The sequence below is a fragment of the Dama dama genome, chromosome 5 (assembly GCF_033118175.1).
Source record: "Dama dama isolate Ldn47 chromosome 5, ASM3311817v1, whole genome shotgun sequence".
NCBI classification, from domain to species: Eukaryota; Metazoa; Chordata; class Mammalia; order Artiodactyla; family Cervidae; genus Dama; species Dama dama.
Genome location: NC_083685.1, coordinates 95,658,006 through 95,801,463, shown reverse-complemented (window position 1 = coordinate 95,801,463; position 143,458 = coordinate 95,658,006). Strand labels below are relative to the sequence as shown.

Below are 143,458 nucleotides of genomic sequence, written 5' to 3'. Positions count from 1 at the left end.
ATGGTCTGTCACTTCTAAATTCAGATTATAAAAGGATTCACAAAGACAATTGTGGCTTCCAACCTGAGCCTACCCCTCTCTCCTGGGCTACTCGCGCTGGGAGAAACCAGTTGCCGAGTTGTCAGTGTCCTGATACAGGAGTCCGTGGGAAGAGGAACTGAAGCTTTCTTCCTGCAGTCACAAGAGTAAGTTGGCCATCTGTATGTCTTCTTTGGAGAAATGTCTGTTTAGTTCTTGAGAATGTGAGGGTGGGATATTTCAAAAGAACAGCATGTATACTATCTATGGTGAAACAGATCACCAGCCCAGGTGGGATGCATGAGACAAGTGCTCGGACCTGGTGCACTGGGAAGACCCAGAGGAATCAGGTGGAGAGGGAGGTGGGAGGGGGGATTGGGATGGGGAATACGTGTAAATCTATGGCTGATTCATATCAATGTATGACAAAAAAATAATAATAATAATAAAAAAAAAAAAAAAAGAGTAAGTTGGAAGTGAATCCTCCAGCCTGAGGAAAGCTCCCGACGACTTCAGCACCAGCTGATACAGTTGCTGCAGCCTGCGAGACACTGAGTCAGAAGCAGCTAAGCAGCCGCCAGATTCCTGACTCAGAAACTGTGAAGAGACAAATATCTGTTTTTTTAAGCTACCGAGTTCTGGCGTAAGTGGTTTTGTCACAATAAAGAACTAATAAAGAGGAATATCGTACAGGGTTGAGGGATCATTGGTGTTGCCTGTGCTACAATATAGCTCTGAATCTGATGCTCACGTGGGAGCATACAGAAAGTTGAGTCCAGAAACAAAACACAGTAGCCATCGGCCGTGACACAGCATGTCCACATCTGGGCAGGTGTGGGGAGATGAGGAGTCCCCCATATGTGCTCTGAGGCTGACACCTGCACCTCAGGTGTTGATGGGTATCACCTGTCTTGCTGTGTCAAGCCCATCCTTGGGGGTAAGCCATGCTGCACCTATGCAATGTGGAAGATAAAGCCTGGACTTAGAAATCCCACAGATCTGAGACCATGAATCTGTCATCATCATTTATTAGTTGGCAAGTCTTTATTGACGCTCTCTGAGCCTGTCACCTCATTTGTAAGTTGGGAGTGTTCTGATCTCATGGGATTGATGGGGAAGATTAAATGGGACAACCTGGACCACAGGAGGTATTTGATGCTAGTTTCAGCCTTGCGTGAAGAGGAATACTCGTCCTTCAGAAGATGCACATATGCCATCCCCAATGGGATTGATGACTTCTGCAGGTGGTACTGTTTGAGTGGTGCAGAATAGGTGGTCCAAGCTGGACATCGCAGAACATGGTAGTGGAGGGAGCAGTTAGAGGCATGGAGGATAGTGAATCAGGAATAGATAATGTGGATGATGACACATTGTGAGGGCAACCGGGGGAGGAGGAGACTAGAAAGCTAATTCCAGGTGAAACAGCAGAAGCTGAGGGCTTGCCAGGAGCAGAGCTGTGTGCGGGCAGCAGGGCCACAGTCTCTGTCTACCCATTTCTGATGAGTTTTCTTGGGGAGAAAGGATTCAGTTATATACTGAAACTGCCAAAGTCAATGCTGACACTGGATAGTAGAAGCTTCAGAAGATTTCTGCTTCTCAGATAGTACTGACCGCACAAGAAAGAGGCTATCTTGGAAAGTAGTGATCAGCCCATCAGTAGGAATATGCAAGAAGGAAGCTGACTCTGTTTGGTTTTGACGGGGGGGTGGGGGGGAACTATTACAGAGACAATACCAGTATGACATGGGTATTACTAAGATTTAATGATTTGTTAACTCCAACCCTTGGGCTTCCCAGGTGGCGCAGTGGTAAAGAATCTGCCTGCCAATGCAGGAGATGCAAGAGATGCAGATTCAATCCCTGGGTCAGGAAGATCCCCTGGAAGAGGAAACAGCAACCCACTCCAGTATACTTGCCTGAAAAATTCCATGGAAAGAGGACCCTGACGGGCTACAGTCCATGGGGTTGCAAACAGTTGGACATGACTGAGCACGCACATAGCAACCTTTGCCACTGTGGAAGTACATTTTCTTTTTGTAATTAACAAGTAACTGTAGAATGATACCCAGACACTGCATGAATATCCCATTCCCCAATATCATTTCACCCAATGGTTTTGGCATCCATTAAGGATTCTAGCCTGTATCAATTGTTACATGGTTGGTTGCAAAATAGTGATTTCGGCATGCAAATTTCGAAAGATGTGAGATGAATGAGGAGGCTAAGGTTCAGAGGGCTTAAGCTAGGACCCAAGCTTGGGTTTTATGATTCAATGTCCAGCTTCCTTTCCCTTCTCTCAGCTGCATGCAGGTCTACTCCTAAAGCCATTTACCTGTGAGTGAAGAGGCATGGCAGGGACCTTGCAGGTCCAGATGCCAAGGACACCTGGATCTTCAACATCTTCCCTATCTGGGACAGGGATGTGAAGATATGACTCTCAGTGACTTAGCTGCCTGCAAAGAGACAGGAGAGAGGGAGGAGAAATGACAGGAGGGCAGACAGCTGGCGTGTGATGTCCATGACTCACTAGTGCTGTTGGCCATGGACCCTACAGTCTGGAGACTATAGACTTGAAATCTCCATCTGGGTTGGTGAGTCAGAACTCCTTATCATGGCCAGTACCTCTGGTGACTTCTGACATCTCTGCTGCCACCAGTCCCCACACAGGTGTTCTTTCACCCCAAAGGATTTGTTTCAGACCTGATTGTCCTCAAGGAAGTATCTCAATACACTAGCGTCCACATGTGTTATGTTGCGGGTAGTTTGTAACTAATAACAAATGACTGACATTTGCAAATGATTTCTTCTTAAAAAAAATTGGAGAGAATTCTAGGCTCTTTGTCATAGTATTACTTGCTTGCAAGAAAGATGTGCTTTCTTGCATGGAAAGTGGTGGAATTTGGGCTATGAAATGGAAATTACACACGAGAATGTGTTTGTCTTAAGTGTCAAGGGGGAAACGTGACAGGGAATGGGCATCTTATGGTATGGTACCTGGATGCTGAAGATCAGTGGTCAAAAACTCCAAGGTACCGACTGCTCAGAGATTCCAAGAGGACTCTGGTAACAAAGAAACCCCAGTCTGCCCAATATCAGGGTAGACTGATCACAAAGCAGGCAACTTGGCTGGTAGAGTTTTAGCCTTATAGGGTGGAAAGATCAAGGAGTATGGCCTCAATGTGAAAGCTGAGGAATATTCATGAGTGCATGCTAAGTCACTTCAGTCTTGTGTCCAACTCTTTTCAACCCTATGGACTATAGCCTGCCAGGCTCCTCTGTCCATGGGAGTTTTCCAGATGTGAATACTAGAGTGGATTGCCATGCCCTCCTCCAGGGGGTCTTCCTGACCCAGGGATGGAAACCATGTCTCCCGTGGCTCCTGCATTGCAGGTGGATTCTTTACCACTGAGCCACTGGGCGAGCCCAGAATGCTAATGGTTCTCAAAATAGATCTTTACTCCTCACGTGTCTAGGCTCAGGCATTACTCTCATGATGGACTCTTTGGATCTCTTTGGTCCACCTGGTTGCTCAGCTTCGCGGAAGCCAAGTTAGAAGTTAGGGTGACCAACTGTCTCAATTTTCCTGGGAGTGTCCTTGCTTTAGCACTGAAAGTTCCTCATCCAGGGAAAACCTTTGGTTCCAGGGCAAACCAGATGGTTGATCAATCTAGCTGGCATACAATCCTGTCCATACCTGAGGAATCTACTTTTCCCTATCTGAAAAATATATTTCATTTAGTCAACCTGTGCCAACCTCTGACTTCACTAAGGGGAAGTCTGGCAGTCATAGTGAGACAGAGGGAGAGGTTCTGGCTTCCAGAACCTCTGCAATCCAGCCCACACTTCACCTACATGATATCTGGAACATTCTCTGTGCCTTTTGTCTTCACAAGCATGCATACCCCTGTAGTGCACAACAGTGCCCTGCAGTCTAACTTTGGATTCCTTTTCTCCAAACAAATAGCTTTTTACTGGGTTTACAGATGTTACATTGATTTCCAAACCTATGACCTCTTCTCTGTCATCCTCTCATATCATTCACCATTCACATAGGAAACCCAAAGGGATGAATCTGTGGATCAGTGATTAGAATTCATAAGTGAATTTTGCAAGGTTGCTGGATTCAAGAACAATTGAAATCAATTGTATTTCTATGTGTGTGTGTGTGTGTGTACACATTAGTCGCTCAGCCGTGTCTGCCTCTTTGTGAAACCATGGACTGTAGCTTACCAGGCTCCTCTGTCCATGGAATTCTCCAGGCAAGAATACTGGAGTGAGTTGCCATTCTCATCTCCAGGGGAATCTTCCCAAACCAGGGATCAAACCTGGATCTCCCGCATTTCAGGAGCAATTCTTTACTGTCTGCACCACCAGAGAAGCTCCAGTATTTCCATATACCAGCAACAAGCAACCAGAAAAACAAATTTAAAAATAACATTTATCATAGCATCAAAACCTACCAAATACCTGTAAGATACCTAGAAATAAATCTAATTAAAGACATGTAAGAAGATGACCTCTAATGCCAGAGATTCTTAAACTCTAATGGGCATCAGAATTACCTGGAGAGTTTATTGAAACACTGATTGGGCCTCAAGGCCAGAGTTTCTGATTCAGTAGGTCTGGGGTTGGGCTGGGAAATTTGTGTATCTAACTGGTTGCTAGGTGATGCTGAGACTGTTGGCCTATGGACCACATTTTCATTATCCCTGTCTTGCTGGTTTCCTCATTCTCTATCTGTCACTCAGATTTGGAGCCCCTGAGAGCTCTGTGGCCAAATACTGAACTCATTTTCATCTCCTTGAACCTGCTCCTCCCCTTAGCATCTGTTTTTTCCCCCGAAGATCAACTTCCCCATCCATCTGGTCATCCAGACAAGAAACTGGGCCACCAGTCCTGACACCTCCTCTTCCCCAGTTCCTACCTCACTTCTAGAGGAATTGAGTGGGTGGCTATACTTTGGCACTGCCACTTACCCCCACGTTGATACTGAGGGTGACAATTAACTACAACTCTGAAAACAGACCTAAGAAGCCGTATAAGGATCAATATATAATATCAACTGTATAATCAACAGAGGAGGATTGATGAACTCCTCTTGGTCCGAGCTCAACATATGACATATGAGTTCTTCTTTTCTCCTGAATTTCATTTACCCACCTAGTGAGGGCAGGAATACCTAGAGAGTCTGAGCCTCCCCTGGGTGACTGACTGTTTAGTGGAGTGGGTGTGGGGGAAGAAGCCCGGCCATGGAGCCTACTACATGGAGGAAGCAGCTGGAGGCGAAAACAGTCTATGAGAAAGATTGGGCAATGCTTGGCCTGTGGTCTTTATAATCTCATCTCTCCAACATGATAAGGCTTTCCTCTTTCTGGAGAAAGAGTGGCATGTGTGTGTGTGCATGCGTGCATGCATGCTCAGTCACGTCCAGCTCTTTGCAACCCTATGGACTATAGCCTGACAGGCTCCTCTGTTCATGGAATTTTCCAAGCCAGGATACTGGAGTGATGAGAAACATTCCTCCAATCCTGCCCCATTCTGGCCAGTGGAATGGGAGCTTCCTCTCTCTATGGAAACTTGAGGAAAGGATGATAAGCATTTCATTCCACAAAAGCCCCATGGATCCTTGAAGGAGCTACTGTCCTGCTCTGAGCCTCAGTTTCCCCATCTGCAAATACAGGCCTTTGAAACAAAGGCTATGAAGTTCTTCCAAGTGTTCAGATTTGATTAAACCCTATGAATATGGAAAGGCTGGGCTCCTATAGGTTTTCCAGCTGAGAGCCTGCAGGTAATTTGTCATTTAATTACTCCATGAGAAGTTGGCAGCCCAGTCCTCTCCGGGGGCCCAGAGGATGCTCCTGCAAAGATCAGTGTGGCTTGCATCCTACACAGATGAAAAATAAAAGGGGTCAGAGCACAATACCATGCCGTGGCTGACAAAGAGGAAGACTCGAGTTTCACTCATTCTGTCATTTCCCGTGTATATATTGGACATCTACGGAGGATCCTTTATTAGGGGATGGGGTGGCTGGAATCCACACAACTCTGGCTGCTGGCAAGGCCTTAATAGAGCAAGGGAATTAAAGCATGGATACAACAGCTGTTAACAAAACTACAAAGAGTGTTCAAAACCAGAAGAAAGATAAGGAAAAAAGCCTTCAAACTACAGAGTCAATGCTGGAAGGACAGTGTAACTGCCACTAGGTAGGGGGAGAGCAGGGAATACTTCCTGGAGGAGGGGGATCTTTTTAAAAATTAAAAAAAAAATTTTAATTAAAAAAATAGGTCTTCATTGTGGCGCATGGGCTTTCTTTAGTTGAGGTGTGCAGGAACTTCTTTAGTTGTGAAATGTGGGCTTGGGAGTTGCACCTCACGGGCTTAGCTGTTCCTTGGCATGAGTTCAGCCTAGTCACTCAGTCCTGTCCAACTCTTTGCCATCCAAGATGCCATGTGGTCCGTGATGCCATCCAACCAACTCATCCTCTGTTGTCCCTTTCTCCTCCCGCCTTCAGTATTTCCCAGCATCAGGGTTTTTTCCAGTGAGTCAGTTCTTTGCATCAGGTGGCCAAAGTATTGGAGCTGCAGCTTCAGCGTCAGTCCTTCCAGTGAATATTCAGGACTGATTTCCATTAGGATTGACTGGTTTGATTTCCTTGCTGTCCAAGGGACTCTCAAGAGTCTTCTTCAACTCCACAGTTCAAAAGCATCAGTTCTCTGGTGCTCAGTTCTCTTTATGGCCTAACTATCACATCCATACATGACTACTGGAAAAACCATAGCTTTGACTAAATGGACCTTTGTCAGTGAAATAATGTCTCTGTTTTTCAATATGCTGTCTGGTTTGGTCATGGCTTTTCTTCCAAGGAGCTAGTGTCTTAATTTTATGGCTGTAGTCACCATCTTCAGTGATTTTGGAGCCCAAGAAAATAAAATCTGTCACTGTTTCCATTGTTTCCCCATCTATTTGCCATGAAGTGATGGGACCAGATGCCATGAGCTTCGTTTTTTGAATTTTGAGTTTTAAGAGCTTTTTCACTCTCTTCTTTCACTTTCATCAAGAGGCTCTTTAGTTTCTCTTTGCTTTCTGCCATAAGAGTGGTGTCATCTGCATATCTGAGGTTATTGATATTTCTCCCAGCAATCTTGATTCCAGGTTGTGCTTCATCCAGCCTGCCATTTAGCATGATGTACTCTGCATATAAGTTAAATAAGCAGGGTGACAATATACAGCCTTGACGTACTCCTTTCCCAATTTGGACAGTCTGTTGTTCCATATCCAGTTCTAACTGTTGCTTCTTGCCCTGCATACAGATTTTTCAGGAGGCGGGTCAGGTGGTCTGGTATTCCTATGTCTTTAAGGATTTTCCACAGTTTGTTGTGATCTACACAGTCAAAGGTTTTAGTGTAGTCAATGAAGCAGAAGTTTTTCTAGAACTGTCTTGCTTTTTCTATGATCCAATGGTGTTGGCAATTTGATCTTTGGTTCCTCTGCCTTTTCTAAATCCAGCTTGTACATCTGGAAGTTCTCTGTTCATGGACTGTTGAAGCCTAGCTTGGAGAATTTTCAGCATTACTTTGCTAGCATGTGAGCTGAGTGAAATTGTGCAGTAGTTTGAACATTCTTTGGCATTGCCTTTCTGTGGGATTGGAATGAAAACTGCATATGGGATCTTACTTCCCTAACCGAGGATTGAACTCATGCCCACTGCATTGGGAACTAGATTCTTAACCACTGGACGATCAAAGAAATCCTGAGAAGGGGAGATTTTAACTAGGTCCTGGAGGGTAGAAAGTATCTGCACCTGCCACAGTGGCTGAGGACAGGATTTCCAGAAAGAGGGAATGGCATGAGCCCAAAACAGAAGACTCAATGCATGGAGACAGGAAATCAGTCTGTTTGACTTTGACATGAGGCATGGAGGGGAAGAGATGTGATGGCCCAGGACAGGACATTTTCATCACTATGAAAACTTCCCTTGTGTCCACTCCCAGTCAATCTCCCCACTAGAGAGCAACATCTGGTCTGATATATATATATATATATATATATATATATATATATATATATATATATATATGTTGGCCACACTGTGCAGCTTACAGGATCTCATTTCCCTGACAGGGGATTAAACTCGGGTCTTGGCAGTAAAAGCGCCGAGTCCTAACTGCTAGACCACCCGGTAACATTCTGATCTGATTTTGAGCACCATAGGAGAGTTTGCCTGGGGCTTCCTAGGTGGCGCTAGTGGTAAAGAACCCACCTGCTAATGCAGGAGATGTGAGAGACGCGCGTTCGATTCCTAGGTTGGGAAGATCCTCTGGAGGAGGGCATGGCAACCCACTCCAGTATTCTTGCCTGGTGACTCCCACGGACAGAAGAGCCTCGTGGGCTACAGTACATGGGGTTGCAAAGAGTTGGACATGACTGAAGTGACTTAGCATGCACGCACATGTGAGTTTGCCTATCCCAGATTATCATATAAATGGAATCATAGTGTATGTATTCTTCGTATCTGGCTTCTTTCATTTAGCATATTATTATTTTTTGAGACTTTTCCATATCACAGCATATCTCAATAGATTTTTAAAACTTATTGTTGAGTAGTATTCCGTTGTGCAACTCCACCACAATTTATCCATTCTCTTGATAATGAACATCTGAGATGTTTCTGGTTTTTGACCTTCATGAAAAAAGCTATGAACATTCTTATGCAAAGATTTTTGTGGACATTGGTTTTCATTTCTCTTGGATAAATATCTAGAAGTGAAATATCAGATCTATAAGGTAAATGGACAGGGCAGCCTGGAGGGCTGCAGTCCATGGTGTCACAGAGTCAGACACGACTAAGTGACTGAACAACAACAACAAAGGTAAATGTATATTTAGATCTTAAAGAAACTGTTTTCTGGGACTTCCCTGGAAGTCCAGTGGTTAAAACTTCACCTTCCAATGCAGGGGGTGCATGTTTGATCCTTGGTTGGGGAGCTGGAGTCCCACATGTTTCATGGCCAAAAAAAACCTGCAAAAGCATAGAACAGAAGCAATACTGTCACAAATTCAATGAAGACCTTAAAAATGGTCCACATTAAGAAAAAGAAAAGAAAGAAAAGAAAAGAAAATTTTCTGAGGTGACTCCTGGCCCTTTCTATCTAGGGTTTTTTGTGCTTCCAAGTAACTGGACAGACACATTAAAAAAATTTTTTTTGGCTGTGTTGGGTTTTAGTGGCCACGTGGGGGCTCTTCCTTGTTGTTGTGGTGTGCCAGCTTAGTTGCCTGGCACTAGGTGGGATCCTGGTTCCCAGATCAGGGATTAAACCTGTGTCCACCTCCATTGCAAGGCAGATTCTTAACCGCTGGACCACCAGGGAAGTCCCCAGACACGCACTCCCTATTTCTGGGCTTCTCTGATCCCAGGCACCAATGACTAAGCCCTAGAAAAATGTCAAAACAACTCTAAAATTAGGTCTCATTGCAACCTGCAAGTCCAGCTGCTGGGCTTAGCACCAAACCTCCCCTTCCAAATGGATTCTCTCCGTGCATATTAAAAATAACTTGTGTTGCATCTTTGAAGACTGCCACAGTCCAAGCTTCAGTCCTCCAAAGAGACCTGTCGGGGTGTGAGTTATAGACTGAGTAGTTCAAGTACAGCCAGTTAGTTCTCTAAGGGCTGAAGCCTGAAGCTCCAGTGAACTGGTTGGATTGGAGAAGGCTTTTTCTGCCAGCCTGAATTTTCTACAGATCTGACTTTATAACCACATGCTTATTGGGTTCTTCCCAAGTCTCAGAGGCAGAAGTGTCTCAGAGATCATTGCTAGTTTCCAAAGGGAGATTTGCAAGTAGAGAAAATGAATGTTCCACTCTGGACTTGTGCCTTTCCGGAGGTTGGTGTCCAGTTTGGGACCACTTCCCAGGGAAGGAGCATTTCTCAAGGGTCTCACCCACTCCTTTCTCCTCTGTCCTGCTTCCTTCACCCATCAGGATAGCAATCAGATGGTGATTATGTAGAAGGTGGGATCCTCCTTTCACCATTGGCATTGTCTTGTCTCCTTCATTCAAGAACTCTATTCTGGTCAGTGACTCCCTCGATAACCTTGGGCAAGCTCCAGCCCTGCTCTCAGCCCCCAGCTCCACACGATTTCATGTGATTCGATGGTCTGTGAGAGGTTTCACTGAAGCCAAATGAATGACAGGTGAAACTTCCAACTTTGGGAAGGATCCTTATTGGAGGAAATGGTGGCCAGAAAGCTCAGTGGTTAGAGTATGGCGTGGATGTTCCCCAGGCCATAGACTGCAGTCATGGAAGGGCCAATTCAATTAAGGACCATCACATGCTGTGATCAGAAAGTGCATCCTGCTTCTGGCTACACTGAGCTTCCACTCTGGCCCCCGCTGAACCCTGACCCAGGCCATGGATCCAGCAACTACAAGTCACAGGGAGGCTGTGCTAATGTTATCAGCACCAGGGACTCACCTGAGCTCTCTCTGATCTGACCAGACCTGAAGGTCCCTGCAGACCAAGTCATATCTGTGACTTCCCAGTGTCAGCCTCCCAGGGTAATTTTATTTCATCCTTTAAGTGAAACCTTGTCATGCATTAGAGTCAGGAAATTATACCCTTTGCTGAGCAGCCTCTGTGCTGAAAGGAAGTCAGGTAATGTGATGAACTGGGGCCAAGAGCAGCATTAACGTAACTGTCATGAAAGTAACACAAATGCTGGAGGCTGCCATCCAGGCTCATCCCTGGAGCTTCCATGGGTACCTCAGACCCCAAGGGGGCTCTCCTTCAGCCCGAGGGCTGGTTCGGAGAGGGTACATTACAAATTCTGGCTTCTTTGTCTCCTGGGGCAGAGTGGAGGATTGTAAGAGGCATCTAGCAAAGGTGGGTGCTTCAGCTAGACAACTATGGGTGCTGGACACTTCAGCGACCTCAGGGGTTGGGCAGCCCTACCTGAGCCAGACAACACTCAGATTTGGGGCTACTCCTCAAGGGGGCTGTGCTTTCTCTTGCCATTGACATTGCCAAGGAAATTACAAATCTCGATGGTCAATGGTTAGTTTGGTGGGGTGGAAGGAGGGGTTTTTTTTCAAGCTATAGGACTTGTCCTTATAGCATATGATACAAGAGTTATAGATGAGGAGTGAATGAGGGAGTGAGTGAATGAAGCAGAAGAGTGGCACCTGGAAGCAGGAAGATGACTTTGGCAGCCCAGGCAGGTGTTGGTGGGAGGAGCAGACCTTTCAAAGTTCAGGCTGACCTGTTCTGCATCACCTTCCATGCATAGAGAAACTCCTGACAGTGCATAGAGGATGGACCTAAAACCATGAGGCCCCAATGGGCCCCACGCTGATTCTTTGTGCCCCTAAGTTCAAATTACTGAATCCTTAACAGGATCAACAGACTTTCATCATGGCCTTTTTTTGGTCCTGGGCCCACCTGTTTGCTTCCAAAGAAGCAGGAGGACTCAGAGAACCAGTATCTAGGGCTGAATAAGGGGAGGGACCAGACAGATTATCTTGTAAATTGAGGCCAACAACATGGCACTTAGCAGAAGGATGTCCAAAGAGGATGGTGGATGGGATTTCCCTGGTGGCCCAATGGTTAGACTTTGAGCTTCCACTGCAGGGGACACAGGATGGATGATCTCTGGTCTGGGAACTAAAATCCCCCAGGCAGCGCAATGCAGCCAAGAAAAAAAAAAAGAAAGTGAATACAGGAAATAATGGGAAGAGTATGGGCTTCGATGCAGGAAACCTCCCTCTGTGTGTGTGTGTGTGTATGTGTGTGTGCACGCACACACGTGTGTGCATATGTTTTGGTATAATGTGGAGAAAGACCCAGCATTTAAACTCCTAGGCAGATGGGACAAAGGTGGAGGTGGGGAAGAAAGAATCCCCAAATCTATATGCACTCAGTGATTTGTTTCACTTTCCAGATTCCAATTTTAGAGATTATTTCTTGATAGAAAGTCATAAGATCATACTCAATAAACTCAAGTCCTCTATTGATTTTTCCTCCTCTCCGGCAGGGGCTGTGTTTGGACCACAGTGCGATGAAGCAGAAAAGAAGAAACAATCTCCTCAACTCCCAAGGCAAAAAAATCATCATCAATTCACTGGGACTCACACGTTTATTCTCAGCAAAGAACAAGTTATTAAGGATCTATGGTGAGTACCCATTGGGTAAGAGCCTGGCTGACAATTTCATCGCCTTGATTTTAAAGGAAAAGGTAAGAGAAACTATAGTCTTTTCCCACCATCTTCTCCTTCCAAGTCCACCAGGAGGACTCCTGACCTGACTGACAGGTGTGTTTTGCCTCAACCCCATGGTGAATCTAAGACCGTCATCTTTCTACTACTTGCCTGCTTACCTTGCCTCCAGATCAAAATTAAGCATATTATTTTAAATATATTTATTTATTTAAAAATAATCTTATAAAACATATATACACCATCTTATTGGAATACAACATATATCCTGAAAAGTACAAAGATTAGAGATTGACAGTTAGTTAAAATTTCTCATAGTGGCCACATCCATATAAGCTCTATCCAGATCAAGAGATGGTCTCCCCTGGTGGTTCAGACGGTAAAGAATCTACCTGCAATGCAGAAGGCCTGGGTTTGATCCCTGAGTTGGGAAGATCCCCTGGAGGAGGGCATGGCAACCCACTCCAGTATTCTTGCCTGGAGAATCCTATGAACAGAGCAGTCTGGCGAGCTACAGTCCATGGGGTCGCAAAGAGTCACACATAACTGAGCAACTCAGCACAGATCAAGAGATAAAACATTATCAGCATCCTAGAATCTCATTTGTGTCCCCCTCTTATCAATCTTCCCCCATGGAAGTCATTATCCTAACTTCCAAGACCTTGAGTTAATTTTGCCTAATTTAGGATTTAACACGGAGAAGGCAATGGCAACCCACTCCAGTACTCTTGCCTGGCAGACCCCATGGACAGAGGAGCCTGGTAGGCTGTGGTCCATGGGGTCACTAGGAGTCGGACATGACTGAGCGACTTCACTTTCACTTTTCACTTTCATGCATTGGAGAAGGAAATGGCAACCCACTCCAGTGTTCTTGCCTGGAGAATCACAGGGATGGGGGAGCCTGGCGAGCTGCTGTCTATGGGGTTGCACAGAGTCAGACACGACTGAAGTGACTTAGCAGGATTTAACATAAATAGGACTATAGGGTATGCGTTTTTCTGTGTCTGGCTTTTTGTTCAACACTGTGAGATTCATCCACGCTATTGTGAATCTTAGTTGCTTGGTTATTTTCGTTGTTTAATATCTCATGCTATGAATTTACTGCCATTTATTTGCTCATCCTGCCTTAATGGGTATTGGAGGTGTTTCCAGTTTTTGCCTATCACAGGTAACATTGCTAAGGATACTCTTTTACAGGTCTTTTTTTTAAAAGACTTTTTTTTTTTTTTTTTTGATGTGGGCCATTTTTAAAGTCTTTATTGAATTTGTAATAATATTGCTTCTGCTTTATGTTTTGTTTTTTTGGTCATGAGGCATGTGAGATCTTAGCTGCTTGACCAGGGATCAAACCCTTTTCACTGGAACCATCACAGGACCACCAGAAAAGTCCCCACTCTTATACATATCTTTTACAGACATAGACGTATATTCTGTTGGTCCCGTGTCCAAGATTGCTGGTTACAGGGTATGTATCTTTTCACCTTTGATAGATGTTGCCACTCTTTTCTAAAATGGTTGTGCAAAATTACATTCCCACAAGTAGTATAAGAGGACTGCAGTTATTCCACATTTTTGTCAGTACTTAAAGTCTTTCTTATTTTAGACCATCTCTTGACAGTGGTTTTAAAATGCATTTCCCTGATAACCAAAGATTTTTTAACACAATTTCAGTTTGTTGTTTAAATATCCTCTTTTGTAAAGCACCTCTTCAAATAATTAGCCTGGTTTTCTATTATCTTTTTCTTTTATTTATTTGTAGGTGTTCTAAATAGATTCTCTATTAGTCCTTTGTTGGTTATATGTGTTGAAAATATCTTTTCCTGCATTGGCTTGTCTTTTTACTCTCTTAATGGGTCTCTTGATGAATGAAGTTTAATGTAGTCCAACCTGTCATTACAAGGTTCGTATAGTCAAAGCTATGGCTTTTCCAGTAGTCATGTATGGATGTGAGAATTGGACCATAAAAAAGGCTGAGTACCGAAGAACTGATGCTTTGAACTGTGGTGTTGGAGAAGACTCTTGAGAGTCCCTTGTACTGCAAGGAGATCAAACCAGTCAATCCTAAAAGAAATAAACCTTGAATATTCATTGGAAGAACTGATGCTGAAGCTCCAATACTTTGGCCACCTGATGTGAAGAGCTGATTCACTGGAAAAGTCCCTGATGCTGGGAGAGATTGAAGGCAAGAGGAGAAGGGGACGACAGAGGATGAGATGGTTGAATAGCATCACCAACTCAATGGACATGAGTTTGAGCAAACTCTGGGAGACAGCAAAGGACAGGGAAGCCAGGAGTGCTGCAGTCCATGGGGTCGCAAAGAATTGGACATGACTGAGCGACGGAACAACAAAACCTGTCAATCATTTCACTTAAGGGTATTGCTTTGATGTCCTGTTTGAGAAACATTGCTTACTCCAAGGTTTTGAAGATGGTTTCCTTTATTGTGTCCTAGTAGCTTTATTGGTTTAGCTTTTCTATTTGAATCTATTCTCCATCTGGAATTAATTTTTATATATGTTGTGGGGTAGGTGTCAACATTCATTTTCCCATACAGATATCCAGTAGTTGAGCTATCCGTATTTAATGAGATGACTGTCTTCCCCCCACTGTTGTGCAGTTCTATTGTTGTCATAACTCAGTTGTGTGTGCATGCATACTCATCCATACATGTAGGTGGGCTATTTTGTGTGATCTCTACTTGCTTATTTTTGTGCCATACTATATAAACTACTGTCCCTTTATTTAAAAATATCTTGATATCTGATAGTCTTGAATGTTCTTAGCCCTTTACATTCTGCATACATTTTAGAATTGTCTCAATTTCTAGTCACAACAAATGTATAAGGACATGTACCGTCATTACAGTGTCATTCAGAGAGTATTTTCACCTCCCTAAAAATCCTCTGTGCTCCACTTACTCATCACTCCCCACCCCAAGACCTGGAATCGTGCCTTTATCTTTTTGAACCTGCCATGTATCTCTTTAGGATAGACTCCCAAATGTGAGATCTGCTGACTCCAAGTATGACTTCCTGGAAAATCTCAATTTTCTCTAACCAACAGTTTATGGAAGCAACATTCCAGAACATTCAACTAACAGGACTCCAGAGAACCCTGTGCCTAGGTGGAAGAGTAGGAATTCAGGCCTTAGGAAAATGCTAATTTGTGTTGCTGAGGGATAAGCAGGTCCACTACTTGGGTCAGTATGGTAGAGGGTTAAATAACAGCAGAATGCAAAGTGCCCCCTCCTTCCTTTCATCACAAGCTCCCAAAGTCTAGCTAAGGTACTGAAAACAGAATAAATTCATTTATAGGATAATCAGTTGTCAAATCCAGTTTTGCTGTTTCTGACAGGGCAATTTTTTCTAACTGTATCAGCTTATTTATTTATTTTAGATGGCTGCCTGGACACAAACATTTAAACTTGTGTTTATGAATAATTTAAAAGGAAAATCCAGCTTGGTGAGCAGTAATCAGCACCCCATCAGATTCCCTAATGACGGGTCCTCCTTTCTCATGCCCTTCCCAGACTCAAGAGAGGTCATCTGCCTGTGGACTTTGGCCTCAGCAAATGATGAGAACCAGAAACTCTTGGTGACTTATGGAGGGAAAACGGGGTCATCTCAGCTGACGTTTTCTGCCGATGACTTTCTGTTAGAATCCCTGAGAGCCCAGGGTTGACTCAGTGGGACCCCCATACGGTTCTATGAACGTCTCCTCGCCTCACGCTAACCTAGTCTTTGTTGATGGAACGATCTCTGCCCAGAAGGTCAGGTTGTAAGGTCGCCGTAGGCAGAGCTTCAAAGGGCACCATTTATACGTATAATACAACAGAGTTGTGCAACCTGATATAAGACCCCGGAGCATGAGGCCTTGACCAAGCTGCTGGGAACTTCTTGTGGCCTTCTGGGTGTGGGAGTGCTTAGTCTGTGGCGGGAGGGATGCAGAGAGGTCTACCACAGAGGGGTGGGTCTGAACACGTCACCCTCCTGTGCTGCCTCCCGAGCATCCCGTCTCTTCCAATGTTCCTCCCAGTTCTCTCTGGCTCAGATGCTTGCCTGACAGAACCCTGCACTGCTCCCCATGTCTGCCCCCTTCCCCAGCTCCCTACCACAATAGCTCCGTCTCCCCTCGCATCTCCCCCTCTGAAACGACCACATTTAAGCCGGGTTTTGAAGGAAGAATAGGAGTTTTCCAAGTCAAAAAGGAGGGGAGGGCATCTTCAGATGTGTGTTCCAGAAAGGTGCTGTGAAGGGTGCACTGGAGCGGGAGCCTGGAGGAGCACGGACCCTGGAAGGGAGCTGATGTGATGGTCCAAGCTGGAGGCGCACTGGGAGACGGGCAGGGAAAAGCACCTGCAAACGGCCGGCGGCCTGGAGCTCCTGGGAAAGGAAGCTTCTGGGAGTCGAGCAAAGGCAGAGCAAACCCCACCCTGAAGGCTATGCAGGCAGCCAGAACTTGAAACTGAGCCAGAGGCCTGCAGCTCCTGCTCTGAACCCCAGTGTGGAGGGTGGGGATATTTAGGCTTCGGAAGGAATCTTAGCCGGCTGGAGGGCACTTTGAATGTGATCATAAGAGATGAAGTGCACCCTTTATTAAGAGTGATGGGGACACCTCTGCCCCTTGCTGTGAGTTTGTTTATCTGAGTCTCCTCTCCTCCCTCAAATGGGACACAACACAGAACTGCAATTATTTCTAAAATCCTAAATTGGCAGCTTTTCTCCAGGAAAATGGTCCTTGATGCAATTAATTCCTATCCTGAACAAGCAGTTAGACATCTGATTGGAAGAGGAGTTAAGGGAAAGATAGCAACTCCCCTTGATCCTTCTGTCATAATCCAGTTAAACCCACATTTATCTAGTACCTATCATGGGCATAGCTTTAGGCAGGGAGCTGCAGACTCCCCGATGTGGGAACCCCCTACTCTGTGCCCCCCCCCAGAGCTCACAATCTAATGGGAAGCAGAAGTAAACCGACTAACAGATAGCCTCGGTACTAGGCCAGCTGAGCGAGTTCTGGGTAAACGTCAGCCAAGGGCAGACCCAACATGGGAGGGAGGCCCTCCAGGCAGAGAAAAGGCCATGATTAATGGTGCAGGGTTGAGAAAGAAGAAGCAATGTTTAGGAAAGAGTGGGTAGATTGGTGTTACATGGCATAATTACCAACGCCCAAGAATCTACTCTTTGTGAGCATTTTTGTCAACCTACAGTATTCTTGCCTGGAGAATTCCATGTACAGAGGAGCCTGGCGGGCTATAGTCCGTGGGGTCGCAAAAGAGTCAGACACGACTGAGTAACTAACACACACACACACACACACACACACACACACACTGTCATTTAATCCTTAGACATCACTGGCTTCATGATACGGATGGAGAGATGGAGACTCAGAGACTCGAATGGTAGAAATTGCAGCTGTCATTTGTCAAGCACTGAGTATATGTCATGTATTCCATTTGTATACGTGTATTGGATTTAATTCCTAAAGGAAGCTTATGCATTAGGCATATTATACCCATTTTTCAGATGGGAAAACTGAGACTCAAAGAGGCGGGCCCATAGCAGAGCCAGGGCTCTCACTCAGATCCTTTGCCTCCAAAGTCTGTGTCCCTTTCAAAAGCCCATGTTTGAAGAGCCCAATCTGGAAGCCAGGTCAAGGCAAATGACCAGGGACTTCTGATGCAACTGGGATGTTTAGATTTTGTTCAGCCTAGAGGTGACTGAGAGCCTCTTTGAAAAGGTATGAACCATGGTCAGAAGTAACCGGATCACAATGTGACTTCCAGACGAATGAACTCCTGCTTCAAGGTGACATTGCTAGTGGAAGTACTCACCTCCCATCTCTCCTCTGCCCAGCACCATGGCTTTTCTAGGCTGTGGTCCCAGGTCCCACTTCTGCCTGCATCCTATGTGGTTTCAATGGCCGAGGGGACAAAGCCTCAGAAGGTAGAGACTCTCCCTTCCTGGATCTACTCCAACCACCTCTCCCTCCCTGCCTGATCATTCCTTAGAAGGGCTCCCCTTTAGGAATATCAAACACCAGGGGGCTCACAATTCCTGACCACTAATTAATTTCTCCTATCTTTCCACCAGAGCCTTCTTTCCCCCTGCCTATCAACTCCAAGTGGCTAATAAATTGAAATCAAGTCCCCACTCTCATGCAGTTTACATTTTAGTGGTGCAAACAGGCAATTCTCCAGGTAAGTCAAACATCACGGATGCTAAAAAGTGGCATTAACTTGTGTTTAAAAGAAAAATTAGAATAAACAACAAGATTCTACTGTATGGGGCTTCATCAGTGGCTCAGTGGTAAAGAACCCACCTGCCAATGCACGAGATGCCGATTCGATCCCTGAGTCAAGAAGATCCCCTGGAGAGGGAAATGGCAACCCGCTCCAGTATTCTTGACTTGGAAATCCCATGGACAGAGGAGCCTTGTGGGCTACAGTCCATAGGGTCACAGTAGAATTGGACACAAGTTGGTGACTAAACAACAGCAATCCTGCTGGGGAGCACAGGGAACTATATTCAATGTCCTGTGATGAACCAAAATGGAAAAAAATATGAAAAAGAATGTATATATATAAAACTGAGTCACTTTGCTGTACAACAATGATTAACACAACATTGTAATTCAATTTTACTTCAATGAAAAGTAAATAAAATAAAAGTTAAATCACAGAAAGGGGATCTGAAATATGGTGGGGGAAGTGGGTTGGAGTTTTAGGGAGGGTGTGGCCTTGGGAAGAGGGTGACTGGAGTGGGTCCCTGCAGGAAGTGAGGAGGTGGGTCAGGCAGATGCCAGGAAGGGGAGCAGCCAATGCAGGGACTTAGAGGTGACAGACGGGAGTTTGAAGGAATAGCTGGTGGCTGGCGTGGCCAGAGGGGATAGGAAATGGGGTGAGAAGGAGAGATGCAGGGTGCCATGCATTTGTCACCTTGGAGGCTCTCTTCTTGTTGTAAGCCCTGGTCTTCTCCTCTAATTCACTCTGATGGGAGCCCTCGGAGGGTTGTGAGCAGAAGGGTGACATGATCTGACTTGCTTTTAAAAAGAGGCACTCTGACCACCATTGAAGATAGACTGTTCAGGCAAGGAGAAGTTCAGAGCCTATGGCAATAATCCAAGGGTAAGATAAGGGGGCCGGAGCAGAGGGGGACGTGAGTGAGCAGATTCTGGATGTAGTCTGAATGTAGCCTGGAGTGAATTTGCTGATGGGCCAGATAGAAAATGGAAGAGAAAGAGAGGAGTCAAGGGTTACACCCAGAGGCCTGGGCTGAGCACCTGGAGAAGGGGACGGCCCCTAGTAGGAGCTGCCTCCGGGGACAGAGGAAGGGCTCAGTTCGGGATATGTTCAGTGTGAGAAAAGTGTTAGTTACATGGGGTGCCCTTGATCCATCCCTATTACTTCTTCTGATACCCGGGCCAGAACTCCATTTTACTCAGTGGACCAAAGGCCCCCATATGCTGCTCCTTCCGCATAAAATGCACTTCCGTCCTGTTTACCCTCTGGCAGCCAGCTCCAATACCAGGTCCTCAGCAAGGCAGTGAACCCTCTCCAATTGCCCCAGCCAGTTAAAGGCACCATCTCTGACAGCACTTTGTTCACTCTGCACTGCGCCCACCTCTTTGTTCGCTAAGAGCTCTCTGTGCAGTTTGTCTCCCCTGAGACGCCGAGCTCCCAGAGGGAGTCATGCCTCATCCATCTCTGGCTGCTCAGCAAGATGTCAAAGTCAAGAACGAGGACAATAGAGGCAGACAAACAGTTGGAGCCCTAGATCTGCACCTTCGTAGCCGTGGCCCTGAAGCAATGCACTCACTGCTCTAAGCCTCAGAGTCCCCATCTGTAAAATGGGGATGATAGTAGCTTTCTTCCACAGTTGTTCTCAGGTATAAGTGAGTTAATGCACGTAAAGTGCTTGGTCCTAGGCTTGAAGTGAAACGATCGCTCAGTCATGTCTGACTCTGCGACCCCGTGAGCTATACAGTCCATGGAATTCTCCAGGCCAGAATACTGGAGTGGGTAGCTATTCCCTTCTCCCCTGAATCTTCCCAACCCAGGGATTGATGCCAGCTCTCCCATGTTACAGGCAGATTCTTTACCAGTTCAGCCACCAGGGAAGCCCTGGGCTTGGCAGATACTAATCCTTTAGTCAATGCTAAACTAATGATGAAGAGGATGATGTCTGTTCTTTAGGCAGCTTCTCTAGAGGCCAGTGTAGGGGTGGATGGAGGGCCTGGGAGCTCAGTGACAAGGGATGCTGAGTGACCCTCAAAGTGAAAATGGTGAGGCCAGAGCTGGGGCTGGGTGGATGGCTGTGGATGGCACAGGGGAGCTGTCCTTGGAATGAGCAGGACGAGGTTACATTGGTCTTAAGTGGTTGAGGAAGGGAGCAATCTTAGATGGTCCAGCCCTGAGCTCTTTCCAGACCAGCTTCACAATTTTAAACAGCTGTGCTTTCTCGCTTGGTCAAAGTCACTCAGTGTTGAGATTTCCCTGCCGCGAGCTGCGGGAGGCCTGACCTTTCAGCAGTATTTACAGTATCGACCAGCTAATTTTAGACACTCACATCAGCGGGATAACAGGGGGAACGGCATCCTTGCCAGAGCCGCTGCAGTGAGGCCTCCTCAAGACGGCATCGCTCATGGATGAAGCCAGTGTTCATTGGGTGCCTGCTTTGGTCCGGCTAGGGTACTGATAGTGTGTGTATAAATAGCCTGTCCTTGGAGGTCAGCAGAGAGAAAGTGCCCTTTCAAAGGCAGTGGCCCTCAGGAACCTGGTCTAGGCTTTCTTCTCCATGGACATCACCTCCAGATGACTTTCCCTACTCCCCTACCCTCAGGATTTTCTATCTCCCAGGTAGCCCCACTCTCCCTTTAGCAGATCCTTCCCTCAGGCTCTGCTGAGGCTAGGCTCTGGGCTTAGCAGTGGCTTTCTGGAGGTAGAAAGAGCCAGACATGGGACCACAGCATCCCCAGGATACAGCCACCAGCTGGGGCCAGGTGGAGTGAGTATGAGAGAGACTGATGCTAAGGTCCAGGAGCTGGCTCCTTCCTTTGTTGGGTCTCATCTGTCAAATGTCCCAACCATCTCCTCTGGGCAGGATTTATATTAGGGAGAGGGCAGACAGAGCCTGGGGCTTCCCTGGTGTCTTGGATGGTAAAGAGTTCTCCTGCAATCCAGGAGACCCACATTCTATCCCTGGGTCGGGAAGATCCCCTGGAGAAGGAACTGGCAACCCACTCCAGTATTCTCGCCTGGGGAATCCCATGGACAGAGGAGACCGGTGGGCTATAGTCCACAGGGTCACAGAGTCAGACATGACTGAGCAGATAAGCACATACACAGAGTCTAGCTTAGCAGCTGGAACCTGCCAGGCACTTGGCAAGTGCGTGTTCCATTTTTTTTCTAGCTATCCTCACTCACTCTTCATCCCTGCTCTACAGGCAGCCACCCGGCCAAGTCCTGGGCACCAGAAAATGCCTTGGAATGGGCTCAGCTTTGCCAGACCACATGCTGGGCTGCGGAATGGGGGCTATTCAGTGTCTGTGCAGGCTCTAAGCTCTAGGGGGTGAACAGTTTACATTTCCTGGGAACAGTTTACATCATTGAATGTCCCCCAGGATTTTCTTTCTCCCTTGATAGCATCAAGATGGAGTGAGTTCTGACATTGTGACTTTGGCATTCACATTCCCTTCTTCACCCTCCCAGGAAAAAGGAGGCTTTCTGTCTGAACCCTGACAGAAGGACACAAAGGGATTCACCTGGAAAGTCAGAGTGGAACCAAACTGTGGGGTCTTCACTGTCAAGATCATGCATTTTCCTCCATAAGGAGTAAAGTTTTTTTTTTTTTTTTTTGGCCATGCAGCATGTGGAATCTTAGTTGCCAGATCAGGGATAGAACCCATGACCCTTGCATTGGAAGCGTGGAGCCTTAACCACTGGGCTGCCAGGGAAGTCCTGGAGGAGTCAAGACTTGAGACAGGGCATGAAGAAGCCAACCAGAGCTGAGCAGGATGGGCAGGAGGTGGTTCGGCAGACTGAGTGGGTGTTGTTTTAATTATTAACCACAATAACTGCAATCCATGCACTTAAGAGCACTTCACAGCTTATAATGAACTTCCATAATCATTCCTTCATTTGAGCCTTGCAAGAGACACAGCAAGGAATTAATTAGTTAGATGCTTCATTCGTTCATTCATTCGTCCATCCATCCATCCATTCAATTATAAAGCACTTACTAGATGCCACACTCTAGCTGGAGTCGTAGCTTGGTATCACGGACCCCCTTTACAATGAGGAACCTGGGACCCATGAGGTGAAAAGTCTCACTTACAGTCCCACTGCTGGAACATTGAACTTCTCTATCATTTATCCCAGCTTGGCAAGCCCAGGAGCTCAGCCACAGACCTGAATCCACAGGGTCCCTGCCCTGAGGATCCCACAGTCTCTCCCTCCCTCTGATGGATGGAGCAGCTTGAAAGAGACCTGGAGAAATAAATCTGGTCATCAACAAGACTGCCAGATCATCTTGCCCTGATTATCACATTCACTGGGGGTAAAAATAGATGGTGGTTGTGAGCAACTTGGGGGGAAAAAGCTGTCACTGGAACCAATTTCTAGCCTCTTTCCAGTCAACTTGCATTACTTAATTGGGGAAGGGTTTCTGCCACAAAAACATTTAGCTCCAAGATATAATAAAACCACATTTAAAAATTCAGTGAACTTCGGAGTATCTCAAAGCTGATGGAAAAGAGAACTTTTTGAGAAAGTAACAGTAATCCTACTCAGAAGGCAGTTGCCATGGTTACCACCAAAGTCTCTGGGGCTGTTTTTGTTTTTTGGGTTTTTTTTTTTTTTTTTTTTTTTTTTTTTTGCATTTTGGCAAGAGTGTTTGTCCAGGGCAAGCTTGGCTGACCAAAAATAGGGTGAGCTCTGAGTCCAAATACCCTTGTGGCAGCTGGAGCCACCACCCAAAGGATGGGCCAGTGTGGGGAGGGTCTGAGACTCGAAGGAGGGCGCTAGTCTGCTCCTCAGTGGAAGGAGCACAGCAAACTGAGCCCACAGGCTGACAATAATTGTACAGAGCCCACGAGGACGGCAGTCACAGTCAGCTCCACTTTCTGGGCGCTGGGTGGGGACCACACTGAACTGTTTGCATCATTGAACACATACATCAGCCTCAGGAAGGAAATATTCTTCCCATGTTACAGATGAGACAACTGAGGCTCAAGGAATCTAAGGCACCTGCTAGATCTCACAGCAAATGATGGGGCTGGAATTCCAGCCCAGGTCGCCTGGACAGCAAAGTCCAGGGAGGGCATGTGGGCTGCCTTTTCCAACTGAAGGGCCCTGGAACTTTGAGGGCAGCCCCTCCTCTGCCTCCTTCCTCCCCAGGAGCATCCTGCTAGTGCCCTCCTCTTAAAGGGATGCTTGGTATTATTCTTTAGCCAATGATGTTCCTTCCCTTACCTGGGCCACTTGGGCACCTCAAGATGCTCTGCCAGATGTCTAGGGGGGATCTTGCTGCTCCAAACCTGATGTTCCCAGCCAGTGAGCTGCCACTTGGGAAAGGTATAATCTCCTTGGTTGGCAGCAGAGATATAAACTCGGGATATAAACTCAGCTGCAGCTGCCCTGCAGGCCGCTCTCCTGGCTGGTAGACCACTGGGTCTGGCTGTGGGATGAGTGGGTGGCCAAGATGAGAGTTCTGTCTGGCTCACTGCTCACCTGCTTCATCTGACTGGGCCTGGGCATTCCTCACATACTCCCCGGGGAGCAGGGACCATGTATTTTCTGGTCTGTCTGTATCTTCTGCATCCTAGGTCTCTAGCACATTAATGCTTTCCAATCATCTATTTATTCAGCAAATAGATAGCAAGTCTTTACTGGGTACTGGACCCTATGATGGCCCTGCCTTCAACATGCCCAAAGTCTGGAGGGGAAATTCACAAGCCATTACAAAACCCCTATGGTTTATTCTATGATACAAGGAAGCCACCGAGATCCAGAGACCCTGAACTAGCTTTACCCAGGAGACAAGAAAGGATTTACAAAGAGTGTGACCTTTGATTTAGAAAATGAAATCTGCAGCAAAGAAGCAACACAGAGAAATTGCTGCTCTCTTTAGAAGAGTTTGCAAGGTTGGTCCTTGGTTGGTGTCAGGGAACTTGGCTCTTGAAATATCCTTTAACTGATGGAGCTGCTTGGTTGTGACTAAACTCTGCAAACAACATGTTTTAGGTGGAACCCTTTCTTTCCTTCTGGGAGTCTGATGTTTTGGTAGTTTCTTGACTAAGAATGCCCATGTGATCAGCTCTTAATAGAAACACTGATATTGGAGTTTCAAACAGGCTTCCCTGGGCAGAAACATTACACACATGTGGCTGTATTTATGCTGCTGGGGAAGGAGCCTGTTCAGTGTGGCCCCCCGTGGGAGGGAAAGCAGAGGAAGCCAGACCATTTGATATTTTTCTCCCTCATTCCTGTGCATCTTTTCATGATAATAAACAAAAATAAATAGCCAGGAGGACAACTATACTCTGAGTCCCAAGAGTTCTTTCAGTGAAGCAGTGAGCAGGTAGATCATCTTGGGGATCCCTGACACAGGAAAGATGGAGAGACAGAGAAAGGACAGAGAGACAGGGACCAGCAGATGCTAACTCACAGAAATGTGAAAGGGCACCACTTGGGCAGAGACCAGTGTGGCCCAGGGGAGATTCAGAGGTAGTGTGATATAAACCTGAAAAAGTACGGGGGAAACAGGCCAAGAGGGATCTGGGTGCCAGGCCCAAGTGTCTTGACTTTAAGAGCAATGAGAAATTACTCTTTACACTTAAAAAAGGGAAATAACATTCAAGGGTTTTTCTGCACACCTATGACTCCAGCAGTCAGCAGGTAGGGTTGATCATGGGGGAGGGAGCAGGAGGCTGGGAGGCCATGCAGGAGACATTGGCAGTGATGCAGATGTAACTTGTGTGACCCAGGTGATCCTTATGGCCTCCTTGCCGATCCTCTCCATCTCTTCCCATCCTTCCTACTGTCCAAGAACTCGGAACACTTGTCCAGTCCATGCTGATGGGGCCAGCTGTGTTCTCTGCTCTTCTATCTCAGCCTGAAGGAAGCTGGTCCAGCCCAGTTGTGTCTTTGTGCCCCTCCCCCACCCCTTAGGTGATGCCCATGATGGTCTACATGATCTGGGCCAGTGGGTCTCAACTGGGGAGAGTTTTGTCACCACTACCACCACCCAAGGACCAATGTCTGGAGATAATTTGGTTGTCACCCCAGGGGTGGGTTTCTTTAGCATCTAGAGAGTGGAGGCCAGAGATGCTGCTAAACGTCCCACAGTGCATGAGATGACAGCCAGCTACAACCAAGAGTGATCCATCAGCCCGGATGTCAGTAACGATGATGCTGAAAAATCCTTCTGTAAATTAGCTCTGTCTGAGGGAAATTTTTGGCTTCTTTATCCAGGTGGTAAAGAATCTTCCTGCATTGCAGGACACCTGGGTTCGATCCCTGGGTTGGGAAAATCCCCTGAAAAGGGAATGGCAACCCACTCTAGTATTCTTGCCTTGAGAATTTCATGGACAGAGGAGGCTGTTGGGCTACAGACCATGGGGTCACAAAGAGTCAGACATGACCAAGGGACTAACACTTTCTTTTCTTTCTTTCTTCAAGGGAACTTAAAAAAATATTTATTTATTTGATTGTGCCGGGTCTCAGTTGCAGCACATTCACTCTTCATTGTGGCATGCAAACCCTTAGTTGTGACATGCAAACTCTTAGTTGCAACATGGGGGATCTAATTCCCCAACCAGGAATCAAATCCAGGCCCTCTGCATTGGGAGCGTAGAGCCTTTGCCTCTGGACCACCAGGGAAGTCCCTGAGGGAATTTTTTTGCAGTCATGGAGACAGACTACAATTCTGCACTAGCTAATGTAACCGCTAACCACATGTGGCAACCCAGTCCTTGAAATGTGGCTACATATGACTGAGGAATCAGATTCAATTTTATTTCCATTTAATTAATTTAATTTTAACCTTCAATCACCACATGGAGCTAGTGGCCACTGTATTGAACAGAGCAGGTCTACATTCTCTGCAGGCTGTGGCGATTCTTCCTCGGTTTCTGAGGATTACTTTCTTAGTTTTCACTCTCTGGCTCCAAGATTTCCCCCAGAGCACATCCTCTGGGAAGAGGGGCTTCAAGTCATGGCCAGCACCCGGGTCAGACAGACCCACGGCTCTGAGGTCAAGTCCAGCTTACAGGTTTCCCTCGCAGTGACCTCTGAAGCGTTGATGTCCTTTTCTGCTTGCAGACTGAATCAGGACCCTCTCAGACTGTATCACTGAACTTCAGATGTGAGGAAGAAGTCGGGCTCTTGAAATATTTTCCCCAAGAAGCCCCTGATGTACTCACCTTCCTCCCAGTCACCAGCTCTGGAATACTTGGAGGTGCAGCCTTGGTCAAACTTCAGAAAAGACCCCTTTGTTCTGTTCTAGGATTATTTGCACCATACTAGCCCTTGGTCCATGACTAAGGGGGCCTCCTTCAGGGATTCTTCCCAGAAAGAGAAAATTTGCTCCAAGATGACTTAACGTCCCTTCACAGAGAAGTTGACAGATTCAAACATCAGCTTCTCTGGCTTTTAAAAATAATAATTTCTGCCTAACCAAGAACAACCCCTAGACAGGACAGAGCCACTGATATCTGAATGTAAACCATGGCAGTGGTGAGGCACAGATGCCTGTGATGGGTATTCATCATTGACAGTGGAATGAATAAGGGAGGGAAAACCTCCTGACGAAAGCATTATTCCCATTTCAGAGATGAGGAAAGTGAAGCCCAGAGAGGTTGAGTGACTTGCCCAAAGGAACACAGCAAATACACGATAGAATCAAGATTTGGAGCCAAACCCCAAACTATCAGGCTCCACTCCCACCTTTAAAAAAAATAGATGTATTTTGTTTTGGCTGTGTTGAGTCTTCATTGCTTTGTGTGGCTTTCTCTAGTTGCAGTGATCAGGGCTACACTTCATCGTGGTGTGTGGGCTTCTCATTGCAGTGGCTTCTCTCGTTGTGGACCACAGGCTGTAGGCTCACAGACTTCTTAGTTGGGGTGCATGGAATCAGTAGTTGTGACTTGTGGGCTTTAGAGCTCTGGCTCAGAAGTTGTGGAGCACTGGTTTAGTTGCCATGAGGCATGTGGGATCTTCCCAGCCCAGGGATTGAACCATGTCCGCTGCATTCGCAGGTGGATCCCCAACCACTGGACCACCAGGGAAGCCCATCCACCCCCACTTTTTAAACACTGCAGCACCTGTAGAAAGGTGTGTGCCCCGTGGATGGGCAGGGATGTCACAGATTCCTCAAGTCCCTTGTCCAAGGAAGGCGCTCAGATTTTCTGGAGGCCTGGATAAGACCGAGATGGGGGAGCAGAACATCCCCCCAACATCCAAGAAGGGGATGAGCAGAGGTTCTTCCCCAGTTCTGCATGGGGAGGTAGCCATGCCTCTAATTGGCTTCGAGGATAAAGATGTAGGCTGAGCATGGAGACAGGCTATTTACTGCACAGTAGGAAACATCCATTTCTATTTGCATGATCAAAACCCAGTCTGGTGCTCAGGGGAAACCATGGCTGGCAGGGAACTGGGGAGCTGGCAGGGACAGTCACTGGGCTGGGCTGGCCAGGGAACTGCTCAGCTTTGAAGTGTTTGCGGAACCTCCTAATTAAAGGACAGGCCCACAAGAAAACAAGAATGAGTGATGTTCAGGAATTGGAATCTGGACTGTTCAAATCTTCATGTTGAAAATTAATCCCTTTTCTGGCTCTAAGGCGATGTACTTTGGTATTTTCTTCAATGAACGTGGCTTTACCACTGTTATCCACTTGGGCTCTCCAGATTTAAAATGCACATCCTGGAGCAAGGATGGCATAGATGTGGCAAATGTCTGCCAGCTACTGTCCTGTACCCAGGACAGACATCACTCATCAATCAAAACACCGTTCCCACAGAAGCTAAACAAAGCTTTATAATAGAACAGTGCTCCAGGCAGCCACCACCAATTGGATCAAACTGAAACATAAAATCTACTTGCCATTCTTACGCTTAATGTCAAGTGTGTGCTATAAGCCTCTTAGATGTAGCTTTGAGGACAGGTAGATCACCTTTGAAGTAAGCTTGGTAGACCAAAATCACTGTCTCAAAAACCATTAAGATATTGGGTTCAATATAAGAGTGGGCAAACCCACAGCCAGAAAACTAGAGACTCTAGTTCAGTCTATCCTTCCAGCTCTTTTGTGTAGTCGCTCTTGGCTTAACCAAGTGAGTGACCATGTCTCTACTCAACTACCTCCAGTGATGGGGAGCTCACCACCTGGCAAGACTACTCACACTTTTTTTGTGAGGGAGGGGATCCTAAGCAGTGTAGGCTATGGAATCAGCTGGTCCTGAGTTCGCATACTTTGGTTTATTCTGTTATAACTGTGTGACTTTGAGCGAGCCATATCTTCTTCACCACATCGTCTCTTCTGTCTGAGTATGGGGAAACCACGCCTGGTTTAGGAAGATGTGAAATGCAACTGAACGCAGGCTAAACAACTTGCAGATGCCTTGTACGTGATTGGTGCACAAAGCATGTAGGTTCTTTTCATTTTTAAATTGTTCCAAAATCTTCCTTATTAAAACTTCCTCCACTGGTTCCTTGGGGATCCCAGAGTATGTCTGCCTTCTCCTCCCATGACAGCCTGGCAGATGTTTAAAGACATTTGAAGACAGACTGTCACATTTCCAATTCCTTCAACATTTTCAGAAATCTAATGCTCCCTTCCTCTGGACTCGCTCTTAGTGTGTGGCCCTAACTCTTGAGTTAGCACTGACCACTGCTGGACAGGTGGGACCCTAACCTCCCTCACAGCGCACCATAGATATCTTTCATTCATTCATTCACTCATTTATACCTTCATTCATTCACATATTTGTTCACTTATATATTTTACTGAGTCCCTGCCAGGTATCAGGTATCACTTATATATCTTACTGAGTCCCTGCCAGGTATCAGACACTTGGCTAGGGACACAGGACACAGTGATGAGCCTAACAATATAGACCATGTCACCCTTCACTGATTCATTCATGTATTGCTTTGTTAATTCATTGATTCAACAAATCTTTGTGTCAGTCTCCCTGCTCAAAGTTTCAGATGCAACAGAAAAGAAGACAAATGTGGTCCCTACCTTTCATTCATTCGCTCACTTAATGATTATTCATTAATTTATTGAGGATCTAATATATGCAAGGCAGACAGGAAGACAGATAAAAGGAAGAATTATTGGGATAAATCCTGTCAAGAAAAGCATTTTCCTGAGCATATGCAACCTTTCTCTATCTTCACACACTAACTCGTCTGGTGGGTGAACTGGGGAAGAGTAACTAGGCAATCTGCTTGGTTTTAAACTTACTCTTGGGGTCAAGTGGGGCTCCAAAGGGCAAAAGCTCTCCTCTGATTATAATGGCCCAAATCCGGAACACATATGATACCAAATACCAGTGAGGATGTGGAACAATAGAAATTGTCATTCATTGCTGGAAGGAATGCAAAATGGTGCAGCCCACCTTGAAAGACAGTTTGGTGGTTTCTTATAAAAACTAGACATACTCTTAACATATGAACTAACATTGTGCTCCTTGGTATTTACCCAAAGGAGCTGAAAACTTATACCCACACAAAAACCTGTGCATGGATGTTTATAGTAACTTTATTCTAATTGCCCAAACTTAGAAGCAACCAAGATGTCCTTCAGTAGGTGAATGGATAAATCAACTATAGTACATCTGTACAGTGGAAAATTATTGAGGGCCAAAAGAGAAATGATGTAACACACAGCATAGTCACTATAGTTATTTATGTGTGTGAGTGCATGCTCAATTGTGTCTGACTCTGTGACCCCATGGACTGTAACCTGCCAGGATCCTCTGTCCATGGGATTTCCCAGGCAAGAATATTGGAGTGGATTGCCATTTCCTTCTCCAGGGGATCTTCCTTTCTCCAGGCGGTCTCCTGCATTGCAGGCAAATTCTTTACCACTGAGCTACCAGGGAATAATAGCGTATTGCATATTAAAAAGTATCTAAGGGAGTAGATCTTAAAAGCTCTCATAATCAAAAAAAATGGTTGCAACTATGTATTCTATGTATGTGTAGTGAAGAATGTCAACTAGACTTACTGTGGTAGTCATTTTATAATACAGACAATTAAACAATATACAAATGTACAATTACCAAATCAGTATGTTCCATACTTGAAACTAATATAATTTTTTTTAAGATTTTTTTTTGTGGACGATTTTTTTAAGTCTTTATTGAATTTGTTACAATATTGCTTCTGTTTTATGATTTGGTTTTTGGCTGGGAAGCATATGGATCTTAGCTCCTCCACCGGGAATCGAACCCACACCGCCTGCATTGGAAGGCAAAGTCTTAAGCACTAGACCACCAGGGAAGTCCCTAATATAATGTCATATGCTTATTAGATACCTCAAGTGTTTAAAAAGCAGTTTATACAGACAGGAAAAAAAGAAAGAAAAGAAAGGAGCTATCAAGCCATGAAAAGATATAGGGGAAACTTAAAGGAATATGACTAAGTGAAAGAAGCCAATCTGAAAAGGTTACATTCTGTATGATTTCAACTATCTGGCATTCCAAAAGGGGCTTGTTTTCTATGGAGGCAGTAAAAAAAGATCAGCAGTTGCCAGGGGTTGGGGGAAAGGAGAGAGTAAGTGAAACAGAGGGCTTTTTAGGGCACTGAACCTACTCTTGTGATACTATAATGGTGGGAACATGTCATTACATATTTTTCCAAACCCACAGAATGTCCAACGCCAAGAGCGAACCCCAATGTGAACTATGGACTCTGGGAGAGGGTGGTGTGTTGGTGCAGGTTCCTGGACTGTAAAGAACATTCCACTCCGACAGGGCATGGTGATAGTGGGGGAGGCCTTGGGCATGGAGGGGGCAGCGGGTATACGGAAACTTTCCGTGCCTTCTATGCAATTATGCTGTGAACCTGAGACTCCTCTAAAAATTCAAGTCTATTTTGTAAAATGGTTTTATTCATGCATTTATTTTTGAGTGTGATATGTCTTCGTTGCTTTGTGCGGGCTTTCTCTAGTTGTGGTGAGCAAAGGCTACTCTCTAGTTGCGACGAGCAGGCTTCTCATGGCTTCTTTTGTGGAGCATGGGCTCTAGGACACATGGGCTTCAGCAATTGTGGCTCCTGGGCACTGGAGCACAGGTTCAGTAGTTGTGGCTCATGGGCTTAGCTGCTCCATGGCATGTGGGATCGTCCTATATCAGGGGTTGAACTTGTGTCTCCTACACTGGCAGGCGGATTCTTTACCACTGAGTAACCAGGGAAGCCCTAAAGTCTATTTTTTTCTTTTTTTAAAAAGCTCTCCTCTGCTCCTCGAAGACCTGAACCTCCCTCGAGCGGGACTCTCCGTGTGTGGGAAGCTGGCTCTAGTCTGACACTGCCCGAGTCTAAGTGAACACACAGCTGCCAGATTTGGGAATTTAGTACCAGCAAGCCTCTTGCATAATACGCCTAAAGCCACATTTTCCATTTTATCTTTAGCAATAGTAAACCTGATGTTTTGGCTCTCTGTCTTTTTTTAACATGATTTTTTTGAGTTTTTTTTTTTTTTTTTTGATGTGGATCATTTTTAAAGTCTTTATTGAATTTGTTGCAATGTTGCCTGTTGTTTTATGTTCTGGTTTTTGACCTTGAGTCATGTGGGATTTTAGCTCCCCAACCAGGGATTGAACCCACACCCTTTGCAATGGAAGGGGAAGTCTTAACCACTGAACTGCCAGGGAAGTCCCTGGCTCAGTCTCTCCTTTTTTTTTTGCCTAAACTTGTTCAAAATGTCGGAGGGTACCATTTATCAGAGGTCCCTTCAAAGATCCTCAGTCTTTGGAGCAATGGGGAATTATTTTTTAAAAGACTGGAATTTAGGCACTTTCCTGGCTGTCCAGTGGCTAAGACTCCACGCTCCCAATGCAGGGGACCTGGGTTTAATCCCTGATCAGTGCACTGAGATCATACACGCAGCAACTAAGAGTTCTCATGTTGCAACTAAGATCTCACATGCCACAACTAAGACCCAAAGCAGCCAAATAAATAAATAAAAATGAATATTAAAAAAGACTGGAATTCAGAAAGCCAAATACACACATAGAATGGATCTGGGGCAGTCAGAGCCTGTTCTGACCTCGGACTTCTGTGTATGGGCAGGGCATTTTGACCTTGGTGATTTCTAGAAGCTTAGATCCGGCCAAATGGGTTTGTCTGTTTATTTGTTCACTTTTACAGTTGTATGGCATCTCTTAACAGTTCTGGAGTGGGCCGGAAGGTTGTGTCCCAGGCCAAGTGTTTTATTGACTTCAGGGTGACCTGATGCACACAACAAACCCTGGAGACTCCAGCCCCTGTAAGAATTGGTACCACCATCCCCCACCTGGGTTTTGAACAAGGTGAGCCAACAACGAATAAAGATGCAGGGCCACACGTCTTCTGTCTTTTCTCTGTCAGCCAGGCTGAAGGGTGTGGACTGAGGCAAGCTGTCCCCCTGCAGGGGGAGGAAGGTGCAGTCCTACCCCCAGGGGCGAGCTCACTCCCAAGAGGATGAAGAGACAGAGACAGGCCAGGTGGGAGCTCTGGAAAAGTCTTCCATGAGGAAACCAGGCCAGGGGAGAAGGCATTCCCTTCTGAGACTGTTCTTTGCGACGGGGATCTAGGAAGGGGAGCATGAAGCTGGCTTCACAGATAGAACGTGCGTTTTATTCTCTGAAAGCCGTGAATTCACCTGTCAGTGTGTTGCATTTGCTTAGTCTGGAGTATCCTGCTCAGACACCATCTTTTCTTTCCTCTGTATCCTCGCCAGGCAGGGAGGGGTCAGTAAGAGTCAGGAGGTACCTGGTCCAGAGACACCTTAGGTGTGGAGATTTGCTGACTACCATGCCCTGAACTCATGGACTCACTGGCATGAAGCAGATTCTCTGTTATTTACTTTGATAGTAGGACCCAAGTAAATAATTCAGCAGCATTTCTGCTCTTCCAGCATATCCGACTGCGACAATTAGTGTAGGTTCTGCTGGGATTGCCTTGTTTCCCATGTTCCTGACCCCTGACCCCAGTGAATTTAATTCTGCTCCTTTAATAATTTCTGAGAGTATAGAATCTGTTGAGCGAGCAGGTTCCCTCCTGCAGAAATCAACTTAAATCTTGAAGCTGCATGCTGCATATTCAAGAAGACCAAGCCCTGCTTTGTTTCAGGTGCAAAGGAGAGAAGTTGCTCTGGATGCAGGCTGGGGGACCAGGCAAGCCTGCCTGGATGTCTGGGGCTGGGAGGGGGCAGGTTCTCCAGCACCCCTAGGATGAATAGCCTGCCTGGGATGCTTTTGGTTCCAGGACAGGCTCACTTGCTAAGTCCCTGCAAGGGACAGAACAATTGTGAGAGTGCGCGGTGGTGGTGACGCCGAAAGCTCAGCTTCTCTGTACACTGGTGCAGAATTGAATCTCGGAGACAGAGTTTTGGGTGAAGCAGAAGAGGATCGCTTTATTACTTTGCCAGGCAGAGGGGACCACAGTGGGCTGATGCTCTCAAAACCATGTGCCATGAGAAGTTTTACAGTAATTGTTCAAAGAGGGTGTGATCAGCTCATGGATATTCTTCTGATGGGTTAGTGGTGAGGTTAGTAGGAATTAGTGTTAACAACCTTCAGGTCCAACTGGTCTGAGGTCTATCTGCTTGTGGGCAGTCTACCATCATTAATCTTTAACTTCTCCCACCTGGAGGGGGTTTCAGTCTCTGCAAAATAGCTCAAAATTTTTGTCGTGTGTATCCATTGATGAGGAAGTGCGACCCTGCCCCAAGGCTGCTCTTGACTGTTTCTCCCTGGTTTTGCATCCCCTCCCTTCCCTAATTAACAACTACTTGAATCTGCCCACTGGACCTCAGGGAAGGTCATGGAAGCTGAATGAAGGCTATTTCCTGTAATCAAAGAAATGGGGGACACAGGAAGGCTTTGTGGAGCCCCATAGTCCCTGCTCCGTATAAGTGTTTGGGGATGGAAATGCAAGCCTCTCCACTACCATTTACACCCTATTTTTTTTCTTGTTGTTCAGTCCCCAAGTCCTGTTCGACTCTTCTCCACCTCACGGACTGCAGCACTCCAAGCTTCCCTGCACCTCACCATCTCCCGGAGTTTGCCCAAATTTATGTCCATTGAATTGGTAATGCCATCCAACCACATCATCCTCTGATCTCTTCACACCTTCCTTTATTCAACAACAATTTAGGCTCCAGGCACCAGACTGGAGGAGGCAAAGCTGAGAAGCATGTGGCCTTTAGGAATCCTTTGTGGCCCTTTAGGGAAAGACAGTGGAGAAGGCAATGGCACCCCACTCCAGTACTCTTGCCTGGAAAATCCCATGGATGGAGGAGCCTGGTAGGCTGCAGTCCATGGGGTCACTAAGAGTCAGGCATGACTGAGCGACTTCACTTTCACTTTTCACTTTCATGCCTTGGAGAAGGAAGTGGCAACCCACTCCAGTGTTCTTGCCTGGAGAATCCCAGGGACAGAGGAGCCTAGTGGGCTGCCATCTATGGGGTCACACAGAGTCGGACACGACTGAAGTGACTTAGCAGCAGCAGCAGCAGCAACAGGAAAAGATAGACAGGTGCGGTAGACAGGTGTGGAGAGATTAAGTCACTCTGGAGTGTAAAATCATCTTGTAGTTTGGGCTCCATTGATGAGCTTGACCCTGGAGGGGCCAGTTGGGGCTCTGTCTGCAGAACTGTGAAACTGAACCAGTAATGGTCCAGCTTTCAGGTGGCTAGAACCATACAGACAATTTAGATGCTGTCAGATAATAATTTTCTGCCTTGTGGCTAAGTTGAGGAAGATGCTGGTTTGTAGAGAGATGGAGAGACAGAGAGGGACAGAGAGAGAAAGAGGCCAATCCTGAGATAAAAGCAAGAGTAAAATCGGAAAAGTGGGTACTTGTTGCATTTTCAAAAGTTTATATCCCAGGTCTTCCTGAGGCTCAGCTACATTCTTGTCCCTCATATACTTACAACTAGCCTGTCTTTTTGCCTAAGCTAGTTTGAGTGAGTTCCTGATGCTTGCAAACAAAAGTGTTTGTAACCATACTGACAAATGGCGATCTAGTGGTCTGCTGGTCCTACGGAAGAGAGGAGGCTACAGGAGCTGGGACAGGGGATGTCTCACTCTCGGTGAAGGAGTCAGACCAGCCAAGGAGGGCTTCGTGAGAGGATCAAAATTCAATCACACTCATGAAGGGACTGGTAACAGTGGTGAACACTGTGCCAGACACTCTTCTAAATGCTCCATGATTATCTCAAAGTTAGTTCTCACAGCAACCCAGAAAGTGGGGACAATGGTAATTCCATTCTTTCAGAAGGGAAAACTTGGACTCAGAGAAGCTAAGTTGCTTGCCCAAGATCATGTAACCCACAAGTGGTGGAGCTGAGATTGGCACTCTGGTCTCTGGCTTCATTCAGCTACCTGGCTGTGCTGTCTCTGCTATCCAAGGCACTTCCTCAAGGTTAATTTCATGGACAAGGAGCAGGCAGGGCTGGGCTGAAGGCTGATGCCTTAGGTAGAGGAAACTGCTTATACCAGGAAATGTAGAGAGGAGTGGGAGAGGATGATGAATCTGGGCATGATCCTATACACAATTTGCAGAGCCCAGTACAAAATGAGAATAGGGCGCTCCTTGATCAAAAATTATGAAGAATTTCAAGACAGGACTTCCCTGGTGGTCCAGTGGGTGGGAGTCTGCTTGCCAATGCAGAGGACACGGATTCAGTTTGGGAGGATCCCAATTTCTCCAGGCAACGAAGCTTGTGCCCCACAACTACTGAGCCTGTGCTCTAGAGCCCTGGTTCTGAAACAAGAGAAAACACCGCAGTGAGAAGCCCGCACACCACAACTAGAGAGTAGTTGCGCCATACGTGCAGCAATGAAGACCTGGCACAGACAAAAATAAATAAAGTTATGTACATATATAAATCTTTCTTTAAAAAAAAGGAATTTCAAGACGGCCACAGCAGAGCCTTAAAGCAGACACAGCCCTTCTGGATGTCAGGTTCTGCAAGCCAGCCCAGGTCACACACTCACCTAGAATTTTCTGCCTGGAGTTCAAAAGGGAGCCAGGTGGGTATTGTGGTGTCAGATGAGGGTAGGGTGGGCCTTTTGTGCAAGATCAGAGGCTTTGGGTTTAATTCGAATTCTATAAGGGTTGGGTCACCAGTGAAAGACTGAGAAACCAGTGATTCCATCTAAGTTTGGGCTTACACCTAGCAGATCACTGTTGGCCCTACAGTAGAAAAAGGAAAATTATACTTTCTATAGCTAATTCTGACAGGGGTTTTCTGAACACAGCCTGCTTGGGACCTCTTGACTGTTTGAGAAGATCTGGCCAAGGAAGTTCAGAGGCCGAGGTGGGAAAATACTCATTTAGGGGATGTCAAATCCATTAACACAGTGCTTTTTTTAAGTCTCAGCTGGAGGGAAATATTTAAATAGAAGTCATTAGTGAGCATATTTCTGAAGCCAACAGCGCCTAATAAGTCAAAATTGCTTTCCCTAAAAATGCAACCTATTGAAGGTTTTTCAACACCCTCCCTTTCTGAAGTGCTCAATTAGGGTGAAAAAAAAAAAAATCCATAGCTCTCCCTGGATTGAAACTGCTGAAAGGCCGGAGTGCTTTCTGGTTAAGCATTGTCCAACCACAGTGATACAAATCAGCCCTTTAAGATAATTTATACCTTGGAGAGGACTTCGGAAATGGGCCTGCTTGGAGCTAAAAGCATCGTAAATAAGCTGGGTTGGGTGGCTGCGTCGACCGTGCTGGCTGCAGTGGGAATTCTGGACGGGTCTCCTAGCTCCCCCGCCCCCCTCGAGCCTACCTGGTCCACGTGGGCCCCTCCCAACGTCCTTGTAGGGGACAGAGCCTCAGGAAGGTGTGGGGACACATTCACGTCCCGCAGAAGGTCCCAGGGCTGTATCTCTGGACCACCTCGTGTATTCAACTGTTTCTCACTGGGTGCTGTACTCTCTACTGCCCCAGGCCAGGAGCTAAGAGTCAGGAAGGAGGGTCCAGTACAGAAGGCCCAAAGACACGGTGGAAAGAACCAAGTGGGTTTCTTGGTGGCCCAGAGGTAAAGAATCTGCCTGCAAACAAAACCCAAGTTTTGTGGAAACCCAGGTTTGATTCCTGGGTGGGGAAGATCCCCTGGAGAAGGAGATGGTCTCCAGTATTCTTGCCTGGAGAATTCCATGGTCAGAAGAGCCTGTTGGGCTATAGTCCACAGGGTCACAAAAAGTCAGAAACGACTGAGTGACTAACACTTTCACTTTCACGTCATCAGTATTAAGGTAAAAACAAACACACACGCAAAAGCATCTGCGTGTTTGTGTGTGCATGTCCAGCTGTGTGTATGTATGTGCTCTCATGGGTTGCAGTGCATGTTCGTGTTCATATGTGCAGGCACGCACTGCTTGCATATATCTTTGTTTGCACATGCAAGCATGTATAATCAACCCTGAATATTCACTGGACGGACTGATGTTGAAGCAGAAGCTCTAATACTTTGGCCACCTGATGTGAAGAGCTGACTCAGTGGAAAAGACCCTGATGCTGGGAAATATTGAGGACAAGAGGAGAAGGGGACGATGGGGGATGAGATGGGGGATGGCATCATTGACTCAATGGACATGAGTTTGAGCAAACTCTGGGAGATAGTAAAAGGTAGGGAAGCCTGGCGTGCCATACTTCATGGGGTTGCAAAGAGTCAGACACGACAGTGATTGAACAACAACCACGCCTGGGGGAATCAGAAAACTTGATTCAGGGACCGAGAGTCAGGTTTGGAGTAAAAGCTGGCAAAATGTGGATGGCGCTTTTGGCTGGGTCAGGGCTGGGGTTGGTGAAGGGGTTCCTGTCTGAGTCTTGTAGAGCCTAGAAGGATCCTAAGGATGAGAGTGGCTTGACCAGATTTGCATTTTAGAGACTGTAAATGCCAGCATGTAAGATGTAATTATTTTTCTCCAGTATTTCCCTCAGAAAAAGATTCCTTCCAAAGTCTGTCATGTAATAAGCAGGGCACTGTAGAGATCGTTTCAAAAAGCAGAGTTGTCTGGGGAAAGACCTGGTAGCCAGAAACCCCTCAATCTGTTGGTAAAAATAAAAAAGACCAAGGCATTAAACACAGATGAAGTAATTAATCATTCCTGGGAATTATTATTTTTAGGCAAAAATTAGGTAAAAATTATTATTTTACCTAATTATAATAACAGGTAATAATTATTATTACCATCCCCAGAATTGTGGGATGGTATAATAAGCAAACTTTTCAAAGGTTTTCTTTATTTTATTTTTGCCCATGCCACGCAGGTTTGCAAGATCTCAGTTTCCTGACCAGGGAACAGAGAACCCCAGGCCAAGGCAGCAAAAGCCCAGACTTCTAACCACTAGACTACCAGGGAACTCCCACAGAGGTTGTCTTTCAAAGGCACAGGGGAGAGTCCTTTCTTTTGAGGTGGCAGTCCTTATAATTGGTAAAGTTATGCCCACAGCTTGCGGCTGATGGGAAGAACTGACTCATTGGAAAAGACCCTGATGCTGGGAAAGACTGAAGGCGGGAGGAGAAGGGGACGCCAGAGGATGAGATGATTGGATGGCATCACAGACTTAATGGACATGCTGCTGCTGCTACTGCTAAGTCACTTCAGTCGTGTCCGGCTCTGTGTGACCCCATAGACAGGAGCCCACCAGGCTCCTCCATCCCCGGGATTCTCCAGGCAAGAACACTGGAATGGGTTGCCATTTCCTTCTCCAATGCATGAAAGTGAAAAGCGAAAGTGAAGTCGCTCAGTCGTGTCCAACTCTCCGCGACCCCATGGACTCTAGCCTACCAGGCTCCTCCATCCATGGGATTTTTCCAAGCATGAGTTTGAGTCAACTCCGGGAGCTGGTGATGGACTGGGATGCCTGTCCTGCTGCAGTCCGTGGGGTTGCAGAGTCGGACACGACTGAGCGACTGAACGGAACTTGCAGCTGGGTGTGGAGGAGCCAGATCTATGTCTACCGGGTGGGACTGCGGCTGAGGATGGACGCAAGGGTCCAGGGTCGGGGTTGGGGGCGGGGTGGGGGGGAGGAGCTGGGGGAGGGGCAGGGAGGCAGGGGGCGGGGCGAGGCCCCAGCGTGGCTCTGGCGGCTCCTGCAGGGGCAGGGGTGTCTCTGAAGTGCCATGTTCGCTCAGCACCAGCTCCGTCTGTCTTGGAAATCGAGGTGACAGAGACTTAGTGACTCCTGGCATTGGCTGTCACTTCCCATTTCCCTGCTCCTCAGAGCGTGGTCGGGAAGGGGTGGAAGCTGCTCAGATGCACACCTGAGCCCTGCCATCCCTCAGGTGAACAGGGAGGGGGACCAGGAGAGACTCTGGGGTCACGAGTCAGGCCTTTGCTTGCTGGGAGTGGAGTTGGCTTCCTCACTTGGGGACTCTAAGGGAAGCAGGTGGACCCACTGTTTGTCTGAGACTCAGCTTGAGATGATCAGGGTCGAACTCAAACATACAGAAACAGAAAGATCTCTCTCCTCGCTCGGGCCACCCCCCCCCCCCCCCCCCGCCATTGGTTGCCATGGTAACAGGCAGGCCTGGGGATGACAGTCAGGATGGTCAAGACCCACTGTTCCCTATCCCTTCCCCATATCGCTGATTCTACCCCCCATGTGAAAAATTTCCCTGGCTCTTCAGCACCTAGCTCCAGGATAAAGGCCAAATCTCTCAGGTTCTCCTAACACACTCCCAGCCACCTGCCCCTATCCGCTTGCCAACCACAGAGAATTTCTCCCCTTTCCTTCAGCACTCCATGTGTGCTGCCCTAGTCTCAGCTAACTTGCACCGGCCTCCCCATCCTAATATCCTTTCCCCTCCATCCACTTCCCCTCCATCCATCACCATTTCTTCTTTGAAGTCTTCTCAGTCTCAACATCTGTTCTTTGAAAATATACTTGCTCTCTTGAGCTGCTCCAACTGGTGAAAGCAGGGTCAGCAGGGACAATCTGAACTAGACACTCTCAGTGTCCTCAGGTCCCCACCAGCACCCAGACCTTACCCACCATCCTCCAGCTCTCTGCCCTCCCAGGCACCGGTGCACTCTCCAGCCTTAGGTACAATTCCCGAAGGCCTGGATGAAGCAAGAAGTAAGAGGGAGCTCCAAGCATCATTCACTGCTCTCATCTTTCCCAGCCCCATGGCACATGCTGTCCTGGGTCCTGGGAAAGCAGCCTTCATGAACTTTAGAATGACCTCTGCCTTCCGGTTTCAAAGTCTAGTCTCAGAAGTGGAAGTGGAAGTGTGTGTTGCTCAGCTGTGTCCACCTGTTTGCGACCCCATGGACTGTAGCCTCTGTCCCTGGGATTCTCTAGGCAAGAATACTGGAGTGCGTAGCCATGCCTTTCTCTAGGGGACATTCCCAACCCAGGGATTGAACCCAGGTCTCCTGAATTACAGGTGGATTCTTTATACCTCCAAAAAATATGACTAAAAATTGTGAGAACACATCCAAAGGGAAAGAAATAAGTAACTTGGTGCATGTAAGGTGGGAAGCACAGGACCAACCCTTCCCCAAACACACATGTTATCTCCTTTCATTCTTATTATCTCCATTTTACAGATGGGAAAACAGAGGCTCTGAGAGGTGAAGAGCATTGCTCAGGGGCACACACCACATGATTAGTGAATGGAATAATCTGTCTGCTCTTCCAGAGACTGGTGAATTTGTTGCTCCAGTGAATTTCTGTTCCTTCTTAGCACCTCTATCCCTTGGCTCCCCTATCCCTCGGCTCCCCTTGGGAAACACACATAAAAGGAAGCAGAAGGAACTAGATGAAACATTGGGAACACTTTATTTATCCAGCCGACTTTGCTCCACTCCTGTGTGTGTCCTGTTATAGAACAGTTTCCTTCTGTGGGTGAGGCCACACATCTGGGGTGTCTGGCACCAGGGTGCATGCAGGGCAGGGCTGGGAATTCCATTCCTCAGCAGCTCTTTCCTCTCCGTCTCCCTAGAGGATTCCTTGATCCCACTCAATGATCTCTAGGAGAGTAGCAGCTATCCCTCCCTCCTTCCATCCCTCCCCCTTCCCATGATCCCCTGGGCTCTAGCCATGACATTGGCTGTGTCCTCTTTTAGTAACAACTCAGCAGCACCCTTTCCAGAGAATTCCTTCATAATCTGAGATGGAGGACAAGCACATGTGTGTTGGCCTTGGGATGACTGAGCAGGGGCAGGAGGTTGTCCCTGTGTGCCCCCTGGGTGGGTCGGGAGGATGGACGGGTGGGTGGACACGAGTGGACAAGTTAGAGCCCATGGGGGTGGGACCCTTTGAAATTAACCAGATCTGAACTCCAATCCAGCTTTTATGCTTTCTGGGTATGTGATTTTGGCTCAGTCCCTTAAGTCCTCTGAGCCTCAGTCTTCTCATCTGTAAAATGGGGCTAAAACAGTACATATTTAATAGAGTTGTGAAGAGGATTACATGATCCAGTAAGCCATGATTCTTCCTAAGTGACAGCATCTTCCCCTGTCACGCTCACCTGGGGCAGACAGGTGGTGACATCGATATTTCCTTGGGCAGTAAATCCCTGAATGGCTCTACACTACCCCCCCCCCCCCCCACACACACAGGCACACATACCTTCTCCTCCTACTTGGCTTCTGTGTTTCTCCATCCTGGCTTTTATCCCAAGCAAAAATCTGTGGGAACACTGATGGGGTGCGGGGGAGAGATTAAATTTGGATGTGCAATCTGGGAAGACTTCAAGGAGGAGGGAGAGTTTGTTCCAGGCCCTGAAAGAGCAACAGACTGCAGGAGAGGGGCACTCCAGGCAAAGGAGATAGGGTGAGTGGACTCCAGAGATGGGATGACAAAGGCTGATGGGGGAGAAGACAAAGAGCTTGGGAGAACCTTGAGGGAGAGGGCCAGAGGAGGATGGAGAGGGGTGGATGGTGACCTGGGCAAGATGGGGGCGGGGCTGCCACGTGAAGGAGCTTTGAGTAGGTGAGGCTATTCAGGGCAGGGGACAGGAGGGTGCTGGGGTGACAGCCATGAACTTGATGACAAATAAGCTCCATGCGGTCATGGAGCTCAGCATCTATACAATCCAACCTTTCTGCTTACCCTCCGCCTCCTGTCTGCCTGCTTCCCTTTATGTCCATCTGCACAGCCCTAGCCCTTCCACCCACTTTCCACTCATCTACCTGCTTATACATCAAAGCTTCCAGAAGGGAGAAACTCAAAATATGCAGGATCTTTAGAGTTCTACTCCCTCGGCTCGCAAACTTGGTTATTAGGACTTTGCTGTTCCTATGCTGAATATTGGGGGCTCACAATTTGAAGGATAAAAGTGCTTAAGAGAGCAGGGTGTGTTTCTATGCAAGTAGATCTTATTTTTCTAACATGTGTCCACAGGGAAGGGGGTCATCCATTGGTTCACACCTGGGTCTCTTCTGTCTTTGTGCTCTGCCCCACTTAGAGGGTTGGCTTGTCATCTCATGGTCTTGAAGTGGCCACTCCACTTTCTGGCATAGCAGCACAACTGTGTTGAAGATTCTGTGATAGAAATCCCTACAAAAGGAAGGGAGAGAAAGGGGTTGGAAAGAACCAAGCATGTTTCTCTCTTTCATTAAACTTTTTGTTTTGTGTTGGGGTGTAGCCAACCAACAATGTTGTGATGATTTCAGGTGGACAGTGAAGGGACTAGGCTATAGGTGCACATGTATCCATTCTCCTCCAAACTCCCCCCCATCTAGGTGGCCACATAACACTGAGCAGATTTCCATGTGCTATACAGTAGGTCCTTGTTGGTTATTCATTTAAATATAGCAGTGTGTACATGTCCATCCTAAACTCCTTGTCTCTCCCATTCTTCCCCCTGGCAACCATAGCTTATTCTGTTAAGTCTGTGTGTGTTTTTTTTTTCCTTAAAAAATACTTCCAAACAAAGGATTAATTTCCCCTGATGAAGATGTTTATGGAGACTTTACTGTGCCTATTACTATCGATGTGCTGTTTTCAATCAGGTTGAGGTGGGGGGAGTTGGCCAACTGTGTAAGTGGATGAATATGGGCCCCATGTGAGTGGGGGGATGGAAGGGGCAGGGCTGGGGTGGGAATTTCAGGGCAGCAGCTCTCCTTCCCCAGTGACATGTCCTGTGCAGCCAGGACACTCAGATTGAAGAGAAACACAGGTAATGAGCAGACCCTGCATATCAGGTACAGGAATCAGCCAGTATTACATTTGGAACTTGATATTGTATTTCCTCCAGCCACCAGCCATCTGCCAGCCCCTATCCTGTTGAAATTTCTTCCATGCTGGCCTCTCCTTGTCTTCTTTCCCTAGGATGCTGACCAGGTCTCTTGTAATGGGCCATAATAGGCTCACACATAGAGATGGTATCAGTAGTCACATGAGGGACTTCCCTGGTGGTCCAGTGGTTAAGACTTCACCTTCCAGTGCAGGGCATGTGGGTTCAATCCCTGGTTGGGGAATTAAGATCTCACATGCGTTGTGGCCAAAAAACCAAAACATAAAACAAAGGCAATATTGTCAAGTTCAATATAGATTATTAAAAAAATAGCCACCTAATGCCACCAAATTCAAAAACCCTTCTAGTCTGAGATGCCCTGTTTGAATTGAGCCCTCTGGACATTTCACAGGGTACCTGGCCAGTATTTCTTAGGACTGTCAAGGTCATGAAAGTCAAGGAAAGACTGAGAAAATGTCACAGAACAGAAGAGACTGGGGAGAGGGATAACTAAACACAATGTGGTACCCTGGACATGCGTGGAAACTGGTGAAACACAAATCAAGTCTGGAGTCTAGTCAATAGCAAGCAGCATGCCAAGCTGAAATTCTCAGCTTTGAACAAGGTACCCTGGTCACATAAGATATTGTGTTAAGTCACTTTAGTCATGTCCGACTTGGCAATCCCATGAACTATAGCCTGCCAGGCTCCTCTGTCCATGGGATTTTCCAGGCAAGAATACTGGAGTGGGGTGCCATTTCCTGTTCCAGGGGATCTTCTCAACTCAGGGATTGAACCCATGTCTCCGGTGTCTCCTGCATTGCAGGTGGATTCTTTACCAGCTGAGCCATAGGGAAACCCCTATAAGACATTAACAATAGGGAAAACTTAGTGAGGGGTACACAAGACTGCTCTGCTATCTTTGCAACTTTTCTGGAAATCTAAAATTATTCCCAAATAAGAAGTTCATTAACATGAACCCATCTCCTCTTGAATCACTGCCATCTGCTTGAGGTGTTCCAGCAGCTTTTCTGAAATGACAGCTTTCAAGTTCAAGGCCTTTGATGAATGACTTACAGAGAAGTTCATAAAAATGGAGCAAAGACAGGGTGCTTCCTCTGCTCTGCACGCACATGCACGCCAGGCAGGAGGGGCAGAGCGGGGGTCCGTCCACTCTGCCACCCTTCCCCCCGGAGCCGACTTCCTGCCCCAGCACCCTTACACCCTCTGCCTGGTAACTGAGCCCGTGAGCCCTGCGTCTAACCTGACAGACCTCCGCCCTTGGCTGGTGATCCTTCAGTGCTTTCTGTTCCCCAGCCCCAGCCAGTTGCAGACAGGAAGGGTGCTGGGGTCAGGCAGTTCTAAACTGGATCCAACACACTCTTGGCCAGCACCTGCAACATCAGACCCCATACCACACCACGGCCAGGTAGAACTGTCATCATACCACCGGTTGGAAGAATCATTTATGTCGTCACTTACTGAATATATTACCCTGTGCCAGGAACTCTGCACTAGAAAGTGAACTCTTTCCCCATTTTGTAGATTAAAAAGCTACATCCGGGCAAAACAATTTTGTTTGCCCAACCAGAGAAGCAGAACTTGACTTCAAAGCACTTTCATTTCGTTCCCCTGCCTCTCTCAAAGCAAGGCCCTTCGCTTATGAATTAGACGACCACCCATTTTACAGAAAGGCAAACCAGGACAAAAGAAGTTAAGTTTGGCATGAGGTCACACAACCTATTCTAGTTTAGTCAGAAAAGGAACTTGGGGGTCTACCTTGGTAGTCCAGTGGCGGGTAAGACTCATGCAGCGGCCCAGGTTCGATCCCTGGTCAGGGAACTAGATCCCACATGCTGCAGCTGAAAGATACTGCATGCCACAACTAAGACCTGGCACATTTCTTTACTTATAAAAGAAGAAATAAATAACAAATATTTTTTTTAAAAAGGAAAAAAATGGGACTCAGTCTTCCTCCTCATTCTGATCCCAGCTGCCTCTGGATTCCTGAAACTTTCAAGGCACCTTTGGCCCCTACCTAGGAAGTCCAGCTGCTCCCAGACCAGACCTGTCCTCCCTTGCTAGGCGGCGGGTACAGATCCCTACTCTTCCCCACCTCACACTCTGATATCTGCAGACACAGCTCAGCAGGGGGTACAATTACCATCTGTGTCTCTGGCATCTTTGCAGAGGCATATTTAAGTCTCTGCGGTGTGCTCATGGGAGAGAGCAGGTAAATAGGAAGCGTAGCAAAGTGGTGAAGCCAGCTTCAGGTCTGAGTGCACAGAGGGGGCACCAGTAAGTCACAGCACCACGGGGGAATAAAAGCAAAAGAGGAGAGAAGAAACTGCATCCCTGTCTTTTCAGATGTTGCCAAAGGTTCTCTGGGTCTCTGAATGATGCTTTTTCCAATGATGCAGGGCCCTGCCAGGAGTGGAAGGCAACCTTCACGGGCTACTCTGGGATGGTCAAGCCCGTGTCACCTGCCAGGGTCCTGATGGAGCAGCAGCCAAGAGCTACACAGTCAAAGGAGGAGGGTGTTCAGATGCAGGTGCTGGCAGGCACTGGAGGGGCGCCTGCTTCCATAACCCGCCATAGGCCCCTGGCAGGGGGATGAGAGGCCACGGGCCATCCACGCGCGCCATCCTGGTCTCCTTGCTGGCCAGTCATACCCAATGGACCATTATAAAGTGGTTGGACACAAACGTGGATCTGTCTGTGACATGAACAGGAATAAGTAGTCTCTGAGTTCTTAGGAAGACACAGGGAGACTACTGGGAAACTGTTTGGGTTCCTTAAAAATATGCTAGGCATAGTGCATTTTTAAAAACCAGTTAATTATTTATCTAGTAAATATGTGGTGGGCATGCCTATGTGCCAAGAAATAAGCTAGACACTAAGGATATAGTTCTGAACGAGATGAAAATTGTCTTGGCTTTGTGGGGGCTGAAATTCTAGCTGTGGGGGCTGGGAAGATCTGGGAGAAGACAGACAATAAGCAAGTAAATCCACAAGGTGAGGATGGAGTATGCTTTATGCAGCCTGGGATGTCTGGGCAGGCCTCTGGGGAGGTGACATTTGGAGGATGAGAAGGTACTGTAAGCCCGTGGATCAAGAGACCATTGCACAGGTGGCATTTCTGGATCGTAGCAAAGCCTTGGGAGAAAGCTCTTTATATCATGTTTACTAAAAGGCATTACGTGTGTATCCTGTGGCAGATAGTGATACAAGCTCACCAAGAATTTCCTTTGATCCTCACAAAAGCCCAAGAATGGGTGCATTTTCTTTAATTTGCAGATGAAGATGGTGAAGGCATGCACCACTTATTTTGAGTTCTAAGGGGGGGCCAAGGGCATGAAAGAGTTAGGGCCAGCTCCACTGGCATGAGACCCATGCAGGGCACAGGGCCTTAGCTCAGAAGGGCTCCGCGCTGGGTTTCACACTTCTGTTCTCATTTCCTGATGTTCTTACCCATTCTTGAACAAAGGCCCACATTTTCATTTTGCACTGGGTCCCACAAATGATGTAGCTGTCCTGGAGAGTGCTTTGAAAATCAAAACGCAATGCAAAAAATGCACAGTAGGTTATTGTTGTTGGTAATAATAGCAACAATGGACATGAACTTGAGCCAACTCTGGGAAATAGCGAAGGATAGGGGAGTTTGGCATGCTGCAGTCCATGGGGTTGCAAATAGTCCAACAAGACTCAGTAACTGAATAACAACAACAATAATAGCAACACACACATTCACACTCCAAAGTGATGTGTATGGGGGCGTTCCTGTAAGCATCACCCCTCACTCCCTGTTCCCTCCTCCAGGTCCTCCCCGGCCCCAGCACTCCTCACCTTTGTCCCAGGGAGGGGGCTGACTCTCCTAATACCCGCACTTGGCCTGACTAGCCGGGCTAACCTAAGTGCCTCCCTTTCCCCTCTGGGTACCACTTGACTGAGCTACGTAAAGCGGCGCTCCGACTGGTCCCCAGGCTAATCCTCTCCCGCCTGCCCTCCACCTGTTGAAAACGGCTCCTCCCAGCCTTGCCAAGCAGTGCCGCCCCTAGTGGGAGTCGGAGGCACGCGACTCCCTTTCAGAAGGACCCGCTTAGAGCCCTGCCGGCGCCACCTGTTCCCGCAGCCTCTGCAGGTCCCCAGTCATCGGAGCGTCTCAGCAGCCAGCCCCAGGTGAGACACGGGCCAAGGACGTGCCCGGCAGGGCAGGGGCAGCACGGTGGCCTGGGGACTTCTGAGGAGCAGGGGTGGGGCGTGGAGGGAGCATCCTGGAGGTTGGACCCAGTCCTTATTTTAAAAAGGGGATGGCTGTGTAGCAGCGTGGTTGTATACCTGTGTGTCTGTATCAGCCCCTATCCACCTCAGGGAGTCTGTGGGCCAATGGCCAGTACGACTCTCTACACAGCAGTGTGTGTGTCAGTGGACTCCGGTGTGTGGACGGATCACTACACCTTGGTGTGGGTCTGGCACTGTAGGTCTGTGTGGGGCAGTGCAGTGGTTGGTGGTAGAGCCCTGAGTGTGTGGGCATGGGAGACGGTGTCAGTGTATTTGTCCGTGGGGTAGCGATCTGTGGGTCTCAGAGTGCATGTGTATGTGTGTGTGTGTGTGCGTGCATAAGGATGTAAGTGTTAGTGTCTAGCTCTGCGTGGGACAGTGATCCAACGTGTGTCTGTCTGCCTCTGCGGGTTGGTATCAGAGTGCTACAAACTGGGTGGCTGTCAGTGTCCCAGGAGAGAGCCCTCTGTGTGTGTGTGTGTGTGTTGTGTGTGAGTGTGGGTGTCAGAGTGTCTGTGAAGCAGTGGTTCAGTGTGTTTGCATCACTGTGTGTCCCCGTGTGTCTGGGCGAGTGTGGGAGCCTGTTCCTCTATGTGGCAGTGCCTAGGGTGTTGTGTAGACGTGTGTTGGTGTGAGCGCTAATGCATTAGCCTGGTGTGTATTACAGCAAGGGAGGCTGTATGTGTGTGTATGGGAGTGTGTGGATGGGACTGGGTGCCGGCGACTCTGCTTCCCAGCAGCGAGCGTGGCTGCGCCGGGTGGGCTGGTCCCCAGGACCTGGGCGACCCCTCCCACGGGCGGCGGGAGGACGGTCGCCTCTAGGACCCGGCGGCGGCCGGCCGCTGTCCCCGGGCCGCGCGAGTGAGCATGTGCAGAGCCGGGCGCCCGCTCGCCCGCTCGCCCCGCTGCCCGCTCGGCGCCCGCTCGCTCAGCCGCCGCGGCTCAGCCCGGACGTCCGCAGCCCAGGGAGCCAGGCGGCGGCGCCCTGTGCCCGGGGCGCATTGGGCCGCTCCTCGCCGCGGGCCACCCGGGGGCGTGCGGGCGCCAGGGGCGCCTAGGCTCTGGGCACTGCGGGGCTGCGGGCTCAGCGCCCCAGGGAGGCGGGGAGCGGGCGCCCCAGCCGGCAGCGATCGCGTGGGTGAGTGCGGTCTCCGGGTGGTCCAGCCGGGACCCCTGCGCGGGCTGCGGGCAGGCTTCCCCCAGCCGCGGGCCAACAAGTTTGTGTAGACGCGGCCGGGATCGCGGTGGGGCTGCACCTGCTCCGGCTCGGGGCGCGCTGGCGGGGGGTGCCTCTCGCGGGGCCGGGGCGGCTTCGCTCGGGAGTGTGTGCGCTTGGGTGGAGGGAGGTTTCGGAAGAGCGGGATGGGGCGGGGGTGCTCAAGGCAGTTTCCCAAGCCGCGTACCCACCTTGGAACCCTCAGAGACTGTCCGTTTTCCGGGATGGAGCCTTGGATCCGGGCCCGGGGAAGGGGTGAGGACAGGATTTGGGGTGCGCACTGCCTTTTCTAAGAGGAGACGTTTACCTAGCGGCAGCTCTCTCTCGTTCTGCTAGCACGCCAGGTTTGCGGTCAGCGGAGGTTTTTCTCCGTCTCTTGGTGAACTTGAACGGAGGCATGGACAAAGGCGAAACGTTTGTATTTTGTCCGGAAAATTACCCTAAGTAGAGCTTTTGCATCTTCCTAAGTGTAGAAGGAGATTCATGACTGGAGGCTGCTAATTGCGGTTTTTCGTCTCTCATGAGAAGCCTCCGGGGGGGTCCTCTGCTCTGGATAACCTCCCGGGTGTCTGTTTTCCCGGAGCATCTGTGCCCACGAATGATGCCTGCTCGGTGCCGGCTCACCCAGTGGGGAGGCAGGGGCGGGGAGGGAGACCTCTGACCCTTCTCTGAGCACTGGGAAGGCTGGACGCGAGGGTTCCAGCCGCACAGCTGCCCTGGGATCCCGCTGCTGCCCACACTCGCCTGGTCCCCAGCGGCACCCAAGATGGACAGACTCGGAACTCCACTGCACTTTTCTAACAACATTAGACGCTGTCGTCTCTCTTGTCGCTGGAAGGGCGGGCTTCAGTTTATGGAGCGCTTGGCTTATCCCATGTAGGAACGCCATGGTTGGAATCAGGAGATGGGGAGAGGAGGTGACTTTTTCTTTTTCTCCTCTGAATCGCCTAGGTTTTCAGGCACAGGAAGTGAGGGCTGGTGGAAACGGGAATACAGGCAGCAGAGGGCTGGCTTGCTGCGCTCTGCCTGCAGCAACCTCGACCTGGCGGTTGCAAGTGCTGGAGAGAGGGCAAGGTGGGGGGAGGTTCTCTCCAGTATTCCCCTCACCGCCCCCACCCTCCCCATACACTTGGCTCTGGCCTCACAAGTCCCTTGGAGATGATGCCCCCTGGGCCCATTGGTTGCCCCCAGAGCCCAGTGGTTCCATGGGGGAAGAGCAGCTGTGTTCATCTCCTGTGCACACTCGCTAAAGGAAGCTTGGCCCACAGCTGGGCTGGTGAGGTTAGCCTGGCAGCCCTCATCTTCCTCGCAGACAAGCCCCCTGGCCCTCCCCTAACGCAGCATCCTCCGGTCTTCAGCATGACCATTTCCACAGCTCCTCTGGAAGCGTGCTTTGTTTTAGGGCGAGGGGTTCCCTTGTTTCACTTGGAGCGCTGTGGGGTGCCGCCCTGTGCCCTACAGCATGTCTGGCTAGAAGTGAAGAGATGCCTGGATTGAGCAGATGGTGGCCCCCTGCCCCTTCCCTCCTGTCTGCCTAGTCAGGCGGAAGTGGATGTTGTGGGCCACCAGTGGGCTGCTAAGGCCTGAGCCCTCGGAGCACTGGGGAGTGAGTTGCAGAGCTGCTTTCCTGTATAGTCTGCTTCAACAGGCAGCCCAGAGCCTCCAGGTTGGGACCGAACTGTGTCTGAGCAGTGCTTCTTGGAAAGGTGTGTTTCTCTATAGACACACCTGGCTTGTGCTCCCATCCGGCTCAGACTCCAGTCAGTCTTGGTGAGGCCAGTCCCCTGGATTCTCCATCTGGAGCGTCACTGAGGCCAGGGCAAAGGAGTCTGGGGGCAGTTCCGTGTTTATTTTTTAATTTTTCAATCAGTTTTTACTGGAGTATGGTTGCTTTACAATATCGTGTTAGTTCTGCTGTACAGTAAAGTGAATCAGCTGTACATATATCTCCCCCCTGTTCTGGATTTTCTTCCCATTTCAGTCACTACAGAGTGCGGAGTAGAGTCCCCGGAGGTCTATAGTAGGTTCTCATTAGTTATCTGTTGTATATGTAGTATCAGTCATGTCTATACGTCCATCCCAATCTCCCAATTCATCTCACCTCGCTTCCCCACTTGGTGTCCGTAAGTTTGTTCTCTGTGTCTATAGATGATCTTATTTACAAAGCAGAAATACAGCTTGGTGTTTAGACCTTTATCCATAGGATGTGAGTGATGATCATACCCACCAGCAGGGGCAGAACTGGGCTGGAGGCAGGCCCCGCTCATCTAGAGAGTGAGAGCTGGAACGTGGCCTTGGACTATCTTCTCCCTGGGCTTCTTTTCACTCTGCTGCTTTAAATCTCTCCTCCTCTTGGCTTTAATAACCAGCATGTGGACATATCAGGTGGTGGAGCGGTAAAGAACCTGCCTGCCAATGCAGGAAACACTAGAGACACTGGATTCGATTCTTGGGTCAGGAAGATCCCTTGGAGATAGAAATGGCAAACCACTGCAGTATTCTTGCCTGGAAAATTTCATGGACAGAAAAACCTGGCGGGCTGCAGTCTTTGGGGTCACAAAGAGTCAGACATGACTGAGCACAACACACATGTAGACATGTCACCTGGAAAGTTGTTGGAAGGGTGGCTCTTTTGGAGAACATAGTTAGGGAGGAACTGTATTTCCTAGGGTGGATGTGAGAGTGGTTGGAAGAATGGGCTGGATTAACCATGTGCGGCTTCAAATACTGCAAACCCCTTGGTAGCTATTAAAGCTTTCCTTCTCTACTTCAATTCTCTGTCTCTTACTGCTGAAAACTCATGAGGGGGTCAGGAGGGTTCTGAGGACAGGAGGGTCCAAGGTGGTCCCCCCCCAGCATAAGCCCCCCATCCCAGTGACTTCAGGCATAGAGCCAGAGGAGGGCGAGGCTAACTTTGACTGGGTACTCTACCCATTTGCCCAGATTTATCCAAATCACTCAGTGAGGTCTGGACAACCCTCAGGAGTTTGCCACTCAGTGGAAGAAACATCCAAGCACATGAACAAAATAGGGTTTTACCAAAGAAGTGACCCAGAGATAGCCTAAAAGAGTCTGTACTTGGCTTTTGCAAGAGTGGGTTGGGCTCCAGACCAACCAACTAAAAAGGGGAGATGCCACCCTCCCCATGGAGGTGTTCTGTCTTTCTTTGCAGCCCTGGCCCCTAGCTGAGTGTCTGGAGGAATGGATGGAGTTGAATGGATGAAGGCCTCATGATATGATAGATGATATCACAAACCTGGAATCTGAAAACTTGAGTTCAGTCTAGCAATAACTGTTTGTCTTTGGTCAAGTTAATTTGGCCTCTCTCTCTGTATCAAATTCTGCCTGTCCCTGATGGAGATGGTAATGATTTTGACTTCACAAGTTTATGGGAAGATCATTCATTCATTTGATGATCTGTTGATTCTTTCAGCACACTTGAGAGTGTGTGAGAGTACCTTGCCATCTCTAATGTGGTACATACAGATTTAGTCTTTTTTATCTGAACCCTTGCCATCTCCAGGGGATCTTCCCAATCCAGAGCACTGAGTTTACTGGAAGAATCCCCCCTCCCCCCACCTCCTTTGCTTTGACTGGAGTATTGACCTTAGTATTATGTTTTATACCTTTTAAGCACCACTTCTTAATTTGGAACTTTTCCCTTAAGTTCTGAAGTTCAGAAGATCAAAAGATTTGCCTCTTCAAAGGCAGGGACCCCACCGCATTCCCATTTCCCAAACCTTGTCCCATCCCAGGGCCCAGCAGATCTCTGTTTAGTGGGTCCTTTGTTCTCTTTCTGAGCCTCCAAGACCCAGAGCCTTGGGACCTGAGGGTGAGGGCAGTATGGCCCTGAGCACTGGGGGGAGGGTGACCCATGGGCACAGATTTCTGGGGTCTGCCCTGTACCCCACAGACACTGCCTGTGTCTATGAGGGGCCCATAGGCTGGGAGGAGAAGTGGGCAGTGTACCTGGGACTCAAGGCAGGACACGTCACCTGAGCATCCAGCCTCCCCGTTGAGCTCTGGGAGCAGCTCTGCTCTGGGGACCAGGAAGGCTTCATGGAGGAGGTGGCATTGGAGCTGATTTGGTGGCCACAAAGCATTTCTGAGCCACAAGACGGGGCACCCATTAGCATTCCTGGCCAACAGAAGAGTAAGTGTGAGGGGGCTTGAAGCATCGCATGCTGGCCAGTGGGGCATCAAGTTCTGGAAGGAATGTTGAAAGGAATTTGCTGGGAGATTGACCCAGAAAGGGCCAGTGAATACCAGGCTGAGGGGCTTGAACTTGGTCATCTGAGTCCTGGAGAGCCATTGAAGCCTGGAGCTTTGCTAGTTCTTGGTATTAGAAAGATCTCTTTGTGAGGCTTCTAGGAGAGGGCAGCCTCTGGGAGAGGGGGACAGCGTCCAGATGACAGGCATTGAGCCTGGGCAGGGCAGTGGCAGGGACTGAGGGTGGGAAGAAACGGGGCGGGGGGAGGGTGGCTAATTCATAGCGCCGAGCCCAGCTGGAGGCTCTCAGTGGGGCTTTGCTGAAGTTTAGAGGCTGAGACACCCTCCTACCAGTCATGGAGGCTGGGGCTCTGAGCCGCTGGACCACGAATGCCCATCTCCTTGTCTGCGGGAGCAACACGTGGGTTCCTGTTTTTTGTGTTTGGGGCTCACCCAGCTAAGAGCACACGGCTCTGGATCCCCAGATGGTCACAGCCCACACGGCAGTGGCCGTGGCGTTCCTAAGGCTACTGATGTTCTCTCCTTCCCCGTCTGTCCTCTCTGGTGGGGGCAGTGGTGGGGAATGGTAGAGTCACGTGACTGAACCCCAGTGGCTACTGGTCGGGCCTGGGCCCTCTCTGAGCTCTTTCTGCAGCCCGCAGGCCCCCGTGGCTGCCTTCTCTCCTCTCCCGGCTGTCTCCAATGCTCACTTGTTCAGTCCCTCGGAAACCTCAGCCTGGTGCCATCTGCCCAACGCCCCCCCAACCCCGCTTCAAACTGAGCCACGGCTGCCACCTGGGGTCCAGATGACAACAAAGTAACAGCTCAGGTTGTCTGTGTCCCCACCTGTGCTAGGCTCCTCCTCCCGCCCGGAGACGCCCCAGAAGCCTCCCTGTCCCAGTGCTCTCTTCTCATTCCTCGGAAGAAGCTGAGGGTCTCCCTCCCTGGGCGTTGCTCTTGGGTCCCTGGCAGACCTCCAGGCAGGGCATCTGGTGTCCACCTTGTCCAGCCTGAGGCTCTGTGCCTCCTTGGCGCCCCCTCCTTCCCGAGAAGCCTGGAGTCTCAGGCAGGGGTTGGGGGGCCCCTGCCCCCCTACCATTCCCCTGAAGCACTTTGTATGGTTCCCAGATGGGAGGTGTTACATGGGAAGCGTGCCTTGGGGAAAAATGGCCCAGACCTGCAGAGGAGGGGAGGGGTCAGGAGGCTGGGAGTGTCACCACATGGCAGCGTTGGGCAGTCTGGCTGGGAGGTGGGGGGGGTGCTCTGTGGGTGGCACCGTGTCTGGGAGCTTCAACCTGGCATGTTTTCAAAGAGATCTGATGGAGTCATACCGACCCCCTTTCAGGATTTCATCTTGCCTCCTTTGGAGCTGGGGTGGGGAGAGAGGCGGGCAGCTGAGTGGACATGGTGGGCTCTGAGAGCAGGGAGCTGGGGTCTGAATCCTGGCCCTAGTTTGTCTGGCCTTGACCAGCTGAGTTTTAGAGACCCAGGCTCTTAAATGGGGGTGATCAGGTTATCCCCCTTGATGGGAGATATCGAGTAGATAAGATGGTGCAGGTGAAACACACAATCCAGTGTAGCCTAATTACTAAATGCTGTAAAAGAGGGATGGAAGTGTTAATCACTTAATTGTGTCTGATTCTTTGCCATCCCGTGGACTGCAGCTGCCAGGCTCCTCTGTTCATGGGATTCTCCAGGCAAGAATACTGGAGTGGGTTGCCATTTCCTTCTCCAGGGGATCTTCCTGACCCAGAGATTAAACCCAGGTCTCCTGCATTGCAGGCAGATTCTTCAGCATTGAAAAAGCAAGCATGGACTTCTCTGGCAGTCCAGTTGTTAAGACTCCACACTTCTAGTACAAGGAGAACAGGTTCAATCTCTTAGTGGCGAGCTAAGACCCCACGTGCCTTGTGGCTCGGCAAATAAATAAATATTCAAAAAGAAAGAAATAGCAGGCAGTTGTTAACACCTATCTTAGCACGGAGGCAGCTGCAGGTAAGAACGGTATACTGGTCCCACCGCAGGGAGTTGGAAGCTCACTGGAGGTGAGGGTGGCTGATGTCCCCCACAGCTCACTGCTGCAGGCCTCTCCTCCAGGGAGTTTCCAAGTTTGCTTCCTTTGCCACGGGCTGTAGGTAAGAGGTTTCCTCTCTCATTCGGCCCCATGACAATGCTTAATCCCCATTCCACAGATGGGAAGCCTGAGGTGCCACCTGTTCGGTGACTTGCTCAAGGCGGATTTGCTCTCATGGAGGGCCTCCTGGCTTTGGGGTGCAGTGGGCACAGCTGATGGGCCGTGGCTAGATACAGCCCCCCTTCCCAGGTGGTGGCTGCTTCTGTCCTTCAGCTGCCACGTGGCTTGGCTCTGAGTCCTTGTGTAGATGCTGCACTTGACTCAGCACCCCTCCCCCCACCCTCCAGGCCTTTTTCCCATACAGTCACTCAACAGACATTTACAGGCACTGTCCTGCGGGCTGCATGCTAGGATCTGGGGATGTGATGGTAAATCAGGTGTCGTCTGTGCCCTGGGGGAGAGGTGAACATGGCAGAGAGTGGGGGATGATTGCAGAGCAGAAACCTGGGCCAGGGGACAGGTTGCTAATACTGTGGGTTTACAGGGCCCCACTCCCCACCCCCATCCAGGCAGCGGCAGGTATTCTGGTCTGGGAATCAGCTTTGCAATGTGGAAAGTTCAGAGTGGCAGCCCGTCGTATAGTCTTATCAGAAGCAGGGGTCATGGAGCTCTGGCCTGAAAGCAGCTGTCCCCTGTCCCCTTGCCCACGGTCCATCTCCCCAGACTAGGGGAGGGCCCCCGTGGGAAGGGGTGGCTCCAGAGAGAACTTGGTGGGGGGGCAGGTGCCTTGGCGAAGCCAGGTGTGATCACTCAATTCCGGAATGATCAGTGTTGACCACACCTCACCCTGCTGTACCCTTTGTAGCATGTTCGCAGCTCCTCTATACAAACGTATATGGAATTCAGGCTGCATCTTGCCTTCAAAATTCTGAACTGTTGATCCATTGCCCACCTTTTGGCTCCATCTCATCAGAACCTTTCTTCCCACAGCAGGGGTCCACACTCCCCTTTTATTTTAGTTTTATAGGATTTTTCACTGATAGAATCTCAATCTTGTAACCAGAAGCCTTTGGCAAGCAGATTTGGAAGCCCCTTTTCTTAAAATGATGACATAGGAAAGATCACATATAAAGCTCAGCACCTGTGTTAACTTCCACGTGTCTCTAAGGCCTGAACTGGTGAAGCTGTGTCCTTCATGCTCAGGTATCGCTTTGTCTTCCACCTTTCTAGGGAGGCCCCCACAGCTCTAGATAAGCAGAATTTGAGATTTCATTGCCCTAGGATCACCCACTGTGGTGCTGGAGAAGACTCTTGAGAATCCCTTGGACAGCAAGGAGATTAAACCAGTCAGTCCTAAGAAAATCAACCCTGAATATTCATTGGAAGGACTGATGCTGGAGCTGAAGCTCCAATACTTTGGCCACCTGATAAGAAGAGCCAACATTGGAAAAGACCCTGATGCTGGGAAAGATTAAGGGCAGGAGAAGAAGGGGGCGACAGGATGAGATGGTTGGATGGCATCACTGACTCAATGGACATGAGCTTGAGCAAACACTGGGAGATGGTGAAGGACAGGGACGCCTGGAGTGCTGTAGGTCATGGGGTCACAAAGAGTCAGACAGGACTGAGCGACTGAACAACAAGACCCCCACAGAAGCAGGTTTCTGATATCAGGATCCACCTATCAGTGTATCTTCTCATCCATTTAGAAAATGTATTCAGACACAGAGAGGGCTGAGCATCTATTCTGCTGGGACTCATGTTGTGAGCTGGGGTTACCAAAATGCATACATAGCATATGACCTCCAGCCTGGAGTCAGTTGCAGTCCTGCAAGGATGGTTGACAAGTACGAGGACAATTAAAATCATCCCAGGATGGCAAATGCTGGGATGAGGGTCAGCATGGGGAGACAGAGAAATCTATACCAGTGGGTGGGTGGTGGTCAGGGAGAGCTTCTCGGAGGAAGTGACACCTGGGCTGATTCTTGGAGATACAGAGGGATTCACCAGGCAAAGAGGGAGGAAAAGACATCAAGTGAAGTATGTGCAAAGGCACCAGGGCAGACGTGCTATGGTTGTTTTGCTGGGCCATGGGGTGTGTGTGTTTGTGTGTGTGTTTACACACACATGTGCATGCGATGAAGAAGCAGAAGGGAAGGGCCCAGCAAGAGAGGAGCTGCTTGGGCTGGATCAGGAAGGGGGCCTTGTATGTCATGCTAAGGAGCTTGGAGTTTATCCCAAAGCCACAGGGAGCTATTGAAAGGGGTTTTAAGCAGGGGAGCGCTGTGATCAGATTTGCGTGTTAGGAGGATCACCTTGGCAGCCTTGCAGAGGATGGATTGGAGGGGCCAAAGCTGGAGGCAGGGGGATCAATCCGGATTTCTTGGGATTTTCTCTGTGGTTTTACAAATCTGACGAGGCTAGCTGGGGTGGGCCTGGCACACACCAGCTTACAGAGAAAATAAAAGCTCTGGAGACCCGTCTGAAATGGCTCCCAGACTCAGCATTTAATTCCACCTTCATTTGCTGACTCCCTACCCTGCCACCCCTGCCCCAGCCTAAAGGACCCACTGGACCCCCCTAATTCTCACATCCTACCCTCCCCAGAAGCCTCAGAAACTGGCGGCTCTCGGCATTGAATCAGAAAGGGTCATGCTGGTCTGACACCACCCCCTCCCAGACCCTGGAATGCCAGGCCACAAGAGCCCAAACGTTGTCTTTCCTCTCACACCCGGCTACTGTCCCCAGGGCACAGAGCAGCCATTGAGGTGCCGTGGGGTCCTGGCGGGGGTCCCGGGCCTGTTAGTTACAGGCAGCGGCTTAGTCACGCTCCTCGGAGCCTTTCACCCCGGGACAAGCCTGTCCTTGTGTTCTGGGCTGTCCTTATCCAGCAGCCCAGCTCGCAGCAGCTGCGGGCCCCTCTGCCAACCACCGACAGTGCACTTCAGAGGCGCCGTCAAAGGCAACCAAAGCCCAGTGTGAGAGCTGAGTCCTGGGGAGCAGAGGGGCACCCTGGGAAGGCTGCTCCAAGAGCCTCCTTGCTTCTCTACACCAGGAATCCAGCCTCTGCTGACAGGTGCATGGCCCCGGGGGCTCTCCTGCTCTGCTGTCCTCCCTTCAGGAAGCAAGGAAGACTATGCAAGCCCACCCCCTCCTCTGTACCCTCTCCTGGGTACAAAACCAACCCACCTCTGTAGAAGCATTTCCAAAAGACAGTTTGCAGCCCCAGTACACACGTGCATCGAGCACCTGCTGTATACTCATGCCCTGGCCTGAGTGCACCTATAGGTAGTAGGGTCTCATTACAGGCTGGGCCACGTGGGGGTTCACAGTTCAGGTTCTGAATTCACGCTGTTCCAAACCTTGGCTCCTTTTCTCCCCAGTTGTGTGACTTTGGGAAATTTACTTAGTCTCCCTTTGCCACAGTTTCCTCATCTGTAAAATGGGGGTAATGCTGTATGTATCTCTCTCTCTGGGTTGGGGTGAGGATTAAATGAGATGATACATAAAGTGTCTAACTCAAAGCCTGGCATATAGTTTAAGGATTCATACAAGGTCACTGCTGCTGTTTTTTCTCCTTCCTGTTGTCATCAGTGGATTGTCCTATTGCTCCAGGGTAGAGCATTAGTTCCATTTTACAGATGAGGAGACTGAGGCCCCATGAACTGAAATAGCCCACCTGCTGTCACATAGTCGTCCTGCAGCAGAGCTGGGGTTGGAACCAGGCTCTCTGTCCCTCGTTTCTGCAGCATAGCCAGCCCCTTTGGCTGACAGAACACAGAGGCGTGGGGCTCCTGACCCTGGGGCAGTGGGAGAGATGGACCCTCCCATCGCCTCTAAGCACCCTTTCTCTTTTCCAGGTTTCGGAGCCAGGACATGAAGGTCGCTAGAACCCAGGGATGGCGAAGTTCCTGACACTTGGGCAGAAGCTGCAGCTGCAGGGCCCAGGGCCGGAGCTCAGCGATGGTGCTATCTGAGCACCTGCTGGAAACGGGGCAGGAGGAGCAGTAGCCCCAGGAGAGAACAGGCCGGTGCTGGCATGCGGGGATGACACCCCCGGAGGCTCCGGCCTCCTTCCCGCCTGGGTGCTAGGAGCCGACCCTGGGCTCCAGCTGGGAGCCCTGCCGCCCAGGGGCATGGCCAAACCTTTCTTCCGACTCCAGAAGTTTCTCCGCCGGACGCAGTTCCTGCTCTTCTTCCTCACGGCCGCCTACCTGATGACCGGCAGCCTGCTGCTGCTGCAGCGGGCCCGCTTGGGCCTCCCGCCGGGCCCCCGGGCCCCTGGCCCGCTGCAGGCCCTGCCCGTGGCCGCTGTGGCGCTGGGCGTGGGCCTATTGGACAGCCGAGCCCTGCACGATGCCCGGGTCAGCCCGGAGCTGCTGCTCGGCATGGACATGCTGCGGGGCCCCCTGGCCCGGCCCCGGCCCGGCCCCCGCTGGCTCCGCAGCCGCAACTCGGAGCTGCGCCAGCTGCGGCGTCGCTGGTTCCACCACTTCATGGGGGACCCCCCGGGGCCGCCCGCACTGAGCCCCGAGGCCCCCCAGCCAGCCACCAGCAGCCGAGGTAGGTGCTTAGCCTGGGTCCCCTTACACATATGGGAGCTCTTCCCGGGAGCCCGATTTGGGGGCACAGGACTGGTGTCCGGTCTCCCTGGCCCTGGCTGCAGCCTGAGAAGTGGGAACTGAAGGTCCATGGCCTTCCCACAGCCTGCTTTCCCCAGCCCCACCACAAGGGGCCTGGGAGGAGAAGCCCTTGGGAGTTTTGCTCACTCCCTAGCTGGACTGCATGTGGCTGGGGGTTGAGATGTGTAAGCATCTTAGAGCTGAGACAGACCTGAGCTTAAATCCTGGCTCATTCCCCAAACTTACTGGGTGACCACATCTCTTAATTTCTCTGTCCCTTGGAAATGGAGGTCGAGATACCTGCCCCAGGGTTGTGGTGAGGATTAAATGTGATAATGTACAGCAGCAGTTCGGTAAGTGGGATTCCAGGCCGCAACCCAGCACCACCCAGTAGCTTGTTGCAAATGCAGGTTCTCAGGTTCTCTCGGACTCCCCAAGTCTCGAACTCTGGGGGGAGGGCTGCAGAACTGCAGGCTGCAGTCTGGGGCATCATGGTCTCCAGGTGGCTTGCATGTGCACTGAGGCTGAGGACCACTGGACTAGGGGGCCTATTGTATGCACTGGCAGTCAGGAATTATTATTATTATTTAATAACAATAGCTGACTTGTGTAGCAGTGACCGCACACCTGTAAGTGTTGTATTTACAGGTGCTATTATTATTGTTATGGGGCTTCCCAGGTGGTGCTAGTAGTAAAAACCTACCTGCCAATGCAGGAGATGTAAGAGACACAGGTTTAATCCCTGGGTTGGGAAGATCCCCTAGAGGGCATGGCAATCCACTCCAGTATTCTTGCTTGAAGAATCCCATAGACAGAGGAGCCTGGCAGGCTATGGGCCATAAGGTCACAAAGAGTCGGACATGACTGAAGCGACTTAGCATGCATGCACTATTATTATAACTCAGTTTTGCAGGTGAAGAGGCATGGAGATTGTTAAGTAAATTCTCCAAGATCATTCTCTTAGTTTTGGTTCCTTGGAAGCAAACCCTGAAACAAGGATTCACATGGACATGGTTTGTTTTGGATATGACCCCAGGAACACTGGTAGGGAGTGGGAAGTGAGACAGGGGAGGAGGTGGCCAGTACAGGGTATGTTATGGAGCAGATGGGGACTTGGAATGAGGGTAGAACCTGCATCTTAGGGTGCAGCCTGGAGACAGCAAGGCTGGGGGGACACGGGCAGGGCACTGACCAGAACTGCTAGAGTCACACCACTGGGACTCCATCATGGGGTCAGCCTGGCTCCAGCTCGGAGCTGTTAGCACCGAGTTATCCAGACTGTGCGGGGCCTAGAGACTGAACCTGTGTGAAGTGAGCACCCAGGGAGTGTCAGAGCCGTTGTTGGGTGGTGACTGATCTCAGACAGTGTCTCAGCATCTCTGTCACCACCTTATTTGATCCTGTACAAATTGCTGGAAAAGTGCTCTCCTGAGTGTAAGAAGTATGGTTGGAGCTTTGAATCCTCAGCGGCAGGATATAGAAGAAGATGGTGGCCCGATACAGTGAAGACTGCAGGACTATGCCTTCTATAGAAGAAACTTCCATAGAAGGAAGTGTCCTCTGAAATCCTCTAGGTCATAGCCCTTGTGTGGGATTCCTCAGTAAGGCTTCCATGTAAGAATGAGGGAGAGTCGAGGAACCACTTCTGTAACTCATTTCATATAGTTAAAATTTCTATAAACTCCTCCCAACACATCAAGAAGCAGAGTCTCTATCAAGATGATGCCAGTGTAGCTCATTTATACTAAGGTATAAAGAACTGACCAAAGTCACCATGGATTTCTTATAAAGAAGGCATGGAAAGAGCATGGATTTTGAAAACAGACCTGGATTTGTCTCTTGGTATTGCCAGTTATTGACTCTAGGACCTTGGCAAATTAGCCATGATTCCTCTTTTTATTTTTCTCAGTCCACACTTAGCACATATGAGTCTCCATGTGTGCTATTCACTTTACACTTGAGGAGCTCCGTCTGTAGTGGTGGAGTCAGATATGCATCTAGATGATTACTACCTAGCATGACTGAGGCGTCAGAGAGGCACATGCAAAAGACTTGGGGCTCATTACACAGAAGTGACAAGTTCTTAGTAACCTGGCTTCAGGGTGACTGGCCAGGAGAGAGGAGCACCCGGGGTGACCTGGTTACAGCCCTGTGTGTAGAATATCTACGTCCTGGAGAACCAGCGGGCACTCTTTAGGTCATCATTTAAAGAGGCGATGGAAGAGGCTGTAGTGAAAGCTGAAGACAGTGGTGAGATCCAAACACGACAGACCATCACCTATTATACACCAGGGTTTCTGTCCTGAGTCTCTGAGTACCTTCTGCACTCTGGCTGACCCTCCCTGGTGATCCCCAAACCTGGCAAGGGAGGGGTTAATGCCTAGTTCAGCGGGAACAGTCAAGCTCTGGTGTTGAATGGTGACCATTCAGACCAGTCCATACCTCCCATCAGTTATTCAGTATTTTGAACATCCCCCAGGATTGGAGGAAGAATTCGCCCTGGGAGAGGCGGTGGTGTCACACAGCTGAAGATCTTCAGAGGAAGTGGGGAGAGGCAGGCACTGGCCCTAGAACTCCCTGGGAGCCCCCTTCCTCTCTTGGGGCTCTGTGGGGCCCTGCATAGCCAGGCTGGCCTCCCTGGTGGAGGCCCGCCCTTGGGACAGCTGCTGGAGCTGCAGACAAAGAGGGCATCTCTTCGCAGCCCCGGGCAGCCCGCCATCCTCCTGTAAGGGGATCCGGCAAGGCTTGGAAGCCGCAGGAGGCCCCATCAATCACTGAGCATTTCATTATACCTTGGACAACATCCATAATGGAATAAAATGTCAGTAAGTTTACTAGGGGAAAAATAGTAACTTCTCCATAGCCAGTTTGTTTTTTATTGATAGTAATTTCCAAAGACATTCCAATATCTCCGAAGCCATCATTAATAGCCTCGCGGCATGTCCATTTTGATGTGCAAATGAACAGATGCAGAGTCACAGACAATAATGCATCGCCTCCGTTTCAGCTGAAAGTAATAAATCCGCCTCAGAATGTGTCCCAGTGCATCCCTGGGAAGTCCTTTCTTTCTACACATTCCCGCCTCTGTCAGGGAGTTAGAAAAGCCATTCATTATTTTTCCAGGAAAAAAGACTCACCTCCTCCTCACGAATGGGGGGAGGTATCTGGGTCTTCCTACAAACAGAGACAGGGCCAGCCGGGCGTGGGTGTTCCTCCAGACTGGTCAGTTCCACCCACCAGCCAGCTGGGGGCTGGCTAGCCTCTCCTTGTTTTTGAAGAACCCAACCCTGACCACTCGAAACCCTTTCTTTCTTTTTTATTAATGTGCTCTGCTAATATTTACGGAGCCATCGGCACACCCGGCCCCAGGTTACAGTGTAGGAAGAGAATAATAATAGCTGTCGCTTATCCGAGCATCTGCTGTGTGCCAACCATTGTTCTGCCTAGATGGACATCTGTTATCTCATTTAATTTAATCTTCAAACAGCCTTATGATGTCAGCAGTGCTATCACCATTTTAATGATGAAGGGTTTGCATTTCAGGGAAGTAAAGTAATCTAAAAGTGTTTATTATTAATAATGACACATTGCAACAATAACAGTCACCCCTGAGCTTGTACTACATGCCACACCTGCATTAGATAACTTTCCATGTTAGCTCATGGCATTCTCACAACCCCCCCCCATGAATTCCGTGGGACCGTATGCTTCACAGATGCGGAAGCAGAGGCTGCACATGCCAGGTCACGCAGCCAGATAAAGCAGAGCCTGGATTTGAATCTGAGGCAGCCCATGCCCAAGAACTTCTTCTTCCCGCCCCACCCTGCAAACGTGTATGTGCCAGTCTCAGCCTCCAGGGGTCTTGAGCCCAGTCACCTTTAGAACCTCCTGGTTAATTTCCCATCAGCGGTGATAAATGTTTAACAACCCCCAAGCTTGTGTTTTGGATGTTTACTTGAAAGCTGTAATAGAATTTCGTCTTTGCTGAGCAACACATGTCAGAAATTTCTCAAATATTAGTTTTCTTTTACTAAGCAGGCAGGCTAAGGAGAACGATTGATTCTCGCTGACCTGGGTGAAAGCTTTCTGGTCTCGGTAGTACTGAGATTTATATGAAGAGAGAGAAGCTTGCAGGGCCTGGGTGTCTGGAGCTCCGAGTAGAGGAGTGGAGCTTGTATCCATGGATGGACACTGGGTGTGGCCATGTGTGTGCTGATGGGCATCCTGGTGAAGGTGGCCTCAAGAGGGTCATAGCCTGGAAGGGGGCAAGACCCTGTGACAGACACTGAAGGTCTTTGCTTTCACTGAAGCCCAGAGTTCTCTATTCTGAGGTTTCTGGGTCTTCAACCTTTTCTGGCATGACAGAGAGTCCTGTCTCCCACCATCTTGGCCATCTTCCCTTGCCTGGCCTTTTTTTAACCAGGGGCCCTGGGAATTGCACATTGGTGTAGCCAATAGGACCAGCGCCTCCTTGCATTTAGGCTCCCTGCTTTCCCTCTTGCACCCTCACAGGATGTCAGTGTGGGTTTTAGGAGCTCTGAGCCGCTGCTGGCATCACGTCTGACCTTGGCAGCGAGTCATCACCTAAGGGGAAGTTGTGGTCCCTGCCCTCAACGAGCATGGTGCAGAGATGAGAAACACAGGTGTACACGATTTTTAACAACATTTAATGATCAGGATTTGCGTGACAGCAAGTTTTTCAGACACTCAATGTAATGGTGCAGGGAAAAGAGAGGCTGCAGAAGACTGGAGTGGTCAGGGCTGTAAGCCCTACCATCAAGGATGAGTAGGAAGCAAAGAGTGGATGTGCAGGAAGGAGCAGGGACATGACCAGATGTGGGTGGGAGAAATGAGCAAGGGGAGGGGGAGGGTGCCTTTATCCATTTGACAGTTGAGGAAACTGAGGCACAGAAAGTTGAAATGATTTAATCAAGGTCAGAGACAGATTTAAGCATGCTGTTCATACCCAGGAAAGTCACCCCTGATTCACATCCCCAGGAATGTGGGCTGGCAGACTCACTCCCTCAAACCACTCAGCTGGTGGCCCTGAGCTTCTGTTTTGGGCAGCTTCTTGGCAGGAGTAGTCAGCACCAGTCTCACCTGATCTGGGAGCTCCAGGACTGGTGGACGAGATGGTCACTCCTTCCCGCAAAGCCGTTTGGGAGCTGGCTGGCTATGGGGAGGCCTTGGGCACAGTGCTTCCCGGAGACGCCCAACTTCCAGAGGCTACAGTGTGCTGCTCAGGTGCCACTTGAGACATCCTGGAGCTGAGTGCCAACATTTCCCCAGAGATGGGCAGCATCTTCATCATGGGTGCCTGATCCAGATCTGGGCGCAACTCTTGTGGGTGTGCGTTCACAGCTCGGACGATGTGATGGTGTGTTTGCAAACTCCTGATGCATAGTTCCTTCAATACGCTGTGGTGCACGTGATGTTTACACATGTAATGCACTTGTTATCGTCCAGGTTCTCCAGGCTCTGCTGTGCATTTCTGGGAGTCAGCTCCCTGTCTTGGGGTGTGGTGGGGCAGGACTATTTCCCACTGACATGTGCACCGTTGGGTCAACACTGTCACTGCTTTGTGGAGCCTTGCCCCTCAATGTCCCCTTCCAGGGATGTGCTGGAGATGCCTGACCTGGTGAGGGCTCAGGGTCTTGTGGTCCTAAGGATTCCCACACAGGACAGCCCTCTTACATGTTAATAGATGCCGCTTATACACCTCCAGTGATGGGGGCTTCCACCCTCCTGCGATGGCTGATATTTTCTTTTCTTTCTTTTTTTTTTTTTGATGTGAACCATTTTTACAGCCTTGATTGAACTTGTTAACAATATTTCTTCGGTTTATTTATTTATTTATTGGTAGCATAATGTGTGGGATCTTAGCTCCCAACCAGGGATCAAACCCACCTCCCCTGCATTGGAAGGCGAAGTCTTAACCCCTGGACCATGAGGGATGTCCCAGCAGGTTTTTTTCTCTTGGACTAGCTCTCCCTGTTTGCAAGATCTCTATATTAGCTAAGATCAGACTTTGCGTAACTCATTTCTTCCTTCTGGATCACAAGGAGGCAACAGAATCTGCCTATCAGGACATTCATGGAGGCAGACAGGCCTCTCCTGGCTTAGGAAGGACAGGGATGAAGAGGAGAGGGGTCCAGGTGAAGCAATTAAACCAGCTAGACTTGGTGGGTGAGGGCTGGTGGAAGAAAGTTGTATTCTGGCTGATGCCAGGCTCCTGGCAGGGTGTCTATGGGACTATTGGGTATTAACTAAGAAAGAGGGCAGGAAGGGAACAAGTTGGATGTGTCCAGAAGCACTGTGAGGAAGGTTGGACCACAACCTTGTCCCCTAGGCTTCTCTGAGAAGTGTCATAGCCAGGAAGGGCAATGCCAAGGGTGGGTTCAGGGATTAGGACCCTCCCGCTCTCCGGGGTGTCTGAGTTTCTGCTGTGGTTCTCCCTCACCCCCTGCAGGCACCTATGTGGGATGCTTCAGTGATGATGGCCAGGAGCGGACACTGAAGGGGGCTGTATTTTTTGACTTGAGAAAGATGACCGTCGCCCACTGCCAGGATGCATGCGCTGAGCGGTAAGTGGGGGCCCTAACGGTCAGCTCCACTGGAAATAAGGCTAAGAGGGAATCCCAGAGAGTGGGAGTTGTGTCCCTGAGGTGGTGCTTCTGCTGCCAGTGGGCTGTTGGAGTGCGGTTAGAGCTCGACGGATCAGATTCAGTTGTCCAAGACAAGGTTTACTGACGAGATGGCAGGGGATTGTGGAAAGAGCTCTGGGCTCAGTGTCAGGAGACCTGGGACTCCTGTCCTGAGATTCCAGGACTCATCCTTATCCTGGCCCCAGACCCAGTGGCCGTTCCTGGATCCAGACCTCAGTGGCCCGGGCCAGGCTCGGGACTCACCCCAGGCCCCACTCTGCCTGCAGGTCCTACATCTATGCTGGCTTGGAGGCCGGGGCTGAGTGCTACTGTGGGAACCGACTCCCAGCGATGAGCGTCGGGCCGGAGGAGTGTAACCACGAGTGCAAAGGGGAGAAGAGCTCCGTGTGCGGAGGGGTGGGCCGGCTCTCCGTGTACCGCGTGGAGGAACTGCAGCCCGGCTCCAAGAAGCGTGAGTGCGCCTACCTCTCCCTGAGCTCTATCTGCCCCTGCTGGCTGCCACCTCTGCGTCCACAGCCCTTCATCTAAATTCTGTGGGACGGAAACCGTGCTCTGCCTTCCCTACCACCTTCCCTGGACAGGCTCGTGGCAGCGGGCGAGGTGTTAGGGTCTGCCAAAGATTGCTTGAGATCATGACCAAACCACATCTTTCCTTGTCCTCTGTAGGAGAGAAAAACCGATCAGGAGGCCCAGAGCTTTGGTCTAGGTGTTTCTCAGACATGCTGTGTGGCCTCCCATCTTTGGGTTCCAGTCTATTTTGTCAAGTGCAGAGGGGCGGACCAGATAGTAGGAATGTTTCCTAGCTATACAACACCTTGAAGTGCTGGTAAAAGTGAAAGCCACTCTGTCGTGTCCGACTCTTTGCGACCCCATGGACTATACAGTCCCTGGAATTGTCCAGACTAGAATACCGGAGTGGGTAGCCTTTCCCTTCTCCAGGGGATCTTTCCAACCCAGGGATCGAACCCCAGTCTCTCATATTGCAGGTGGATTCTTTACCAACTGAGCTATCAGGGAAGCCCAGGAAGTGCTGGGTAAAACTGAACAAATGTCGCTATAAATGCAAAGCTGAACTATCAAAAAAGTAAGGAAATCCCTGGCTCCAGCGGGAATCATGGCGGTGAGATGAAGATAGTTGACGATGCTATGCAGCACTGGGTCTCCACGGGGGAAGCGGCTGGTCTTCGTGGCCACACGCCTTAGGTTTTAGTGTCCACAGAGGACAGAAAAGGAGGTTTTGAGTCCACCACGGTAGAGACCTGGATTGAAACTTCTTTGTGAAGTTGGATTCAATTTCACTGAAGTATGTATCTCAGTGAAATTTTAGATTAAAAAAAAAAAAAAAAACACCTGCCAGAGACAGAAAAACTTGTCTGTTTGACCTGAGCTTCAGGTTGGGATCAGAGGAAGGTGCAGAGCAGGTCATCTGTGGCTCCATCTTGAAGGTGCCCTCCTGCCCTAAGTGGCCTGGGACTCTCACCTGGGGAGCGGGGGAGAAGGGTGTGGAATGGGAGTGACAGCCTGTGCTACACCTGAAGTCTAGAGGCAGCTGAGGTTCTGCCAGCAGCATGTCACATCACTGACTTCTCACAGCTCATGCTGCATCCTTACCTCTCAGCATGTATAGGGCACCTGCTGTATGTCAGGGTCAGAACTGGGTGTGGGGTGAAAAGGGTGACCCAGATGCCGCCTCCCCCCAGGCTGCAGGGAGGTACTCACAGTGGAGCATGGGTTCAATCCCTGATCCGGGAGCTAGGATTCCACATGCTGCATAGCATGGCAAAAAAGAAAAGAAAAAAAACCAACAGATTTGTGGAAGGAAGGGAGAAAGGGAAAGAAGGAAGGAAGGAGGGAGGGAGGAAGAATGGACACTGTCCCCGAGGGCTGGCGGGAGTAGCAAGTCAGGAGTTCAGCAGCTTCAGCCAAGTGGTCCCTTGTCAGTGACCCTGGTGAGTAAGGTTCTGAAGTCTGCTTTCTGTCAGGAGCCTGGCTTGACCATAGCCTGTCTGGGCAGTTTACCTTCTCCGATTTGGAATCTGCTCCTCCTGAGTGTAATTCCACCTATTTCAGGATCTGAAGCTGCTATTTCCCCCGGGTCAGGCCCCAAGAAGGGCAGGCACCGCTTCTCACCAGATCCCCATTTCCTTCCCCGCAGGGAGGACCGTCACGTACCGGGGCTGCTTCCGACTGCCGGAGAACATCACACATGCCTTCCCCAACTCCCTGGCACAGGCCAACGTGACTGTGGAGACGTGCTCCGGATTCTGCTCCCAGAAAGTAAGAGGAATTATGAATTCACAGCTCTGTCCTTTAACCATTCCGCCAGAATGGTGGTCTCAGGGAGGGCAGGTGCCTGTGGGGGACTGCAGCTGTCCGTCCTCCTTGGAGCCCTGGTGGGAGCTGAGGAGGGAGGGAGGCAGGTTTTGCAGCAGAGTCGCTGAGGACGCCAGCAGGGAGCCTGCTGATGCTGAGATCCAAGCCTGGGTGGGGGATTGTCAGTGAAGGTTGTAAAACTGAAAGGATCGTGCCTTTCCCGACGTGAGCTCTTGGCACAAGTGTCAGATGTTAAATTGACTTGGTTTGGAAGCAGGAAGCTGCTGGCTCGGGGCTTGGGGAGTGCTGATGGATTTTCTGTTATTGGCACTGACAGCGTTGGGCCAAGAATCTGACTTCAGGGGCTGTAGTCGCTCAAGTCCCTTTGGTCCCTCAGCCAGGGCTGAGGCATGGAGTGTGACTCTCTGCAAGGGCTGGGCTGAGGACCAAAGGCCATGTGCCTGCACCGCATGTCGACTCTGGGGTGGGAGACATAGATCAAGTTCAGATGGGGTTTGCATGTGGCACGATATGGGTGGGGTGTGAAGCAGGGCTGGTGAGACCTGCAGGCTGCCAAAGAGCTTGGAGATCTGAGGCTGGAGACCCGAGATCTCCAGACTGGGCCAGATGCTATGGCCCTGGAAATGGCCCTGAGTGGCAGTAGGCTAGGGCTTGGGGCTCCAAATCCTGGGGTCCACTGGCTTTCATGGCACTGTAACACGTGGCAGTGGAACCGAGTGGGGCTAGGAGACAGGCGGGTCCTGCCCATGAGGGGGATGACGATGGTTATCAACAGTCCTGACTGGTATTCATTATTTATTCCATGCCAGTCTCTATTCCAACTTCACATGGGTTAACCCACTTAATCCTCTTGACAACTGTATGGGATAGGTGTTCTGAGTAACTGCATTTTGCAGGTGAGGAAACAGAAAGCTTAAGCTTTCTGTCTGAAGCCACACAGCCAGGAAGGGGGAGAGCCAGGAATTGAACTCTGCCTAGTTCCGTAGCCTTCTGGTGCTTTGAAGGGTGCAGGGCGTGGACTTCAGTGAAAGCACATGGAGTTGGACGTGAAGACACGTGCCCTCCATGGGTCCCCACTCATCAGGAGCCGCCCTCCCTCTGCTCTGTGCTCTCAGCCCTCTTGAGATGCTTCCCTTGGAGATGGGGGGAGACAAAGCCTTTTTCCTACATGCTTTCCTCTTGCACAAGTGCAGCCTTTGAACTGGCTCTCTTCCATCTCCAGCATGTCCAAAGCCACCGCCAAGGGTGTCTTGGTGTCAGGGCTCCTGAGACACAATGCTGGGAGCCGAGAAGATCATTTTGTTGATTCAGAGACACCTGGACTGGGGCCCCCTTCTCCCCCTCTCCTGCTGGTGGGACCAGAGCCAGTGGAGGTGGCAAGGACACCTGCTCCCATAGCAGGGAAGAAAACCTCCTACCCTGGGCTTCCTTCACACCTGCGGTTCAGAGCGGCTCCCTGGAAAGACCCCCACTATAATCAGAGGAAGTCAACTGGTCCAGACCTGCCGGCCTCCCGGGTCAACAGATGTACAGGCATCTTCCTGTGTGCTGGGCGCTGGGTTGCAGCCTTCCCCTGCTGGTCAGCTCTGATCCTCCCAGCACTCTGTGAAGGGGGGTAGTCTGACCCCTGCTTGCTGCAGAGCCAGCACAGGTTTGCAGGAGTGAGAGTTCTCACACACGAGCATGGAGGGACCGGCTTTACATCCCACTCTTATCTGTCTGTCTGTTAGTCCCTCAGTCATGCCCGACTCTTTGCAACCCCATGGACTGCAGCCACCACCCCCCACCACCCCTACCTCTGGGCTCCTCGGTCCATGGGATTTTCCAGGCAAGGATACAGGAGTGGTTTGCCATTTCCTTCTCATATATATATATATATATATATATATATATATATATATATATATATATATATATATATATATATATGTAATTTAATTAGTTAATTTATTTATCTTAGCTGCACTGGGTCTTCATTGCTGTGTGCAGGCTTTCCCTAGTTGCGACGAGCAGGGGCTACTCTTCACTGTGGTTCCAGGCCTTCTCATTGCGGTGACTTCTCTTGATGCAGAGCACAGGCTCTAGGCGTGCAGGCTCAGTAGTTGCGGCACACGGGCTTAGTTGCTTCAGGGCACGTGGGATCTTCCTGGACCCGTGTCTCCTGCATTGGCAGGCGAATTCTTAACCACTGGACCACAGGGAAGCCCCCCCCACATCCCACTCTTGACCCCATGCCCCATGCTTTTCATGCTTCTGCCTCTCAGTGTGACATCGGTGGAGGAAGGGGACAGGTGGGTGGGCTGTCGAGGAGGAGACAGGAAAAGAAACAAGAGGAAGGGAGCCGGCAGCCTCACAGCTGTGCGTCGTTGGTGCTTTAAATTAGTTTCCATAGATAAGATGCTCACGTGGAACACGGTGAAAGGACACCCAAGGGTGTCCAGGGGAAAGCCTTCCTCTCACTCTCTGTGTTGTCCACCTGTCCTTCCTTGGATGCAGGCGATGGGCCTAACCTCTCCCTCCCACTCTCAGAGAAATTCTATGAATATTCAGGCAGCTGTTCCTTTACAGAGTCAGGATGGCATCACAAACCCCACAGGTGGTGACGAGCCGCACGCACTACCCTGCCCCGCTCTCCTTCCCTGTGTCTTACAGATTGCTCCAAATTGGCACAGGAAGCGCTTCCTCACTCTTCTATGCCATTACATGGATGTCCTATCATTTATTTAACAAACACCCCACTGTTAAGCATTTAGGTTGTTTCCAATCTTTTGCTTTTACAAACAAGGTTGCGATGACTATCCTTATAGGGGAGTAGTTCTGTGTTGGTGGTGGATCTGCCGGACACAATTCCTAGGCGGGGCTAGTTCCTTGTTCTGTGAGTAAACTTTGCTGTACTGCCCTGGTCAAAGGCTGTGTTCATTTTATGCACCCCTCCCCGCCCCAGCTCTGCGTGAGAGAGGAGCAAGGCACCCCTGAGACTCTGCTGTTGGGGAGGATGGTTTCAAAGCCACATCCCAGGTGGATGCCCCGGTGTATGGGGGCACCTTCCCTGGGGCAGCCCGTGAGGGGCCCAGACATAGAACTCCAAGCTTGTAAACACTTCAACGCCTCTTTCCAGCCTTTCTTCAGAGGTACTGACACAAATCCAGGTCGGTGCAGTCTCGCATTGAAGCATGTGCCAAAAGAGACCTGCAGGCTCTTGGTACCTTATGCCATTTTGCACCTTAACGCTTCATACTTCTCCCCTTAAGATGGATTTCGTGGATGGGTTACCTGCTCAGCTCTGGGCAGTGATGCTGCGAATTGTTCAGACAGAACAAGGATGAAGGGGCACCCAGGGTTCTCATAAATGGCCTTTGCCCTCCAGGCGTCAGGATCTGTGCTGAAGGCTTGGCTCCTGTCCTCGCCTCCCCTGTATCGTTGGATGGGGGGTGGGGCTGTTTTCTTGGGTCCCATTGTTTAGATCCACAGAACGCTGCAGCTGTGAGGAGTAGTCACTATTTCCAGCTTTAAAGTTGAAAGCAGGTCTTGGCAGGACACTCTTAGTGGGACAGGGCCAAACGCATGCGCTGACACTTACCGGGTTGGGGGTGGTGCCATTCCCCCCTGAAGAGAGGCTAAGACAGGAAGCAGGGACTCTGGCATACATCAGAGTAAGGTCAGTGCCTGATGGAGATGAAGGAGACTGGGAGGAAGGCTTAGGGAAGAGGACTGCAAATGTTTGGAAGGGTTGTTAGTCGCTCAGTCCTGTCTGACTCTTTGTGACCCTATGGACTGTAGTTTGCCAGGCTCCTCTGTCTATGCGATTTCCCAGGCAAGAATACTGGAGTGGGTATCTCCGGGGACCTTCCCAACCCAGGGACTGAACCCAGGTCTCCTGCATTGCAGGCAGATTCTTTACTGTCTGAGCCACTGGGGAAGCCTTAGAGCTAGCAGATGCTGGGCAGTGTCAAAGGGCAAACGAGGGGTGTGAGGAACACACATAAAACTAAGCAACACCTGGGCAGGGGTGAGGGGATTGGGAAAGCAGCCAGCCTGCCCACCTGGGGTGCAGGGCCCCATGGCACCATGTGAAAGGTGGGGTGGGGACAGAGGCCTGCCTCTGAGTCCAGATGTTTGTCAGTTGCTAAGAGGGAGCTATGGACGGTGTGGTGGGGGAGAGGGCGGTATAACTGGTGTGGGCCTCATAGCTGTGGGTAGGATGCTGGGATCCCTTTGGGAGGCAGTAGTCCTCAGGGCCACCCCCAGAGATGCCTTGGCAATACTATGACCTAGGTTTGCCTGTGACCTGGCTCTGGAATTAGAGATTCCAGGTAGGGCAAGGATGATGCTACAGATGTACTTGCAGGTAAAGCCCCTATCTATCTGAGAGAGTGAACCTTTGGTCCCCAGAGTGTCTGTTCTTCCCCTCTCCCTCGTCCTGCCCTGTGGCTATAAGTGTGACTTGGACTCAAGCCTTCTGGATGGTCCCCAACAGCTCTCAGCAGGAGCTGGACTAGGACCCCGATCTCACTCTATGGCAGGGTTGCTCACCCTTGCATCTGTTATCAGTTGGGTCAGATCATTTGTGTGGGCATCTGTCTGTACAGTGTAGGATATTGAGCATCCCTCTACCCTGCTACAGACCAATAGCACCTCCATGCTTAGATGTGACAACCCAGACTGTCCCCAGACATAGCCAGGGTCCCCTGTGGTGCCCCCATTGAGAACCACTGTCCAGCGGGCCACCTGGAACCTGTTGGCTCAGCCATACCAAGACCCAGCTCACATTCACCATGCATCTGAATCCTGGTGATCGATTATCTTCTGCAACTATTTAGGGAGGATGAAGGAGCAAATTCCACTTCCAGCCCTGAAGTCTGGTAGGTGCAGGATCAGTCGGAAGTTGAGGCCTGCAGAGGTCACAGTTCTATTTGCCGGAAGGGTTTTCTTTGTCCTCTCCTGGATGTGGAGGGTGAGGGAGAGAGGTGAATTGGGGGATTTCTGGCTGTACTTTCCTGCCTGGAGTGCCAAGCACTTCCTCTCCGGAAAGGCCAGCAGCAACCAAGGCTGCAGAAACGTCCCAGTGGCAGCTTCATCTCATCCTAATTTGGCTTCTAGACAAGCTCAGATATACTGCAATGTGGGAATGGTTACGTGATGCCATGGCCATACAGTGGACTATAATACAGCCATTGAAAATGTTTTCAAAGTCTTTTATGATGGAAATGCTCACAGCAGAATGTTAAATGGGGCACAGCTAAATTGGGGAGTGGGGGCTACAGGCTTAATTAGGGCTGACGGGCAGGGGCGCCAGGAGCAGCAGATGCCAGAGGTGGGGCACAAAAGCAGGAAAAGAGGAGGCACCTTCCTTGTGCCATGCCCCAGTTTTGAGCACCATCTGAGGTTTATTTGTGGCTCCCAATAAGAATCTCTGCTTTTTTTTTTTCTTTGCTAGTTAGTTACCATGGACTTGGGGAGCTCCCAGAATGTAGTTTGACAAGGAAAGAACACTTTGGGCCACTGATATCAGCATCTTAATGATCTGACTGTCTGCCAACAAGAGCAACTTGACCTATGTAAATGTGTTTTTAAACACAGTAAAATGATCTTGTCTAATTTTCTGCGATCGTATTGGAGCTGGAAGAAAACCTGCTCATTCTCAGTCCTCCGGATCCTGTCACCTCCTTCATTTGGACAGAAGGTGAGAATGAGCTTAGCTATTTGCAGTGCTGCCCATTTGGGTGAGGGGTCATTAATTTTGAAGCCCCGTTATTGGTGCAAGAGTAGACAGGCCCTTTATGGGAGCGTGTGTTCCACGGCAGGGCTGATGTGTGAAATCCAGCACCATCTGTAAATAGGTTACTAACGTGTGAAGCTTCAGCTATTAAGCCTTGTGATCTGAGGCTTGTTCTCTCAGCAACGGCTAGTAGTTCTACCGAGAAAGGCTTCGCAGGGAGAGGTGTTATCCTTTCTGCCTGCCCCCTTTTAGCCTCTTTTGGGGTGTGTGAGTTCTGCATACAGAATAGTAACCACCTGGATGTTTTCCCAGCAATGTATCTTCTGAGGTTTTTTCCCTTTGTCCATTTAACGGAGGCGTTAACCCAGCCGCCTGTGTGATGGAAAGGCACAGATTAACTCCAAGCTTGCTTGTTCTCTGCTGGGCGGTGGCCTGACCAAATCCCCTTGGATCTTGATAGATGCAGTCCATCCTGTGTGGCCCCATTCCCTCCACTGGGCATGAAATTTCACTTCTCTGCCAAGGATTGGGTCTGTAAGGGTCTGGGTTTTCTGAATTAGTACCTCTGTCTGCTGTCTGGGGCTCCAGTCTCGGAGAGCCATCGCCCAAGGGGACATTCCCTAGGGGACACTCTGACGTTTGCCCCAAGCTGTCTTGAGGTGGCACCTTTGAAGCTGGAGACGTGGAAGGGGACTAGTGAGTCAGTGCTTCCAGTGGAGAAGGGTGGATACAGAGATGGCTCAGCACCCCCACCGCCACCCCATGTGTTAGCCTCCCCCAGACTCAGACCAACCAATCTGCCGAGAATCTAGTCTCTGCAAGACACCTTAATAGTATGGTTGTTCCTTAAAGAACACGGTTTGAATTGTACTTGTCCACTGATACATAGATTTTTTTCAATGAAGAGGTACCACAGTTTACATCATCAGCCACTGGTTGAATCCGTGGGCGTAGAACCACAGACTTGAGGAGCCGAGCATTTTGTTATCAGCAGTGGGTTCTGGAACCCATTCCCAGCAGATACCAAGAAATGACTGTATTTCATTCCATCCACAAATCCCCTTATAGCTGGAGAAGTCAAGACTCCATCTGTCTGAATTTAAACTCATACCAGAACCCTTAATCATTAAGCTACGCCCCCCTTTTACAGATGATAAAATCAAGGCTCACACTGCCCAATAGTTTGTTGATAGTCATGTAAATGGGATTCAAAACCTGGGATTCCTGGGGCTTCCAAGTGGTGCTAGTGGTAAAGAACCTGCCTGCCAATGCAAGAGACATAAGAGACATGGGTTCTATCCCTGGGTCTAGAAGGTCCCCTGGAGGAGGGCATGGCAAAGCCCAGGATTCCTTATGACAAGCCTTGAACTGGGTCCACTTCCCATAACTGCCTCTCCAAACCACACAGCTCTGCACCTGCACTCAGGTCAGAGGGAAACATGCTCTCAGTTCCAGGATCAGTGGGTTTACATTCAATCTGACATTTGCCTGAAAACAAGAGTCAACTCCCTCACCTCCCGTCTCCCTCCAGGGGCATCTCCTCTCCTTTTTGTGTCTTAAATGTTACCCAGTTCTGCCTCTGGAGGCGAGAGACTGGTCAAAGCCAACCTCCATGCTGGTTCATGGATTTCATCACAAATCTACCGCCTTCATGTGTTTGCCTCCCAGAGATTAAGTGTGGTGTGTGGCAAAGCCCCGGTCTAGGAGTCTGGAAGGCTGGCCTCTGCTCCCACTCACATACCCTGACGGCCTGAGGTTGTCATGGGCTTCCTTCCGCCTGCCTCCAAGCCTCAGTTTCCCCTTCTGAAACCTAAAGCTCTCATCTCTGAAGTTTGGGGTGATGCTGTGTAATCCTAGAGACCCTGAGAAAGGTGCCTAGAGAGGAAGCAAGGATGGAGGAGAGGAGATCCCAGAGCGGGTGCTGCTTGGGGCCTCACTCCTTGCCTGGGGAATGTCCACTCCTTGACCCCTTGGCCACGGCCAAGCCTTTGCATATGGATCCCCACCCCACCCAGGGATTCCCAGGTGGCGCAGTGGTAAAGAATCCACCTGCCAACGCAAGAGACACAAGAGACACGGGTTCGATCCCTGGGTGCAGAAGATCCCCTGGAAGAGGAAATGGCAACCCACTCCAATATTCTTGCCTGGAGAACCCCATGGACAGAGGAACCTGATGGGCTGTAGAGTTGCAAAGAGTCAGACAGGACTGAGCACGCATGTATGTACACGCCCCACCACTTGGAGAGCCCAGCCCTGGCCATGTCATGACCTGGCTCTAGGCTGATGCCCACCCACACCACAGCCCCAGCTCGCACCCGAGCTCCCATCCTGGGCACCCAGCCTCAAGCTGTAGAGGAAGTACCGGGATGAGAAGGTATATACCCCCTGCCCTCGGACACAGGCGGAGCTGGCTCCCTTTTGAACCCCTCATCTGTTTGAAACAGTGCCACGTCTGTGCTCCCATTTTTCTGCCTTGCTTTCTTGGTTCATTTTCTCCTCTTCTCTCTGTGCATGTGTTCTCTCTGTCTCTTTGTCTCTTACTGGAGCTTGGGGTGGAGGTACAGGAAGCAAGGAGGTCAGCAGAGAGATAAGATTCATCAATATTTAATTTTTATGGAAATCCTGTCTTAGAAATCCCCAAGGGGCTGAAAATTGTTCTGTGTTTTCAGAATCCAGTGATGTTGCTGAAGAGGTTATGTTGTAAATAAAACCACATTACTGTCTGCAGCTCTCCCGTTGCTCTGCAAACACCCGGAAACTTGACAGTTTAATCCACTCAAGGAAGCAAAAGGGTTCGGGTCACTGGTGGGGGCAGCCCAGGAATACAGGCTCCTGAGGCCTCAACATCAACCACTGCCACCAGGGAGGGAGACAGAGCCAGCCCAACGAGCAGACTTTTTGTTTCTTTTTTTTTTTTTTTTACCATGTGGCTGAGATTCTTGTCTGAACAGGATTCTCAGGATGGCAGAGCTCCCTGAGGTTCCTGTTGTCAGAGAGGGTTTGCTTAGATGGAGCAGACTTTCTTCTCTTTACTCATGCCCGGGGCACAAGTGACCAACAGAAGGCTCATGTCCGAGTGCATTGCCAACAACTTTGGGGGGAGTCGAGATCTGGAAAGGACGTTCATTCATTCATTCCTTGGTTCCTCCATCCAACATTCATTAAGCATCCACCATGTTGTCAATACTGTTCTAGGTACTGAGAATGCAGCGAAGCATACCAGGCCCTCAAAAATCTCAGCTTACATTCCCGTGGGTAAAGGCAGACAGTGTCTGTGTATTAGTCATTCAGTCATGTCTGACTCTTTGTGATCCCATGGACTGTAGCCTGCCAGCTTCCTCTGTCCATGGAATTCTCCAGGCAAGAATACTGGAGTGGGTAGCCATTCCCTTCTCCAGGCCATCCTCCTGACCCAGGAATTGAACCTGGGTCTCCCACATTGCAGGCAGAGTCTTCACCATCTGAGCCACCAGGGAAACCCCAAAGACAGATAGTAAACCAGGTAAAATAAGTGAAATAGTATAGTGAATGATGACAAGTGCTGTGGAGAAGAAGAAAGCGGAAACCTTACATCCTTATATATTTTCCCGTGGGAAATGAAGATGTGTATCCACTGAAATTCTTGTCCAGGAATGTTTATAGCAGCAAGATTCATAATAGGTAAAACTGGAAGCAACCCAGGGGCCCATCAAGTGAATGAATCCACAAACTGTTATGTCCACACACGGAATAATACTCAGCGATATAAAGGAGCAATCTACTGCCAGATAAAACAACATGCGTGGACTTAAAAAATATTTTTTTTCTGAAAGGAACCAGACTCACAAACATATGCGCTGAGGGATTCTATTTTTAGGCCATTCTAGAATAGACAAAACTCATCTGTGGTGATGGAAATCAGACTAGGAGGAGGGAGGGAGAGATGAGTGGGAAGGGGCTGAGGAAACGTGGGAGGGAGGTGCGATGGGTCCTGATAACCATTCATCAAACAGCCTGGGTAGTACATCAAGGTCAGAGCATTCTTTTTTTTTTTTTCCATTGACAAACTTCTATTTTTCATATTTACCACTGATTTTTTTTTCAATTGGAGTATAACTGCCTTAAGGTGCTGTATTAATTTCTGTTGTACAACAACATGAATCAGCTCTATGTACACATATATCCCCTCCCTCTTGGACCTCCCTCCCACCCCACTCCCATTCCACCACTCCAGGCCATCGCAGAGCACGGAGCTGAGCCCCCTGTGCTATACAGCGATTCCCACTAGCTATCTGTTTTACACATGATAGTGTATATGTGTCAGTGCTACTCTTTCAAATCATGATGGACCTACTTACAGGGCAGGAATAGAGACATAGATGCAGAGAAAGGACTTGTGGACATGGGGCGGGGTGGGAGACAGAGAGGGTAGGATGAACTGAGAGAAGGTCAGAGCATTCTGCTGAGGGAAGTTACATGCATGAAACAGAAGCAGACAACACAGTGAGGGGTTATGGTGGGTCTCAGTGATGGCAGGAGGGATTTGCAACTTGAAATGGGGTGGCCCTGGAAGGCCTCATGGAAGAGGTCTTACAGAAAGCGAGGGAGAAAACCATGAGGGTGTCTTGGGAAAGACAGTCCAGGCAGAGAGCACAGGAAGTGATCCGCTCGGCTGCCATAACTGAGTTCCACAGCCTGCCAAGTGGCTTAAAGAATGGAAATTTATCTTCTCTGAGTTCTGAAGGCTAAAAGTCCAAGATCAAGGAGTTGGCAGAGCTGACTTCTTCCAAGGCCTGTCTCTCTGGCTTGCCGATGGCCTTCATTTCCCTGTGTCATCACTCCGTCTGTGTGTGTCTGGGTCCTAATCCCGTCTTATAATGACACCAGTCAGACTGGATGGGAGCCCATCCTAGTGGCCCCATTTTAACTTCATTGCCTCTTGAAGGGCCCTGTCTCCACATCCAGTCATATTCTGAAGTATTGGGGGTGAGGGCGTCAATATGGGAAGTTTAGAGGACACGATCCAGCCAGTGTCTGCAGAAGAGCAGGGACACAGATGCAGAGAGCGGTGTGCACGCTGCTGGCTGGTACCCGGCTGCTGCTTTCCGCCGCTCGCTGTGATGAAGGTATCCGTCTGGGATGAGGTGGGATGAGGGCTTTGCAGGAGAGGATGGATGGGCAGTGGGAGAGGCCGGAGGTCGCAGTTCCTGTGATGGCTTTTCACTAACTCACAGCAGCGGGAGAGCTGGCGTCCAGAAAGCCAGCGGCCTTCTGATTGAGGGTCAGGACACAGATTCGCTTTCTGTTGAGAAATGACACGGGGCCCTTGGGGCAGGTGGAGTCTAGTCACAGATACTGATGGGGCTTGTCAGGCTATTGTCCACTCTCTGCAAGCCCAGCGGACCCAGGTGCCGGGGCTGGATGTCACTGCCGCTCTGTCAGCAACTGCAGCTGTGGCCAAAGGGGTCCTGGTTCCGGGGTTAGGGCCCTGTTGGGGCCACTGTGTCCTCAAAGCGGTTCTTTTCTTTCTGTGACTGATCAAGAGAAATGAGACAGATGAACCTACTTTCAGGGCAGGAATAGAGACACAGACAGACGTAGAGAACAGACTTGTGGACACAGCGGGGGAAGATGGGAGTGGGACGCATTGGGAGATGGGGATTGACATATATACAATACCATGTGTCAAACAGATAGCTAGTGGGAGCCTGTTATAAAGCACAGGAAGCTCCGCTTGGTGCTCTGAGATGACCCAGATGGGTGGGATGGAGAGTGGGAGGGAGAGAGGTCCAGGAGGGAGTGGGTATGTGTATACATGTAGCAGGTTCGCTTTGTTATACAGCAGAAACTAACACAACATTGTAAGGCAATCACACTCCAAAAAAATAAATAAATAAATAAATAAATAAATAACTAGGACCACAAGTGCCGCTTGGGAGAGGGGCTTCCAACCTTTGCTTGATCCTGAGCTTTTGGGGCCTTGGAGGGGGAGCCAGAGTGGGAATTTTAGGAACCAGACTCTCACATGCCCTGAGTGTCCGGAGGGTGGTCTGCGGCCTACCTCTGTGATGAAAGGTCTTAAGAGCTAGGAGTAGCCGAGCACCTACTATATGCTGGGTCCTTTTAATGCATCATCTTCCCTCCATCTCCCTATACTCTATGGCATTAATACTATTGTCCTCTGATGACCCATGAGACAACTGAGACTTGAATGGGCCCGGTTAGTGGCCCAAGGTCACATAGATACTCAACTGTGGCCCTGGGATTCGAGTCCAGGTCTGTTGCATTGCAAACATGGTGTTTTCTCTCCTACTCCGTGCTTCCTCCGTGGTGCCCCTGGAACATGAACTCATGGACACGCAAAGTGACTGCTTGCCCCCAGCCTCCCATCCAGGAAAAAATCCTCAACTCACGCCTCGTCCAGAAAAAGCATGGGGGGGATAGATGTCCGAGTCAAATTGGTCCTTGTGGTAGATCAGAGGGAGAGAAATGAGATCCCCTGACTCTTCTAGGCAGGACAACTCAAGGAATGTGTCCATTTTACAGATGGAGAAGCTAAGGTTTCAAAAAAGGAGGTGACTTGCTTACGATCTCATAGAATGTTGAAGAGCTTTTCTAGTGCAAGAGGGAGCACTGAACTCTGGAAGCAGGCTGTGTGAGTGTGTGTGTGTGTGTGTGTGTGTGTGTGTGTGTGCAGGGGTGTGTAAGAATAGTGAAAGCATCCTGTCTCCTGTCCTCATGTGGCGGGAACCCTAAGAAGGAGATGTGGGCCTGGCCCTCGGTGAAATTCTGGGCACATTTTCGCAGAGGCAAAGCCTCCTCTGAGGCTTGACGGAGGAGGTGGGAGGTGGGGAGGGGTCTTCATGGGGGCTGCAAGGCACCTGAGGGAACACCCCCCCTGTGTCCAGGAGAGCACCCTCCACTGGGGGAAACCTCCCCTCCCCCTTCCTCTTAAGGGACTGCCCCACCCCCAGGCTCTGCATCACCCTCCCTGGCTGGGACACCATCCATTGTCTTTTCTGAGTGTCAAGATCCTTGGCTCTGCCAAGCCACGCTCAGAAAATGCTATTGATTTTCCTTTATTTATTTATTTATGAAATTTTTGCTGTGGGCAAAAAATTAAAAGGTTTGTTCAGCGTTTCGCCCGAGCAGGGAGAAGTTTTCTCCGCCCACTGCCTCCTCGCACACACTCAATAGGCTCCTCTCATCTCTCGGCCTGGGGGAGGGGCGGGGACTCGAATCTCTCATTGTTTGCAGGAGGCATGGGAGAAGCAGAGTGGCCATGGGGCTGAGTGTCCTGGTACGTGGTGCTCTGTACACAGTAGGTGTTCAAGTAACAGGTGTGGGAGAGATGGGTGGAGGGATTGTTGAGCGAGCCTTGGCTGATGCCCACAGGGTTGGGGGGAAGGAGGCAGAGGATATCCCATTCCTCTGTGAGAATACCTACTGCGTGCCAGGCCCAGTGTTGGGCAATTTGGACCTTTCTCATCTAGTTTTTGGGCTTCCCAGGTGGCTCAGTGGGTAAAGAATCCACCTGCAATGCAAGAGACGCAGGAGACTAAGGTTCATTCCCTGGGTTGGGACAATCCCCTGGAAGGGGGAATGGTGACCCACTCCAGTATTCTTGCCTGGAGAAATCCCATGGGCAGAGGACCCTGGCAGGCTACAGTCCATAGCGTTGCAGAGGTGGACACGACTGAATCTACTGAGCACACACACACATCTAGTTTTCACAACGGATGTGCAAGGTGGGTTTTATTACCTTTGTTCCATGGTGACATTCAGAGAGGTCCAAGGTTATCCAACCTGTGAACCTGAATTCACATTCAGGCTTTCCAGAGACCAGCGCCCCAGCTCTCACCACTGTGTGGTGGGTGCAGCCTCCTGCCCAGAGGGAACCAAGAAAATGTATGTAAAAGACTTCCAGGTGGGATTTCCCTGGTGGTCCAGTGGCTAAGACTCCGTGCACTCAATGCAGGAGGCCCAGGTTCGATCCCTGGTCAGGGAACTAGATCCCACATTCTGCAACTAAAGAGCCCACATGTGGCAACTAAGACCTGGTGCAGCCAAATAAATAAATATTAAAAAATAAATAAAGACTGCGAGGAGCGACTTATCCTTCTAACTCTGGCAGATTTCAGGAAGTCCCCATCGAGTGGATCAGCTCAGAGCAATCAAGACCTGCCCTTGTCCACCCCTGCCGTCCTGAAAAGATGCTGTGTGGGAAACTGTCATCCACCCTGCCCACCACCCCAAAGCAGGACTGCAGAAACAGGAGTCAGGTCACCTCTTTCCAGGGAGGGCTGGCAGGAATTCCACAGTCTGTTGGTTAAAGATGCTGAGCACCTCACTAAGCTGCCCTTGGGTGGGCTTCTCTGTCCCATTCTCACTCCCGCACAAGTGCGTTCATGTGATTCCCTGACCTGGAGTGCCGTTCCCTCTCCAGCACTCCTGATGTCTCCAAGATCTCAGCTCCAGTCCCCTCACTGGAGTTACCCCTCCTAGAAGCACCATTTGCACTCTGGTGTTAACGATGGCTTGTCACTGGCCAGCAGTGAGCTGCTGGAGGGCAGAGTCCCATCTTGTTGAGCTGTTTCCCCAGGTTTGGGCTCAGTGCCTGGCCCTGGAAGGACGCACAGACACCCATGTTGATCCCAAGCAGCTGCAGGACATCCGCAGAGATCGCCCCAGTGCCTGAGCAGTGGGGGCGTGGCCCCTGCTTTCACCATTCATTGGAGACACATCTCTTTTTCTCTTCCCCGGCAGGAGTTCCCCTTGGCTATCCTCCGGGGCTGGGAGTGCTACTGTGCTTACTCTACCCCCCAGTTCAACCTGCGGGATGCCGTGGACAGCTCGCTGTGTGGCCAGGAGTCTGAGGCCCAGAGGCTGGCGGAGTACTGCGAGGTCTACCAGACCCCTGTGCAGGGTGAGTTCCACCCCAGAGGTGAACTGGCATGCAGGGCTTTCCTTCTGTACTTGGTCTGGGAGTTTGGGCTGAGTATATGGTCCTGGGATGGGGGAGGCATCTTGGTGGGTGGTCCTGTCTTGGGATAATGTGAACAGAGAGGCCTCCGCCATCCCTGGAGGCTGGACAGAGGATGCAGGGATGGGCATGAAGAGCATCTGACTTTTATCTGAATCTGGGGATGAAGGTGGTTTGAGGAAGAGCAGAGAGGCAGGGTCCAGAGGGATAACACGGCAAGGTGGTGGGGCTGGGTGACATGGGAGCCCAGTGGCAGCTGGGACATCCCTGAGCTGGCCTGTACCTGGGGACCAGTGAGTCACCCGGGCTGTGCCCAGACCCCAGCATCGTCCTTGTCTGAGAAGCAGGTCTGCCCAGCTGACCCTAGGGGCTGATAAGAAGAAGAGCAGCTGGGGAAGGTCACTGTCACCTTTATCAAACACCTATGGTGACCCAGCACAGCCCTGGGGCCTTGGGAGACGTTCACCGGAGGGTTCCATGTGCCCTGACACAGCTCTAGGGGGCCTCCCAGAAAGAGGGGGCACAGAGACTAACTAACACTGGAAGTTCTGAGTCCTGATTCCCTGCTGCTCTATCTGATGTATGACATTGTTCTGCCCGGCCATGACCCCCAACCCACCTCCCCTGCAGAGTCTGAAATTATCTGAGCTGGGCCAGGAGGGTTCAGCTGTGACCTCTTGAAAGACAAGGTGGGCACCCGCAGGGCACTGATCCCCACTAGACTCGTCCAGTGGGAGGTCTCGTCATCACTGGGGCTCTCTGGCCAGCCACAGACCCGTGCAGCCAAGGTCCAGGTGGCACATCCCTTCCCCTCTTTGAGCCTCAGTTTTCCCATTCCATTAAATGGGAGGCTTGGGTCTGCACTTCTTGCCAAGAGGAGTCGGGCAGTGAGTCTGGGAGTCACAGTGGAAACGGGGAACCCTGAGATGACTTCTGGACTTTCAGACACTCGATGCACAGACCGGAGGTTCCTGCCCACCAAATCTAAGGTGTTCGTGGCTCTGTCGAGCTTCCCCGGAGCTGGGAACACGTGGGCGCGGCACCTCATCGAGCATGCCACCGGCTTCTATACAGGCAGCTACTACTTCGACGGAACTCTCTACAACAAAGGTGAGCGAGGGCTGCCGGGGAGGGAGGAGGTAGCTCTCAGGCCCAGACCCCAGCTTCTGCAGCCCGGGCCCTCCTGGAGCACCAGAGCTGTGCTTCTCACTCTTGAAGGTGTCAGCATCAGCTTGTCTGTGCGTGCTCAGTCGTTAAGTCACATCCGACTCTTTGCGACCCCAGGGACTGTTGCCCGCCAGGCTCCTCTGTCCATGAATTTTCCAGGCAAGAATACTGGAGTGGGTAGCCATTTCCTCCTCCAGGGTATCTTCCCAACCCAGGGATTGAACTGGCGTCTCCTGTATCTCCTCATTGGCAGGCAGATTCTGTACCACTGAGCCACCTGGGAAGCCCTAAGCAATACCTTGAGGGCTTATTAATTCAACATAGATTCCTGGTTTGTACCCATCCCGCCACCAAGAGAGTATGACTCGATTAGTCTGAGATGGGGCCTAGGAACTGGCATTTCTAACAAGCTCCTGTGTGATGCTGAAGCAGTCAGCTCTAGGACCACACTTTGAAAGGAAATTCACAAGATCTGATCTGGATTCAAAGGGAAAGCCTAGTCACTTAGATTCTCTCTCAATAAACATTTTTTAAATTTTCCTTAATTTTTACAGCCCTCAATAATTAGGGGAAACTGACTTCATCTGTTCATTCCCCCCCACCCCCACCCCTGAGGTAAATGTAGCTTATCAAAATACTGTTTCTTAAAACTAGGTCCAAAAATCTTCAAGAGTTTAATGATTTCTAATATTTCTCTTGTAGAAATAAGAGGCCTCATTATGTCAAGTAAATGAACTTTAAAACGGCTCAAATCTGTGCACTGTTTAAGACTAAGAACCTCAGATAAGCCAAGTGGGATACATATTTGGTGAAATAGATTTCTCTGTTGTCAGGTGTTACAACAGTTTCTCAGGGATTCTTAGCTCAGAGTTTGGCTTAGGGAAAGAGGATCCTATCAGTAACATCCTGGAGAAAATAGAAAGTTCCTAAGGTTCTGTGATTACCCACAGCAGTCTTGATCTGGTTGGTAAAAAAGCCAAGGGTGTCCATATAACCCAGTCTCATCATAGTTGGGAGTCTTTTTAAAACATTTTTTTTATTTAAAAAATCCTGTTTATTTATTAGTATTATGTAGCAGAAAGCTTGATGGTTGGTTTTCTTTTTATGTGTTTATTTATTTGTCTGTTTTTGGTCATACTGGGTCTTTGTTGCTGAACTTTTCTCTAGTGGTGAGCAGGGGTTACTCTCTAGTTGTGGTGCAAGGACTTCTCATTGCAGTGGCTTCTCCTGTTGCAGAGCACGGGCTCTAGGGCACTCAGGCTCAGTGGTTGTGGCTCATGGGCTTAGTTGCTCTGCGGCATTTGGAGTCTTCCCGAACTGGAGATCAAACCTGTGTCTCCTGCATTGGCAGGCGGATTCTTTACCACTGAACCACCAGGGAAGCTCATCCTTGGGAGCCTTGAGTGTTACAGCACCTATAGGCAAAGTAGCCAGATGAAGACTGTGGTCCTGCTCACTCTGGTCTAGTCCCCTGGGAACCACCTACTGTGTACAGGCTGCCCACCGTATTCATCTAGAAGGCCTTTACCTTATTCAAACAGTTGGCTGTATTGGTCGACACATGGCTAAGTGACCCAGTGGCTCGACAGCCAGGTATGAAGGGTTGCAGTGACACTGTCTCTGAATGGCTCTAGAGATACCTGGATGCATCTTTGAGCCTTACGGGACTGGTTAGGTATAGGCACAGGTCACAGAGCACTGTCAGAGCAATGAACACACACACGCATGTGCACACACACATGCACACATGAAATTCTCAAGGCAACTCCAGTGCCCAAACACCAAACCTGTTATGGGTGAGCCTGGTCTGAGTTATAAAGAAAAGTGGTCACTGCCGAATTAGGCTGAGACAGTACAAAAGACACCCTGACTCTCAGGGTGTCAAAGACCAGATCGCATGCTTCCTTGGCCCATGCATTGACTCATTCTTTCCTGGAACTTCCCGCGGTCCATGGGATTCTCCAGGCAAGAATACTGGAGCAGGTTGCCTTTTCCTTCTCTGGGGGATCTTCCCATCCCAGGTGTCAAACCCGAGTCTCCTGCATTGGAGGTAGATTCTTTACCACTGAACCACCTGCCCTCCCCCTAATAGACTATAAGCTTAAAGACAGACTCTGAGTCTTACCCCCTTTATCCATGACATGAAGTTCAGCACGGCATGGGCACATGATGATCTTTGTTGATAAATGCATGATGCTGCATAGGGCTGGGGAGAGTCTCCGCAGATGCAAGACTGGAGCTCAGTTACAGGACATAAGGTCAGAGGGTGGGGCTATAGCTGCTGACCGCCCTTGAGCCTGTTGATGGGGATCCCGCCTACTCCATGGGAAGGTGGGTAGATGGCAAAGGCCTCCCAGGGACACACAAAGCCACATGGAGAGAGCCCTGGCTCTGATACTGTGGTGTTGTGTGATCTTGAGCAAGTCACATACCCACTCTGAGCCTGCAGCTGCAGTTCATTCACCCAGCTCTCTGCAATGCTCATGTGAAATAGCCATGAAGGTGCCCAAATGGATGCACCGTCAGGCCTCTGTCTCCTGACTTCCGGGACCCACAGGAGGTGCCTGATCTGCTTTCTCTTGCAGATGCCATCTTTCCCCACTTAGATGCCTTCCTCTCTCACTGTCTCTCGGGCAGGGTCAGGCCCTGTGGTTAGAGGCCGCCCCAGTGGCCCCTCAGTGCCCACCAGTGTCGGCTCTCCCTGGGGGCACAGGTTAGCGTTCATACCTGTCTGCCACTGTGGCAGTGGGGTCTCCATGATGCCTTTCTCACGGGCAGGGTTCAAGGGCGAGAAGGACCACTGGCGCAGCCGGCGTACCATCTGCGTGAAGACCCATGAGAGTGGCAGGAGGGAGATTGAGATGTTCGACTCGGCCATCCTGCTCATCCGGAACCCGTACAGGTCCCTGGTGGCCGAGTTCAACAGGAAATGCGCCGGGCACCTGGGCTACGCAGCTGACCGCAACTGGAAGAGCAAAGGTGAGCCGAAGGGGCTGGCAGGGCAGGGGACAGGCTGCCTCTTTATTCCTGGAATCTGCTGACACATACTAACCAAAGCCCTACTGTGTGCCGGGTGCTGGGTGAGGCGCCAGGGGTTGGCTAAAGGGATCACAATTGCCACCCTCAAGGTGGGCACACAGTCTAGCCTTTGGGTAATGGATTAGAGAGACACAAGTCAGGGCAGTGAGTGATACATACAAAATGAAGCTGTCAGAAATACAGCTGTGTCCAGCAGAGTGGGTGGTGTGATGAGACACAAGGCCAGGCAGGCTCCTGCTTCTGTCCCTGTGTGATCAGCTGAGGCTGGTGGGTGTTCTCCCCATTCCCTGACACCCTCCCCCTAGGCCACTCCCCTCCCCAGCCATCCCTGCCTCCCACTGACTCCCCTTGAGCCAGTGGGCAGGCTGAACTCTGATCCCTCCTGGGCCTCTTAACAGCCCAGTGACCCCAGGCAAGCTGCAGACTTTGTCTTCTGAGCCTTGCTTTTCTCACCTTAAAACCCTATGGCCCCTACCTCTTAGGGTCGTTAAGATCAGAGAAAGCAAATGCTTCCCACAGCATTGGAGAGTGGCGCTAGTGGTAAAGAATCCATCCGGCAATGCAGGAGACGCAAGAGACGAGGGTTCAATCCCTGGGTCGGGAAGATCCCCTGGAGGAGGAAATGGCAACCCACTCCAGTATTCTTGCCTGGAAAATTCCATGGATAGAGGAGCCTGGTGGGCTTCAGTCCATGGGGTCACAAGGGTCAAATACGGCCGAGTGACTGAGCACAACACAATAACCCAGTTATGGAAGCTTATTTTGTTGGGGGTGATTCTTGATATTGGCACCCTTCTCTCCACTGAGGGGAGGGGGACACTGACTTTCTAAATTTTTGCTGGAAAAAAAAAAATCTCACGTACCAGATCATCTGTCCAAGATTGCAGCTACCCCAACCCTTGCCTCATTGTACATCACTGCTTAAACCGGTGATCATACCCATGTGTCAATAAGCATCACTTAGACACCCCATTCATGTAGCTGCACAGGAGCACCTGGGACAGGAAACCCAGCCTGCACAGCATCTTTATGTCCTTGGGAGGCCCAGCATCTGCCCTCACACACTGCTCGGCCCCCATCACCCAGACTGGATGATGTGCACAGTTGCCAAGGCCACATCAAGATGAACTGAGAGTCATCTCAACAGAGATGCCCAGGCTTGCTTGTCTAACTCCTCTGTGTCCCATAGGCCTGAGATCCTGGGCTCTTCCTGCCCAGAAATGGTCCCAGAGGTCAAGGTCCATCAGAGGGAGAACCAGTTCTTGGAACACTCAGACCCCATGTGTCTTGGTGTGTTTCCATGGAAACTGCTAGAGGAAGGACCCAACATCACATCTCCCAGGCAGGCTTGGGGCAGCCTCATAGTAACTGTTCCCCTCACAAGGTCACCCCTCACGAGATCCTTCCCTGGTGGGGGGATCCAGGCAGGTTGGTCCCAGGCAGAGGGGGATGGAGCATCTTGGCCCCCAGGAGGGGAGGCCCCAGGCCTGCCAGGCCGGGCTCTGACATGGCGCCCCTTCTTTTCCCCGCGCAGAGTGGCCAGACTTTGTCAACAGCTATGCGTCGTGGTGGTCCTCGCACGTGCTGGACTGGCTGAAATATGGCAAACGACTGCTGGTGGTTCACTACGAGGAGCTGAGGCGCAGCCTGGTGCCCACGCTGCGGGAGATGGTGGCCTTCCTCAACGTGTCCGTGAGCGAGGAGCGCCTGCTCTGCGTGGAGAACAATAAGGAGGGCAGCTTCCGGCGGCGCGGCCGGCGCCCGCACGACCCCGAGCCCTTCACCCCCGAGATGAAGGACTTGATCAACGGCTACATCCGGACGGTGGATCAGGCCCTGCGCGACCACAACTGGGCCGGGCTGCCCCGGGAGTACGTGCCCAGATGATAGGCTCCAGGCCTGCGCTGCCCGCCCCACCGGGAGCCGGCCGCCTCCACGGGGCCGCGCACGTGCTCGCTGGGATGCTCGCCTGCTGCTGCCTCCGCGGGATGCTCAGGGGAGGGGGCTGTGCCATCTGCACGGAGGCCCGCCCTGGGGCTGCGTCCCTGCGGCACAGGGACACCTGGGCCTGACTCCCGGCCGTTAGACCCGATGTCACAGGACAGATGCAAAGGGACACACACTCCTCGCCAGACCCGCTTAGACCTGCCACTCTCCGCTCACGGTGTCCCGTTAATGCGCCTAAGCCACCACCCTGGGCGTGCCTGACACTCTTGGACTTGCAAACACAAACGTCAGTGCAGGCAGCCAACGCCAGGTTATGTGTTCCCAGGGGCTGCCTGTCTGTCTCTCCAACACACTGACACGCACGTGCACCCCGAGTTCCCAGGGACCCGGGGTTTCCTGTCGCCAGCCCGGTGCAGGCTTGCTGGCCAGGGGCTTTGACTGCAGGATGCTGGGCTGGGTGGGCTTAGAGCCCCAAGGGGCCAGAACCCTGGCCTGGAGACAGGCTCACAGTCTATGGCAGCCGGGCCAGGCAGCCCTGAACGCACATCTGCATCCCCCAGTGTGTGTGGTGTGATGACCAGCTCTATAGCCCAGCCTTTCCCTTCTCTGTGGATGGGCTGGTGGTGATACAGGCAGAGCAGAGCCACCCACAGACACCCCCCACCTCAGGACCGGCTGCAAATTCTGTGCACCCCCCACCATCCCATCCAATATCAGCACTCCTTGAACTGGTGCCTCCTTGCCTGGCTTCTTTCTCTGACTCTCCCCGTAAAGCTGGGGACTCATGCCTTATCCCAGAAACAGGGTGTAGGGGCTAGGAGACAGGGGTTGGGTGGGTGGGGGCTGGGCCTCCAGGATAGGGCCTATTTGCCAGCAGTGCCAGTGGAGGAGGGCGCTTGGGCTGGGCAGACCCAGGAGAGATGAGTCTTGGGGGCCACTGGGCTGGTTGCTCCACCCATCTTGACAGCTCCTCTGCGGGATCCCCCCACTCTTGGTCATGAGGAAGTGGGGGGCAGCATGGCCCATCAAGACCCTGGGGGGAGAGGCAAGGCTGCAGCTTCTGCCTGACCCCCTATCTGCCAGCCCTCTTTGTCCCTCTGTTATTCACCCTCCACTTCCTGTCACTGGGTCTCTTTGTCACACCCTCTGTCTCTGTTTTCGTGACACTGACATCTTTCCCGTTCGGGGATATGGGAAACTGGAGCTACTGGGCACTGCTGTGTATGAGCTTACAGGCCTCCTGAGAAGACAGTCTCCTCCTCACAGCTCAGGGTTTAGAGGGACTGGGGGAGGGAAGTGATAAACCCAGCAAGAGAGGAGTGTGTGTGCTGGGTGTGGGGGTCAGAGAATGCATTGCAGAGGCTTTGAACTGGTCCTGAGGAATCTGTAGAAATTATTCCAGTGGAGCAAAGGGGAAGGGGAATTGAGGCAGAGGGAACAGAATGAACGAAGGCTCAGAGGCTTGGAAAGACCCTTGTGTGTTTTGAGAACAGGTGAGTGGGTATGGGCACATGCCTCTAAGTCTGTGCAAGAGGAAGGTGAGAGTGGGTGGGTGAGGACAGAGGAGGGGACAGAGAAAAGGATTCTCCTTACAGCCAGCTAGTGCTCAGTGTGGGAGGGGGAGGGGTGCTGATGCTAATTACCTTCTTGGATCACCCTTTGCTACATGTCCTGGGCTCAGAAATGGGGCTGCAGAGGTCAGGGGACTGAAGTCTAGAGGGTGAGGTGAAGCTGGGAGCACAGCCAGGACAAGTGGGACCCAGGGAGGGCTATCGAGAGCTTGTCCACACACTGAGGGAGAAAGGTGGATGGGCTTGAACTTGGGCAGCCCCTGAGTCCCCCTGCAGCTTCTCCAGGCCTGGGCTGGGCCTGCTGGTCTGACCTCTGCATCAGCAGGAGAAAGCTGGGTGAGGGGTTTGGGAAAGCCGGGCATGGGAATGTGGGACCATCTGCTCCCTGGCTGGAGATGGGGAGCTGACATCACCCCAGCAGGCAGAGCTGAGGGCCCTGCAGGAGAGGGCCTTCCTCAGAGGGAAGCCTACCTAGCTTTCAATTTTTAATGAATGGCCTTGAGCATCCATTCCTGGTGGCCTCCAAGTTCTTTTTGAGTCTCCCCCAAACCCACACTGATGCTGAGGCCATTTTAGATCCTCCTAAAGCATTGCTGGGGCTCAGCTCAAGGCTGGAAACTCCAGGGTCTTGATAAACAATTATTGAAACAGCATGGCTCGAGGATCAAGTATGTGATGAGCCCTGATGAGGCTGATTCTCCTGAGTAGCAGGAGCAGTTGAAATCCACCAGGAGTTTTCACCCTGCCTTGAAAGAGGGCCCAGGGAATACCTGCATCGCAGAGTGAACCTAGAAACTCAAAGGAGACTGCAGCCCTGAGTGATGGAGGAGAGGGAAGCCAGTCCAGAGACTGGCTTCCTGGCAGCGACCCTCACTCTCCTGGCCACCCAGACAGTCTCTGGGGAGAAGACTCAAATGTCAAGGAGTCTGCACAGGGCAGTGAAGTGGCTAGAGGACTGACTAGGACCACAGCCAGGGCATGGCCCCCTGGGCTTCCCCCACCACCCCAGGGCTCAGGAGAACAGCAGTCCCAGCCCGTTTTTCCTGGTAGTTGATGAGTCTGTTCCCTGTTGCCAAGTACCCAGAAACCCTCGCTCCTTCTAGCTGGAGGGCCACTTGCTCAGATGGCCTTGGAGTTTACTGTGCACCTTAGCCAGGCACACAGATAAGTGGAATGATGGGATTGGGGTGCATTGTGTTGAGTCAGTCCACCTGGCAAGACACCTGAACCTCAGCACCTGATCCTGGATGGTGGGTGAGTGAGATATTAAGGCCCCACGTGCTGATGGTTCTCAGCAGTCATCCCCCAGCTCCTGAGGAGCACGGGAAGGGGATGTGTCTGTTCTTTTGGGAAAGTGTTTGTCCTTCTCCAAGTTAGGTCTCATCTCTAGCTCTCAGCTTCTCCATAAAGAGGATGCTGCCCCAGCGAGCCAAGGAGTAAAACAGGCTTGAATTTAGGAGAGAAGCATGGCAGATGTAGCTAATCAGACCAGAACAGAGAACTCCTGTTTACAGATTCCAATTTTAATAGCCAGGCTGTGGAGTTGCACAAACCTGTGTTAAAACATGTAATTTTCATGGATTTCCTCTCCCGTTGTGGATCAATTTGGAAAAATCAAAATATATAATTTGAAAAAACTAAAACTCATTCTTGATAATCCCAGTGATGTGTTAATGAGAGAGAAGAATAGACAGGCTTCCAAACCCTGGGAAGAAAACTGCTTAATTACGTGAGCGTCTTATAATGAAGTCTCGTGCAGCTAAAATTAGATTTGGAGTGCATGAATATGCGAGAATGTTTGCACACCAGAATGCATTTTTTCCCCTTAAAAGTAACAGGAACCACTTGGTTCTTAGGGGCCCCCAAGAGGGGAGATGGAAGTGCTGGGGTTGATCTTTGTGGCTGCAAGAATTCCTGGGACTCAGGTTTGTTTTCTTTTGGCTGGAAATTTGTTGGAGGTGTTTAAAATGTGATGCTTCCAAAGTAGTTCATTAAGGTTTTGGGAGAAATTGATTGGTCTGAATCCATATTGATGAGCACTCAATATTTCCCGAGTTGGCCTGAATAAGGTTGAATTAGAGTAGAGTGGAAATAGGATCAAGTCTGCAGATTAAAGGGGTGGGTCATGGTCCCAGCTCTTCTCTGCTGTGATCTTAGAACAAGCCTTTTCTCTCTCCGGTCTCAGTTCCCCATCTGTAAAATGAGAGATGAGTTGGAGGCTGTTGGTTGCATCCCTGATGTTCATTTCCCCATTTCCTTTCCCAGCAGCCCCTGATGTCTCTTGGCAGGGGCAGGTTATGCTCTGCTAGAGCTGTCTCTGTCATCATTTCTGGAGTGGGATGCATGACCTGGATTAAGCTCACACCTCATCCCATCTCTCTGGCTACAGTGATGGTCATGTTTCCTAAGGCAACGGAGCCAGAGGGAATTTCAAGACTTTTTCTGGAAATGTTGAGTAAAGGCTGTTTTTATTCACCTTGCTAGATGTGAATGAAGAAGTAGGTAACCTTGGGTCTTGACAGTGGCTGTCTTGGGAATCCTGGAGGGGACCCCTCCCAGCATGAAGCTGACAACTGAAGGGAGAGTCAGGAGGCAGAAAGAAACCAGGTCCTTGGTGATGCTGTTAAGTATATGATCTATCTTTGCCTGTGACTGGCCCTGCCTGCGGATGGTTTTGTTACACAAGCCAATAAATTCCCTTTATTGTTTATGTTGGGTTGAGTTTGGTTTCTGTTACTTATAGCCCAGAGGGTTTTTACAAAGGGCTTGGATTGAGAGACCCTGGGATTCTGATATTCTCTATCTCTGTGGCAGAACTAGATGAAGACAGAGACATGAACAACAATGAGCTGTCGGATTAAGCAGTTGCTTTTTACAGGAATGGGGGTGGATGCGAGATGCTCAGTAGGAAGCTGTGCTCTGTCAGCCAGGACAAGTAGCATTTTTAAGTTGGTACATAATGAGGTCACCTGGGTTTCCTTAGAAAAATCAATCCTCTTGATTGACCGACCCAAACCATAAATTGTCTCATTCAATCCCTACCAAATTTAGTTTCTGAGACTGAGTTGCCCAAAGTTCAAATCCTTTATTTTACAGATAAGAAAAATGAGATTGGGAACGGGGGTGGGTTTCCTATGAAGCTTTGAGAATGAGGTGTGGGGGTGGCTAGGGCCAGAATATGAGCTCCTTCCCTGAAACCACCTGATTGCTCTGTACTGCATTCCTATAACTCTTCCAGAAGTTTCTAGAATTGAAGCAATTGTGCACATTCAGCTTGTTTGGAAGTGACCCCATTCATTTCACTGCTAATTCTTTGCCAAGATATTTTTGGTGGGCACCTGAGTTCAACGTTAAGGGCCATTTATCAAGCATCCCCAGGACTTGAAAACTTCCTCAGAGGGAGGAGCACTTTTCAAAAGACTGAGATTAGGGACGGGGACCATAATTGCCCCTTGGAAGGAAAGCTATGACAAACCTAGACAGCATATTAAAGAGCAGAGTCTTACTTTGCTGACAAATGTCTGTATAGTCAAAGCTATGGGGCTTCCCTGGTGGCTCAGCTGGTAAAGAATCTGCCTGCAATGCAGAAGACCTGGCTTCAATCCCTGGGTTGGGAAGATCCCCTGGAGAAGGGAAAGGCTACCCACTCCAGTATTCTGGCCTGGAGAATCCCATGGACTATATAGTCCATGGGGTCTCAAAGAGTCGGACATGACTGAGCAACTTTCACTTCACTTCATGGTTTTTCCAGTAGTCATGTACAGATATGAGAGCTGGACCATAAAGAAGGCTGAGTGTCAAAGAATTAATGCTTTTGAACTGTGGTGCTGGAGAAGACTCTTGAGAGTCCCTTGGACTGCAAGGAGGTCAAATCAGTTAATCCTAAAGGAAATCAACCCTGAATATTCATTGCAAGGGCAGATGCTGAAGCTGAAGCTCCAGTACTTTGGCCACCTGATGGGAAGAGCCGACTCATTGGGAAAGACCCTGATGCTGGGAAAGATTGAAGGCAGGAGGAGAAGGGGGTGGCAGAGGATGAGGTGGTTAGATAGCATCACTGACTCAATGGATGTGAATTTAAGCAAACTACGGGAAATAGTGAAGGACAGGGAAGCCTGGTGTGTTGCCATCCATGGGGTTGCAGAGTTGGACACGATTTAGTGACTGAACAGTCAATCAAATCAGGAGCTCAGAGTTTTCATTCCTAAGTCATAAGCATTCCAGGCAACAGAAAGGCCCTGCTCCTCCAAAGTATTATTAGATAAGCGTCTTTGGTGGATCTGAGCCCAGCAGTCTGTGTGTGTTTATGTGTACATGCAGGTGTGGGCTCCGGCTGCTGAAGACAGCTGTCCCTTTAAATCACACGCCAGCCATCCTGACCACTATAAGCGACAAGAGTCTGGATGTTGAAAAAGTCAGTCTTTGTCAGGTCTCCTCCAGAATGGATAGTGTCCTAGGAGAAGTAAAATTCTCTTAACATAAAAATGATTTTTGTTTATTCCTCCTCTTCTTCCTCTTCTTTTTTTAAATTCGTTAAGCAATTCAACGGGCTTCCCTGGTGGCTCAGACTGTAAAGAATCTGCCTGCAATGCAGGAGACCCAGGTTTGATCCCTGGATGGGGAAGATCCCCTGGAGAAGGAAATGACTGCCCACTCCAGTATCCTTGCCTGGAGAATCCCAGGATAGAGGAGCCTGGTGGGTTACAGTCCATGGGGTTTCAAAGAGTTGGGCATGACTGAGTGACTACCACAGCAACAATCAATTCAACAACACTTTTCATTCACTTGAAAAGCTATATTTACTTATTTGTTTCACTGGCTTTGAAACCAGTGAAGACAGGAACAGTGTTGTATTTTTTAATACATATTTTACTTTATTTGGCTGTGCTGGGTCTTAGTTGCAGCACATGGGATCTTTGATCTTCCTTGCAGCAGCCAGGATCCTTAGTTTCAGCTTGTGAACTCTTAGCTGTGGCACGCCGGATCTAGTTCTCTGACTAGAGATCGAACCCAGGCCCCTGAATTGGGAGCAATGAGTTTTAGACACTGGACTACCAGGGAGGTTCCAGCAGGCATCGCTTCTTGACACCAAGGAGAACTGTCCTGGTTCCCCCATTCAGCCTGGCAGGGAGAATGGAGAACTGTCCTGGTTCCCCCATTCAGCCTGGCAGGGAACCAACAAGGCAGGAAAATTCTGGCCCTGGCCCGACATCCTAACAGGATGGTCCACTCCCAGGGGTTACCACCGAAACCAGCTCTTAGCATAATCCATTATTTCCTGTTATACTCAGGCTTCCCCTGTTCCATAGCCACATTAACCTCCATCAGATAATTAAGGGTTTGGCTTTCCATGGGAGACCTTAAATGTCACCTCTCTGCTACCCGATACGTCTTTGAATGACACAGGCTTTAATGAGATGTTCAAATATAGAAAACTGAGTGACTCCTTGCTTTGGTCGTGACATTTATTCAGCCAGAGTGATCTGACTACACCACTACATTACTTATAATTTCTACCTGACCTTGGGTGGTGGAGTGTAATCTTTAAGGAAACTATCCATTTAATCTCCTTCGCCTTATTAGCATTTAATTACTATGACAAATTTTCAGATGTACAAAAGATGTTAGGATTATAATTCAATTTTCCCTTCAAATGGCCCAGTAGCCAAGGACAGTGGGACCATCTCTGACACCAGTGAGTTCTGACTGAGGAAGTGTCCTGGGCCTGACTTGGTCTCTGGCCCCTTGGAGCAGCAAGCAGGGCTTATCCCAGCCATAGCTGCCCCGTCCGGGGACCCTGTGCCCAAACCTTCTCTCTCTCTCTCTCTCTCTCATCACTGGACTGAGCTTTGTTTTGCTGCTCAGGGTAAGGCTAAGTCATGGGACCGGGAAGAGGACAGAAGATGCAAAGGATGTCAGCTCAGATCTGATGGCTGCGCTGGATAGTGGAGCCCATAAGTGAATTGTTTTTTAAACTTTTACTTATTTACTTATTTTATATTTGGCTGCACTGGGTCTTCGTTGCTTCTTGAGGGCTCTCTCTAGTGTCGGCGAGCAGGGGTTACTCTCTAGTTGCAGTGCATGGGCTTCGCATTGCTGGGGCCTCTCTTGTTGAGGAGCACAGGCTCTAGGCACACGGGCTTCAGCAGTTGCAGCTCTCGGGCTCAGCAGTTGTGGCACACGCTTAGCTGCTCCATGGCAGGTGGAATCTGCAATGCGGGAGACCCAGTTTCTATCCTTGGGTTGGGAAGCTCCGCTAGAGGAAATGGCAACCCACTCCAGTATTCTTGCCTGGAAAATTCCATGGACAGAGGAGCCTGGCGGGCTACAGTCCATGGGGTTGTAAAGAGTTGGACTAAACAACTTTCAATTTCACGTTAGGAATATTTTCCCATTTTGCTATAGTCTTTTTAAAGATCTTCCCCCCTCCCCCAATTTCCTTTCTTTTCTAACTTTCCTGTCCTGTCCTCAATAGAGTCCCGATGGTGACAGCCTGGTATAATCCATTCATACTGCTCTCTATAGTCTTATGAATATGTAAAACCATGTGTGTGTGAGTGTGACTATATCTATATCCATGAATGATAGTGTATCAGTTAGTGGAAGATAAAAAGGCACAACAATCTGCATTGTACAATCACACTTTTGCAAAATCATGTGATGGTCCCCAATATTTGATTTCACTCATTTAGGAAGGTAACATGATATTCTCTAGTAACCTCCAAAACAGGGAGCCTGCACCCCACTGGCACAAAGAAAAAAATATTCAAAGTTCTATCTCTTTATTTTTAATCTCATCTCTTTAAAATTTCTATTTTGTATTTGTTTACCCTACACTTAAGATATTCACACATGCAAATAAATATCCATGTTCTGGAAGTACATGCTATCATTAAATGAGCAATGAATAATACTTAGAGACCACCAGTCTACAGATTCAGGGGCCGCTTTATTCACACAGTTCCCTTTTGATGAATATCTAGGCAGTTTCTAGCTAGGGCCACTACAAACTAGGCTGTAAAAAGCATCACTCTACATATGCATTTCTGCACGAGTGCTTTTAGATCTATATATCAGATTCCCAAAAGTGAAACTGCTGATTCAAAGGGTATGTGTACTTAACAATTTTTAAAAATTTTCTTTCTTTATTTTCAGCTGTGTTGGGTCTTCGTTGTGGGCTTTCTCTAGTTGTAGTGAACAGGGTCTACTCTCCAGGTGTGGTACATTGGTTTCTCATTACAGTGGCTTCTCTTATTCCGGAGCCCAAGCTCTAGGGCACAGGGGCTTCAGTAGCTGGGGTGCAGGGGCTTCGCTGCCCCAAGGCCTGTGGAATCTTCCCAGACCAGAGATGGAACCCATGTCCCCTGCATTGGCTGATGGATTCTTAACCACTGGACCACCAGGGAAGCCCTGTACTTACAATTTTAATCAATACTGATGGCCTGCTCTCAAAAAAGTTTGTAACGATTCATATTCTCATTACCAATGTATACAATGTTTATCTCCCTGCATCTTTACAGGCTTTAGGAATTATCACTCTTTTCCAAGTTTACCAATCAAGTGGATGGGTTGAGAAATGGCATCCAGTCTTTAAGGGCACCATCATGTCATGGACTTCCCTGGTGGCTCAGATGGTAAAGCGTCTGCCTACGATGCAGGACACCCGGGTTCAATCCCTGGGACAGGAAGATCTCCTAGAGAAAGAAATGGCAACCCACTCCAGTATTCTTGCCTGGAAAATCCCATGGATGGAGAAGCCTGGTAGGCTATAGTCCATGGGGTCACAAGGAGTCAGCCACAACTGAGTGACTTCACTTTTCTTTCATGTCATGTACAGGTGAGGGCATTGGACAAGATGACCTCGAAGATCCTTCCACTTTGTGTCCGTGCTTTTCTAATTATGTTTCCAGAGCTCACCTGTTCCAGGTGTGCCTCGAGTCTCCATCCACTAGTCATTTCTGAATCCCAGAGATGTCTATGGAACAGTTGCCAGAAACCAACAAACTGAGGATGGGAAAGAAAGCAAGCTGAATGCCATCCAGGGGATCATCTTGCCAGTACTGCTCAGCTTGTAAAAACCATCTTGGCCAAACCCCTGCGATTTCATCCAGAACAAATAATAAAAAACTGTGTGCAATATTTCTAGGATGAGCATATTCATAGTAAATATTTTAAGATCAATGGCTGCACAAAATGCATTTTCCTTGGAGTTTCACTTTTCAAATGGCTTTGTATTAAAAGTGCAATTTCAATAAATATTCATGGGGAAATTCATTGATGTGTTTTACCATTTACAGCTAAAATTTGTAAGATTCTGGGGGGAAAAAAGATGTACGATGCGTATTTTACCCTCTTAGGAGAAAAGTGGTGAAAAATGCATGATACGCTTTTGTTTTTTCTGACAATAAACCCTCTGAGGCGGGGAGCTATCTTTGTACTCCTGATCCTCTCCAGCCAGTTCCGGGGCTGTTGGCAGTGTGGGCAGAGCGGAACTGCAAGAAGATCTGACAGAGGAAGGTGTGGGAGGTGAGGAAGGCCTGTGTGCAGAGCCTTTTAAAGTCCCTAGAGCCCCTTTTATTTCATTCTTTTAATTAATTAATCTTTGGCTGTGCTGGGACTTTGTTGCTGCATCTGGGCTTTCTCTAGTTGCGGCGAGCAGGGGCTACTCTAATTGCAGTGCTCAGACTTCTCATTGCAGTGGCTTCTCTTGCTTCGGAACACAGGCTCCAGCTGTGGCACAGGGGCTTAGTTGCCCAGTGGCATGTGGGATCTTAGTTCCCAGACCAGGGGTCGAACCCATGTCCTCTGCATTGGCAGGCAGCTTCTTAACCAGTGGGACACCAGGGGAGTCCCAAATTCCCTTTTAACATCCCTTGTGGCTCAGTTGGTGAAGAATCTGCCTGCAATGCGGGAAACATGGGTTCGATCCCTGGGTTGGGAAGATCCCCTGGAGAAGGGAAAGGCTACCTACTCCAGTATTCTGGCCTGGAGAATTCCAGGGACTGTATAGTCCATAGGGTTGTAAAGAGTCAGACACGACTGAGTGACTTAAAAAAAAAATCATCCACATCACCTGCTCTAACATGAGCACTTACTGCATATCTGGTGTTATGCTTAAAACTTCCTGTACCTTCTCCCACTGAGAAGGTACGGGAAGAAGTAGTCACTATGATTCCCATTTTACAGATGAGGAAACTGAGCCTCAGAAAGGTTAAACAATTGGTTCTCATGGTCACCCAGCTAATTAAGTGGCAGAACGAGGATTCAGACTTGGGTGCATCTGGCTCTAATGTGCTCTGTTACTGGTCCCTCCAGGCCTCAGCGTCCCATCTATAATTTCCCCAGATTGCCGGGAGTTGGCTGGGGCCGCAAGGATTGAAGGAAGTGAGCCGTTGTGCTAAATGCCTTCCTGTTTACCTCCTCAGCCTCACAGTGCCTGCTAGGTGCAATTTGGCCACCTGCTCTGCACACGAGGCACCCCACAGCCCCCGTGACATCATTCTTCTTGGCCCCTTTGCCTGTGGCAGGAAGCTAACTCACATAGGCAAAGCACTGAAAAATCTGGCTGCTTATTCCTGCCAATTTCCTCAGAGTCTCGGGTGAATGTATTTATTTTTATAATCGCAGGTTGTACCCTTGGCAACAATCAGATCCTATTGTTCCCTTGCTTAAGGTGCTGGAAGCACTGCCCAAGGCCAATAAACGCCCCCTCCAGCCCCTGCCTTGGCTTGGTATTCAAAGCCCTCTGTAATCTGGCCACATGACCATCCTCTTCCTTCTTGTCATCTTCATGTGATGCTCAGCTACTATAGAGGGTTAGCTGTCCTTTGCCCAAGTTCATGGTCTTCTGTTTCCCTGGAATGTCATTCTTTCCCATCTCTGACTATTAACGTCTTAAATACCGTTCAAGACCCATTTGAATGGACCTGCCTCCTCTGAGAAGCCTTCTCTGTTCCCCCGGTCGGGGTTCACAGGTCTCTCCTCTGTAATCCCCACAGTCCATTTCCACGGTTCTGCTGCTAACCCTCAGTGGCCCTTGTCTTATCTGTATCTGCCTTTGCAGTTGGACTGTGAGCTTTCTTTGGGCAGGGGCCATGCTATTTATCTCTGCTTCCCTAGCATCCCCCCCAGACACTTGGCTAAAAGTAATAGTAACACCCTCAGATAGGCAGATGACACTACCCTTATGGCAGAAAGCAAAGAAGAACTAAAGAGCCTCTTGATGAAAGTGAACGAGGAGAGTGAAAAAGTTGGCTTAAAACTCAACATTCAGAAAACTAATATCATGGCATCTAGTCCCATCACTTCATGGCAAATAGATAGGGAAGCGACGGAAACAGTGACAGACTTTATTTTTGGGGGCTCCAAAATCACTGCAGATGGTGACTGCAGCCATGAAATTAAAAGATGCTTGCTCCTTGGAAGAAAAGTTATGACCAACCTAGACAGCATATTAAAAAGCAGAGACATTACTTTACCAACAAAGGTCTGTCTAGTCAAAGCTATAGTTTTTCCAGTAGTCATGTATGGATGTGAGAGTTGGACTATAAAGAAAGCTGAGCACTGATGAATTGATGCTTTTGAACTGTGGTGTTGGAGGAGACTCTTGAGAGTGTCTTGGACTGCAAGGAGATCCAACCAGTCCATCCTAAAGGAAATCAGTCCTGAATATTCATTGGAAGGATTGATTTTGAAGCTAAAACTCCAATACTTTGGCCACCTGATATGAAGAACTGACTCATTAGAAAAGACCCTGATGCTGGGAAAGACTGAAATCAGGAGGAGAACGGGATGACAGAGGATGAGATGGTTGGATGGCATCAACGACTCGATGGACGTGAGTTTGAGTAAACTCCAGGAGTTGGTGATGGACAGGGAGGCCTGGAATGCTCCAGTCCATGGGGTCACAAAGAGTTGGACACGACTGAGCGACTGAACTGAACTGAACAATGACAGCATCAGCGACAGTAACGGTAGTGGACTTTTATGGAGGGTTTAAAAGGTGATTTTACTGAATCCCTCAGAACAATAAAATGACGCAGATGCTATATCTAATTGTATTTCACAGGCAAGGAATTGGGGGCTTGAAAAAACTGTGTGGAAATGAGGGAGCTGAGAATTGAACCTAGGGTGCCCAGTTGCCAGCTAACTGCTCTTACCCAGTGGTTCCACTCGGTGCTTGTGAAATGTTTGTTGAGTGAATTATCAAACACATCAACGAGCAAATGAGTAATGAGGGGAAAAAAAATCACAAATATATAGAAAAATTATCCACCCCATTGACTAAAGCAAGGCATTTCCTAGAATCTACATAATGATCATAAACATTTTCCTCCATCATCCAATGGTGGACCCCTCACCACTCAGGAGAATTCCATGGACACACTTATGCAGAAGCCACAGCAGTGGGTGTCATTCCAGATATGTTCCTAAGGGATACAGAGAAGCATGTCTCATCCTTTTGGGTTCAGGAGAATCTTCTGATGACCCTCAGGAGGACAGGAACTTAGCATTGCGGCCAGGCCAGCAGGGATGGGGGCTTCTGGCTCATTTTCACAGCCCCTCCCATGATCCTCCAGGGACATACTGGTTTGAAAGTTGCTACAAAGTGTCAGAGAGCAGTGGGCGCGGGGAATGTCTGGAGAGCCCAAGGAAGCCAAATGGAATGCAGGACGTGAAGAGAAGGGCAGATGGAGAGCTGCCTTGGCAGAGCAGGCGCCAGGCTGCAGCTGGGCTTTGCTTGTGGGGAAAACAGGTACTGACATAACGGAGGTCACTGGTGCAGGAATGTGGGAAGAGTAATCTGTGTCTCAGCCCCAGAGGCACCTACCATGCTGGATAAGTACTTACCAGACAAGCTTAGCTCAGGGAGGGGCCATATTTACCTGCGGTTCAGCCAGGAGCCAAACATACAGACTGCGGCCTGGTCCCCTGGCCTATTGGCAGCCACATCAGTCCTGCCTGATGCTCAGAAGGAGGGGAGCAAGTCTTAGAGTGTTCTCCATCCTTCCTTCTCCCACCTTCCCCCTCACAGGGAGAATTCTAGAAACATGGGCTCATACAGACTTTCACTTGCACATGCACACACACACACAAGTGTGCTGAGAAATTTGGTCAGGCTTCCAGCACTTCAAAGCATGAATCAATTGGTGGATCTTGTTTCTGGAGAGAAACCAACATGTCCCGAAGGCTGCTGAGCTGGGTTCCAGCCTCTGAGAGGCTGCCAATTGACTCTTCAATCTCCATTGTCAACCTTGGCACTTTTCTGGCCTTGCACATGGTTAGGAAAGTGAACCTAGATGCCAAGGGTCCGACAGGGGCCACAAAACAAAGTTGCACAGCCAAACAGAACAAGAAGGAAAGGAAAACACATTTCATAGGGAGGATTGAATTTCTACTTAGGAAGACTGAAATAATTTCCTAAGGTGTTTTTGGAAACACAAGGAAGTGTTTTCCTTTCTGAACTTGAGAGGCAGATCCAGAGATTGTAACTAGCTCCCTGGGAGCTCGAGAATCTGTTTCTCCTTCCATAAGAGCTAGGAACCAATGGCAGTGAGATATACAGTCTCTGCCAGAACCACAAGAAATAGGATATGGGAAGTCCCATCCAATTCAACAGAATCCATCCATCCATCCCTCCACCCTTCTATCTATCCATCCATCCATCCCTCCATCTACCCATACATTAACATTCATTCATCCAGCCAGCCAGCCTAGGGTCATTCACTCACACAGTTAACATTTATTATCGCCTGTCTCAGGTCCAATGCAGGAGACATGGGTTTGATCCCTGGGTCAGAAAGCTTCCCTGGAAAAGGAAATGGCAACCCACTCCAGTATACTTGCCTGGGGAATCCCATAGACAGAGAAGCCTGGCGGGTTACAGTCCATGGGGTCCAAAAGAGCCAAACATGATTCAGCAACTAAACAACAAAAGCAAGCCTTGGGTTTACCTTTGGCCTGGCTGGAGTAGATGTACCCTGAATGGACCCCTCTTGATTATCTATGGAAAGGCAGGAGTACTAGTCATAAAGACTCATCCAGCTCTAATTCAAACACAAAACAGAGGATAAACCCTCTCAGGTGTGAAAAGTCTCTTGGCTTGAGAACAAGGCAGTAGTTTGTCTGGGGCCTGGCCTAGGCCACATTCTGGGGAAAGACCTGCTAAATCAGGACAACTTGTATCACCATTGTTTAATCCCCTCACTGAACTCCACACTTTCAGTCTTTGAAAACTTTCATTAAGGTTTTGTGATGGAAGGAGGCTGAACGATTATGTAAGAGTTTTTTTTTTTTTTTTGGTAACAATTTTACGGAGATATTTTGAAGGAAGCAAACATATGCCTATTAAGCAGGGGGAGAATTATCAGTGAATGTTTTTAAATGACCAATAAAAAGGAAATGATCATTGCTCATTGTTTTTTATGGATCATAATGTGGCTTTTTTTTTTTCTGATGGAAATATCCACCAAACTCCCCTCCTTAGACGCTGGCCGCTAATTACACAGTTAACACACAGTAATGTAGGCAAGTGGGTTCTTGCCTGTCGTAATTCATCTTCATAAACGTAATTGGCCCAATGAATGAGACCACAAAATAATTCTGCAAACAGGAGACAGATTCAATAAAAACTGATTTTACTCTTCTCTCTGCCGAACCTACAGGCTTGAGAAGGGAGTTTTTAACAGCATATCAGATTTCTCCCCAGATGGCCACTCCCACCCTCATTTGTTTATTATTGAGGACCTTCTCTATTCACATCATTAGCTAAATACTAGGGAAAAGCACAACTTGAAACGAATTTCCATGACAAGGAACTGGCCATCAGTTAAGGAAATATGTAAACAGCAGACAAAAGAAACAGTGACACAAGGTGGAGAGTTTAAAAAAAAAAAAAAAAAGGATGCTCCAGGAGATGCAGAGAGAGGGCTATGGGAGTTCAGAGGCAAAGCAGGTGTTTCCCAATGGAAAACCAGTGAAGGCTTCATGGAAGAAGTGGCATTTGAACTGAACTGTGAATGAAGAGGGCTTCTCAGGTGGTGCTAGTGGTAAAGAAACTGCCAGCCAAAGCAGGAGATGCAGGTTTGATCCCTGAGTGGGGAAGATCCCCTGGAGGAGGGCACGGAAACCCACTCCAGTGTTCTTGCCTGGAGAATCCCATGGACAGAGGAGCCTGGCGGGCTACAGTCCATAGAATTGCAAAGAATCGGACACAACTGAAGCTACTTAGCATGCAGGTATGTGAATGAAGAAAGGGTAGGAGAGAGTGGGGAGGTGAATGGTGACTCAGACAGACTACTGAAAGTGAAAGCTGCTCAGTCAAGTCCAACTCTTTGCGACTCCATGGACTGTAGCCCGCCAGGCGTCCCTGGAATTCTCCAGGCAAGAATACTGGAGTAGGTTGCCATGTCCTCCTCCAGGGGATCTTCCCCACCCAGGGCTCGAACCCGGGTCCCCTGCATTGCAGGCAGATTCTTTATTGTCTGAGCCACCAGGAAACATAGTGGAGCACAAACGGGTGAAGGGTGGAGAGATGGAATGGAAAGATGGGTTAAAAGTGGTCGTGAAGTGGGAGAAACAGATTTCTAGCTTTTTAACTCTTGGCTGCGCCCCTTCTGCTCTGCATGCGTGATACATGCTAACTTGACACCATCAATAGAGGACACCTACTGTGTGCCAGGCTGCAACCTAGGGCTGTGTGGGAGACCCAGATGATTCAGCTTCAAAGTCTCCCTCCAGAAACTCAGAAAGGAGTTATAAGTGTTGAGGTGGCCAATACTGGCTGTATTTATTACTGGAGGCGGTAGGAGGTTGGGGGAGGGGGCGGCGGTGGGGTCACTGTTCAAACAGGCAGTATAACTCCCAGATGAGCTCACCATCCATCCAATTCCACATCACAGCAGGCATTGTTAGCATCAAGCTCTAGCTGTTTCCAAGGCAAAAGATTTTTGGACCATTTACTGCCAACTACTTTTCTTCTCTATCTCCATCGCCAACATTTCCCTCCTTGGAAATTCAAAAGAGCCAGGGGAAAAAAAGACAGTGAGAAAAAATTGTTCAGGGAGATAGGAGGGTGATGCAAATGGAAATCACAAAGAAGAATCCCAGGGAATGAGAATTTCAAGATGGGAGTGGTTGACAGTGTCCCATGGTAGAATTAAAAGGAGAAGTGACAGGTGTCCATTGGATTTAGCGTGGAGAAAATGACTGATGAGCTGGTGAGAGTCATGTCAGAAGAGTGGGGCTGAGAGGGGAGCAGAGGCCAGGGGCAGGTAGATGGGGGGTGAGTTGATTGGCTGGGGAAGAAGTCCCACAGTTGATACTGGGTGGGTTAGCTACATGCCCACCATCTTGCCTCCAACTTTGCTTTTTGTTCTCTATTCTTATCAATAGACTTAAGACCTCTTGGGAAATTACAGTATTACAGAATAAGTTGTATGCCACGATGACATCATTACACTGGAAGGTCTTTGAGATGCCTTAGGAAGTGTCCTGAGTTCAGGAATGCCCAACCTACAGTAGTGGTTCTTATCTTTTCAGGCGACTGAAGTCTTGGCTTGGTAACCTAGATGTATCTTAGATTTCCCCAGCCTCTTCCCACTTACATTCCATCTGCCCCCACCTTCTATTTATTCTTTCTGCCTATCATCCCATTTATGTGTTCTCCGTATTCCTGTGGCTTCCTTCATGGTAGTCTGCATTTTTGGTTCTAATGCTTCACTGCTTCCTAATAAATTTTACTTGCCCACCCTTTCTATGGCCTCATGTTATTCCTCACTCCTTGACTTTTGGGACTGTATGACTTGTCAATAAGATGTTAGTATTCGTGAAGCAATCAGAGGCTTGAAATGTTCTTGTGCAATGAATTTGGTTCTTTTATACTCCAGCGATCCACCTGAGAAGGTTATGTACCAGGCAGATGCTGCCACTTCTGACTTGGCCTCAGAAAAAAAAAAAACAAGTGAAAAAGACCTGAGTCTACCTTGTAGGTTGGAGCTGAGCCCACCTAGATTAAACCATACTATAATCAACTTGCAGATCCAAGACTGTGAAAACAATCACTTAATATTTTAAGCCACTGAATTTGGGAGGCGGGGTGGTTTGTTATGCAGCATGACTATAGCAATACCTGACTGATACATCCTTGCTAGTTAAAGTCCTCTACTCTCATTCCCGAAGTCCAACTGCCATACAAGCTGTTAGACCACCTCAATCACTACAAGCAAGAAACACCTTCCTATTATAGCTTTTAGTTTTTCTTCCAGAAGGTTTACTCCTTTATGCATTTTGTTCATATATTCAATAAATGAAGACTTGTGCTAAGCCTTAGCAAGGGCAATGGGGGGCAAGTAAGGGTGGCTATAAATTGGAATGAGATGCTTTCTAGTAATACTTCTTGAAGTGAGAGAGAGAGAGATGTGAAAACAAATAATTACATCCCAAGGTGTTAGCCATATTTCTTATCTTAAAGCAAACCAAGTGGAGATAAAATAATCATTCTGGCAAATGCCCTTGTTTATACTTAAAAGCAATTATCTGTGGGTATTTTAAAAAGTAAAATCTATAGTAATTATGAGTTTGCCTTTTTTCTTTTTCACATATCACATGAGCCAGTCTTACCATATGTCAATATCAAATACATTTTCCTTTAAAGTTTGTTTTGCACATCCTTCTGGAAGACGGGGAGAGAGATGTACTTGTAAACAGACAGAAATGATTCACGGGATCATGACTGCTTTCCATCAGCTGCATCAATTATATACAGCAATGGGACTTGGTGAAATACATTTACAACTTGTTAAAAACACTCCTTGAAACAATTCAAACCCTGTTAAGTCCTGGTGTGCTCAGCCAAGCACGGGCTGGCGGTCAGCATACCTTACTCTTCACAATCAAATCCAAGATGACCTTGGCCTGGAGGAAGGCAGGCCAGGTTAGAGTTTCCTTGCAATCTCTCTTTCTGTTGTCATGAAACAGAAAACAGAGAAGCCAGCTAAGAAATGAGTACACTTTTATCAGGTTGTCAGTAAAGCATCCAATCAGTCATCAAGTCAATTAATACTCTGTCAAGTAATGGAGATATAGCAATGCTTATCTTTGACAAAGGAGGCAAGGATATACAATGGAAAAAAGACAACCTCTTTAACAAGTGGTGCTGGGAAAACTGGTCAACCACTTGTAAAAGAATGAAACTAGAACACTTTCTCACACCATACACAAAAATAAACTCAAAATGGATTAAAGATCTAAATGTAAGACCAGAAACTATAAAACTCCTAGAGGAGAACATAGGCAAAACACTCTCCGACATAAATCACAGCAAGATCCTCTATGACCCACCTCCCAGAATATTGGAAATAAAAGCAAAACTAAACAAATGGGACCTAATGAAACTTAAAAGCTTTTGCACTACAAAGGAAACTATAAGTAAGGTGAAAAGACAGCCCTCAGATTGGGAGAAAATAATAGCAAATGAAGAAACAGACAAAGGATTAATCTCAAAAATATACAAGCAACTCCTGCAGCTCAATTCCAGAAAAATAAATGACCCAATCAAAAAATGGGCCAAAGAACTAAACAGACATTTCTCCAAAGAAGACATACAGATGGCTAACAAACACATGAAAAGATGCTCAACATCACTCATTATTAGAGAAATGCAAATCAAAACCACAATGAGGTACCATTACACGCCAGTCAGGATGGCTGCTATCCAAAAGTCTACAAGCAATAAATGCTGGAGAGGGTGTGGAGAAAAGGGAACCCTCTTACACTGTTGGTGGGAATGCAAACTAGTACAGCCGCTATGGAAAACAGTGTGGAGATTTCTTAAAAAACTGGAAATAGAACTGCCATATGACCCAGCAATCCCACTTCTGGGCATACACACTGAGGAAACCAGATCTGAAAGAGACACGTGCACCCCAGTGTTCATCGCAGCACTGTTTATAATAGCCAGGACATGGAAGCAACCTAGATGCCCATCAGCAGATGAATGGATAAGGAAGCTGTGGTACATATACACCATGGAATATTACTCAGCCATTAAAAAGAATTCATTTGAACCAGTCCTAATGAGATGGATGAAGCTGGAGCCCCTTATACAGAGTGAAGTAAGCCAGAAAGATAAAGAACATTACAGCATACTAACACATATATATGGAATTTAGAAAGATGGTAACGATAACCCTATATGCAAAACAGAAAAAGAGACACAGAAATACAGAACAGACTTTTGATCTCTGTGGGAGAATGTGAGGGTGGGATATTTCAAAAGAACAGCATGTATACTATCTATGGTGAAACAGATCACCAGCCCAGGTGGGATGCATGAGACAAGTGCTCAGGCCTGGTACACTGGGAAGACCCAGAGGAATCGGGTGGAGAGGGAGGTGGGAGGGGGGATCGGGATGGGGAATACGTGTAAATCCATGGCTGATTCATATCAATGTATGACAAAACCCACTGAAATGTTGTGAAGTAATTAGCCCCCAACTAATAAAAAAAATTAAAAAAAAAAATTAAAAAAAAAAGGAAAAAAAATAAACAAGGATAAAAAAAAAAAAGAATAAATACATAGTCACACTCTCAGGTTACTTATGGTCTCATACAGATTTGCATGCATACTCAGTCACTCAGTCTTGTCGGACTCCATGGACTGTAGCCCGCCAGACTCTTCTGTCCATAGGATTCCTCCAGTCAAGAATACTGCCATTTCCTTATTCAGGGGATCTTCCCAATCTGGGGACCAAACCCAAGTCTCCTAGATATCCTTGCATTTGCAGGTGCATTCTTTACCACTGAGCCACCTGTGAAACCCCTTCAAACGAGATTACAGATAGTTAAACAGGTCATTTCCAGCTCTTCCATCTATTAACTATGTAATCTTTTAAAAAATTCACCAAACTTCCCAGTCCCTCAATTTATTCATCCATAAGATTTCAAAACTAATAGAATTCATAATCAAAAACAAAAAATTATAAAAATTGCATCATGGAATTGCGAGAATTAAGTTAGTATATGTTACAGCAGACATAACCAGTTGCCTACTCAATATCCATAATCCCCCCGTTTGTTTTTACTAAGAGAACCCTAATTTTGTTGGAATGGCGGTGTATCCTACCAAAATATTCATTTCCCAGCCTCCCTTGCAGCTATGGTGGCAGTTGCTTCAGTTCTGGCCAGTGACAAATAGATAGAAGTCTTGGCAAGGGCAAGACCTAATAAAAGGACAACATTTCACAGGATATACTTTTCATTCATCTTCTTGTCAGAAACACACATGTGGAAGATCCAACTACTACCTTGAGACCACGAAGATGAAACCACACACTCGGGATGGTGGAGCAGAAAACTGGAAGGAATTTGACTTTCAAATGATATCTCTGGACAGTCGCATGAACTCTATTCTATATACTTACTTCCAGATTCATAATGGGAGGAATAGTTCTCACTTAAAGCACTTGCTTGCTTAAGCCACTCTTTGAGGAGAGTGGTGTCTGTTCTACACAGGTGAATAAATTCCTAACTGAAAACAAAATGCCTGGCATATAGGAAGCATTCAGTAAATGCCACTAGTCTTATTAATGTTATGATCACACCGTGTGATGGTGGTGTGATGCTGTCAGACCACTTGTCAGCTTTCCCTGGGGGTCCAGGGGTTAAGACTTCATACTCCCAATGCCATGAGTGTGGGTTTAATCCCAGGTGGGGAAACTAAAGATACCCCATGCCATGCATGCACACAGCCAAAAAAAAAAAAAAAGAATCTGGGTCACTCAGAGAACACAGGGAGCTGTCAGACCACTTAGGAGGGCCTCTAATCCAGACTGGATGTTAAAATTCTTGGAGAAAGAGACATCCAAGCCAGACCTGAAAACTTGGGTGAGAGTGCTGTCAACTGTAAGTCTGAAAGGTCTTTTCAAGTAGACCCCTCTTCTCATCCCCACTGTCCTTCCGTTCAAGAAGCCTCTACTTAGGGCATCCCAACAGGCTCTCAATGGGACCCCTGCTTTCAGTCTTGCCCAGATCACCTTCCACAGCAGTTTCCAGAGAAATCTTTCTAAATGGGTTTGGTTATATCTCACACCTAGATGAAAACCTCTTCAAAGCAACCCCTCACCTACACAGAGCTTCTCAAAGTCTCAATCAAAGGGTGCTGAAACAGGCTGTAACCTCCCTGGAGGCTTTGGCAAGACCTGAAAAGCTAGAAAATTTATTTGAACTTTTCCAATTCAGTCCTTAAAAAGATCATGTAGTTTTTGCATTTTCATTTTGTAATATATTCTTGTTGGCTTTAATATGAAAATGTTTTAGCTTACTTCCTAATGGGCTTCATCCATATTCTAGGAATATGCACTATTTTTAGCCAGTGGTTCTGAGTACCCCCTCATATACCACTCTGTACCTCAGAGGGGGCTTCCCTGGTGGCTCAGTCAGTAAAGAATCCACCTGCAATGTGGGAAACCTGGGTTCAATCCCTGGCTTGGGAAGATCCCCTGGAGGAGGGCATAGCAGCCCACTCCAGCATTCTTGCTTGGAGAATCCACAAGGACAGAGGTGCCTGGCAGGCTACAGTCCATGGGGTTGCAGAGTTGGAAATGACTGAGGACTAAGCACATACCTCAGAGGGTGTGCCAGAGCCAGTCATCCTGGCATCAAGATGGCACCTGTTTGGCCTCTTGGATGATTTCTTGCCTTTCCACATGCCATCCTTTCCTTGCTGAATGTGCTTCCTCCCTGCATGCATGATCAGTCTCTAAGTCATGTCTAATTCTTTGCGACCCCATGGATGGTAGCCTACCAGGCTCCTCTGTCCACGGGATTTTCCCAGGCAAGAATATAGGGGTGGGTTGCCATTTTCTCCTCCAGGGAATCTTCCCAACCCAGGGATCAAACCTGCGTCTCTTGTGTCTCCTGCATTGGCAGGCAGATTTTCTACCACTGAGCCACCTTGGAAGCCCCCTTCCTCCCTGACTGCCTGGCAAATTCTGATGTGTACAGCTGTGTTAAAGCACCCACCATGCCATAGTTGGGACAGTGATTACAGAGTCTCCAATCTCTAATAAAATTGTGAATCTGTCAAGCGCGAGGGCTGAATTTTATTCATCCTTGAAAGCTTTCCATTGAGTATGTAATAAATATTCCCAAACCTAGAGGCTCACAACAATCACAACAATTTTATTTTGCTCACTTTTGTGGGTCAAAAATTCCAGAAGGGCTCAGCTGGGAAGATTTTGCTTGGAGTCTCTCAGGCAGTTTGTAGTCACATAGCAGCTGGGGCCACAGTCCTGTGAAGGTGTGACTAGGCTGGAAAGTCCAAGATGGTCCCCTCCCATGGTGGGCGGTTCATACCGGCCACGGGCTGGGGCTCAGATGGTGCTGTCGACTGGAGGGTCTGTGTGTCATTCTCCAAGGTGGCTGGCTTCCCCCAGAGAGAGTATCCCAAGAGACCAGGAGGAAGCTGCATGCTGCTGTGCTTAGTCGTTCAGTCATATCTGACTCTTTGAGACCCCGTGGACTGTAGCCTGTCAGCTTCCTCTGTCCATGGGGATTCTCTAGGCATGGATACTGGAGCTGGTTTCCATGCCCTCCTCCAGGGGATCTTGCCAACCCAGGGATCGAACCTGGGTCTCCCGCATTGCAGGCAGATTCTTTACCATCTGAGCCACCAGGGAAGCCCACCTATGGCCTCACAAATCATGCAACATCTTGGGCAACCACATTCTAGTGGTTACAAGTGAGTCACATGCCAGTAGAGATTCAAGGAGTGGGGAATTAGGCTACAGCTCTTGATGAGGCCTCATTATAGAAGCCATTGGTACAGTCATCTTTGGAAAATACCGTCTGGCATAATAAGCATCTCAGCATTGAGCCCAATTTATGAATGAATGAATGAATAGAATAGGAATCTAAGTGTTCTGAGAACTGCCACCATTCCCAGGGTAAGATTTTGATATGGAAGAGAAGTGAAATCTCTCTCTACTTTCTTGTTCAAAACCTTCTTTTGTCTAGGGCACCCTCTGCCTCTCCCTACCTGAGGATGAGCACTGAGGTCAGGAGATGTAGAAAGAGCAACAGAGGGAGGGAGAGAGAGACAGAGTTGTGGGGAGCAGAAAAGAAGGGAAGGAAGGAAGAGGATGTGAGATTTCCAACTCTTGGGAAGGTAAAAAATAAAACCCCCCCGCCTTGATATTTTCTGCTTAAACCAGCTTCCGTTTTTCCAGCCTTCCCCAAATAAGAAATGGAGTAATTGGGATTCATTTGAACCTAGATCATGGGCTTCCTTGGTGGCTCAGACAGTAAAGTGTCTGTCTGCAATGTGGGAAACCCGGGTTCGATCCCTGGGTTGGGAAGATCCTCTGAAGAAGGAAATGGTAACCCACTCCAGTACTCTTGCCTGGAAAATCCCATGGACGGAGGAGCCTGGTAGGCTGTAGTCCATGGGATCGCAGAGTTGGACATGACTGAGTGACTTCACTTCACTTTGAACCTAGATCAATGATTGAGAAGAACTTGACCATAAATCAAGCTTGATAGTCCATGTGTTCCCGTAGGAATTGTTTCTGCCCTCCTGCCTCTGGGCCTCAGCATCCCTGTTTTCCAGTTAGAACAAAGAGGGCTTTCCGCCAGCTTATCTCCTAGAAACCCTCCTGCTTAAGCCCTGTGATTCCATACCAGCCACCCCCAACCGTCCTAGCAGGGCATCAGCCTCCCAGGGAGAGGCAGCCTGTCATTCAGAGAACTCTGCTTCTCCAAAATCTAATATCCCCTCATCTCCCATTACGAGTTCAGTTATGGGAGCCTTCATAGCAGCATAGCAGGTATCATTAAATAGACATTAAGACCCAACAGGGCATGTTTTACAGGACCATTACCATATGCCTGATGTTTGCTGTGACAAATGGAGATCCAGCCAACCACGCCATGTGATAATGGGCGGGAAACACCCCCTGGGGTGAGGTAATGTGACTAGGAGATGAGACACTATTGTTTAATGCCATACATCCCCTCGGAAGAAGGCTGCTTCCTCAAGGCTGCTCTGTCTGAAAGTCGGGATTCATTGTCATCTTCCTGGGTCCATCAGGCACTCAGGCCAGGAGAGGTAGGGGCCACCGTCAGGCCATCATGGCCAGCCCGAGCATGTTCCAAGGAGGTTTGCCTCCTGATTTAAAAAGGGTGGATTGCCCTGGTGATCTAGTGGTTAAGAATCTGCCTGCCAATGCAGGGGACTTGGTTTGATTCCTGGTCTGGGAAGATCCCACGTGCCATGGGGCATCTAAGCTCATGCGCCACAACTACTGAAGTCCACATCTAGAGCCTGTGCTCTGAAAAAAGAGAAGCCACCGCAATGAGAAGCCCGTGCACTGCAACAAGAGTGTAGTCCCTGATCACTGCAATTAGAGAAAGCCTGTGTGCAGCAATGAACACTGCAGCCAAATGAAGCAATGCAGCCAAAAAGAAAAAAACAAAACCCTACACTTAAAAAAAAATAGTAAAGACAAAGGACTATTCTGTCTCTCCTCCAAGCTGATTGGTCCTTGGAAACCAGAGGCTCAAAGGTAAAAGTGAGATGAGCTCATTTACCTACTGTTCATCTGAGTAGTAAGTCAAGCTTGTCCAGGTGTGGAGAACTCACGTTTATTTAAACATCACCTCATTACAGGTCACTAGGCATTGCTGACATGCTCTCTTAGCTGGAGCCTCTGTGACCCAGAGGCAGCACAGTGTGGGGAGTGAGCCTGAGCTTTAGGTTCTGACTTCCTTGGGCAAGAACCCAGCTCTGCTGTTTGGTCTCTCACAGACTCCCCTTTCCCATCTCCCGGGCAGAAAGACAATGAGAATAACTCAGAAAGACTCATCTGAAGTACTCAGCAAGCTTAGTTTTCCTAACCTTGCATTTCTTTTCACTCTGGGTCTCCCACCCTCAGTCTTTCAGAGAATTCAGAGGCTTAGATCCTGGAGTCTAAGACCTGCTTGTGTCTGCTGCTCCCTGGCGACTAGGGGTACCCAAATCCTGACACTCTCAGTTGACAACTCTGAGAACCTCATTCCCCACACTATGCAGACTCTTGATGGTCTATCTCCTCAGGACCACACCTCAGTGACACAGCTTTGCTGGGGACAGTCCTCAAACCTACCAGGCCACTGGCTGATCAGACCTCTCACTCCCCCACCAACATGCCCACCTCCCAGCCACAGCCGGGCGATATCCTCGGAGATGACCTCCCTGACCCCAAAGCCCTTGGCACTTTGATAGGTACTGTTTGATATCCCCATGCCCACAGTGTGTCTAGCTCCTTCCTGGCCACTTCCTTGGCCCCCTGCCCTCCTGCCTGCTCTACTATCTTCTCCCCTCATTTATCCTCACTCCACTCCCACCCCGACTCTAGCCCTCACCCTGGCGGCCTCCTCCCAGGAGCCCTCACACTCAGATTCCCTCCATCCCAAAGGGAGCCTTTATGAACCACCTGCCATGCCATCCTGCAGAATGTCTACCCTCAGTTGCCACCACTTCCTCTCACCGCATTTCTCAACTCCTTGAAACCTTAGTTCCAACCCCATCACTGCACTAAAATGACTGTCTCCATCTTGTGTCCCAATGTCTCCTAGCAATTCTAAGTGTCTTTTTTCCACCCTTATGCACCCTCATGCCTGGACAACATCTGACAGCAGCAGTCACCTCTATTGCTTTTGGATTCTGGGTCACTGATGACTTGTCGCTTTCCTAGCTCTCTTCATGGGCTGCCTGTTTTCTTCACCAGGTCCCTTTTCTCCCCAGGCACCCTAAGCCTAGACGCTCACCACACTGCTCTTTCAAAGCTTTTTGCTCCTTTGTCTAAACTCTTTCTCTTCTCCATTGCCTCCATTCCACAGCCTCAACATCATGCTAGGCTGCTGACTTCTCCACTCTCATGCCATCCTTGACTTCATTGTCTAAGTCCAGTCTTACATTCCAGTGGTCTGGGGGACCAGGTGTCCCCCAGGATATCCCTCTGGATGTCCCACACTGAGATCATCTCATTTCTTCTCCAAATATGTTCCTTCTCCTGGACCTCATTTGGACAGATTATGCCTCCTGTCCCACCAAGACGGAGATGCCGAGATGACTTCTTTGCTTCCCCATCTCTTCTTTCTTCCCCCTTATTCTTCCACTGAGACCTCTATTATAAAGGTCTCTCTCCGCGGGGCCCCATCCTAAGCTTCTCCATGTGGTGATGATGGTACAGGGGAACCAGTGCCTTCCAGGAGGATGAACACAGGTACTCTGGGTTGCCTCCAGGCAGATGAGGTGACTCTGAACTCAGGAGAGTTCATGTGCCTCCTCTGGAGTCCTGGAACCCACTCACAGGATTGGGGGGAGCTGGCCTAAGGCAGGTGTGAATAAGTAGAAGGCCGGGCCAAGGCAAAGATGAAAAAGCCACAGTTCTAACGTCAGACACTCAGCCTGATGCAACAGACCACAAACAGAAAGAAATAACCAGGACCCAAAGCACTGAATAAATCAGGAGGAATTCTGCCACTTCCGCAGGACAGAGAGTAGCTGTACCATTCCTGCAATTTCTTCCACAGATACTCTCCAAGTCCTGAGTACACACCAAGTCCCCTGCCTCCTAGAGTCATCTAAGATTTACTATCTCCAAGGATTGGTGCTTTAACATTTATATTCCCTTTTGATGATGTAGGCATCAGATCTGTAGCAGGTTGAATAGTGACCCCAAAAAGATGTGTCTATGTCCTGACCTCCAGAACCCGTGACTGTAAACTTGTGTGCGTGCATGCTCAGTTGCTTTAATCGTGTCTGACTCTTTGCGACCCCATGGACTGTAGCCCACCAGACTCCTCTGTCCATGGGATTCTCTAGGCAAGAGTACTGGAGTGGATTGCCATGCCCTCCTCAAGGGGATCAAATCCTAGTCTCCTGCATCGAAAGTAGATTCTTTACTGATGAGCCACTGGGGAAGCCCCAAATGTAAGCTTACTGGAGGGGAAAAGGGGTCTTCACAGATGTAATTAAATTAAGGATCTCAACATGAGATCATCCTGGATTATCCCTAAATCCAGTGGTAAGTGTTCTTATAAGAGACAGAAGAGGAGATACAGACACATAGAGGGTGAGTTCATGGAAAACAATGGCAGACATTGGAGTGATGCAGCCGCAAGCCAAGGAACACCTAGAGACACCTGAAGCTGAAAGAGACAAATAGGGATGCTAAAATATCCGTTTCCGGGGCTTCCCTGGTGGCTCAGTGGAAAAGAACTTGCCTGCTAACGCAAGAGGCATAGGTTTGACCCCTGATGCCGGAAGATCCCACATGCCCTGAAGGAACCAAGGCCGTGTGCCACAACTACTGAGCTGGTGCTCTAGAGCCCAGGAGCTGAAACTATCGAGCCCACGTGCTAGAGCCCGTGTGCCTAGAGTCTGTGACGGTAGCTAGAGGAGCTACTGCAATGAGAAGCCAACTAGGGAGCAGACCCTGCTCACCGCAAGTAGAAGAAAGCCCAGGCAGCAGCGAAGACCCAGCACAGCCACGAATAAATAAATAAATAAAAATTTAAACAATTTTCCTCCCGGAGTTGTTTTGAAAGTGAAAGGAGTGGGTGAGTGGACCTATGAAGAGTACTCAGAGCCCTGCCTAGAACACAGGAAGCACCAGGAAACTCCTGTTACAGCTGTCCGCAGACCGTTTGGTTGCCCCTGTTTCCCTAATCACAGACTCTGTCTCCATTCCTGCCCCCAGGCCAGGGGCTCCCCAAGTGCAGGGCTACTGACACTGGGGGATCCAGGAATGTTGTGAAGGCTGTCCTTTGCGCTGCAGGGTTTGAGCGGCTTCCCCGGCCTTGTCCCACCAGAGTGCCATAGCATCCTCTTGCCCCAAGTCATAAAAACACAAATTGTTTCCCTCTTGCCAGGTCTGGGAGACAAAATCACCTTTGGTTGAGAACCGCTGCCTTTCCGACTTGGGTCTCTTGAGGGGTGCCCAATGCCTGCAGCTGGGTTTTGGATATAGGTCTGGCCTTGAGGCCTGAGATTGCTGCGGGGCTGTCAGGCAGGTGACCCTCAGTGAAGGGCTCCGAGACTCCCAGTCCCCAGAGAAAGAGAGGCAGCACATTAAGCAAATGGACCTTTGGTGTTGGCAAGCCCACCCTGGGACCCTGGCTCTATCACTGAACTCTTCTGAGCTTCTATTTCCACACCTATAAAATGGGGATAATAATAATGTCAGCCTCACGTAGTGATTATAGGCAAGGAATGAAATACTCGATATAAAAAGATTAGTAGAATGCTGGGCACAGAGTCAGCATCTGGTCAATTTCAGTTATTACTATTTGCACTATTATTATTATTATCCCAGTCTGGGAGCTGACCCACAAAGGGATACGAGAGGAAAGCATCGATGCCTAATGTCTACAAAGGCCCCTGATCAGATCGGAGCATTTGGGGGCCTCTGTCAAATAAAACATATGCGCTCAGGATGAAGGGGGAAGCCGGTGTGTAACGTAATTTAAAGCAACGTCTTTCCAGGGCAGAAGGAAACTGTGAGAGATTTACATTGATGTGACAAAGATTCCCCAAAGCAGCAGTTCTCCCATGGCCTGAAATGATGATATTTGCTGCTGGCAGACGTAGCTGAATTGGAAAAAGAGAGACTGCACCCGCCGATTGTCACTTCATTTTATTCTCCCATGGCTGTCGTCCAAAGGGCTGAAGTGGGAGCCCCTCCGTGGGGGTGGCTCCCAGGATCTTTCCCTTATAAATTGTGATTTATAAGAAATATATATATTTGGCCATTTCGATGACCGAAGTGCATTTCTCATATGTATTCGGTCTTCATCCACGTTTCCTGGCTCAGAGCCCCAGAACTCTGCTTGGAGTTTCCTAAGTGAGGTGAGTGATCAAGGTTTCTTTTGTTATGTTAATAGAGTGGCTTTTGGAACTCACCTAAGGATGCAGGCTGGTTGCCAAGGCAACCAACCATCTATTTAGAATCTCACCTGCTGACCTCCTGGGAGGGGAGAAAGGGTGGAGGTTGAATGAATCAGCAATGGCCAATGATTTAATCAATTGTGCCTCTGTAAAAACCCAAAAGGAAGAATTCTGGAGCTTCTAGGTTGGTGGACATTGTGGCGTTCTGGGGAGAGCAATGCCCAGAGAGGGCATGGAAGCTCCACACCCTTTCCCACACATTGCCCAGTCCTCTCTTCTGTCTGGTGTTCCTGAGTTATAGCCTCTTATCATAAGCCGGTGCTCTAGTAAGTAAAATGTTTCTTTGAGTTCTGTGAGCTGCTCTAGCAAATCAATCAAACCCGAGGTTAGTAGGTCATAGGAATCTTGGATTTATAGCCAGTCAGTCAGAAGCACAGATAACAGTCTGGACTCGTGTGTCTGAAGCTGGGGATGGAGGGGTGAGGATGGGGACTGGCAGTCCTGCAGAAATAAGCTCTTAACATGCTAAGCCCTTAACCTATGGGATGTGATTCAACCTCCAGGTCCATAGTGTGTGAATTGAGTTGAACTCTCAGATACCAGTAGGGTCTTGGTGTGGAAGAGCCACCTGCCACATTGGAAATCGGATCTCAGAAAACCAAAAGACCTCCTCTTCTATATAAAAGCCTAACGAAGATGTAGAGGAAAGAGATCATCGGGCTTTGGACTCAAGAGGTCTGAGTTTGAGCTCATCTCAGGCTAATCCCTCAACTCTGCCCCCAAAGTGTCTTCACCCCAGACTGAGTACCAACCCCTCTCCCACACTGAGCCTAGATGTGATCCCAGTGGTCTCCCAACCTAATCCAGCCCATAAATGTACATTTCTTGGTTTAAATAGGAAACCTGGCAGATAAAGTGAATGGTGTGGATCGGGCCCCTGAAGTTCAAGAGTTTAGCTTCCAATGTCATGTGCCTGGTGGATCAGCTTATCAAGAACATTGGGGTCACAATAGAAAGATCACCTCCTTGGGTCTGAGTTCAAGCTTTGTCACCAGCTAGGTAAAGTTCTAGGAGGCAATTTTCAGGTCTCCATTTCCTTTTTTCATCACAAAGGGATGTTGAAGGGGCTCCACACCCCAGTGCCTGGCTGTCTTTTGGAAACTGTGGAACAGAGGGCTTTGCACTTTCTTTGTCCCAGATTCAGGAATTTTCCAAAACTGATCTTTACACTCCTCCCCAGCCAGAAAAGTCTTCCCAGGTGGCGCTAGTGATAAAGAACCTGTCTGCCAATGCAGAGATGTAAGAGACGTAGGTTTGATCCCTGGGTCTGGAAGATCCCCTAGGGAAGGAAATCACAACCCACTCCAGCATTCTTACCTGAAGAATCCCAGGGACAGAGGAACCAGGTGGGATCCATGGGATCACAAAGAGTTGGACACAACCGAAGTGACTGAGCACTGTCCGGAAAGACTGGTCAGTCCTCCTACCAGGGCAAGCAGGCACCCTGGGCCTTCCACCAACCCTGCACCTGCTGACAATATGTTTAAACAAGGCTCCTACAAGCCCTGGCCTTGCTGCCAGCAGCCGACCTAGTTTCATTTCGGCTCCCTTAGAAAAAAGCCTTATCCCAGCTCACCCTGTGTAGTCTGACAAATGTGTCTCTTTATTAGGGTGAAGCCGGCCCTTGGAGGCAGAGGAGCAGGTCATGTGCTGGCAAGGTTGCCATGGAAATTATTCACTTTTATTGAATTATTCATTTGTACAGTCCACCTCGAACGTCCACCCGGGATCACAGATGTGACAGACAGACACTTGGACAGAGAGGTGTGTCCCCTCGAGCCCCGCACTGCCCGAGATCCGCCTAATGACAGGACAAAGCAGAGAACTGGAGGCTGAAAGCCGGGCTCCCCTCCCTCCACTCGGCTCCAGGGGACAGCCGTCCCCCAGTGACTTCCGGCGCAGACTCTCCCTCCAGACTGCCAGGGTTTGGGTTCCTTTTCTCTTGCTTTCCCAGTTTTGGCAACTTAAAAAAATGGGAATAAAAATATGCCTACCTCCCAGGGTTGTTATTACATTCTAGACTTAAAATATATATAAAACACTAACTATAACTTTAGCTTTTATTATTTTCTTGCAAATTGCATGATTATGGGCCTCAGTTTTCCCATCTGTAAAATGAAGACAGATTGAACCATCTCTAAGGAGGCTTCCCTCTCTGATATTCCCTGCAATTGACAATGGAACCAAACAGTGATTTCTTGCCTGAATTGATAAGATTCTCAGGGACACAAAATCCATTTCCCTCAGTAGACTTTGTCCTCTTCTCAGCAGTAGCCACAGGTTAGAGTTGTGAAGTGAGAGTGTGCTGAAGACCCAGATGAACCCAGTTCCAATGTCAAAGGCAGGGGAAGGGGGACTTCCTTGTGGTCCAGTGGCTAAGACTCTGCACTCCCAATACAGGGGCCTGTGTTCAATCCCTGGTCAAGAAACTAGATCCCATATGCTGCAACTAAGACCCAGTGCAGCCAAATAAAGAAAGCTTTAAAAAAAAGGGGGGGGGGGTGGTGGAAATGACTGTTCTGCATTCCTTTGACACTTCCGGGCTAAGAAGTATTGTCTCTGAGAAGCTGTTGTACCATCACCAGCTTAATGAACCAGGTCATTTTTACTAACGTCAACCACCACCTTCTGCAACCTGCAGAGGTCATCTGGGTTCCCTAGCAATGCCTTCAAATAACTGATTCTTAGTAAAATTGAAAAAAATCAACAATAGGATATGTTTTTTGGTATTCTAACCTGAGACCATTTTTCTTAAGTAGCCACCGCAACGGATGTGTAAAGATGTAAATTGAGGGATGTTATCACAGAAGTATTGGAAATCACCTAAATGCTGATCAATAAGGGGGTGGCTACACATGCTGCTAGTTTCTCTCCAATAATTTACCCGCTGGACGTTCCAAAGAGTGAGTTATATACTTATTGACAAGCCGTGATGCATAAGACACAGGACTGAGTTTGAAAAAAGATACAAAACAGCAAGTGCAAAAATAATCCCATTTAAAGAAAACCTATAAACATAAATATATATCCCAGATGTCTAGGGCCAGCCTACAGCTTCACATCTAGAGAAGGTTGGCTGGAACACCAGACTGGAACTCTGGCCACAGACTGGAGAAGGCCTGATGCCAGTATGTCTGTGAATTCGTGAAGGATGTGTGTTCATATGGCCACACAGGGATTCTCCATCACTCCCTCCCCACTCCTACCTCATCCTTCTGCTCAATTAGCTCAAGGCTGGGATTGTCTTACTGTCTCATGTCCCAGTTTTGGTTCCAAAGCATGACGACTCAGATGTGGATTCAACCCCCTCCTGAATGTCCCACCTCCCCTCCAATCAATCTCACGAGAACCACGTATGTAGCTAAGATGCACAGAAGCTCCTTGAAGGCTTTTCATAGCAACAAAGCCAGCAACTGAAATTCAATTATAAGGTGTCCCTGTTTTTCAAAAGCACCTTGGCTACTCCCAGACTCAGGGCTCCAGCCTCCTGCTGGGTTGGGCTTTGCTCCCTTATTTTTCTATTTTCAGCTCCATTGCTCTCTCTAGCTCTTGATGGGTCCTAGGAGTGCCAAGCTCTCCTCACGTTAGGAAGCAGAGCAGTTCGGTCTTTACTGCCCCCACCCTCAAATTCATATCTAGGCCACCCTTACACGTATCCAAACCATTAAGAGGCAGCTCAGAATGAGCCTTTCACTAAACAAAACCCACTGCCTTTAGAAAGATAGCAAAATTTCACACACACACAAACACACACACATGAATAAAGAAAGATTAGCCTGGAACCATATCCGCCCAAATGTTGACTGTGGTCATTTGGGGGTAACTTTTACTGACCTGTTTTTCTATACATATTTTAATATTATTTTAACTTCCTAAAATGAGCATATATGAGTTTCATAGTCTGAGCAGGGAACAGGAAATGCAATTTTCCTTCAGGGGTAAACCATGTCCTCTGTGACACAGAAGGTCTGTCCCCCAGCCCCCAACACATTCATTTAGCATTTCACCTCCCAAAGCCCTGGGCTAATTATCCAGCCACTACTTAGACCTCATCCCTGACTCCTGACCAGGCTCCTCTCAGCCCCTTCTGATCTGTCTCGGCCTGTGGCCTTATGGCCAAAGCCAATCCCAGACCTGCCAGGAGGCCAGGAGGCCAGGAGTTCTGTTAATACTGACCCCCATCACAGAAGCTTTCTGAGAACCCCCACCACGGAAGCATTCCAAGAACAACCAAGGGCACCCGTGCACCAGGGAGAGCACCGCAGAAGCTCTAGAACTGAGCTGTGCACAGAACAACAGGATTTCCCAGGAGCAGGGCTTGTTGTGGGACATCTCGGGAGCAGAGCCCCAACCCCTGGCAAAGCAGTAAGGATCTGGAGGGATGCCCCAGCAGGAAAGGGAGAGGGGCATTCTGGAGATCTGGAGACCACACTGGGTCTCTGATACAATGATACATGTGGAATTCCTGCCTTTACCAGGGTCTTCTGGGGCAGGGGTCCCAAATCCCCAGGCCACAGACTGGTCTGTGCACGGTTATAAACCAGGTCGCACAGTGGGAGGTGAGGGACTGGCAAGCAAAAGAAGCTTCATCTGTACTTACAGTCACTCTCCATCTCCCGCATCACCTGTCAGATCAGCCGTGCTATTAGATTCTCCTAAGAGCTTGAACCCTACTGTGAATTGTGCATGTGAGGAATCAAGGTTATGTGCTCCTTAGGAGAATCTAATGCCTGATGATCTGATTTTGCATTATAGTGAGTTGTATAATTATTTCATTATACATCACAATGTAATAATAATATAAATAAAGTGCACAATAAATGTAATGTGCTTTGTTGTTCAGTCCCTCATTCATGCCTGACTCTTTGTGACCCTACAGGCTGCAGCACGCCAGGCTTCCTTGTCCTTCACCATCTCCCGGAGTTTGCTCAAACTCATGTCCATTGAGTCGATGATTCCATCTAGCTGTCTCAGCCTCTGTTGCCCCCTTTTCTGCCCCCTCAAACCATCCCCTCCCCAGGTCCATGGAAAAGTCGTCTTCCACAAAACCGGTCCCTGATGCCAAAAAGGTCGGGGACCACTGTATAGATGAAATGTCACAACTGCTCTCTAGCTGAAGCCACAGGAAGTTGGGAAAGTTGCCAAGATACTCATAAAAGAAAAAGTCAACCCGCGGTCAAGAAGGCAAGAGGTAGGTTTAATGATTAGGTGTGAGGTTTGAGATCTAGAAGAGATTTCAGACTCCTCTCGGCCCCATCCCTAACCTGGCCGAAGATCCATCTGAGACTAGGTGAGTCATGTAAGAAAAACAGTACTTAAAATCCACCCCCCCCAAAAAAAAAATAAAATAAAATAAAATCCATCCCCCATGGTGCCTGGCCCTGAGCCATCAGCAGTGGGCACTTGATACCCTTTTGTTGAACCAAGCTCTTATAGAATGACCCTGTCCTCTTTTTAAAATCACTGTTTATCCAGACCCTTCTATGGATCAGGCACTATGCTATGTGCTTTATCCATGTCATAGCCCAGTAAAACACCACACAGGGCAAGTGTTATTGCCCATTTTTTTTTAATAGAGGAGGAAACTGCATCCCACGGAGATTATTAACGTAAGTAACCAGCCAAAGGTCCCATAGCCCATTAGTCAACTATTGTGGCGATCATGCTATGTAACAAATAACCCAAAAACTCAATCAACAAGCATTTTCTTCTCTTTGACAGCTGCGGCTCTGCTGGGCTTGGCTCCAGGTTGTGGGTTGGTCGGTTTTCAGAATCTCCTCATTCTCCCAGGATCTGTGGTCACCCACAATACATGCCCCTCATGGCAATGGTAGCAAAGCAACATGCCAAGACAAGACATGCAAAGACACAACAACCTGTTGACAAAACAAAGCATCATGGCCAAGCCCCACATCATGGGCAAAGGAAATCTGTTCCACCTCTTCTACTGGGAGCTTGCTCAAGGTTTCATTGCAAAGGGCATGGATACATAGTTTTAGTGGCAGGAATAGAGGAACTGAAACAATAATACAATGATGCAGACATAGAGAACAGTCTTGTGGGTATAGCAGGGGAAAGAGAGGGTGGGAAGAGGAGAAGGAAAGAATTGTTAATTGCTCAGTTGTGTCAGACCCCATGTACTGTAGCTCACCAGGCTCCTCTGTCCCTGGGATTTTCCAGGTAAGAATACTGGAGTGGATAGCCAGTTCCTTCTCTAGCAGATCTTCCTGACCCAGGAATCAAACCTGGGTCTCCTGCATGGCGGGCAGATTCTCTGCTGTCTAAGCCATGAATTGAGAGAGTAACATTGAAACGAACACTACCATATACAAAATAGATAGCTAATGGGAAGTCGTTATATGACACAGGGAGCTCTGTGACAACCTAGAGGGGTAGGATGGGGTGGGGAATGGGAGGGAGGTTTAAGGAGGGGACATATATGTATATACTTAGGCTGATTTATGCTGTTGTATGGCAGAAACCAACAAAACAATGTCAAGTAATTATCCTCCATTTAAAAATAAATTTATAAAAATCTACCTACAGGGCTAGTTCAGAGGTTTAGTCAGGATCAAACCCAGATCCTTCTGATGCAAAAACCCATTGTCACCTCACTTCTGTCCTTGGTCCCCTCCATGGATGTGGGTGGTATGGAGGCTGAAGCATGAAAGAGTGAGCAGCCCTCAGGAAGAACGTGGGCAGGGTACCTGGTTCATCTTGCTGTGCAATTGGTTGCCATGGGTGAAGAGGGCGGTAGACCGTGGACTTGATCTGGCGGGGAGTCAGGGAGTGGGAACCAGTGTCCCCCAGCCAGAGTCAGGTTCGGCAGCAGCACTTGCTCCCTGCCCACCATGGGGCCCCTGAAACTGATCACTCAGCCCCAGCCTCTGGGTAGGAGTGTGTCCCCACATCTAAGGCAGTGCTCCTTCTATATTTGGAGGCAATGTCCCTCATAATATTTCATGCAATATTCCAATATCTGGAACATTACTGGGGGGAACAATACCACCCCAGAAGACCTGAACCAGATTCTGCATATAACAAGATCCCCAGGTGATTTGTGTTACAGCTTGAGAAACACCCATGTAGCAGAGCCCAGACCTGCTCTTATCTGCTCAGGTCCCTGTACTGGTTTTCACACTCACTGGCTCCTCCAGTGCCTGCATCCCATCAGCCCACATCTGTCTCTGCTAGAGGGCTGCCCTCAGGGATGCTCCAGGCCCCTTTGCCTGCAGCCCAGAGAGCCAAAAGAGCCTGGAAATTTACATCCTCCCTGGAGCAGCCCCTTAACCCAGAAGTTCTAGAACTTTCACAGTTCATGGAGCCCTTGATGTCTCAGTAATTTTTTTTCACAGCACTTACTCCAAGGCCAAAAGAACAACCTAACAGTTCCGTGAGATTCAGACAACAAGTATTTATATCCTAACGGTTTAGCAGCTGTGTAAAAATACAACGTAAAATGGATAGCTGGTGAGAAGTTGCTGTGTAGCAGAGGGAGCCCAGTTGGCACTCTGTGATGACCTCGAGGGGTGGGATGGGGGAGGGGAGGGAGGCTCCAGAGGGAGGAGGTATATGTATAATTATGGCTGATTTGTATATGGCAGAAACCAACACAACAACACTGTAAAAACTAAAAAACAAAAAAAATTCAATGTATACAAGTTCAAATAAAAAATAGTTTTGTTTCACTCATCAAAAACCACCATTTCACATTAAAGCGGCATTTATGCTTATTGGGTACTGCACAACTTTTCAATTGTTAGAATCAGATTGGACATGATCCTCGTTTCCCTTCCCACACTGATTTTCCCACAGTACTTGCTGCTTATCGCAGTTGCCACAGATTCACCTAAGAGCCAGTTTCACAAAGATATGACATCATCCAAAAGAATGTAGGGCAATCTAACGCTGAAATCATGAACTAAGTCAAGTGTGCTATCTAACAGTTGTAGCTCTATTGTCCTCAAAACTAAAATATCCCAAGATACCCTGGGTTCCTTGGCACAGTTGAGGAACCATGGCCTAATCTTTGATGGTGGGTGTTGGGGTATAAATACCCCAGCTCCCTCGTCTTGACTTGGAGGCGTGACCTGCAATCAGCAGCTAGACTGAACTGACTCACGCTGTGCGGGACTTGATCTTCTTCCCTTTCTTTCTCTTCCCTTCCTGATCTCACTTCTGTGCTCCACTCTTTTTCTCCTGGGAGAACTTCCTAAGTACAGCTCCTTCACATGAATCTTCACCTTGAGACCTGCCTCTGTAGAATCCAGCCTAAGCAAAATGGTGACCCCAAAGAAGCAAGTGGGGGTGTTGTTTCTGTTTAGTTGCTAAGTCGTGTCGGACTCTTTGCGACCCCGTGGACTATAGCCCACCAGGCTCCTCTGTCCATGGGATTTCCCAGGCAAGAATACTGGAGGGGTTTGCCATTTTCTTCTCCAGGGAATCTGGCAAGAGGGTGGCAATTAGGAAGAGGTGCTATCATCAAGGAGACTGAGGGTACCTCACCTTGCTCGGTGTAGTGAGATGGGGAGATCAAGTCAAAGGAAGCTAATGTGGTGAAATTAGCAGCCTTGGTCACTGACCAGATGGGGATGGTGAGAAGATCTTGACCACTCTGGGTTCATCCTCACATGGAGATGCCATTAACAGTCATCTGGAGATTGAAGGTTATGGTGGGTTGGGGGGTGATGCCAGAGAGTGTTTTTCCCCATGTTTAGTTCAAACCCTGAAATCCCAATTCTAAAAAAAAAAAAAAGGAGAAAGTGAAACAGGCAAACTTCTCCACCCACTTTCTAAAAAGGCTCTGTTTAAATGTGCACTTGATGTGCTGTTCCCGGCTTCATTAACCCCCTAATAATTATACTAATTATTGCACACTCTCTGTGTAAAGATGTGTTCAGAAGCCCCAGCTCGTGCTTGGCTTCAGATGCAGACAATGTGTTCCTCTGGTGCAGAGTGTTGCTGGTACACCCTGAACTGCTGTCGGCAAACAGAACCGCACCTGTTGAATGTCACTGCTGGGGGCGGGGGAGAAGCTGACGCTCTTAGTTTGAATGGCTGGCAAGCAATCACAGCAGCAGAGCTCTATGTAACTGAGCCCAGACACCCAAGACCGGGTTCCACAAAGCCTTTGTTCTCTTAGCAAGGGGGTAGGAGGGTGATCTGCCAATGGCCTATTCAGAGACTGGAGCTACCCTGCCACCTAACAACTCGTTTATTTCCAACGATCTTGAGATGTGGTCACTGTTGGCCCCATTTTACAGGCAAGAAATCGGAGGCTCAGTTACATCTTTTTATTCATTCCACACATATATCCCCTGATGGCATTGACCTCTCTGTATCATCCCTTAGTCACCTTTATAAATTCAGAACCAAACACAGAACACAGCTCCTTTAATTCTGGAAGGAAAACACCAGAGATGGCTCCTCTGCAAAGGGGCCAATAGCCCCAGATGGAAAGGGGAAAGGGGTGCCTTCCTGGCAGAGGGGGGACCCAGAGGAAGACAAAGCAGACACAAGCTGTGATTCATGGGCAGGGCCAGCCCAGGGATTGGGCTGGAACTGGATGCACAGATGTGACTAAAGAGGTGTGCTCCTGTACTTAGATGTTAGGGGGCAAACTGAGAGCCGCATGGTGTGAGCTTTCTGATTCTTCCCTATATCTGGGCCAAGCCAATTTAAACAGAGCCTTGCTCCTGCCAGTCACATCAGCTGGGAAGACCCGAACAGGACAGGGAATCCTAATGAGCTGGTTGAAAGTGCCTGCATCTGGGTTTGGCAGGAATGCCCTGGTCTTGAAGACAGCTGTCTGAACCCCGGAACACCTCCCAGTGTGGGGGTGAGGAAGTGTTCCCAGCTGAGTCAACCTAGGGCAGGCAAGGGCAGGGTGCTTTTGTCAACTGGAAAAAAAGGACAGATTAGAAAAAGCTGCCCTGGGGCTTCCCTGGTGGCTTAGTGGTAAAGTGCTCGCCTGGCAGTACAGGAGACAAGGGTTCCATCCCTGATCCGGTAAGATCCCACATGCTGCGGAGCAACTAAGCCCGTGCACCACTACCGAGCCTGCGCTCTAGAGCCCAGGAGCCACAACTACTGAGTCCACATGCCACAACTACTGAAGGTGATGGATGCAGCCTCGAGCCCGGGCTCTGCAACAAGAGAAGCCACTGCAGTGAGAAGCCTGAGCATCACAGTCAGAGAGTAGCCCCCACTTGCTGCAACTAGAAAAAAGCCTACACAGTAACTAAGACCCAGCACAGCCAAAAACAAATGAATAAAATTATTCATTAAAAAAAGAAAAAGCTGCCCCTATGGGCAGACACAGCCTCTTAAGGGCAACATTTACCAAGGTGCTTGAAGACAAGAGCAGGCAGCCCTTTATTCCGCAGACATGCAGCTCAGCTGTTGGGCAGGGTGCCTGCCTGAGGACAGCTTCCTCAGCAGGGCACCTCTAAGACACTGACAGCAGGACTGCTGGGGGCAGAACTGTCTCTGCCCTCAAGGAACTGGCAACACCTATGGACTGAGGTGGAAACAAAAAAGTGGCTCTGAGTGTAGGGATGAGAGACAGCATCTCAGAAAAGGAGCTGAGCTAAGTCTTGGCAAATGAGGAAGAGTCTGACAAGGCTTTGGCAAAAGAGCACTCCTGGCCAATGGGACTACTCGAGCCAAGACTCAGAGGTGGGCAAGTATGTGGCAGGTTGGGAAATTTGGATTAGCGTGTGACAGGGTGGGTGGGAAACTCTCTTTAGCTCTTTAGTACATTGCCCTCTTTCCATATTTTGGAGAGATTTCTTGGTGGCTCAGCCAGTAAAGAATCTGCCTGCAATGCAGGAGACCTGGGGTTCAATTCCTGTGTCTGGAACATGCCCTAGAGAAGGAAATGGCAATCCTCTCCAGTATTCTTGCCTGAGAAATCCCATGGATAAAGGAGCCTGGTGGGCTATAGTCCATGGGGTCACAAAGAGTTGGACATGACTGAGCGACTAACACACATATTTTGGCTTATCTCCCTCATTAGAATTAAAGCTCCAGGGATTAGGACCTCCTCCCTCCAAAAAAAGCCAATATACTGCACCCCTCCACTGAGCTCCACCTTTACTCCCAAGGAGTTAAGAAACGAGTCTGTGGCATAGGCAGGTGTCCAGTCCCATCATTTCATGGCATATAGATGGGGAAACAATGGAAACAGTGAAAGACTTCATTTTATTGGGCTCCAAAATCATTGTGGATGGTGACTGCAAACATGAAATTAAAAGACGCTTGCTCCTTGGAAGAAAAGCTATGACAAACCTAGACAGTGTATTAAAAAGCAGAGACATTACTTTGTCAACAAAGGTCTATATAATCAAAGCTATGGTTTTTCCAGTAGTCATATATGGATGTGAAAGTTGGACCATAAAGAAGGCTGAGCACTGAAGAACTGATGCTTTTGAACTGTGGTGCAGGAAAAGACTTTTGAGAGTCCCTTGGGCTGCAAGAAGATCACACCAGTCAATCCTAAAGGAAATCAGCCCTGAATATTCATCGGAAGGACTGATGATGAAGCTGAAGCGCCAATACTTTGGCCACCTGATGGGAAGAGCTGACTCATTGGAAAAGACCCTGATGCTGGAGAAGATTGAGGGCAGGAGGAGAAGGGGACGACAGAGGATGAGATGGTTGGATGGCATCACCAATTCAATGGACATGAGTTTGAGTAAACTCTGGGAGTTAGTGATGGACAGGGAGGCCTGGTGTGCTGCAGTCCATGGGGTCGCAGAGTTGGACATGACTAAGTCACTGAACTGAGCTGACTCAATGGACATGAATTTGAGCAAACTCTGGGAGATGATGAAGGACAGGGAAGCCTGTCATGCAGCAGTCCATGGGGTCACAAAGAGTCAGGCATGACTGAACGACTGAACAACAACAGGCAGGCCCTGAGTCCATTTCAGTTCCAGAATTCACCTCCACCTCCAGTTCCCTGGGTCCCCTTGCTTCAGGAAGCCATCCAGGACCTAAACTTGAAGCTGCTGAAGAATTGTGGAAAGCTCTCGAGAAACTTCCAGCAAATTCTGGAACTGTACTCCATTCCTCAGCAGACTGCAGACCGCCGGGGGCGGGGCGAGGAGTCTGGCTGGCTGCCACCCCCTCCGTGATGCCCTTGATGATGAATTCCACGCCAGAATAAATAAATAAATCAGTGGGCGTATTTTCCCTCGAGGCTCGGCGACGGCAAAATTGTAATGAATGTGAATGTTTCTGGGTTATGTGTTGGAAAATTAGCGCGGGCTTGCATTAATTGAAATTCAGTCCTTTATGTATATCAATTCCTTTTTATCCTTCTGGGACTCGCAGCCGGGACAAAGATGCTGAGCAACAGATTAATCCAAGTGTTGTCAGTGACAATGATAAATGGAGGTTTAAAAGCCTACATTGAGATAAATTACTATTAAAACTCAGGCCTCCCCTCTCAGATATGTCTGCAGAAGCAAGAATTTGTGAAAATACTAGGTTGCCTCTTAGGCTTTGGATGGTGATGCCTCCACCAGTGGAAGACTTTGCTTTCAGCATTACTATTCCTTCCAGGTCAATCTGGCTTTTTCCATATTACCTTCCACTATTACCAATCAGTCTTTTTTTTTTTCCCCTTTTGGCCACATGGCATGAGGGATCTTAGCTTCCCGACCAGGAATCAAACCCATGCCCGCTGCAATGGAAGCACAGATTCTTAACCACTGGACAACCAGGGAAGTCCCTCGATCTGGCTTCTTAATGCTCCCTGCACTCCCCTGGGCCAGTGGATACCTTCTTCTCACAAGGCCTCAACAACTAAATCTGTCTCAACCACTTGTACACCTATGCCTGTCCTTTGAGCATCTGTGCCCCAAACCCAGTTGCCCTGGGCACCTCCCAGGACTTCAGACAGCACAGCCAGGAATGACCATGCTGCTTCCTCCCCGAACCTGCTTCTGAGTCTGTGTTCTCCCATCATCCACTTGGCACTGCCATCCACTCTGCTACCCAAGTCGGAGACAATGTCCCAGGCTCCTTCCCCTCTCGATCCCCTGCCCAATCACTCATTCCTCCATCCTGGCCCTCTTTTCCTCATTCCAGCCCACTTTCCTGCATCAGCTCCTTAGCAGCTCATCCTGGGTGTTGTAATTGCCTGGCTGAAGTCCCCTTCCAACAACTTCCCCAACCTCCAAGTTTATGTTCTGCCTATAACACCTCTCTGCCTCCATAGCTCTCTGCTGCAGTCTTTCTGGGGATGCTCCCACGGTGCTCAGGGCAAAGTCTAAACTCTGAGGCTCTTCTGGATCCAGTAACCAGTTTCAAGTCTCCTGCTGGGAGTCCACCTACCATCCACCAAGATCCTTGATGTCTCAGGAACACACCTCACTGTTTCTTGTGTCCCTGACTTCCCACTTTATCCTAGGAGTATCTTATCCACCTGTCTCTGCCAGTTGACCTCATGCTAATCCTTAAAGCCCACACTCAAATGGGATGGGGCTCTGGTTCTCGCCTCTGGGTTCTTGACCCAATTCTTCTGCAGCACATGTCACACTGGCTTGTGTGTTCACCACCACTTTCCTAATTGTCTTGCCCACCTGTGAGTCTTGGGCATCAGGGTATATGTGCGAGAGGTGCGTGCATGGGCACACACCATATGCCCAGTCCTGTCTGTGACTGAGGCATGAAGGCAAGGAAGGAATCAGCTTGCAGTCAGAAAGACAGGCAACAGAGAAGGAACACCGCCTCCCCAGATGCTCGGGGGCTTGCTACCATGTGATAGCCGAGAACAGCAGAGCCCCCAGACCCTCAAGCCGTCTCAGCTCCAGCTGAGTTCCCAGGATCCCACTCTCTCCCTCAGAAGCCTCAGAAACTCCCCAAGCAGCATTAGAAGCCTGTTCTGATAGTACCTCACGGCTGCCGTGGGGAGGGCGACAGTGCAAAGAGGAATGAATTCATATTAGTTTATTCCCAAGATTAACATACTGAAAGCTTCCTTCATTAAAATTGCAGTACTGCAAACACGTCCTGGTAAACTTGGACAGAAAAGCTCCTCTCCAAGGGATAAGAAGTTGCTTCGAGATGAAGGCGTTATCTGACTTGTCGCATCTGATTTTTCAGGCAAAAAAAAAAAAAAAAACCTTCATTTCTTTTCCTGTCCCTGTCTCGTTCTCCTTCCTTTTTCTTCCTCTGTCTCCCCTCATCTCCCCCTCTCCCTTCTCCTCCCCATCTTCCACTGTGCCCCAACCCCAGCTGCAATTTCCCAGGTAACAGAGAAAAACATGGTGTTATAAGTAATCAGCTGCTGCAATTTGGGGGTGAATATTCAGTTAGTTCCAGGCCAGGGATTCCTGATCAATATTGCCTTCTTGAGGCAATACAGTATAACAAACCCTCTTATTAAGCAATTCTAAGCCCTGGTGCTGATACCCATGACTGGCAGCTAATCTGTGCCTTAATTAATACCTGCCCCCTGGTTAGCTAGAGCCAAGACTTACTCAGGGATGGTTTTCAGCCTTCCACTCCCCCTACCATGAGGCTGGTAGGAGCGTGATTATTGTATGAAACTGTGATCAGGTCGGAAGCCCAGCCTAACCCAGCCCTTTGGTGTCCAGCCCCAGGGGCTGAGAAACAGAACAATGGACCCTCCAGAATGGAGTGGTCCACGCAGCCCAGATTTGGGGAAGAAAACTGCCCATTCCCCTACACACCCATTCACACACTCACATTTCACTTCTCTACCAAGTGACTGTCCATTATCTACTTGCATACCTCCAGTGATGGGGGGCTCACTATCTGCAAAAGAGACCCTGCTCTCTGTCTTTGGCCAGCTTTGATTATGAGTCAACTCCTCCTGAGATAGTCTCTACCTCCATTGGTCCTGGTTTTGGACTTCAAGACTGCCAGGCTCCTTCTCTCTTCAAATATGCTAGCCACTTCCTGCCCCAGTGATTCCAGTAGCTGCTTTGGCCTATGAAAGATCCCATTGTATCTGGCATTGAAAACCCTCTGTAGTAAGAACAAAAACATCAACAATCATAATTTGTTGCATATTTAGTCTGTGCCAGCCCTCTGCTAAGTACTTTATGTTCTTTTTTTTTTTAATTCTTATAATAACACTGTGAGTATGATGCTGTTGCTATTCCCTGTTTTGCAGCCAGGGAAACTGAGGCAAAGTGAACTTCGGTAACTTGTTAATGACCAAGCCACAGATCTAACAAAGGTCTGAGGTAAGCCTTCTCTGACTCTATCTAGACAGCGTGTCTATCCCCAGGCTCCTGCCATGCCTCATGTGTGAACTGACACTGCCTTCATTTCTGGGTGTTCACTTGCGTATACATCTTTTGCATATCTGGCCCATGTATCCCACCCAGGCAGGGACTGGTTGTACCTCATTCATTTGGGAATGCTCCATACTCAGTACCAAGCCCAGCTCTTAGATTGCGCTTATGTCTGTGGAAAGAATGAATGAGCTAAACTTCTATGGAGGCTACTGTGGCCCAGACCAAAATGCTCCCAACTAAGATATCAATCAAAGGAGAAGCTAAATGTCAGGAGGGCTCTGCAAAGACAACCTGGATATACATACAGAAGAAAAGGCAAAGCAGAGTGGCAGAAAGACCCCAGGCCAGGGGAGTCAGGAGCCCTGGGTTCTCCACCCATTTCTGCCAGACTCTTCATGGTATATTGGCACATTCTGTCTTCTTGTTGGGTCTGGGTTCCCCACCTGCAAGCTTTGGTTTGCTCTGATGGCTTCCAGACTCTCGGCATTGTCAGCCCGTGAGTGGCACTTTGACCAGGGCTCCTCAGCGGCAGCTTGGGCAGAATCTGGTCAGCAGCTCCGCAGCTGGCCCCACGGCTATCACCCCAGACTGCTGAGCACTGCCTGCCTGCCCTGCCCCCACTGCCTCCCCTTCTCCTGGCTGAAGGATGCCCAGTGGAGCAGTTGGAGCAACAGTAATAGCAACAACGGCCAGAGTTAATCCTCAGACAGCACTTACTGTTCTTCGGGCATGGTTCTAAGCACTTTACACGCCCAGCCCCCCCCAAGGCAGGATGCCCCAGAAGACCTATTCGGGGTGGTCCCTATGATGCTGTCGGCCTGAGGCTGGGACTCCCCTGGCCCCCCTATCTGGGCCCGGAACACACAGCCAGTCTCCTCTGTCAGCTGATGACCTTGCTTTCTGATTCACTGAGAAAATAAAAGCAACCAGACAAGACTGCATCCTCCCCCTCCCTCCCAAACCTTTTAACCAACCTGCTTTTACACCCACACTCTGAAAGCTATAAATCGGACCACGTCCTGTGGCTGTGGTCATCAGCCGTGGCGTGGCCGTGGGCAGTGATGGTGAGAATAGAAATTGGACCCTGAGGGGTGCATGTGAGAGTTAACAAGAGCCTCTCTAAACACACACCCTGGCCCAGAGGAGGGCTGGGTGGTGGCTAGCGTGGTGGGAATGACACTCCAATAATAACAATCACCACGCATCCACTGCTCACACTATGCCAGGTGCTGGAGTGAGTGCTTTCTGGACACTTACCTCCCAACACCCTTTGCACATGAGGAAACAGATCTCAGAGATGTCAAGTCAGGCAGTGGGGAGGTGACCAGTCATACACCAGAACCACCATGTAACCACCCCACTAGACTGCCGCTGACTGGGGCTGTCCTTCCTTCTCTGACTCACGATGGCGCTTACTGCTTTACTGATGGAGAACTCATGTTTCCTCACTCCTAATCCATCACTCTTGCCCCTGTTAACCCACAAGGCTTTTCTGCCTTTTTTTTCTTCTCAATACTCAGGCATCATTAACATCTGACACCAAGCATTCAGGCATTCTCTTGGTGACTGAGGCTTAGAGTAAAGACTGTAACACAATGCTTTTTCACAGTGCTTTATAAGTCACAGGTTGGTGGGAGACCAATTCCAGTGGAACATTCCTGTGCAAAGAGTCTGGGGACTTAGAAGGGGATATCTGGGTCATTTACTGCCTCTTTGAGACTTGCAGGTAAATAGCTGAGTTACCCTAGTAACAGAACCTCCAGCCTCCAAGTTGGGTTCCAGTGACCCATGCCTTCTGGCTCCATGCCCTTATGTGTGTATGCATGTGTGTATGCAAAAGTGTATACATATGTGTGTGTGCATATGTGTGTATTGTGTGTATGCACGTGTGCATGCATATGCATGTATGTGTGCGTGTATGTGTGCATATATGTGTATTGTGTGCACATGCATGTGTGTGTGCATGTATGTTGTATCTACCAATAGACTTTACAGAAGTAAAGGTGTGTGGCTTCTAAGCTCAGGTCACAAAAGGCATTGCTTCTGCCCTCCTCTTTTCAATCATGCTGGCAGGGGAGGGAGGGGGGAAGGGAGGAGCTGCCATGTTGTGAGGACACTCAAGCAGCTCTGTTGTGAGACCCACATGAAAAGCGACAGAAGCCTCCTGCCGACAGCCAGCTTCAACCTGCCAACCATGGGACAGAGTCACCTTGGAAATAGGACCTCCAGCTCCACCGGAGCCTTCAGATGTGAGACCCTGATCCAGGACCCCCCAGCCAAACTGCCCCTTAGCCCTGACCCACAGAAACTATGACAGATCACAAGCGCTTATTGTTGAGTAAGCCATTAATTTAGGAATAGTCTGTTATATAGCAGTTGGCAATGGACTTGGCGGGAAATCTCCCCACTTGCATCCCCAGATCAACCCTTTAAATAGGCCTTAGCTGCATTTACGTTCTGAAGAATTGCTTATCCAAGCACATGCTTGCAGGAGTGACTTCCCTGCTCACCAAGAGGGAAGCTCCTTCAATGACCAAGTTCTGAGGGTAGCACCTTCCACAGACCATTTTGATGTCACAGTGAGGCAGGGAATGCTCCCACCGTGAAAGGGGATTTTGGATTTCTCTTGGTTCTGGAGCTACGAAAAGTGAAACTTCCATCATGACAAATCTTTCCATGTATACATACATCCGTAAATATAGGCAGCACTTCTTAGTGTGAGATGTAACAACCGATTGAGGGGGAAGGGTCAGGGAGGTCCCCTGGAGAAGGGAATGACAATCCATTCCAGTATTCTTGCCTGGAGAATTCCATGGACAGAGGAGCCTGGCGGGCTACCATCCATGGGGCCTCAAAGAGTCAGACACGACAGAGCAACTAATGGTTACTTACTTTTGCTTAGAATAAACACTAACAAATTTACCAGAGCAGAGGTTTACATACTCCTTCAAGAAATCAGCTTCTTAGCCAGGATGGGGCCTGCTGATGTCCGACCCACTGCAGCAGAAGCACATAGAGATCTGGCCTCACTTTAGACTTGAGCTTTGGGCTATGGAGTCCCCGGCTACATGCAAGTCGGAGATGCAGCCTCCAGGTACAGGCCAAAAGGTGTTCTGACTTCTGAGACCTCCTAGCCTTGGATCCCATACAATGCTTTGGTTGCTTTTCATTCCTCAAATCTCATGCTGCATTTCACCAAGTACAAGTTTATATTTTTAAGTGGAAAGCAATGCATTATGTTTCTGATTCATTTTATGTGGAAATGATCAAAATACTGTAGGTCTGAAGTAAAGTTATATCCAGAAAAGGCTTTGGGTGGTTTTGCCAAGTTTTGATAAAGCTCTTTTCAGGGCTGGGTCCTGGCTGGAGTCTCTGCTGTCTGTCTGCTAGAGTCTCACCAGTCGGTGCCAACACCACCTCCTCCAGGAAGTCTTCCCTGGTGCCCCAGCAACCTGGAGCCACCTCTCCTCAGCCTGTGGGACTCTTATTGCTCCCTGGGTCACAATCCTCCCAACCAGACTGTGAGTCGCCCCAGGGCAGGAGCCGGACAGGCTACCCCTGGAATGTGCCCAGATGCACCCGCGCAGGCTCATGAGGTGTGTGTCAGGAGATGAGGCCCCCCAAGGGAAACTGGACTGTGAGGTGAGGTGAGGAGGCGGCCAGGGCGTTAGAGCTCGCCTGCTCTCAGGCAACCCCACCCGAGTGTCTCAGGGGGTCAGTGTTACAGTTTCTCTTGACCTAGGTGGGGCTAGTCATAACGGCCCTGCCTTTCTCCTTCTTCTGAGGCGCCTTCCTGTTATTCCCTAGGCAAAAAAGAAGATGAAGAAAAAAAAACAGGGTCATTTCCTGAGTGACAACAGCCCACGACCAGAGTCCTGTGTTTTCCTTCCAAAATCCATGGAAGTGCTCTAGTTAAACACATAAATCGAGCCTTCCGTGCTGGGACACCCCAGGCGGTCAAAAGCATAATGCCTGGGCAAGAGGACAATGCCCTGGAATGTCCTCTCCGGAAACAGAGAAATGTTGCTCCCCCAAATCTAGTGGGAGACCTCAGGAGAAGCCGCAGCCTGAGAGGTCAGGGAGAGAACTTTCAGAAAGGCGTTTCCTTAGCCAGGCGGCCGCCTTCCACACACCCATGAGCAGCCTCAGAGAGTCTGCTTCCTGTTTGGAAAGACTAAGGAAGCTACCCTTGAAGAAACATCACGAAACTCAACGCTACACTCTGGGAACCACAGACCTTGGCTGCATCCAAGAGCTCAGAGGACAGCCCATGAGTTTCCTGCGTTACTGCGTGTGCGTGTGCATGTGTTGGAGGGGAACCGGATATGCGTGTTTACAGCAGGAGGCATGGAAAACACAGGAAAAAAATGAAGAAAGACTCTTAACCCTCATGCACAGTCAACACAGTCCTTTTCCTCAACGTTTCCATAGTGGGCATCACAGGCTCAAAACATTTCTCTTCTGCTTTTCTCACCTCATGTCATCATAAAATCATCATTGTCTGCCATCCGGAAGTGCCCATTGGAAAAACCATTTGATGGCAATGTTCCATTGGGGCTTCCCTGGTGCCTCAGTGGTAAAGAATCCGCCTGCTACTGCAGGAGACATGGGTTTGATCCCTGGGTCAGGAAGATCCCCTGAAGAAGGAAATGGCAACTCTAGTAATCTTGCCTGGGAAATCCCATGGACAGAGGAACCTGGTGGGCTATCATCCATGGGGTCTCAAAAGAGTCGGACATGAATTATCAACTAAGCAACAACAATGTTCCACAGGCTGGTTATACCACTGCTAACTTGAATTTTTCCCTATTTTAAAAAAATTTAAAAAAAAATTTTGGCCACATCACGTGACATGTGGAATCTTAGTTCTCCGACCAAGGATCAAACCCTCGCCCCTTATATTGGGAGGGTGGAAACTTAACCACTGGACCACCAGAGAAGTCTCTTGAATTTTCCCTTATTAATGAGCAAGAGTTTCTCTTTGTAAATGCTGGAATTCATCTTTGTGTGGAAGTCTTAGTTAATATTTCAGATTATCTTCTTATTCAAACCCTAAAGTGATATCATCAATTATGAATACTTGAAGACTTCTGATCCCTATTTCTGAAAACTATTCCAAATTTTGGACCCTCATTCAAATCTCCTGTCCACTACTCTTCCTTCAGGCAAACTTGAAGTTTATGCAGACCAACCCTTTGATTGGCAGAGGGGGAAACTAAGACCCATGGAAGAGAGGGCTGAACCTCGCTCTGGTTAATCAGAGCGTTTTCTCCTGAGCACCTGTGTGCAGCTGTGCCTTGGAGGAGGAAGAAGCAGATGTAGAGGAAGGTGTCACACATCTTCCACAGGGCCTCTCCTCCTGGAACCCTCACTCCTTCCGGAGCATAAGACATGCACTGACAAAGCGCAAGCCATAAAAAATAGGCTGTGAGCAGCTGGGTGAGTGTGAGGAGAGATTGTGCACATACACAAAGGGTCAGCCAGAGCCTCTGCTTACCCACGTCCCAAGCGGCATGTCCAGGGAAGATCTGAGCACCTGGGATTTGGGGCCGTGAGACCCTGTCTATTGCTCAGCTCTGATTTCTGGGGTGGTAGGCAGGGGTTTGCCCAGAGAACATAGCCAACAGAAGAAGGGAAGGAAAATCTATCCTCTGGGAGAGATTTCAGAAGCTGTGCAGGCTTGGTCCAAGAACAGCAATGCAGACAGATGCAATCTAAGAAGGCTTCAGAGAGGAGGTGATACATGGCCTTTTAGGAGCTGGGACTGGAGACTGGAGGAAAATTTCAGAGGAGGGTTTTTGGGGCTCAGGCTGTAAATTTTTTAATGCAATTCTTAATAGATATGAGTTTAGGTTACTGATTTATTTTTAGATGGCACAGTGCTGAAGCCAGTCTAATAAACAGAATCAAAGATGCACCGTGCCTACATGCGTGCTAAGTTGCTTCAGTTGTGTCCGACTCTTTGGGACCCCATGGACTGTAGCCCACCAGGCTCCTCTGTCCAAGGGATTCTCCAGGCAAGAACACTGGAGTGGGTTTGCCATGCCCTCCTCTGGGGCTCTTCCTGACCCACAGATCGAACCTGCATCTCCTGCATTGTAGGCAGATTCTTTACCACTGAGCCATTGGGAGGGTGGGGTGGGGGGAGAGGAAGCCCCAAAGACGCACCACTGCAAGGTAATTCAATGAGCCTCTTTTCTTTTTTTTTTTTTTTTAAAGCATTTTATGCAGCAAACAATTCCTTGATCATAATCTATGACACAATCACACCGTCTAATATGCAGGAGGCTGTGGGAACCCCTGACAAGAGAGAGGGTGCAACTCAGTGGCGGAGGGGGCAGTCTGGGATGATGGGCAGAACTTCCTTTGAAGGGCAGAGTGGGTGGGAGGTTGGGAGAGAAGAAACCCACAACCACAGGTTGCTTTCCGGCCTCCAGCTCAGCCACCCACCAGGACCCCCTCCTCTCCCAGCCTGGTCTGGAGCTGTGCCTTCTGCGTCACTCTTTTCTCGGTGGTGCCAGCAGCCTTGATTGTTGAAAACGGCTGTATTTGGCTTTAATCAGAGCCCTTGTCAAGCACCCGCCCCCTCCTTTTGTACTTCATTGTCCTCAGAGGGGAAATTTTATTACAAGCGTCATTTTACACAAACTTCCTGACGTGCTGGGATTCCACAATTCCCGAAGCCACTGACTTGGTTTCTGCTCCTCACCCACGGTCACAAAAGACAGAACTGGAGAATGCCCACTTCTCCCTGAGCTGCTGCTTCAATTCCTGGTCAGTTAACAACTTACTATGTGACCTTGAGCCTCTTGCTACTCCCCTCTGGGTCTCGAGTTACCATCTCTGCAACCAGTGGGTTGGAGACAGTCTTCAAGGATCATTTCATTGCAACCTGCTATAATTTTGAGGTTCATAAGAATAACTGGGATCACCCAGTTGTCTACTTTGGGTCCCTGGCTCTGGCTATCTTTATCTTCTAAGGCTGATGGAGCTTCCTTACTGCACTTCTGAGAACAGCTATCCTCAACTCCCAGCCTCTGATGCCTCCTTGTTTCCTGACCTGACATTCAAAGCCCTTCCTAGCTTGGCCTCCACTTCCCCTTCCTGCCTCTTCTCCTGTGCCTGGCACCTCACCCCATCACTGCCACCAGCAAGCAGCCTGCGTTTAAAAGTTTTCTTTATGCTTCTTTGATTTTGTGTGGAAGACTTTGTTTAGATCTCAGATTTGTTTCTTATTCAAACCCCGAATTGATTATGAATATTTAAGGCTTCTGATTCCTATTTCTGAACTATACTCCAAAATGCTAATTTGGAACTCTATTCAAACCTCCTTTTCCCTAGAGTGACTTTTCCCCCTTTTCCCTTTACCTGTCTGGCTCTAACTTTACCTTCAAAACCTAGTTCAAACACTAAAGTCTCAAGGAGGTGCCTGGTAGAATCAGTCTGCCCCTCCTTTGGGCTTCCAGCCTCAAGACAGAGAAAATTCCTACTAGAGTGGTAGCATTAGGTGATTGGTTAAGATGCTATAGGATGGTTAACAGGGAGGGTATATTTCCTAAATAGGGTCAGAGAACTGGCCAGTTTAGATTAAGAAGCTCATGGCAACAGTTTCTAATGGGGTTGGTCAGTTCCAGAGATTTTTGTCCTGTGACCTTGGTATAGGGCTCCATACTTCTCTGACCGCTGGATATCCTCTAAGCCCAGAACTCCCCTTGGTATGGCCAGCTTCTCTCCACTCCAGTCCATAGACTTTTCCAGGGCAGAGACCCTGATCACAGTCATCTCTATGTTCCGGAGCTAGGCATGTCACCTGGCATGGAAGGCATATGGATGCCAGTTGGCTGCATCACAGAGACACACAGGGAAGACCAGAATTCATCTAGACAGGGCTTGTGAATCCACCTTAGCTCCGGTCCTGCAAGAATGTATGGCCTAGTGGGAAGGACATGATTCTGGATTCAAATGCTGGTGCTGTCACTCTCTGGGAACGTGAACTTAGGCAAGTCACAAAACTGCACTTCTCTGCCTATAAAATGGGAATAATAAAGACTACTTTTCAGGTTTGCTATAAGCAACAGATAAGAGGCATATGCAGTGTCCAGCACAACAGAGTGCATGCATGTGTGCTAAGTTGCTTCAGCTGTGTCCAACTCCTTGCATCACTATAGACTGTGGCCTGCCAGTCTCTTCTGTCCATGGGGATTCTCCAGGCAAGGATACTGGAGTGGGTTGCCATGCCCTCTTCCAGGGGATCTTCCTGACCCAGGGATCAAACTCACATCTCTCATGTCTCCTGCATTGGCAGGCAGGTTCTTTACCACTAGTGACACCTGGGAAGCCCCAGCACATAGTAAGCACTCAATCAACAGTAGCCCTGTGGTCTACCCATCATTTCATCCATCCATCCATCCATCCATCCATCCACCATTCCATCCATCCATCCATCCAACCATCCATCCATCCAACCATCCATCCATCCATCCATCCAACCATCCATCCATCCATCCATCCACCATTCCATCCATCCATCCATCCATCCATCCAACCATCCATCCATCCAACCATCCATCCATCCATCCATCCATCCATCCATCCATCCATCATTCCATTCACCCACCCACCCACCCATCCATCCATCCATCCATCATTCCATCTATCCATCCATCATTTCATGCATCCATGCATCCATCCCTCCAGTATTGATGAGGCGCTTTCTGTTTGCCAGGGGCAGTTTCGGCTGGGAAGGTGCAGTGAGAAAG

At 49.0% G+C, this 143,458-nt stretch overlaps 1 protein-coding gene and 1 long non-coding RNA gene across 6 annotated transcripts; one reads left to right on the top strand and one right to left on the bottom strand.

Moving 5' to 3' along the window:
* Positions 1 to 41,539: 41,539 nt before the first annotated feature.
* On the bottom strand, positions 41,540 to 42,919 carry LOC133057096 (uncharacterized). Its single transcript, XR_009692968.1, has 3 exons — positions 42,823 to 42,919; positions 42,022 to 42,091; positions 41,540 to 41,821 (listed from the first exon to the last, which is right to left on the bottom strand). It is a non-coding gene; the product is annotated as an uncharacterized LOC133057096 (long non-coding RNA).
* A 4,814-nt stretch (positions 42,920 to 47,733) lies between these two features.
* Positions 47,734 to 90,681, top strand: WSCD1 (WSC domain containing 1). 5 transcript variants are annotated; one of them, XM_061143186.1, is made up of 9 exons: positions 47,734 to 47,809; positions 59,271 to 59,973; positions 66,502 to 66,616; positions 66,964 to 67,148; positions 68,853 to 68,974; positions 83,496 to 83,655; positions 84,658 to 84,822; positions 87,658 to 87,858; positions 89,453 to 90,681. In XM_061143186.1, exons 2-9 carry the CDS (start codon positions 59,547 to 59,549, stop codon positions 89,803 to 89,805), a joined length of 1,728 nt encoding a protein of 575 aa, XP_060999169.1. In that variant the 5' UTR covers positions 47,734 to 47,809; positions 59,271 to 59,546; the 3' UTR covers positions 89,806 to 90,681. The 5 variants fall into 5 exon arrangements, with proteins under 5 accessions (XP_060999169.1, XP_060999173.1, XP_060999168.1 ...); XM_061143190.1 differs by lacking the exon at positions 47,734 to 47,809 and adding an exon at positions 48,947 to 49,049 and having other exon boundaries at positions 83,556 to 83,655; XM_061143185.1 differs by lacking the exon at positions 47,734 to 47,809 and adding an exon at positions 48,947 to 49,049.
* The last annotated feature ends 52,777 nt before the right edge of the window (positions 90,682 to 143,458 follow it).

Excerpts from the sequence above, each read along its gene's own strand:
- WSCD1 (XM_061143186.1), top strand. The coding sequence starts at position 59,547 with ATGGCCAAACCTTTCTTCCGACTCCAGAAGTTTCTCCGCCGGACGCAG. Across the intron at positions 66,617-66,963 it reads CAGGATGCATGCGCTGAGCG|GTCCTACATCTATGCTGGCT; the intron begins GTAAGTGGGGGC and ends CTCTGCCTGCAG. Across the intron at positions 87,859-89,452 it reads CCGCAACTGGAAGAGCAAAG|AGTGGCCAGACTTTGTCAAC; the intron begins GTGAGCCGAAGG and ends TTCCCCGCGCAG.